The 144,179-nt window shown below is 32.9% G+C and overlaps 7 protein-coding genes across 49 annotated transcripts; 2 read left to right on the forward strand and 5 right to left on the reverse strand.

The window, feature by feature from the left end:
- Window positions 1-6,331: 6,331 nt before the first annotated feature.
- Window positions 6,332-50,597, reverse strand: LOC145327135 (mitochondrial fission process protein 1). The gene is made up of 7 exons (XM_080170697.1): window positions 50,546-50,597; window positions 38,108-38,175; window positions 15,379-15,435; window positions 14,760-14,838; window positions 12,925-13,006; window positions 8,000-8,078; window positions 6,332-7,378 (listed from the first exon to the last, which is right to left on the reverse strand). The coding sequence occupies exons 2-7, from the start codon at window positions 38,170-38,172 to the stop codon at window positions 7,264-7,266; spliced, it is 477 nt and encodes a 158-aa protein (XP_080026823.1). The 5' UTR covers window positions 38,173-38,175; window positions 50,546-50,597; the 3' UTR covers window positions 6,332-7,263.
- Window positions 16,154-21,398, forward strand: LOC145325532 (uncharacterized). The gene is made up of 10 exons (XM_080168511.1): window positions 16,154-16,564; window positions 16,698-16,794; window positions 17,009-17,246; window positions 17,444-17,523; window positions 17,721-18,862; window positions 19,117-19,300; window positions 19,582-19,749; window positions 19,885-19,969; window positions 21,116-21,296; window positions 21,362-21,398. Exons 2-10 carry the CDS (start codon window positions 16,753-16,755, stop codon window positions 21,396-21,398), a joined length of 2,157 nt encoding a protein of 718 aa, XP_080024637.1. The 5' UTR covers window positions 16,154-16,564; window positions 16,698-16,752.
- LOC145327129 (uncharacterized) lies at window positions 21,437-29,265 on the forward strand. Of its 2 annotated transcripts, XM_080170672.1 has the most exons (10): window positions 21,437-21,581; window positions 21,904-22,495; window positions 22,670-23,424; window positions 23,503-23,662; window positions 23,849-23,935; window positions 24,496-24,570; window positions 24,732-24,794; window positions 24,941-25,048; window positions 25,421-25,488; window positions 28,237-29,265. In XM_080170672.1, exons 1-10 carry the CDS (start codon window positions 21,485-21,487, stop codon window positions 28,299-28,301), a joined length of 2,070 nt encoding a protein of 689 aa, XP_080026798.1. In that variant the 5' UTR covers window positions 21,437-21,484; the 3' UTR covers window positions 28,302-29,265. The 2 variants fall into 2 exon arrangements, with proteins under 2 accessions (XP_080026798.1, XP_080026797.1); XM_080170671.1 differs by lacking the exon at window positions 28,237-29,265 and having other exon boundaries at window positions 25,421-26,480.
- Window positions 50,598-50,740: 143 nt separating the features above from the next.
- Window positions 50,741-68,027, reverse strand: LOC145327133 (uncharacterized). 13 transcript variants are annotated; one of them, XR_013882083.1, is made up of 10 exons: window positions 67,876-68,027; window positions 65,105-65,166; window positions 64,661-64,838; window positions 61,233-61,312; window positions 60,796-60,866; window positions 60,285-60,351; window positions 59,648-59,698; window positions 58,601-58,668; window positions 52,319-52,408; window positions 51,626-51,768 (listed from the first exon to the last, which is right to left on the reverse strand). XR_013882083.1 is itself a non-coding variant. In XM_080170690.1 (10 exons), exons 1-9 carry the CDS (start codon window positions 67,893-67,895, stop codon window positions 56,935-56,937), a joined length of 603 nt encoding a protein of 200 aa, XP_080026816.1. In that variant the 5' UTR covers window positions 67,896-68,027; the 3' UTR covers window positions 51,651-51,768; window positions 56,895-56,934. The 13 variants fall into 13 exon arrangements, 11 of the variants coding, with proteins under 11 accessions (XP_080026812.1, XP_080026811.1, XP_080026813.1 ...); XM_080170690.1 differs by lacking the exon at window positions 52,319-52,408 and adding an exon at window positions 56,895-56,939 and having other exon boundaries at window positions 51,651-51,768; window positions 58,600-58,668; XM_080170691.1 differs by lacking the exons at window positions 51,626-51,768; window positions 52,319-52,408 and adding exons at window positions 52,460-52,519; window positions 56,895-56,939 and having other exon boundaries at window positions 58,600-58,668.
- A 3-nt stretch (window positions 68,028-68,030) lies between these two features.
- On the reverse strand, window positions 68,031-89,044 carry Sfxn1-3 (Sideroflexin-1-3). Of its 19 annotated transcripts, none has more exons than XR_013882070.1 (14): window positions 88,924-89,044; window positions 86,737-86,802; window positions 86,325-86,427; window positions 85,774-85,836; window positions 85,280-85,376; window positions 84,673-84,871; window positions 84,196-84,304; window positions 76,827-76,925; window positions 72,993-73,045; window positions 72,468-72,605; window positions 71,462-72,054; window positions 70,773-70,857; window positions 69,958-70,361; window positions 68,031-69,722 (listed from the first exon to the last, which is right to left on the reverse strand). XR_013882070.1 is itself a non-coding variant. In XM_080170674.1 (10 exons), the coding sequence occupies exons 1-10, from the start codon at window positions 88,981-88,983 to the stop codon at window positions 72,507-72,509; spliced, it is 948 nt and encodes a 315-aa protein (XP_080026800.1). In that variant the 5' UTR covers window positions 88,984-89,044; the 3' UTR covers window positions 72,423-72,506. The 19 variants fall into 19 exon arrangements, 1 of the variants encoding a protein (XP_080026800.1); XR_013882076.1 differs by having other exon boundaries at window positions 68,031-69,162; window positions 69,503-69,722; window positions 69,958-70,857; XR_013882075.1 differs by having other exon boundaries at window positions 68,031-69,196; window positions 69,503-69,722; window positions 69,958-70,857.
- LOC145327128 (uncharacterized) lies at window positions 88,999-115,070 on the reverse strand. Its single transcript, XM_080170670.1, has 28 exons — window positions 115,007-115,070; window positions 113,302-113,382; window positions 112,078-112,136; window positions 111,676-111,748; window positions 110,523-110,620; window positions 108,223-108,261; window positions 107,428-107,539; window positions 106,664-106,711; window positions 106,053-106,230; window positions 105,106-105,339; window positions 103,700-103,766; window positions 100,739-100,822; window positions 100,052-100,294; window positions 99,705-99,875; window positions 99,017-99,151; window positions 98,498-98,670; window positions 98,011-98,133; window positions 97,307-97,487; window positions 96,529-96,673; window positions 96,258-96,342; window positions 95,462-95,530; window positions 93,215-93,415; window positions 92,345-92,503; window positions 91,580-91,908; window positions 90,795-91,055; window positions 90,307-90,636; window positions 89,618-89,809; window positions 88,999-89,097 (listed from the first exon to the last, which is right to left on the reverse strand). The coding sequence occupies exons 1-25, from the start codon at window positions 115,034-115,036 to the stop codon at window positions 90,873-90,875; spliced, it is 3,300 nt and encodes a 1,099-aa protein (XP_080026796.1). The 5' UTR covers window positions 115,037-115,070; the 3' UTR covers window positions 88,999-89,097; window positions 89,618-89,809; window positions 90,307-90,636; window positions 90,795-90,872.
- A 329-nt stretch (window positions 115,071-115,399) lies between these two features.
- On the reverse strand, window positions 115,400-120,378 carry veli (L27 and PDZ_signaling domain-containing protein veli). Of its 12 annotated transcripts, none has more exons than XR_013882082.1 (7): window positions 119,444-120,378; window positions 118,398-118,479; window positions 117,914-118,153; window positions 117,480-117,534; window positions 116,837-116,862; window positions 116,407-116,472; window positions 115,400-116,000 (listed from the first exon to the last, which is right to left on the reverse strand). XR_013882082.1 is itself a non-coding variant. In XM_080170679.1 (7 exons), exons 1-6 carry the CDS (start codon window positions 119,694-119,696, stop codon window positions 116,447-116,449), a joined length of 678 nt encoding a protein of 225 aa, XP_080026805.1. In that variant the 5' UTR covers window positions 119,697-120,378; the 3' UTR covers window positions 115,400-115,941; window positions 116,407-116,446. The 12 variants fall into 12 exon arrangements, 9 of the variants coding, with proteins under 9 accessions (XP_080026805.1, XP_080026804.1, XP_080026803.1 ...); XR_013882081.1 differs by having other exon boundaries at window positions 116,828-116,862; XR_013882080.1 differs by having other exon boundaries at window positions 115,400-115,941; window positions 116,837-116,873; window positions 117,479-117,534.
- Window positions 120,379-144,179: the final 23,801 nt, after the last annotated feature.

The raw sequence follows: 144,179 nt of genomic DNA on the forward strand, positions 1-144,179 counted from the left end.
GGGGGTTGGGGGTTTCCCACCCCCCAAGAAAATATCCTAAAACCACCACAGGACCAGTAGGTATATTTCCTGAAGAGTAGAATCCAATTGGTTCAGTGGTTACCGAGATCTTAAGAGACGGACAGACATAAAGCTACTTTGTATTATAGGTAAGGAAAATTGATACTGAATACAGTAGGAGAATCGGTATATTATTACTTGGATGTTGCACTAGATTTTCCAATTCTCTGATAATGTGATGCTAGCAACTGGCTAAAATAACGATACCCCACCCCCCCTTTACTCCATAATGGGTGAACGAACTGACCAATAAATGAGACTCCATATTAGCAACCTAAATGGACGACTATGCAAGATTTTAAGTACCTTCCAACAGTGAACCTTAGTATTTTTAAAAGCAAAGATTTCTATATTAGGGTTGGTCCGCCCGTCCGTCCGTGCACAACGGATAGCTTTTTTCGTTAATTTAGGCAATTGTCCTATCGATGATTCCTGTAGTAGTTAGGTATGAATTAGAAAGCATAGCAACTCTATAATCGTAAATAGAATGTCCGTACGTCCATTTTAAACATGTTGAATTTTAACTTTTTAACAACACATTTTTATTTGATATAATCATCCGATTGATATAATTTTTGAAATTCTGATTCCTAGGACAACAAAGTACAATGTTATAAGCGAAGCATCTATATAATCAAGTCCTCAAAATGTAAGTATGTCCTTAAACAATATACTGTAGTTTTTCAACAAATTTACTTACAATTTTGTTTCTACTTTTATACATACATTTATATTCTGATTATTCAGTTCTGATACTCTTCAAGTATTAATGTTCGTTTGTCTTACTGTTTTAGAGCTTCGCTTTTATGGATGTTGTCATCCTTGTTCTAGTTAATATAGTAGGTTTGTGCTTAATATATTTAGTTATGTCGAATAAAAGGAACAGTTTCACCATGGTTTTATGTGAAATGTTTAACAAAAATATTAAGCAAAATATTATACTTTTGTGTCAAAGCTTTTGAAACAACAGTTTGAACCCAACAAAACGTTTGATGTTAATTTTAAGTCTTTTTCCTATAAAACCATGGTAAAACTGTTTTTTTTAGTCGACATATACTATACTACTTTATTAAGCCCTAGCGGCTACACCCCTAAAGGCTTCTAAGGACACGTAAAATTGTTTCTTTTCAATCTATTTTGAAATCAGTGATTTACCAAAAATATTTTTTTATGGTGTTAGTTATGTTTTTAGCTAATTGCAAAAAATATCAACAGGGCGGCGCTTTTTTCTATTTTTGTCAATTTCTCTGGGTGGTACCCTCACCCAAAATAGTTATAAACCTTCTTAAGACCTATGAAAAGTTACCCTGTTAAGGAGAACCAGATCGGTTCAGCAGTTAGGTTAGCGAGATCCTTTGGTACAGACAAAAATACATCCTGTTACTTTATTACAAGGATAAACCTAGTATATTCACCAAAATAAAACCTGGTTCACTCATGGAAGGTGCTTAGAATCTCTTCCTTTCGTTTGTGCATAGTCTTCTTTTACCCTGTTGATATATCCACATATATTATATATCCATTAGAAAGAAAAATTATAATATTCAAAACAAAAGCTTTTACATTTAATAAATATTTTTGAACTAGATGGAACATTTCAGAGGATTATGCAGACATACAGGGATAGTTCAATTAAAGATATTTCTTTTTTAAAAAAAATAAGGGCGGTTTATTGTTTAGGAGTATTAAAAGCAAAAAGGTAATCTAAAACCATTCCATGACTCTAATCTAAACATAAAATAGCCTAAAACCAGCTTGGGACCTTTGCATATTCAATCTTTCCTAATATGGAGAACTAAACCCTGAACCAATTCATTATGCAATCTACATTTTCCTGGATATTTTGTCTATGGTAGTCCATAAGTGTACAGCTTTACAGTACATTGTTTCTATTTGTTAAAGCAACACTGATCCACTTCAATATGCAAATCAAAAGAAAATCAATGGGAAAACGTTTGTTTTGCACTTTTCTCCACCTTTAAAAATTGATTCTGATAAAATAACAATTTTTTAAGGGATTTTTTTAGAAACAATGTACTTATGAATTACCATAGACAAAATATCCAGGAAAATGTAGATTGCATAATGAAGTGGTTCAGGGTTTAAATTGGTTCAATAGTTATCAAAATAAAATAAAAGATTTCTACTTTACATATTATGATGCAGACAGAAAAACTAACATTCAAGACATGAAGAAAAGTTTTGCTTTAAAAATGATATTCATGCATTGTGTATAAACAAACATGAATATTACATTAAATAATTGGATTAAATACAGGGAGGAAGGGGACATTGGGCTGTTTATTACACTTGCCTCCAAAGGTTTATAATAAGGTTTTCTTATTCGTTAACTTAACAACATTGGGGACTTTTATTAAATTTTAATTAGTTAATTCATTATGTTGAGTGTCCAAACTTTTCAACAACTAATTATAACTTACAGAAGGTATATTTTTTTGTATCATCATCGGGGATGTGAATCAAATTATCGGCCATTGTCTTATCCCTCCATATTACTGATTAAATGAGACAAACTTTTTAGAGAGGGGAGGCTACATAAAATGTCATGTAGGCGTCTGGAAGAGGGTTCTAACACTGCGTCGATAACATAAACCCCTACCCCCTTTAATTTTGAAATAAATCCTATTATATAAACTAGGAAGCTTTTTTCGTCTGTAGGGAAGTATCTCACTGACCGCTGAACCAATATGGTTCTCATTTACAGTGAAGCTTCCCGGGATGGTTTGAGGCGATATTGTTTTTTAATATATAAGTTGGACATGGTTTTTGGCTATTTTTCTGCCTTTCCATATTATATCAAATATAGAGCCCCTAGATGCTAGGGGCGCAGCCGCTAGTTGAATATAAAGTTATACCTCCTTTGCCCTAACCATGCGAGGCTACCCTGTACCAGATATTAAGAGTTAAGACTCTAGTGGGCTTGGTGTCCCTTCGGGTTCTAGACCTCTCCACGCACCTTGAAACATACTCCGCTTATGATTGCGGTGTAAAGCGTCTATTCGCCAACCCTTTGATTGCACGACCTTTGTCTAAGAAGTCCTAACTGTGCATGGTAATGAGTTGCGCCTGTTTTATACAAAAGCATTCCCCCTACTCGCGCACCTGACATAGTTGCAGTGGGAACTATTTTTAATGTCTTTAGTTATGACGCGGTGTTAAGATAACCCCTCCTCTTAAATCTATTTCAAAATAAGAGGGGATTTATGGCTAGACTAGGCACTTTTAGGGAAACCACCTTAATTCAATAATGAACAAAACAGAAATGAACCATTCTTTAGTAAATTATAATTTTCTTATGCTAAAATAAGTATATATATAAAATGATATAATATTGGTATGAAGAAATGATGTATCTCTATTTTCTAAGAAACCATCTTTCATCTAAATTTCTGCTTATTTTAGATATTTTTACAATAAAACTGTTCTTTTTTGCTATTTTTGTTCCTCTGAGCTGGATCTTTAAATCATTCTAGTGGTGAGCCAGATCAGGGTGAGCCAACTTTCCACCAATGAGAGCACAACATTTTATTAAATGCCGCGCTGTGATTGGCTGAAATTCGGCTCACCCCGATCTGGCTCATCACTAAAATGATTTTAAGATCCAGCTCTGTAGCGCCCAAAGAGTCTAGGGGCGCAAACACGTGTAAAAGCTTTGAGAATGTCTAAATAACATTAAATAAACAATTAAATGAGTTGATCTGTCGACAATTAATTTGTTTAAAGCTTTATTCGTGATTTTTTAATCTTTAAAGATTCGCTCTCATTAAACGTAATAACATCTAATTGCAAAAGACCTAATCCTAATTAAGTATTTTTAAGGATTAGGTCTTTTGTAGCAACGCCATTAAAAATTTTGTCCGTTTTCTGATAACATAACCTGAGGTTTATCTAAAATATTTTTCTTATGAAAGAATTATCAAGAAATATTAAAAGGTCTAAGAAGAAATAAATTTGGGCATGAATAATAAAAGTTTTAACTGTATAAAAATTAGACAACAAGGACGTTTAAGTTCATTTTTTTGGAGAGGGGGGCCGGGGGGGGGGGGCAATATTTTTAGTATAAAATGTCAAAAATTCACATAATTCTAAACGAATAGCTTATAACTATGGAGGGGGATTTCATACATTTCATCAATTTTTAGGAAGATGGGTTAAATCATTGCCCCTCCCCCTAGAAACGTACGCTATTGTACATAAAGCTTTCAGTTGCTCTAATATGGTACAACTAGAGTTGGCTCAATATAACTATATCGCTATTGGCTAGTTTTCTATAAGTACATATCTATTTATCTTTTTCTCAATAAATAAATTTTCCTCCCCCGCCATTACTATCTAAAAGAAAGAAGTAAATATTTATTAATTCAAATGATTTTAAAAAGATTTTTTCAATTATAATTTTTTCACATTACCATCACCAAAGGGTTAATATGATTAAAATTTTAGTTTTAATATTTTAACACAAAGGAAGTGTCGCCACAATCGAATTCTTTTAAAATACAGTTTTCTTAGATTTACTCTATTATGAACGTATATTTTTTATTTATGAAAAAAGGATTAAATACTTCAATGTAATTCAAATATCTACATGAAGTGAAAAACTTAATTCTTTCCATAAACAAATAGAATAAAGGTCTTATCGCTTTGGTCAATGAGAGTTTAATGAGGATTATTGGAGCACTATGAGTTTTAAACACTTTACCATTGGAAGACTCGAGCTCATTTATAGACGTTTATTTCCTATATAGATCTGTCATGGATCTTGATGCAATAAAGCAGGCCGTTTTGTAAATGTTAAAAATTGGAAGATTTCATTAAATAAAAGTAATCGCAAATATACTTAGTAAATAAGGAACTATGAAGAATTTGCCAGTATAAAATATATACAGGAAATTCTTTTTTTTAAGTTTGTCTCAAATAATTAAAATTTGTCTAATTTGGTGAGAAACCGGGAAAAAAAATTCTGCGGGAGCGGCCGCCGTTTTTTTTTCTTCACAAACCCACCTTATACCCCATTAAAGCGACCGCCATGCCAAATTGTAGAGTTCTACTCCTATTCTAAAGTGTAAAAACACACACCTTAGGATACATACTTTCATCTTAAGAAGTTGATTATAGAGATGCTTCGCTTATAATATCATACAAAAAGTTGTTGCCACAAAAGTAAAACACCATCATGTTAACAAGGATGACAACATCCATAAAAGCGAAGCTCTGAAATGGAAGGACAAACGGACATTAAGACTTGTATAATTTCAGAACTGAATAATCAGAATGCGAATGTATTGTATAAGAGTCAAAGCAAAATTGTAAGTAAATTTTTTGAAAAACTGCTTGATACAGGATAATGATTATGGACATACTTACATTTTTAGGACTTGATTATAGAGTTGCTTCGCTTTTAATATTGTACTTAGTTGTCCTAGGAATCAGTATACCAAAAATCAGACCAATCGGATAATTAGGTCACATACAAATTTGTTGTTAAAAATGTAAAAAAATCAACATGTTTAAAATGGACGTACGGACATTCTGGTAATGATTATAGAGTTGCTACGCTTTCTAACTCGTACCTAACTATTACAGGAATCACCATGCAAAATTTGAAATCAATAGGGCAATTATAACATGCCTAAATTAACGAAAAAAGCTATTTAAAAAAGTAAAAAATCAACATGTTTAAAATGGACGTACGGACAGTTTGGTAATGATTATAGAGTTGCTACGCTTTCTAAATCGTACCTAACTACTAAAGGAATCACCATGCAAAATTTGAAATCGATAGGACAATTCTAACATGTCTAAATTAACGAAAAAAGCTATCCGTTACGGACGGACGGACGTACGGACCGACCCTAATTATAGAAAAGCTTCGCTTTTAAAAAGGATGTACAGACTTTCTAGTAACAATTGTAGAGTTCATACACTTTCTAAATCGTACTACTAGAGGAATCATCATAAAAATTTTGAATTCGATAGGACAATTCTAACACATGTAAAAATTAACGAAGAGTTAACTGTTACAGACAGACGAAACGAGCCCAGAAATAGAAATAAGCAACAAGCGAAAAAAATCTAAAATAATAATTAGGGGGCAAATAGAGGGGTCGTTAATTTTACAATGTGTTGCCCCCCAACGACAGCTGAAAAACACGTATAGTTTTCGTGATTTTTACCGAATTAATTTCATTGTTGGTATAAGCTGGAACGAGCCAAATTATAGAAAAGTTTATCTTTTAAAAATAGAAGGCTATATATGAAGAATGAATTTATTTACTGAATACTAAAACAACTAACTTTAATAACAACAATTTTATTATAACAAAGTTACAAATACCAATGGATAACATTCAATTAAAAACTATTTTCATATGAATTTTTAATATTTTAATACAGATAACCAAATGTTAAAACAACATATTTGATTATCAATTTTTCTTTTATTACCCAAAATAAAAAAAGACCATGACAGGTTCTAAAGGGTAATACAATGGTCGATAAAATGATTTAAATCCCCAATGATGTTACACAAAAGTACCCCTTCTGTAGATTACAATTAGTGGTTGGAACGTTTGGACACTTAACTTCATGAACCTACCAATCAAAATTCAGGAAAAAGTCCTAAAAGTTGTTAGCTAACAATTAAGAAAACGTTATTAAAAATTTTTGGTACTAGTTTAATAAACAGCCCAATATCATCTCCCACCTTGAAAATAATCTTTAATCTAAGTTGATCCACTAATATCTCTAACTAATTATCAGGGCTCAGGGATAGGGGAATAGGGATTAAATTATTTTTTCCCCGAATTTAAATAAAGTTCTTAAACAGACTTTTGATTTTTTTTCTAATGTAAATGAGCTTTGGATAATATTTTCAGTATGCCCTCGAAAACGATTAATATCCGGTGGATTCAAACCGGTTCTCATCCATGCTGAAAAATCATATATAGCATCGTATAACACGACTAAAAAATATAAATCCTAAAAATAATAACAGTTTTGTTTGCCTAGGCCTTCAGCCCCTCGGAGCTAACTTGTTTTCATCTTGTAATTTTTCATTTTAAAATCCGCGGAAAGCAGTCTACAATACGATGCGATAAATAACTATTATTCCACTAATTTATCCCCACTACTTATTCCCTGGATCCCTGAATACAAATGCACTAGGGGTGGTGGGGGGAAGGATTACTTGCCAATCCACTTCCTGGTGGTGTTGTCCATGACCATGTGTACCATATTGTCTATAGGATGGATGATGAAGGGGATAGAACCCAGGCCTATGCCGGTCACAGCCCACTTCCTGATATAAAGGTATATATTTTACAACCAGTTTGGCGTGTTTTATGACATATATTACACTAGTGGCTTCGCCCCTAGCCTCTAGGGGCTCTGCCCCAAGAGGTAAAATTACCTGGAGATGTCCCCACTCCAACACTATTTTAAATAATTAAAAAAAATAATAAAAAATTGGTGGGGGGATATTTTGTTTTTTTTGGGGGGGGGGGGGTTGGGGGTATCCCACCCCCAAGAAAATAGCCTAAAACCACCACAGGACCAGTAGGTATATTCCCTTAAGAGTAAAATCCGATCTTAAGGGACAGACGGACAGACATCATTCTACTTTGTATTATAATAAAGATGTACTAATTGCAGCTCGCACCATTAGGTGTAATTGCTTTTTATTGTGTCGTAATATAGACAGTTTTCCGCGGAAATTGAAATATAAAATTATAAGATAAAAATAGTTTTTGTCGGCCGCGAGGGGCCGAAGGCTCAGACATACACAACTGATTATCAGTTGTGTATAAATGATTATAATTTTTATTTTAATGTTAGTGGAAAATTTGTAATACGATGCTAAACATGATGTTGGAGCATGGCGAAGAACCGGTTTTAAAGCCGTACTGAAATTTACAATTACCTTTTGGCCTCAGCAACCTTGGGAAGAGCTCGGGCCAAACCAAATAGAGAGGCGGCACACAACCGGTTTATAAAGAAACCTAAAAAAATATATAAAATTATAAAAAAAAATATAAACACCAAAAGTAAAGCTTTTCTACTTATTCTACGTCCGCCTATAACCTTATACATTTAGACATGTTGGAAAAGTCTGGTAGATTTCAAACTTCCATCAGGATGATCTCTTTTAAAGATACAATTTTATCATTATGTTATCATTTTCACTTCATTTTTGGGGAAAACACTTACTAATACGTTTAGGTATACCTAATTTATTATAAGTATTTTCATATTAAGCATACTGTATTTATTTACTAGCGGTTACGCCCCTAGAGCTCTAGTGGCTCTTAAGGTAGCAGGGGGAAAATTCGACCTCATCCCATTTCAAAATTGAGTTTCAAAAGAGTAAAAAAATATTCTTTTTTTTGGGGGGGGGGGAGGGGGTTGAAGACACCCTCCCCAAGACCTATAAGAAGCTTTGCTGTAAAAGAGAACAATATCAGTTCAGCGGTTAGTGAAATCCTTCGGGACAGACAAAAAACGCTTACTACTTTATATAATAGGAGGATATAATTATAAGATATATTTATTAAAATTTTTTGTTTAAAATTCTATGTAATGTTGAAAATTAAATGCTTTGATGCTTTATGTTTTTAAATGACGGACTAAATTTTTGAGCCCGGCTTTAATGAATGTTGTCATCCTTGTTCAATTAAAAAATTCAAAAAATAACACTAACCAAAAATCGACGAATAAGCGTAAAAAAAGATAAAAACAAGAACGTGAAAGTATATCTTCATATAAAAGTAACATGATGTGTGCCTGTCTGTCTGTAGTAAAAAATCTCGGAAATCGCCGTACCTATAATAATATGGTTATTTTCTAAAGTGGGAAGGTTTATAATTATATATTTTTTTTATTTTACTTCATAATATAGGGGGGGGGGGGTAGATTTCTCCCCTTTTACCTAAGTTCCCCTAACGGACATAAGGAGCCGTAGCCGCTATTTATAGTATAGGTTTATAAGTTTTCATGAAAAATTATGCCCTTAGCTTTAGAGTAAAGAAATACAAACCTTTTAGATCCGCCTTGAAAAAAATTCTAATAATGCATGTCAAAAAATTTTAAATGTTGGACGCTGGGAAACCTTCAAATTAAAATTCAGCTCTCTATCTTTTAGCCGAGTAAATTACAATACAGAGTAACGTATGGACGGACAGACAAAGTAAGTTATAGTGTTGACTCAATACTAAAAATAAAACTAATTCTCTTTAACAAGAATCCAATGAAAAGAAAAAATAATATCCTGAAGAGAACAAGGATGACAACATCCATAAAAGCGAAGCACTAAAACGGTAGGACAAACGGACATTAACACTTGTATAGTGTCTAAACTGAATAATCAGAATATAAATATATAAGAGTCGAAGCAAAATTGTAAGTAAATTTGTTGAAAAACTGCTTGATACAGGATAATGTTTATGGACACACTTACATTTTTAGGACTTGATTATAGAGTTGCTTCGTTTATAACATTATACTTTGTTGTCCCAGGAATAAACATACCAAAAATCGATCAATCGGATGATTAGTTCACATAGAAATTTGTTGTTAAAAAAGTAAAAAAATCAATATGTTTAAAATGGACGTAGGGACATTTTTGTAATGACTATAGAGTTGCTATAGAGTTTCTAAATCGTACCTAACTACTAAAGGAATCACCATGCAAAGTTTGAAATCGATAGGTTAATTTTAACATGCCTAAATTATCGAAAAAAGTTATCTCTCTGTGACGGACGGACGTACGGACCGACCCTAATTATAGAAAAGCTTCGCTTTTAAAAAGACTATTAATTTTGATGAATATCAATATTAAGTTTCTTCTAATTATGGAAATAAAGTTTTTAATTAAATTACGTATTTATATTTCTTATTGAACTTTAGTACTTTTTAAATGTAAAATCCGAGGAGCCGAAGTTTTGAGCTAACAAAACTAATAATAACCTTATGATTTTTCTTCTATTCTTCGTGGAAAATTGTACGTAAAACGATGATTACATGATTTTTATTTCTGGCAGAGAACAAGCGCATATTAATCGGTTTCGAAGCCATACTGAAAAAAACCGCCACTCGATATACTTTAAAACGTATAATCATACTCCAATCAAATGGCCGTAGAATAATTGTGCGAGGAAGCCACAGTCGGACGGATGGACAGACAGACGGACAGGCAAATAAATTAATTAAAGTCAAACATATTTAAGTATTAAAATATGGTGGAATATTTAAAAACAGAAGATAACATGCCTTTTAACATGTAAGAAAAATAATATGTAAAAGAGTAAGGTGATTAAGGTATAGATGGGGGGGGGGGGTATAGTATAAATTGGGAATAGTTATTTATCGCATCGTATTATAGACAGCTTTACGCGGATATGTCAATGAAAAATTATAAGATCATTTTAAAAAAAAATAATAAACAATTGTCTTTAATACAATGCTGTTTTTCAGTATAACTGAGAACCGGTTCACATCCTGCGGATATTCATCGGTTTCGAAGCCATACTGAAATGATATTTATTCTGAGATGTAACTGGAAACTCGTTAAAACTTTGCAGACAAAGGACAACAGCATCTTCATCCAGGGATCTAAAGGGATAAGACAATAGTCGATAAACTGATTCCTAATACATAAAATATCCCCTTCTGTAGATAACAAATAGTGTTTGAATAGTATGAACACATAACTAAATGAGCCTACCAATCAAAAGTCAATACAAGTCAAAGCCAACAAATAAGGAAAATATCATAAAACTTTGGGGACTAGTGTAGGGAGGGTTCAGGGGTACTCGACCAACTTCCATTTTTAATTTTTGTTTAAAAGACTTTTTTTTTGGGGGGGGGGGTAGTATTAATATTTTTCTAGGGGGTACTTTTCCTAGAGGCGGTGGAAGTACCCAACCCCAAAATATTTATAAACCTTTCCAAGACTTATGAGAAATACACAGTAAACCAGATCCATGTCATCGTCTGTTTAGTGGTTAGCAAGATCATACGGCACAAACAGAAACACACAGATCCTATTATTTTTATAAAAGGATATCCCTTTATATCCCAGATCTTGATTAATTACTACAAATCTCATTTACAAGGGGACACAGACAAATATTCTCAAACATATTGTAGGCAAGAAAGGATAAAACATATTCAACACTTTTAATTAAAATTTTTTTTGACGTTCATTAAAGTTGCCTGCAACACCAATGTATCTGTAGCTACTATACCTGAAACAACGACAGAAGTACTGCCACACCAGAGTGTCTGTAGCTAATATACTGAACTATAACAGAAGCACTGCCACACCAGAATGTCTGTAGCTACTATACCTGGAAATATGACAGAAGCGTGCTGCTACACCATAGTGTCTGTAGATACTATACCTGGAACTATGAGAGAAGTACCACCACACCAGAGTGTGTGTAGCTACTATACCTGCAACTATGAGAGAAGTACTGCCACACCAGAGTGTGTGTAGCTACTATACCTGGAACTATGAGAGAAGTTCTGCCACACCAGAGTGTCTGTGGCTACTATACCTGGAACTAAGACAGAAGCACTGCCACACAAGAGTGTCTGTAGCTACTATACTTGGAACTATGACAGAAACACTGCCACACTAGAGTGTCTTTATCTACTATACCTGGAACTATGAAAGAAGCACTGCCACACCAGAGTGTCTGTGGCTACCATACCCAGGGTTGTCGAATTGGGCACTTTTTTTGATATTGGGCGGCCAAATTGCCCAAAAGGGTTCTGGGCGGGTTTTGGGCGCCTAAAAGTTGTTTTGGGCACCCTTTTTGGGCAAATGTCGTAAAAAGCATATAAAAAGGATATGAAATAGCCTAAAACCATACCTAGACTTATTATAAGAAATAAAATAGCCTAAAATCATCTCAGGACCTATAAAAGCTCCAATGGAAAGGAGAACCATATCGGTTCAGCAGTTAGCGAAATCCTTCTCTAGATACAAAAAAAGCTTACTAATTTATATAGTTAACTAGCGGCTACGGCCCTAGTGGCCTCAAGGGGCACTTGAGGAGGGGAGAGTCAAATTTGATAATCCAATTATTATATTAGATTTAAAAAGAAAAAGTAAAAAAACAATTTTGGGGGGAGGGAATAATTTTTTTTTGGAGGGGGATGGGTTTCCTCCCCCCATTTTTATTTTTAGTTTTAAAAAAAAATTTAAAAAAAATTTTGGGGGAGTGTAATTTTTTTCTAGGGGCGATTTCTCTTAGGAGGGTGGTGGTACCCTCCCCAAAAATAGTTATAAACCTTCCCAGAACCTATGAGAAGCTACCCTGTTAAGGAAAACCTGATCGGTTCAACGGTTAGCGAGATCCTTTGGTACAAACACACATACTCTCAAAAAAACATACACACATCCTGTTACTTTAGTATAAGGATATCACCCAAAAAATAGGCCCGCCCCCCCCTCTTTTTTAACCCCTCCCCTTTTTCTCTCCCCCTAAAAGGGGGGTGCCCAAAAGGACCTTATATTGGGCGGCCCAAAACCGCCCGCCCAAAACTGCCCGCCCAAAAGCGCCCGCCCAAAATGACAACCCTGACCATACCTGAAACTATGACAAAAACACTGCCACACTAGAGTGTCTGTAGCTACTATACTTGGAACTATGACAGAAACACTGCCACACCAGAGTGTCAGTAGCTACTATACCTGGAACTATGAGAGAAGTACTGCCACACTAAAGTGTCTGTAGCTACTATACCTGGAACTATGACAGAAGTACTGCCACACCAGAGTGTCTGTAGCAATTATACCTGAAACTAAGCACTCACACACCAGAGTGTCTGTAGCTACTATACCTGGAACTATGACAGATGCAAATGCCTGCCACACCAGAGTGTCCATAGCAGAAATGGCAACCTCCTTGTTATCACCACCAGACTAAAAATAGAAATATTTAAAAAAATTCATTTTATAAATATTTAATATTGCAGCAGTAATGTAAATTATGGGGTCTACTTGCTCTAAGGTTCGAGAGACAAATTAAAAAAATACTTCTACTGCTTCTATTAGCGCGTGACAATAATAGGAAGAGTTGGGGAAATTCCTTGGCCCTGGAACAACCACAACTCATTACCTTGCACAGTTTAGACTTCCAGACAAGGATCGTGCTATCAAACATGACTTTATAGCCGACTAAACTGATTTACAGAGCGGCTTAATCTCTAATACAAGGTAGAACGATGTCTGTCTGTTTATACCGATGGATCTCGCTAACTACTGAACCGATCGGGTTCTCCTTCACAGGGTAGTTTCTCATAGATCCCAGGAAACTTTTTATAGCTAATTTCTTGGGGGGGGGGGGGGGTGAAACCCTGAACCCCCCCCCCCAAAAAAAAATTTGTTTTCATTTTTATTTTAAGTCTAAATAAAATACGAAAAATTAGGTTGATCAAGCCTTTTGGGGCAACGCCCCTAGAGGCTAGGGGCGAAGCCGCTAGTGTCCTATATATAAGCTTCGCTACTTCCTAGAACTAGGTTTAATTAAATACGCAGTGGGGTAAAATAACAACCAATATAGAATCTAATTAAAACAGGTCAAGTGTTTTCTTTGCAAACCCTAACTCTCAAATTAAATAAATTAAGGAAAAGTAAAATAAAATGTAGTTTAATCTCAGGGAGTGAGAAGAGAGTTTTAATAATTATTCTTCCCAAATGATTAAATATATAACACTAGCGGCTAGAGGCTATAGGCCTCTAGGGGCACTCGAGGAGGGGGGAGTTACTTTTTAATTTAGATTTTTTTTAAAGTAAAAAAATTTGTTGGGGGGGGGGGTAATTTTTTTCTAAGGGCGATTTCTCTTGGGAGGGTGGTGGTACCCTCCCCCAAAATAGTTATAAACCTTCCCGGGACCTATGATAAGCTACCCTGTAAAGGAGAACCCGATCGGTTCAGCGGTTAGCGGATCCTTCGGTACAAACACACAGACAAACAGACAGACATCCTGTTACTTTATTTTAAGGATTATAAAACAATCAAAAACTTGGATTTGAAATTACAACGGTACCCAAAGGTCTATTAACAAGTTATCTTTTAGCTTAAATACTTTTTCGTTTTATTGAATATTTGTTTGTTTGTGTTAAAATATTTGTTTCAACACTATTATTCAGGGGGGGGGGGGGGAGGTTAATGCAACCATCTCGTAACCAATGATTTAATAGGACTTAGAATCCGAATTTCTTTATGAAACTTGGCAGGAGTAATCTTTGGCAGGTCTATTTTCCCTAAATTAACCAAAAAGTTGAAAAAGTAACAGCTCAGCCGTTTTTTTTTTTGGCTATTTTTAGGGCAAATCTGTCATAAATTACGTAGGAATCAATTTTTTGAAACTATATTTTTGCTTTAAATTTCTAGTGCCAGCAACTACCGACTAGAACCGTTTGAAAACGTTTTGGAGCGGCAAAGGGTATTATGTGAAGATAGGTTTCGTGACAGATTTGCCCTGAAAATAGCCCAAAAATGACTAAACGGCTGAGACGCCAGCCGTTAGCTGTTACTTAAAAACACCCTTATTCAATCTACAGAAGTGGTAATTTTGTGAATTGGAGACCTAAAACTCCCTGACCAGAGCAGTAAATTACAATAACACACAGCTTCCTCCTTTTTCAAATCAATGTCTGAATATAATTTTACCTTTAATTTCTTGCTAGCCTTATCTTGAGTATCAGCAAGCACATAACCGCTGGCTACTACATAACTTAATCGAACCCATCTAAAAAAAAGATTAAAATTAACTACTGGAACCATTTTTAAAGCGGCTGTTTTTACTACCTTTCTTAGCTACCACATAGGGAACACTAACACATTTATTTCTTCTATTTTCAAATTTAGGGGGATGGTTTTGACTAGGCCACTGATTTTTTTTTATAACAGCTGCCATAACCAATAAAAAATTATCAATTATGATTATCATGATTATAGGAAAATAATAAATAAATTTATTACCTAACAATTTTTGGGGGTAAACTGGTGGATATATTATTACTTTGATCTTACAGTAGATTTTCATGTTCTTTAATAAAGCTAAAATAACAGCTGGCTAAACTAGCGATACCCCCCATCCTCCCCTTTATCCCATCCTAAGGGTTGAATGAACTGACCAATAGCAAACTTAATTGACAAAAAAAAATTTCTTGTCAATATATCCACGTACATCCTATAGAAGGATGGAAAGAAGGTACAAAACGTACTACAGACAGACTGACCGACCAAAACTACTTGTAGCAAAGCTTCTCTATACAAACTGTGTCACCTGACGTGAACCAAAGCTCTGAAAGCTTCTCCCACTTCGTTGGCGTAACCAAGGAACCTAAAATCAATTAAAAAGTTAATGACAGATATCTATAATACAAAGTCTGTTCGTCTCAAGCTTCATTTCTCGGTAACCACTGAACTGGCTCTAATTTTCATAGCTACTGATCATTCGGTGATTAAGACTATTTTCTTGTGGCGTAGGACACCTAGTAGTCCCTAGATGCTAGAGGCGAAGCCATCCGTATAATGTAAAGTAGTCTCTACGTTTGAAGCTCGAAACCGGACGGACGAACCTATTACAGAACAGCTTTTAACAAATACACCTAAGTTGCACAATTTTAAGTGCCTACATAAGTTTGAAGCCTAAACCACTTATAGTTTTAATGGAAGTAATTTATTTATGCAGGGGTCTATTTATAAAGGGATAAGACAATGGCTAATGGGATAAGATAAATTGATGTACATCCCAAATGATGATAAAACAAAATTACCCCTTATGTAGATTACAATTAGTGATTGAAACGTTAAGACTTAAAGAATTAAATTACCAAAATTCAACATAAGTTGTTGAGCAAACGAATAAGAAAACTAGTGAACTAAACAGCCTAATGTCCCCTTCCTCTCTGGAACAAATGCATCTCAAAACAATTAGGACTTTCAGACAAGGTAAGACAATAAAAGTCCGCATTTTATGCCGTTATATCAAAACAGAAATGCCTATTAAGATATATAAGTTTTCCGGAATTTTAAAGTTAGGGGGAGATTTGAAATTTGCATCAAAGGGGGGGGGCGAAAGTGACACTTTTTGAAACCAAAACTAAAAACCAAAGGAACTCAACTAAAAAAAGAGTTACAGGTCTGACATTTTGCATGGCAGTTCCTTTATAGGGGTACAATATGGAACTGTGAAGAAACGGCGGCGGAACCGCCGAAAACCGCCGTTTCCCGCCGAAATTTTTTTTGCCTTTTCTCGCCAAATTAGACAATTTTCAATCATCTGAGATAAACTTTTTTCATAAAAATTTCCCTCATATTTACCCTTGACACTTGTAATATTTCATACATGTCAAAAAAAATCGCAAGTGTTAAGTGCAAATATAAGGAACGGCAGGAAAGTGGAAGGCTGCTAATGCAGGAGAAGAGAAGTGTGGTAGAGAGAGAAGAGAAGTATGATTTCATAAATGGTATGGTTTTCGGCTGTATTCTTGAAAAAAACTTCCATGAAAAGTACCTCGAGGAAAATTCTTACAGATCAGTGCTATTTTTAAATATTTTCTTATCAACTTTTGAAAAAATTGATCTGCTAAGAATTTTCAGATACAAATGCGAGATGATTTTTGCTAAATGTTTATGAAGCGGTGTCAAATACAAAATGAAGTGCACTATTGAATGCAAGAGAACATTTCAAAACCAGGTTTTAATCGTTTTAAGTTTTTATTGATATTTTTACAATAAGGTTACATAACAAAGTAAAAACTAATTCTTGTAGCTTATGTCATTGTTCAATTATTACCTACTCTATACTGAGGTGTAAGATTTTCCACCAAGGGTTTTTATTTTATACTATTGATATGTAATTATTTATCTATGTTCATTTCTTAAAAATAATCAAGTTTTCTTTTATTAAGGAGGCGTATGATTTACATGTCCAGCGCAGCCTAAAGTGTGAAGAGTGTGGCCGTGGCTTCTGCTTTCCTTCACGACTCAAGCAACACCACAACCGAAGTTTGTGTAAATCCAACAACAAACAAAAAAGGAATCCAGCATCAGCCAATTCACAATTCAAATGTGAAAAGTGTCAGAAAACTTTTTCAGCAAAATGGAACTTGGAAAACCATAAAAAATTCATCTCATGTTCAAAGCCAGGTAAATGCATTATACTACCAGAATTATTTGCATACTTTGAAATAAGGAAAACAGCATTCACAAGTAGCAAAGTACATTAAAAAAGGTTTTAGTTTTAGAGTAGATTTGCTGCCTACAAAATATTTTAAAAATTGAAAATAAAGTTTCATTAGTTATTTTAATTGTTTTCATAACATACCTATTATTTTAATGTTTAGCAAATGAGAGTCTTGCTTCACCTGTTCCCGAGGAAAATGAAAATTTTACTTTTCAAGATGTAGACAAGTTTTTTGTACAGGTAATTCTTAAAGTTGTAATTTAATTATTATTAATGATAACATAATATATTACTGTCCTTTAATGCAGTTATTTGATGTCTATCTTTCAAATAAGTATGATGTATGTTAGTCTATCAATATCTAATTTTGCGTAACTTTGCAATATTTATCAGATTTTATTTTGTTTTCATTGTTTTAGTTAATTCAAATGTTTTAGGGGCCAAGTTCATGTTCAAAAATGAAGGATTTTTCTCATTGCCATCAGTGTGGAGAAGAAGTATCTGAAAAAAGTATTAAGTTCAAACACAATGACAGGTGCCAGTGGAAAAAGGATGATGAAACACCAATAAGTTACTACAGGAAATTACACGCACACAACAATGACAGATATGCCGAAGAAATACTAAATACTCTAGCACCTGTACATAAAATTGATTTTTGCGACATATCAGACATGGCAGTCTCCAATACCTATCCTCTCCTCTTTAAAAAACAACAAAATATGGGTCAAAATATTAAATACTACAATAGAAACAATATCAAAGCAATAAAGAAATACTTAAAAGTAAGGAAAAATATAATATTACCAAAATTCATTCAAATTATTCAAACAAACTCATTTTCTTCTTTCATTGGACCAAAATTTACAAAACCAAGCAATAGATTATTAAAAAGACATAGAATGGTGTTAAAGGAAACGGAGAGCTGCTTCATTATTACCAAAAAAAAGAATGAGACAATTGACAAAGATACCATCAAACCAAGAAACAATGAAGATGAAATAGTTGTGGAGGAGCAAGTGACTCAGGATTTGTTGACACCCTCGGAGCTTGTGAGCGTGGTAAACATGGAGGTAGATTCAGTATGGGATGAGGAGGAGGGACGTTTTATTTCACCGCCAGCAAACAGTAATTCAAGTGTTCAAAGTAATAGACCATATTCAGAGTTTGATTCAACGAAAACAATACATCCAAACATTAGAAAATACAGAAACCTTTTTTTAAATCCAGAAAAACTAAGCAACTCAGACTTCCAAGCACTAATCCACACAACAAAACCACAATTTTTAAAGTTTACCTCACAGCTCCGTTCAAACCTTAAATATTGTAAAGAGGATGACCTAAACATGTACAGCAAATCGTTTTTATTTCGGTTAAGGCTAGCTAGCTGTTGGACCCAGGATGAAATAAGCACAGTTTTCGGGATTCCAACAACAACAGGGCGAGATATTTTCTGGAATTTTCTCCGCCTATACTACCTGAATGAAGTAAACATTCCAAACTTTTTATTAGAGGATAGCAGGCAAATGATTGAAAAGGTTTTGGGAGATGCCTACAATAGTACTGACATTTACTTCAGGTAAAGATTATTTACTTGAAAAATTATATTTCCAAAATATCAAGACTTGAATATATATACTCTTGTGATATATGTATCCGTTGAAGATATAATATTTTCATTAAAAAAGATTGCCAAAACTTTAAGTTGTGCTACATTTTTTAATTATTCATTTTCAAAAACTAATGTAAAACGTTATTTTTGTGATTTATGCTTCCAATGATTTTTCAAAGCTATACAGTTTTAACATTTTGTGATATCATTTCAATTATTAGGACTCTTACTGATGCCATTGAGGACCCTACTGGTAGAGGTAGAAAAGGAGTAGTCTTGCAGGTGGATTCGACATATGTACCCATAGATGTATCATCTGATCCACAGCTACAGAAAATGTTATATTTCCCACATGCTGGAGGCCATTGTGTTAAAGTAATGGCGTTTTCAACACTACACCCAAAGGTAATTAGTTTTTGTTTTGTTTTCAAATGTAGGTAAATTAAGTAATAAGTAATAACCAGCTTTATTTTTTTTTCTCAAAAATGATAGAAACTTTATATATACTTATTTCATTGTTGCTTTGAAATATTAAAATCACAAGAAGTTAATTAAATGCAATAGTAATATTCTTTAGAACTTAAACTTTATATATACTTATTTCATTGTTGCTCAAAATCACAAGAAGTTAATTAAATGCAATAGTAATATTCTTTAGAACTTTAAAATCACTTATGATAATTTAGGTAGTTTATCTCCTTCCATGCTGTACTAGTCAAAGCCCTGCAAGTGGAGATGCAGTACTGATTGGGCATGCTTTACAGATGCAAGAAATTAATAAAGACCCTGCGTTAAAAAAACTTTTAACGGGTAGTTCAAAACACTTTGTCATTTTAGTAGCTGATGCTGGATTCCAGGAAAGAATAATTAAAAACATATAACTAATTTGATTTTATATTCTCTTGATAATATTTAATACAGGGGTTGGTTTTCTGTTTATTGTTTTCATATTGTCATTCTCATCAAGGTTTTAAATATTCTTTTATTCACAGTACGTCGGAAAGTTAAAATTACCTCCTGAAATTTTCAAGGATTTAAAAACTTTGATAGATGAGGTTGGAGCAGTGTTCTTAGGTAAGTTGGTTTGATAATATACACTACTAGGTACTTTACACTATACCTGGATTCTCATGTGTTGCTTTTAAATGGTCATTATATTGTTTTCACACATTATCACATGTAAATGTACACTTTTAGATTATTAGGTGTGTGTTTTTTTTTAATTGTTATAGGGAAAGAATTTACACATATATCACATGTAAATGTACACTTTACCTTTACTTTTGTATATTAGCCTTTACTGTTTAGCGCTAACGCTATTAAGTCTAAAAGATTGATTACATAAATCACAATTAAATGGCTTTTGTATATTAGCTTTTACTGTTTAGCGCTAACACTATTAAGTCAAAAAGATTGATTACATAAATCACATTTAAATGGCTTTTGTATATTAGCCTTTACTGTTTAGCGCTAACGCTATTAAGTCTAAAAGATTGATTACATAAATCACATTTAAATGGCTTTTGTATATTAGCCTTTACCGTTTAGCGCTAACGCTATTAAGTCAAAAAGATTGATTACATAAATCACATTTAAATGGCTTTTCTATATTAACCTTTACTGTTTAGTTCTGGTGCTATTAAGTCTAAAGGATTGATTACATAAATCACATTTAAATGGCTTTTCTATATTAACCTTTACTTTTTAGTTTTGGTGCTATTAAGCATAAAAGATTGATTACATAAATCACATTTAATTGGCTTTTGTACATTAACCTTTACTGTTTAGTTCTGGTGCTATTAAGTATAAAGGATTGATTACATAAATCACATTTAAATGGCTTTTCTATATTAACCTTTACTGTTTTGTTCTGGTGCTATTAAGTCTAAAGGATTGATTACATAAATCACATTTAAATGGCTTTTCTATATTAACCTTTACTGTTTAGTTCTGGTGCTATTAAGCATAAAAGATTGATTACATAAATCACATTTAAATGGCTTTTGTACATTAACCTTTACTGTTTAGTTCTGGTGCTATTAAGTCTAAAGGATTGATTACATAAATCACATTTAAATGGCTTTTCTATATTAACCTTTACTGTTTAGTTCTGGTGCTATTAAGTCTAAAGGATTGATAAAATAGATCACATTTAAATGGCTTTTCTACATTAACCTTTACTGTTTAGTTCTATCGCTATTAAGTCTATTGTTGTTTTAGGTACTAAACCAGAGGAATATTTACTGGAGGTTGACCAAACAACTAAGACCATGAGGAAAGTAGAGTTTGACCCAAAGAAGATCACTGTGTCTCAAAATACTATAAAATTTGCGAGAATCTTCAGAGCAAAAAAACGAAAATCTTCATTCAACTGTACAACAGAAATACCAGGAATTTATAAGTATTTAAATTATTATTTCTTGTCTTACATTAATACTTTTATATATTAGTTCCTTACTGTTCTAGACTGAATTGGTTTGATTTAAAGCAACAGGACCTTTAGATGTTCAAAAAAAAATTTACTTTTATTTGGAAAAAAAATACTTATATTATTTTAATTAGATTATAAAAACAAAGCAGCCACTCTCAATGTTGGAACCACTTTTTAAAGACGCCAAACTTAAAGTTAGTCGACTAACTGGCATTGTGACAACAGTATTTTCTTTAAACAATATTGAGCATCCAGGCAAATAGATATTTATTAACTATACAATTAAAAACATCTTGTGATTTATGCATGCTTTATCTTTCTTTATTTTTCTAAGCCCAAGCAGTATCATGACTAAAGATATCCAAATTTGCATATTAAGACCATTTAACTGCAAATCTTTAATATGCTGCTGAGACTTCCAGACAAAGTTCTTACAATCAAATGTTTTTTTTCTGTATATTATAGTTTAGATGTTTTGTGGATGTACAGCCATACCTAGCCCTATACTCTCTTAGAGATATTGTTCTTATATATGCACAAAACTAAACCAAAAAGTTATATATCTATTAAAAAATAGGTTTCGGAGTAAATTTTCTTAGACAAGACCAAAAGGAGGAGAAAGCACGTCAAATACTCTCGAATTTTAACAATGAAAATTGGTTAATTCATGTTAATGTTACTAAAATGAGAGGATGGAAAAAGGTTGAACACTACAAGGTTCTACAAGAAAAATATCTCTTTCCCAAACTTACAGAAGATACATTTCAACAGATATACGAAGTTACATCATCCATCCATGCTTTAAAAAAAGGTCTCAAGGTTGCCAGCAATTTAAGGAGAAAAGAGGTTGACAGAATGGATCCAGATGAGATAGCAACTTTTGAGGAATACAAAAATCTTTTAACAAGTGCGAACAATGATGTAACAGTTGCAGTGTTGAAAATAGAAAGCGCACCTGAAAGTTACATAGAAAAAGAAAAAGAAGGGTTACTTCCTGCCTGGCCAGGGAAAGGTTATGCAGTTCAAATAAAATGTCCACCAAGCAATAAGAGCGACTCTCAACCATCAAATACCAGGAATCCAGTCATATTCATTCTAGAAAAAGAAGAACCGAATCCATTAAATTGCAGTGATGTTTTTAAACGGATAGGGGCTATACACTGTTACAAGTATGTTTTTTCTCATTTTTATATGATTTTAGTTTTCAACCATGCAGTTTTTGAATAGGAATTTCCCGCAAAATTAATTGGCATATCTCATTAAAATAATTTGTTGTGTTGATTCTGGTCCATTTCCCTATCATTTCATTATATGTAAATCAGTGAAATATTTATCTATTACAGGTGTCCTACCATCTCAGGCGGAATTTCTGGTTGTTGTCATATCGGTCTGTTATTAATAATTGGATCTTGCCCGTGGTTTCTGTTAAAGAATTATAATAAAGGTGTTCAGATTATCACAATTAAAAACAAATTTTTGCAAATTTTGCACCCATCAGAATCCGTTCAAACCCAGGTAAACAAAAGAGTTTACCAATTATATAATTGCAAAGAAAAAACCTGTGAAGAAAAGCGTAAAAATTGTAAATTTACAAATCCTACTAAATTTCTCAGTCAGTTTAATACTGGTGATATTCATCCAGTGTCAGATGCTTCAGGAGAAACGGCATCAACTCAGTACTCTTTTACCAGTACATCTGAGAATGAAAGCAGCGATGTTTCTATGTTAGACACTCCTGTATTGACAGAGAATTGTGATGTGCCAATTTCTTCACAAATAACAGTTTCAATGTCTTCACCAATAGAAGGAAATGTTTCAGATTCATCCATCACGCATCCCTCACAAGAACCAATGTTTCAGTTTTCAACCCAAGAATCACTTAATAAAATTCCATCACAAGATTCATCAATTCGGTTTGCTACTAAATTTTCAAGTATTTCATCTACAGTTTCAAGCTCTCAAACTAAATCAAAGATGTCACAGGTATCATCCGGATCATCATATTATGGCCAAACAGGATCTAACATTGAGAAATATATGGCGAAGAAAGTAAAAAGAAGACCACATTTGTTTATACCCCCAAAATCTGACAATCCAGGTTTGTTACATACATTGAAATTATTCATTATATTTCTTTGCATATTTTATCACTTGTATAATTACTATTATATTTTAGTCTTGGATTGGAATAGAGACTCCCTGCAAAAGGGCCTGCAAAACAGAAGTCTTTTCTGTTATCTTAATTCGTTGATTTTTCTATTACATCGTGTCACATTTTTAAATGTGTTTAAAGAGGAGCTGATGGGAGCTGCGGATTATCCTTTGTCCTTACTAAGGTACAAATAATCAACTTAACTTACTTAGGTTACAATAAGTTTTTCAAAAATAAAGTCTATTTGTTTGATAAATTTTTGCTACAAAATCAAGCTTAGTAAATCAAATAATTCTGCCTAGGAAATGCTATATCATTACCTTAGTTAATTATCCACACTATTAAAGTAAATATTGAATATATTTTTTAGAGCTATATTGTTATCACTTCCGACGAGCGGGAACAGTTTTTCATGCGAATTGTTCATAGAGTCCTGGAATAGCCTCGCCCATGTTAGGTAAGAACAACTTTATTATTTCAAGGGAATGAAGGGAAATGATTGTTATTTAGCAAATATGGCCAGAAACACACTTTTAAAGGAAATGCCATTCTCATATGATTTACTCAAAAATCTGTTCAATAAAGCAACGTTAAATATATACACAATGACACATAAAGTTTAATAGTAAAACACGTTGAAAACAGGGAAGGAAAGGTAAAGATCGTTATTTAGCAAATATGGACAGAAACACACTAATGTGCCTTTAATAGGAAATGCCATTCTCATGTGATTTTTCCAAAAATCTGTTCAATAAAGCAAAGTTAAATATATACACATAAGGTATAATAGTAAAACACGTTGAAAACAGGGAAGGAAAGGTAATGATTGTTATTTAGCAAATATGGCCAGAAACACACTACTGTCCCTTAAATAGGAAGTTCCATTCTAATGTGATTTACGCCAAAAATCTGTTCTATAAAGCAACGTTAAATATATACACATAGGAAAACACATTGAAAGTCTCTTTTTGATGTTTATATATTACAGAGAAAATCTAAAAGTAATGATTTTTACAGGTTTCAAACCAACCTACAGCATGACCCTTGCGAGTTATTATCAGCCATTTTATCCCGGTATAAAAAGTATCTAAGGTAATAATTAAAGTATATAATTGCTATGGTGGACATGCAATACATTCTATGCTACAAAAGAATTAAATAATCTACACCCTTATATTGGTTTTAAATCTATTTATGTGGCCCTTTTTTATCTTTAAAAAAACATATTACCATAAATTGTTCTTTTTATTAAGATTAAGTGCCCTATCATCATATCCTGCGGTTGCAAGATGCCAGTGTGGATCAGAAGAAACAATGTAGGTTTATATATCAAAATATCTCTTTGTGCATCCATATGTAATAATGACAGAATAGGTTTAATCTATTGTTTGGTTAGTATGTCTGTTTTCAATCTCATCATATTTTTTTTTTTAATTTTTAAAACAAATATTTTATATTTTAGGGATCTCCATGAAGGAATAGCAAGTAGTGAGTTACCCATTCTGGATGTATCAGCACATGAGGAAACTTCATCAGTTCTCTTGGATGATTTGTTTAACGAATTTATCAGGTTCTAATACTTTTAATTACTTACCTAGTAATCATTCTGACAATAAATGTAACAAGAATAGGTGTATAACCGAAATAACTACCTGGCCCCTGTCTTGGGGACCTTTTTCATCTGATTTCTGCTATTTTGTAGCAACTTGGCTGTGTTAATATTTTCGATGCTATTGGCTGATATTTAACACCTAATTGAAAGTCTGCACAGGGTCAACGGTGTAATTTAACCCCTTCCCCCTCTATTGTTTCACTCTAACATTTTGACAACAAAACCCTTTCTAAAATACTCTAAAACCCACTTTTTCCTTTCGTCCATAGGAAAACTGAAATTTGTTAAGGAGATTGTTGTGATCAATTAGCATCTAGTCTATATATTTAGGACACCATTCAACGTTAAATGCAAAGATTGCAAGGCCACCTGTCAAGCACACATGATTGAGAAAAAAGGTTGTATTCGATTTATACAAATAAATCGCAATTGTTTTAATGGATTGAAAAATAATATTAGATTAGTTTTAAATGATAATGTTGTATGTTGCATTTTACATAGAAGGAAATATTCAATATAAGATTAAATAGATGAATTACAATAAAAGTAGAGCTACATTAATTTACGATTAATGCCAGATTAAATTTTCGGGTTTTTTTCATTAGATTTGTATCATCTATTTAATAATATTGAATATTTTCTTATAGTACCAATTGTTCATCTGGTCATTATGTTACTGCATCAAAAATTGGAAAAAATTGGTTCCTCAATGATGATGAAAAACCAATTGAGCCAATTGACATTGGCGATATTGAAAAAGATGTAGTCTTTCTAGCAGAAAAAGTTTAATCAGAATATTTCTGAACTTCATATTTCTTTTATGCTGGTTTTCCTCAAATGCATGCTTTCACATAAATTATTACTAATATTACCTAAGCTTTTTTATTTTTGTTGTAGAATTTATGTAGAATTAATATCAGTAGAAAGCTTTTTATGTGTGTATTTTGTACAAATATTTATTTAATAAATATAGTATTGAATTTCACTAACACATTATAGTAATTACCTAGATAATATTGGTTAGGTTAATTTTGGTAAGTTGATTATTTAGGACTTCCATAGTTATTTTATTCTACAAATGCTTTTTTTAAATGCATGTGCTTTTTTTACTTAAAACTAAAAATTAAAAACTGGTAACAGGGTTAGAAAGGGTTTTATGTGTGTTATTGAATTACTAATTAATGATGATTAACATAGAATTGCACTTCCATAGAATAGTAATTACCTAGATAATTTGTGTTAGATTAAGTTTGGTAAGGTGATAAGTTTTTAATAAGTTTATTAACAATAAAAGACTGAAGTTTTTGGTCAAACTATCAAGTGCAAATCTATTTCATTATGATGAAAATGTTAAATGTTTTGTTTTGATAATAAAATGGTTTAAGTTTAATTGTTTTTTGTTTTTTATTTTACCTATTTATCTATTAATGTGTTGTAAACAACTGTTTTTTTTTTGGATGCATGAGGTCCTTTGATTTTTAACGTTTTTGAAAAAATACGGTGTTTTTCTTTAGATTTTATACAAATGTTGTGCTGAGGAGACAACAGAAGACTGCTTAAATTGGATGCATGGATTGCATGAGTTTTTTTTGAGACCTGTGTGGAAGCAAATTAATGAAGGATTTTAATCCTAACAATGTTGACATCATTATTCCGAAGTGTCCTATCAAAGTATAATTAGGTAAGAATGAATTCACACACCTGACTTTTATTGTATTAATATGTCTTACGTCATGATTTAAAATTTCATGTCATTGATATATTCTTTATTAAGTTCAGGTTTTGATTCTTGTGTGATTAGGTTTTATGACTATCTAAAAAGGATAGTTGCACGAGGCGCATCAAAATAGTTAAGTAGTCGAATTTTTTCATGCTTAAAAACATATAAAACAGAACAGCGAACTTATGTGCCAATGAGTGTCATAAGAGTCACATTTATTCACATAACTTTCATAATAGCCTTTGTTCCTCATATGTCTACCCAAATTACCATTTCGAGATAATCATTCATCACACAAATCACAAGAGTTTCATAAAAGGGATAGTTAAAAAAAATTAAAAATTGAGAACTGTAATTTTTTTTCTATTTTAAATAACGTAATAATGCATAATATAAAGTTATTGATTAAAATTAAAAGATTTGACTACGGGTTTTCCTCAAAAAATGAGTTTTACCTATATATTAATGTGTTGTAAACAACTGGGTTTTTTGGATGCATGAGGTCCTTTGATTTTTTACGCTTTTGAAAGTAAATTGTGTTTTTCTTTAGATTTTATACAAATGTTGTGCTGAGGAGACAACAGAAGACAGAAAAAGCTTAAATTGGATGCATGGATTGCATGTTTTTCTTTTTGGAGACCTGGGTGGAAGCAAATTAATGAAGGATTTTAATCCTAACATTGTTGACATAATTATTCCAATTAAAGTATAATTAGGTAAGAAGAAATTCACGCAAAACTTACTTTTGTTGTATTAACATATCTTACGTCATGATTTGAAGTGTGTTGTTAATGTTATATTCGTTATGAAGTGCAGGTTTTGATTCTTGTGTGATTAGGTTTTACGACTATCTAAAATTGTACAAAATCTTTTTACAAATAACAACGCCTTAAATTAGTTATTTGTGATTGATTAAGATACCATTTCATAGAAATAATTGTAAGCATTGATCACAAGAATTCCTTTTTACATCATAATTGCATAAGAAAGTAAATAATGAGGAGTATGGCACAAATAAAAGTTTTGTTTCAATATTTTATGAATGTATTACATCTTCAAAGGATGTTTTTGTCTCAAGAGTATAATTTTAAAGTCTTAGTGCATTGGTAATCAAGTTAAAAAAATTAAAACTCTTTCAATTAGAAAAAATGCACTCATCATCAAATATGAAAATACTGGGATGATTCAAATAAGTTCCAAGAGCATTTCATACAATTAAAGTACTACAACTTCTGAAGTAGATATTGTCCCATAATTGCTAATTATCTCTGAACAATCTTTATATCTTAAACTTTTGAAATTCTGTCGTTTTTATTTGTTATGTTTAGATAAAAGTTTTTTTTTGTTTTGATGCATGGTATTTTAAGTTTAGTTAGCATATCAAGCTTTTATGAAAATAGTTAATTAAAACGAAACTTTTTTTTAGGAATAAGAATGAGTCAGCATGACAAGAAGATACAGGCTTTTGAAATGGAAGCGAAATGTTATTAACACAAATTTTTTAAATGATGCAAAGGAAGAAAATATTTTCATATTAAATGTTTTCAAAGTGTAAATTATTTTAGTTCCATAATCTAAATATGTTGACCTCTAGGGGGCCCTTTGGGTTGTAGACGAATCATGCACCTTAAAACATAATCCGCGTCTTATAATTACAATGTAAAGCGTTCATTTGCCCGATAGACATCCAACCCTTTAATTGCATGGTCTTATTTGGAAGTCCTACCTGTGCATATTAATGAGTTGCGCCTGTTTATGGGCCAAGGCATTCCTCCGTGGGTTATTCTAAAAAGGGTAAATCTTTTTGATATAGACAAAAATGATAATATCATTAAAAGCAAAGCTCAACCAATCAGACAGATAATGTAACATTGACAAGCATAATCAACAAGTAAAGTTTTCATTGCTCGGATTTGTTAAATTGTACCTAAATATTTCATAAGTAATCGTAAAAAGTTTGAAATTGATAGGATGATTATAAATAGCTAACCCTGTCAGAAAGACCTAAATTAATTCTTGTAAAGCTTTGAAAATATGCCGTATTGTCTAAATTAACGGAAAGGGAATGATGTTTCGTGTATACTTTATATAATTTAAAAAAAAAATAAAGTATTTGAAAGAATATGTAAAGCTCAATGAATTTTTTTACACAAAATTTCTGTTAAGAAAATATAAAGTAATGTCATACTTTGTTAATGGAACATAAAAAAAACGAAACAGGTTTTTTTTTTAGGCGAGAAATATCTTAATTAATGTAACTTTGACTTTAGCAATGTGTATATTAGCATTTGATAGCATATTAAAAAATTTAACGGCGATAAACGGCGATAAATGGGCGATGGCAGCGGTTCCAACGTTATTTTTTCACAGTTCCTAAACAAGCAAAATAAAAGAAATTGTTGTGCGAAAAAAACAAGGCTGTAACTCATTTTTTGGCTGAGTTCCTTTATTTTTGTGATTGGTTTCAAAAAGTGTCACTTCCGCCCCCCCCCCCCCTTTTGAGGATTTTTTTTATAAATTTCGTTTTTTCTATAATTCTTTATCTAAATGCGGAAATGCAATTTAAGTTAATTAATTTTGGCATCTGTGATTGGTGGATTTAAAAAATCTGCGCTCTGATTGGATGGCGTACATCATTCAACCAATTAGAGCGCAGGTAGTTTAAATTCACCTATCATATTGGTCAAAATTAATTAACTTAAAATGCATTTCCGCTTATAGATAAAGAATTATACAAAAAACGAATTTTATAAAAAATCCTTAAAAATTGATGCAGATTTTAAATCTCCCCCTAACATTAAAATTCCGGAAAACTTATATATCTTAATGCCTATGCTTCTAAACCAAGAAGTAAGAAAAATACAAAGAGCTAACCATTAATGCTTAAAGTTAGGGTCCTGGGAAAACTTTCATATTTTACAACAAAACAACCATTTTTCTCCTTAAAAAATGGCTGTAGGGTGGTTGGGGACAATGAGCTGAATATCATACTAGTCCCCAAAGTTTTCTAATAACTTTCATTATTCATTGTTTAACAAATTTCGGGACTTTTAATGAATTTTGATTGTTTGGTTCAACCATTAATTTTAATCTACAGGGGAGTAAATTTTGTATATCACATTTCCTGCTTAATTACACACCTAGTCCTTTTAAAAAATATTTAATTTCAATTTCTTGTTTGTTTCGCAAATTTGTAATTGTCGATTTTTTAAAATTGTTCTCAACTGTTACAGGAATCATCATGGCAAATTGAAAACGATAGGAATATTTTTTGTTGTTTTATATACTACCAATCTATCAAATTAGATTCAGGAGTCTAAAGGGATAAGACAATGATGATTACTCCTTCTGTTAGTTACAATTAGTGGTTGAAACGTTTCGACACTTAACTAAAGGAGCCAACGAATAAGAAACGTTATCATAAAACTTTGGGGACAATAAACAGCCCAATGTGCCCTCCCTCCCTGCTATACATCAGATTACTATGAAGAATGGTTATTGATAAAAGGGGATTTATTCTTTAACCAACCATTTTTCAGAGGTTTCACAAATTTACAAAAAAATATTAAAACTTTTTACATCCCTATATAAAGTAATAGGATCTGTGTTTGTGTGTCTTTCTATCTCTAACAGCTAAACCCATATGGGTCTCCTTTCCAAAAGCAGCTTCTCATAGGTCCTGGAAATGTTTGTAACTACTATTCTAAAGGAAATCGCACCTAGAAAGTCCTATGTAAAGCTTTCCAAAGCCAATGTGTTTGACTTTGTGATATTGCAAAAACATCGTAAATTTTCTAGAGTATATTCACTTTTAGTATGAATGGAATATTTTTTGGGCTTCGAAACCGATTACTAACCGCTGGATTAGAACCGGTTCTCAGCCATACTGAAAACTATTGTGTAGCGTCGTATTACACACAAACTTCCACGAATATTAAAATAAAAAAATAATAATAATAACAGTTTTTTGGCCCGAGCCTTCGGCCCATCAGGGCTAGCAAAAATGGTTTTAATCCTAAATTTTTCATTTTTATACCCGCGGAAAGCTGTCTATAATACGATGCGAAAAATAACTATTCTTAATCCTGATACTTTAATACCAAGCTTTCAGTTAAAAGGAACCAAGAAGAATTTAAACCAAGGCCTCTCAAGTCACCAATTTTAATTGTTTTTTTTTAAAAACATATTAATTCTTAAGTTAATGCTACCATTTTCTTTTATCTAGATTATTTTACATGGGAGATTCCCATGACAATTAAAACCAGTTAATTAAAGCCGCCTGTAAGCCTCGGGGATGTCAAAATTTTACAATTATAAAAATCAGCTGGAAGTCTAGAACTGAACCAAATATGGAAATCCCACTTTTTAAAAGAATTACAAAGCATCCAAACGTATTTAACCCTTAACGGTCGGGGGGGGGGCGTTGAACGCCCCCCATCCGGTTTTTTCTATCTCATTTTCTGTGTGTGAAAGATAAAGAGCCCAAACTGCGTGACTTTTTAAGTTTGGGTATGACACATAACCGAGAGTTGAAATTTTTTGAATATCTCCATCCTGGCGGGCACAGGATGCCAGCAAACCTGGCAGGGTCATCCAGGTAAAGAGCAAAAATATTTTTTTGACTTAAAAAAAGCATTGTATCTTGCCAAAATACTAAAATATCCTCTAGTAGTACATCCTCATATTAAATACAGGTGTTCAAGTCAATTTCAGGTTCCAGGTATGCTCCTGCAGGTCCTGATCCTCCAGGTCTCCAGAAGTCTTTAAATTGCTCCTGTGGCCTCAATTTTTGACTTAGAGACTTCAAATTTTAAACTTAAGCTTTTCTAACATGTCTACATAACGCATTAAAATTTCATAAAGATCCGCCGCCGTTTTCCCGCCGACCGCCGACTGCGGCGGCTGGCAGCTGCCAAGTACAGCTGCGGCCGCTGAAATTTATATTTTGATATTTGAAATATAAAATTTAAATAAAGATTAACATTTTCTGCAAAAAAATTTTTATTCTAGCTTAAAAAATAAAAAAATTACAGCCGTTTGAAATTTTTAAGTAAAAAAGGACCTAAAAACAAAGGTTGTTAAATAAAAGGGTGAAGGAAGCGAAAATTGACCTTGACTTACTTAAGGTCGGAAATTCATCATAACACAGGGGACTTACACAAAATTTTTTAGCCCTCTAGCTCTAATAGGAACTGAGATAACGCCCCCCCCCCCCCCCCCCCGACTGATTAAGGTGTGGCAAGGGGCCCGACTGTAAAGGGTTAAATTTGAGGCTTATCGCGGTTGCCAAGCCCTGGTTATTACATTGTACAGTAAATTTCTGAGAGAGAGAGAGGAGACAATGATGTCTTTATAACACTAGTCCCCAAAGTTTTATAATAACGTTCTCTTATTCGTTGGCTTAACAACATTGGGGAATTTATGGGAATTTTGATTAGTTGGTTTATTAAGTTGGGTGTTCAAACTTTTTCAGCCATTAATTCTAATCTAAAGAATATTTTTTGCTTCATCATTATTGTTGTACATCAATTTATCAGCCATTGTCTTATCCCTTTAGATCCCTGGTAAATTTGCACCTAGAAATTCATTAACAATTCATTAGTAACGACACGTTTACTATTACATACTTTCTCTCTTTTCTCAAAACTTTATCAGCAATCAAAGAACGGTCAGATTGGTAAAATGGATAAATTTCTAGAAATCTAAAAGGATAAGACAATGGCCGATAGATAAATGTATATTAATAATAATGAAACAAAATATTTTTTCCTTTTGTATATTATAATTAGTGTTTGAAACTTTTGGACACTAAACTTTATTTAACCAACCAATCAAAATTCAATAGAAGTCCTCAAAGTAATTAAATAACGAATAAGAAAACGTTATTATGAAACTTTGGGTACAATAAATTGATGTACACACAAAACAAAACTTTCTTCATTGCTTAATATTTCCCGTATGGCTTTAAAACCGAGGATTATAAATCAAAACCAATTTTGTCATCCCAGGCTTTCGTCGGTTCGTGGCTAACAAGGCAAAAAGCTGTCTATAATACGATGTGATAAATAACTATTACATATGACTTTATCCCTACGTTATCATAAGACAATACGTTCTCTTACATCTTTACTTAATCAAATAATGTCAACAAAAGAAAAGTTTTTGTTGTTTAAGTTATACAAGACAGGTTTATTTAACCATCTTCTTTGTCACATATTTAGTAACAGAGATGGGTTTTTAAAAGATGCCGCGTTTTTTCTCGACATTTTTTACGCTATGAATAACAAGCGCGGCATTCTCGAAATCTAAACAGAGTAGACAACTATTTATTTAATTATTTCGCTTTTGTTGGTAGAGCCTTTTTAATAGAAAAACAAATTATCTTAAATCCATTTTTGCTGCATATTAATTAATATATCTTTTAAGAGCTATATTAGACATCATACAAATGGCTAAATTAATAATTTTTAAATTTTGAATTCTTAAGTTGTATACTCTGTTTAGATTTCGCGAATGCCGCGCTTGTTATTCATAGCGTAAAAAATGTCTAGAAAAACGCGGCATCTTTTAAAAACCCATCCCAGAGATGGGTTCTTAAAAAAGAATGCCGCGTTTTTTCGAAATTTTTTAGACATTGATTGATTGAACAAAGACGATATCGTTATACAGAGTTTACAATTTAAGAATTCAAAATTTTAAAATTATTATTTTAGCCATTTGTACAATGTTTAATACAGCTCTAAAAAGATGCATTAATTAATATACAGCAGAAATGGATTGAAGATAATTTGATTTTCTTCTATGAAGGCCGTACCAACGAAAGCGAATTATACAAATGGCTAAAATAATAATGTTAAAATTTTGAATTCTTAAGTTGTATACTCTGTATAACGATATCGTCTTCGTTCAATCAATAAATGTCTATAAAATGTCGAAAAAAACGCGGCATTCTTTTTTAAGAACCCATCTCAGTAGTCTGTAAATGGATATAGAATACGTAGAAACATTGACAGGGTAAAAGTTGTAGTCAATTTAGGTTGCTATTAAGGGGTGGATACAAAACGGCGATTTTCAAAACGGTTGATATTACAAAACAGTGAAATCACAAAACAGCGAATGTTACAAAACAAATATTTTACTAGGACCTATTAAAAAATCTACAATCAAAAATAAAGAAATATGTTCTAAAGTTGAAAAAAAAATCTTCCAATTTTAATAATTTAATGCATAAAGTCAATAGTCACTTAAAATTCATGAACGTTGCAAAGTTTATCCCGTCGAACAAAGGTGGAAACATACACACAACCCATTAAAAATCACCGTTTTGTATCCACTCACTAATAAGGACCTTATTTATTTATCAGTTTGTTCATCTAGTAGGAGGGGAGAGGATGGGGTAAAGGAGGGCTATACATTTAGCTAGCTGCTAATATCACTTTAAATTATTAAAGTACATGAAAATCTGGTTCAACATCCAAATAATAAAATATCGATTCTAAAATGTCTAACTATTCTGGATCAGAATGCTAAAAAGTGGAGCTATTTAAAGGTCCTGGAAAGGTTTTTGATTTGGAGGGTAATACCTCCATCCGGCCACCAACCCCAGATAAACCGTCCAAGAAAATAAACCACGCATACCCTCACCCCTATTGATTTTTTGGTCTACTTTTTCTATAACTAGCGGCTACGCCCCATAGAGGCCTCTAGTGGCACTTTAAATGTTTGGGGTTTTTAAAAAAATAATAAGATACCTTGCAATGTTGCTCTGGAGTCTCTATTAAATTGCTACGATACTTTGCAATTCGACGAAAAAAAATTTCTTTTGGGAGGGTGGTGGTACCCTCCCCCAAAATAGTTATAAACCTTCGCAGGACCTATGAGGTACTACCCTGTTTTGGAGAACCCGATCGGTTCAGCGGTTAGCGAGATCCTTCGGTACAAACACAGAGACACACAAACATCCTGTTACTTTAGTATAAGGATGTAGTGAAGGTTAAGTTATAGGCGATTGGCTCACCTATCCCACCCCCTTCCATCTTTGGAATGTGTGGGGCCTAAACACTAAATTAAGTATTATTATATAAAATGAACAATCTACACACTTACTTTTCTAATATTTCTGATTTTAGCTTCATAATACATTTTTCTTTCAAAAAAAACTTAAAAAGATTTCCGTTTTCTGTAGTATAAGAAAAGGATTCTGTTAAAAAAAATTCTGCGGCAATTTTACATTAAAAAACCCGAGGCATTTGCGTAAATGATAAAAATTGTACCTACGTTGCTATGGCGGGCACGTGACACAAGTAGTCGGTGCAGGGGGAATGATTTGCCATTAAACATGGGCAACCATTACCATTCAAAACTAGGACTTTCAGACAAAGATCGAGCAATGAAAATCCCCTGGCTAAATAGGTAGGTATGTTACATTAAAATAAAAAAAATTTAGAAATTATTTCAAAGATTTTAACTATACCTATTACCTATTGATTATGATTTTTAAAAATGAAACCTTTTCAAGGTCTTTTTCCTCTTAACTTAATGTTTTTCATCAGTTTTTCCACTTTATGAAAATTATTTATCCTGTTTAATACGTTTTTAAATCTATTCATCTTAAAAGTATTTTTTACTACTTATAATAAAGTACTAGGATGTCTATTTGTTTGTTTGTAACGAAGGATCTTGCATATCGCTGATCCGATATGGTTCTCCTTTACAGAGTAACTTCTCATAAGTCCTGGAAAGGTTTATAAAACTATTCTGGGGGAGAGTACCTTCCCAAGAGAAATCGCCCTACTGGTGTGTCCCTATAGGTATCCACCTCTCCACTACCCCTAGTTGTCTCCTACCTTACAGGTGTGTCACTATAGATATCCACCTCTCCACTACCCCTAGTTATCTTCTACCTTACAGGTGTGTCCCTATAGGTATCCACCTCTCCACTACCCCTAGTTGTCTCCTACCTTACAGGTGTGTCCCTATAGATATCCACCTCTCCACTACCCCTAGTTGTCTCCTACCTTACAGGTGTGTCCCTATAGATATCCACCTCTCCACTACCCCTAGTTGTCTCCTACCTTACAGGTGTGTCCCTATAGGTATCCACCTCTCCACTACCCCTAGTTGTCTCCTACCTTACTGATGTGTCCCTATAGATATCCACCCCGCCACTACCCCTAGTTGTCTCCTACCTTACAGGTGTGTCCCTATAGATATCCACCTCTCCACTACCCCTAGTTGTCTCCTACCTTACAGGTGTGTCCCTATAGATATCCACCTCTCCACTACCCCTAGTTGTCTCCTACCTTACAGGTGTGTCCCTATAGGTATCCACCTCTCCACTACCCCTAGTTGTCTCCTACCTTACAGGTGTGTCCCTATAGGTATCCACCTCTCCACTACCCCTAGTTGTCTCCTACCTTACTGGTGTGTCCCTATAGATATCCACCTCTCCACTACCCCTAGTTGTCTCCTACCTTACAGGTGTGTCCCTATAGATATCCACCTCTCCACTACCCCTAGTTGTCTCCTACCTTACAGGTGTGTCCCTATAGGTATCCACCTCTCCACTACCCCTAGTTGTCTCCTACCTTACAGGTGTGTCCCTATAGATATCCACCTCTCCACTACCCCTAGTTGTCTCCTACCTTACAGGTGTGTCTCTATAGGTATCCACCTCTCCACTACCTCTAGTTGTCTCCTACCTTACAGGTGTGTCCCTATAGATATCCACCCCGCCACTACCCCTAGTTGTCTCCTACCTTACAGGTGTGTCCCTATAGATATCCACCCCGCCACTACCCCTAGTTGTCTCCTACCTTACTGGTGTGTCCCTATAGATATCCACCTCTCCACTACCCCTAGTTGTCTCCTACCTTACAGGTGTGTCCCTATAGGTATCCACCTCTCCACTACCCCTAGTTGTCTCCTACCTTAGAGGTGTGTCCCTATAGGTATCCACCTCTCCACTACCCCTAGTTGTCTCCTACCTTACTGATGTGTCCCTATAGATATCCACCCCGCCACTACCCCTAGTTGTCTCCTACCTTACAGGTGTGTCCCTATAGGTATCCACCTCTCCACTACCCCTAGTTGTCTCCTACCTTACTGGTGTGTCCCTATAGATATCCACCTCTCCACTACCCCTAGTTGTCTCCTACCTTACAGGTGTGTCCCTATAGATATCCACCTCTCCACTACCCCTAGTTGTCTCCTACCTTACAGGTGTGTCCCTATAGATATCCACCCCGCCACTACCCCTAGTTGTCTCCTACCTTACTGGTGTGTCCCTATAGATATCCACCTCTCCACTACCCCTTGTTGTCTCCTACCTTACAGGTGTGTCCCTATAGATATCCACCCCGCCACTACCCCTAGTTGTCTCCTACCTTACTGGTGTGTCCCTATAGATATCCACCCCGCCACTACCCCTGGTTGTCTCCTACCTTACAGGTGTGTCCCTATAGATATCCACCCCGCCACTACCCCTAGTTGTCTCCTACCTTACTGGTGTGTCCCTATAGATATCCACCTCTCCACTACCCCTAGTTGTCTCCTACCTTACAGGTGTGTCCCTATAGGTATCCACCTCTCCACTACCCCTAGTTGTCTCCTACCTTACAGGTGTGTCCCTATAGGTATCCACCTCTCCACTACCCCTAGTTGTCTCCTACCTTACTGATGTGTCCCTATAGATATCCACCCCGCCACTACCCCTAGTTGTCTCCTACCTTACAGGTGTGTCCCTATAGATATCCACCTCTCCACTACCACTAGTTGTCTCCTACCTTACAGGTGTGTCCCTATAGATATCCACCCCGCCACTACCCCTAGTTGTCTCCTACCTTACTGGTGTGTCCCTATAGATATCCACCTCTCCACTACCCCTAGTTGTCTCCTACCTTACAGGTGTGTCCCTATAGATATCCACCCCGCCACTACCCCTAGTTGTCTCCTACCTTACAGGTGTGTCCCTATAGATATCCACCCCGCCACTACCCCTAGTTGTCTCCTACCTTACAGGTGTGTCCCTATAGATATCCACCCCGCCACTACCCCTAGTTGTCTCCTACCTTACTGGTGTGTCCCTATAGATATCCACCCCGCCACTACCCCTGGTTGTCTCCTACCTTACAGGTGTGTCCCTATAGATATCCACCCCGCCACTACCCCTAGTTGTCTCCTACCTTACTGGTGTGTCCCTATAGATATCCACCTCTCCACTACCCCTAGTTGTCTCCTACCTTACAGGTGTGTCCCTATAGATATCCACCCCGCCACTACCCCTAGTTGTCTCCTACCTTACAGGTGTGTCCCTATAGATATCCACCTCGCCACTACCCCCTTCTTGATTGTCTCCTGTCATTTTCTGAAAATAATAATCCTATTATATAAAGTAGAAAGGGTTTTTGTCTGGGGCTAAAGATTTCAATAACTAATGAAAAGATTGACTTCTTCGTTTTAAGAAAGCTTCTGGATTTTTCTAGATAATTTAATTTTATATCTAAATTTAGTTTTAGGCTATTTTCCTTTTTTGAACATAGTGATCCTTCCCCCCTATAAACCCAATACATTCTAAATATATTAAAATAGCTAAAAACGAGTTTCTTGGATATATTTCTAGGGTAACTTGTGTATTATTAATATTTGATATCATTTACGTATAAAACTTTTTATTCTTCAACATAAAAATGTTCAATATAAGTAAGGTTCAAAAATAGTTTGTTAAAGAATGTAATAAAGTTTTTATACCAATCAAATTCTATGTAGGTAATGAGTTTCTATAACCGTTTAATTATTATTATAAAAAAAAATAAAAAGCCGTTTTCACGGGGAGAGCATAGGCCGCTGACAATTTGTCAGTGTTTCTGTAACAATGTGGCTTTTTTATGGATAAGGGATAGAGTTGTCTGCCCTAAGCCCTATGATTGCGGTGTAAAGCGTCCATTTGCCCAACAGACAACCAACCCTTTGAGTGCACGACCTTTGTCTGAGAAGTCCTAACTGTGCATGGTAATGTGTTGCGCCTGTTTTTGGGCCAAAGCATTCCCCCTACTCTGACTATTTATATCGCGATGCGGTAGGTGTTGTAGTTGTTGTTGTAGCCAAGATTCTCTGAAGTTAGGACTCAGATGCACACGGAGACTGGAAATGAGAATCTTTTGGCCAATCTTAGATTGGTAAGCTTCGCGCACAGCTGATTGTATTCTATGTTACATTACAAGCTGACCCGCAATTCTCGTGGGAGCTACTCAATTATTACATCACCCTGGCCTAGAGTTTTGGCAGGTGTTCCATATTAAGCCACCCTAATTAATGGCACTCTCATACGAGGAGCATGGATGAGGGAAAGCATGGTTAGAGCTGCTTGATTTGTAGAATCCTAACTTCCTACAAATCTCCCCCCTTACAACCCTAGGGCATCTTAGGGAAGGTTGCGTGATCATAATCTGACAAATGATATGCGGTAGGTGTTGAGCCACGGTCGCGGGTATTTAATTATTTTTTAAAATTATTATAGTTTAATAATTAATTTCAAAATAGAATAAATAAACTAGTTACTTTAGGCTATTCAGTTAATTATTCATCTTAATAAATAAAAGATTTTTGATTTAAAATATCTTTAATTAATTCTTGGAACTGTTTTTATAAATGACTAGAAAAGAGATTTTTTTCTAAAAAAATTAAATAAAAAAAAATATGGATAGAATATACGTGGATATTATGACCGGGGAAAAATTGTCGTCAATTTAGGTTGCTAAATTGGTAGGCTAAATTTAGCGTCTTGAGTTTTTTAATACTTGTCATTATCATCATTATATATAATATCTTTTAAAATTTGGTTCGATTCTCGGAAGTGAATTATAGAGAACACCAAAAAAATTTTAAATTATAAAAAGCATTTTAAAATATTACTAGAATATGGAATCCGCCAGAAATAAGAATCCGGAATCCGCAAGAATCCGCCATTTTTTGGAGGGATTCTTGTAATAATCCGAATCCGGTCCAAAAATTTGACGGATTGCCATCCCTAGTGCACACACTAATGAAATGTCAGTTATGAAAAACAAACAATGTTTTGAAATGTTGAAAAGAGGTCAAGTAAAGGTTTAAACTTGAAAAGCCATTAGTCTAGACTTACTAACAACAACAATGGATATATTGTTACTTGGATGTTGCACCACATTTTCATGTACTCTGGTATAGTAATACTAGAAGTTTGCTAAAATAAAGATAACCCCAATCCACCCCTATCCCTTTTCCTGTTGAGTCCATGTTAAATTGACAACATTTTTTTCTCCTGTAAATATCCACTCATATTCTATATCTATTACTACGAAGTATATAAAAAGAACAAACATGGATTTTTTGACAAGTCATTTGTACTAAAAATATTAAAAGTTTTGGCCTGACAAATAATATTTACTCCTGTTCTTAGTAGCGAGAATACTCTGTAGTTTAAACTGTCGGTCTATCTGTCCGTCTGTCTGAAACGTTTTCAGGGATACGTAATTTTCTCGGCTCCTTTCAATTAAATTTTTGTGTCTATAGGTGAAAGGTCAACATTATTTTCATAAAGAATTTGGATATAGTCCCTTTCATGACATCGCCTCTTAAGGGGCGTTTCGTCGTATTTTCACAGTAGCTTTTAATAGGTATTTTAGGTTATGTGATTGCCCCGCAGGGTTAGGCAATTGGACACGAAGAGTTAGTGCCCCCCTGCAGAGCCTAGAAATAGAAGAAAATCTAATTTGAAAATACGACGAAACATCCCTAAAAGGCGTGGTCACGAAAGGAACTATACCCAAAAATTTTAACATAGAGGTATCGCCAATGGACATTAAATTATCCTATATTGTTATCTCCCTCCTTTCAATTATCAATGTTAATATCAATTAAAAAAGAGAAAATACAGTAATAAGGAGTTGATTTAAAAAACATATTTATAAATGTATTTTAGACTAAAACAGTGCATTTGATACAGAACATATATAGCAATGTTGTCAGGAATTTTGATTGTATTTCTTCATGGAACAAATAGATAACATAACTCATAACTCAGTTTAAGAGTAGCTTCTCTGTTAAAAATTAATATAATGAAGTTTTCTGTTTGTTTCCGAATTAATTTAAACAAATACAAGATGAAATAATATACAACACATACAAAATATAAATCACTAGGAATCATATGACTGTGTACGAGATGACCGTCAAGCCCAAACAAATATATTCACTAATTCACCTACTAAACACAGTAACAAACAGTACACACCTATTGCATAATGTGCTCAGGGAGAGAGGGGACATTCACATTGGGCTGTTTATTAAACTAGTACCCAAAGTTTAAAACTGACGGTTTCTTATTCGTTGGCTTAACAACTTTAGAACTTCTATTGAATTTTGATTGGTTGAATCATCGTATTACAGACAGCTTTCCGCAGATAATTTAATGGCTGAAATTCAGTTCGAATCCAACGGATATTAATCGGTTTCGAAGCCATACTGAAAACAACTTTATGGCTTTTAGCTGTAAGTGATTAGGCTTCACTAATAACTATGAAATCTTACTAAAAATTTTTTGTCTTTAACTATTGCAAGGTTATTTTTATTTTTACAGGTAGAAAAAAATGCAAAGATTGCCACTTAATTTGATGTCAAGTGTTATTACAGTAAAACTTAAAATTTCAAATTAGGTATTAGCAAATAATTTCAATTTTTTTAAGGTTTTTAGTAGAAAAGCTACTCTACAACTCGCGTCGTCCGTCCGTCTGTACGGCTACTTTTATGACCTTACACCCAGTCTATTGTTTTGTCCGTCGGCCTGTCAGTAATGAAATGTATTCATTTTCAATGAAGAAATGTGATTTAATTCTAAAGAATAGCTAATATTTTTATGTGAATTTTCTTTTTACCGTTAGGCATCTACTTAACTTATGCATTCGTTTACTTTCCTTGGTATTTTTCTAATGCTATATGTAAATGATTTTATATATAATCATTTATATATTTCATTATTAGATATCAAAGTAAATCTGTAGCAAAATTTGAATTAATTTGGCTGCTTTTTAAAAGCTTATGTGTTGCTACTTGGAAAGCTTAAAAAGGCGGGCCTGAGACCGGGTCCATAATTGTCTAATATCAGAGTATCACATAAGTATTTCTACCTTGTCTAAGATGTAACTGTATAGTAATTCTACTGGAAATTACTGACTAAAGAAATCTACTAAAGTCATGCTTTTTCATGCCCCACCCCCGCCCATTATGACACACCCCTTGCCCCAATTTATTGAGGTGTAAGTTTGCTTCCCCCATGATTTGGGAAGCAAGGCTTTTCTATGATTAGGATATGTACGTCTTTATAACAGTGCAGTGATACAATATTCAATGCATTTGTTGGCATCGTTGCGGAGCTGTTTGATTTTGGTGCGGCTCCGGCTTCGCAGAGCCGTCTGTGATAATGGCGGCTCCGGCTCCGACCTAAAATCAAGAAAAACTTGACATATTTTTTCCCCCACGTCTATTTTTGACTCTTGAAGGTTTTAAAAGTTAAATTTTTGATAAAAATAGACTTGAAAAACTTAAAAAGGGCATTTGCACATGCCATAACAGAGTTACCATATTATAATTTATAATAAATCTCTTTATTTATCTATTTCGGAGCCGTTTTTTTAACGAAAATTACGGCTCAGGCTCCAGCAAAATAGGGCGGCTCCACGGCTCCGCAACACTGTTTGTTGGTTTTATGAACGTTATGAAACTTCTCGGTGTTAGTTGTACAAGGAAGGAAACTGCGCTTTGCCACAGGGATCTAAAGGGATAGGACAATGGCCGATAAATTGATGTATATCCCCAATGAGCATACACAAAATTATCCCTTGTATAGATACTATTAGTGGTTGAAACGTTTGGACACTGAAGTATATAAACCAACCCATCAAAATTCAATAAAAGTCCCCAAAGTTGTTAAGCCAACGCATATGAAAACGATATTTTAAAACATTGGGGACTAGTGCAATAAAGAGCCCATTGTCCTTTCCCTGCCTGGTTTGACAACGTAACGTGAAAATTGTTTCAACCATTTTGTTTATCTGACAAATACAACACTCCAGACCACAAACAATGAGCTAGAATATTATCTATCTATGTATCTATCCCTGCTACTAATATTTCTGTTCAAATATTTTTATTTGCAAATAGTTGCGACATATTGCAGAATATGCGAATATTTAAAGAAAGAAAAATATTTGTTGTCAAATAGAATAGCAAGCAATTTTATTCTAATTTGTATTATAGCTCTCTAGGGGCAATTGGGAAGTGGGAAAGGGGGGTATTTTCAATCATAGTTTAGAAAAGAAATAGTAAAAAAAGTTTATTTTAGGGAGGGTGATTTTTTCTCGTGCGATTTCTCTTAGGTGGGTTGTGTTACCCTCACCCAAAATAGTTGGAAAAAACCTTCACAGGACCTACGAGAGACTACTTTGTATAGAAGAACCGTATTGGTCTAGCTGCTACTGAGATCCTTCGCTACAAACAAAAAACCTTACGACTTTATTAGGATGGTTATCTCGCTGAGTTCTTTACGTTGGAGAAACTTCTAATAGGTTGACATATAATATATTTTAAGTCTTGGAATGGTTTTAGTCTACTTTGCTACTTTGCTACTCACTCCATACCCCTTCAAATTTAGAACCGCAAGAAGCTAAAGGCCCATCCGCTTGTTGACATTATAAAAGTAGAATTGAGTGCTTAACTAACCCTTAACGGTCGGGGGGGGGGGGGGGGGGGCGTTGAACGCCCCCCCATCCGGTTTTTTCTATCTCATTTTCTGTGTGTGAAAGATAAAGAGCCCAAACTGCGTGACTTTTTAAGTATGGGTATGACACATAACTGACACATAACATACTGATCCTCCAGGTCTCCAGAAATATTGAAAAGGCTCCTGTGGCCGCAATTTTTGACTTAAAGACTTCAAATTTTAAACTTCAGCTTTTCTTACATGTCTCCATAACGTATCAAAATTTCATAAAGATCCGCTGCCGTTTTTCTGCCGACCGCCGGCTGCAATTTATATTTTGATATTTCTAATGTTAAATTTATACAAAGATAAACATTTTCTGGAAAAAAATTGTTCTTCTGGCTTCAAAAATAAGAAAATTACAGCCGTCTGAAATTTTTAAGTAAAAAAAGATCTAAAAACAAAGGTTGTTAAATAAGGGGTGAAGGAAGCGAAAGTTGACTTAGACTTATAAAAAGTCGGAAATTCATTGTCAAACAGGGGACTTGCACAAAAAAATTTAGCCCTCTAGCCCTAATATGAACTGAGATAATAAGGTTCGATTAAGGTTCGGCAAGGGGCCCGACTGTAAAGGGCTAAAGACATTACACATAGTTCCTAATGCTATGTCAGATGCGCGTCTAAAATAGTTAAAGCCTTTGCCCAAAACAGGCGCAACTCATTAGGACTTCCAGAAAAGGGTCTTGCAATCAAAGAGTTAGTTGACTGTTTCTTGTTTATTTTGATTTTTACAGCTTGAATACAATTGTAAAACTTTAACAGACAGAAAAAGCAAAATAGTCTTCTTCAGACTAAATAACATAGCATTAAAAGGATATAAATAATGTTTTTCTGTGACCAAAGCATTTTTGTTTCTGCGATAAATTGGTATACTTCAATGTAGTGTAAAGGGATGGGTACAGGTTGAAGAAATGATAAATTGGTATACTTCAATATAGTGTAAAGGGATGGGTATAGTTTGAACAAATGCTATCTTAAAACAAAATTTTTGCCAAGTAAAAAATCTCTTATAATGTTTGACATTAACTTGAAGTTCAATGCAAAGAGTGATTATTTTTGACCAGCTAAAAAATAATTTACCAAAAAAACGAGAGATGAATAGTGGTATTTTTTACCACTTAGAAAGCTCTTTGGAAAAGTGTCTATTTTTGTTAAGATTAAATGGATCTAATCCTTTATACTAAAGTAACTGGATGTCTATTTGTCTGTGTGTCTATTTGTACCGAAGGATCTTGCTAACCGCTGAACCGATTGGGTTATCCTTAACAGGGTAGCTTCTCATAAGTCCCAGGAAGGTTTATAACTATTTTCATGGAAGGTAGGTGGGACACCCCCCTCCCCCCGAAAAAAAATTTCCACCCCCCTAATTTTTTAAAAACTTTTTCTTTTATAATCTAAAACAAGAAATTGGGTTATCAAATTCGACTCCCCCCCCTCAAGTGCCCCTAGAGGCCTATAGGGGCTTAGCCGCTAGTTTAAAAAAAAGGACTAATACACTTCTGATAGGCTAACCGTTATAGCCGAAATGGCAATAAGTCTCTTTTTTAGTGTTGATGTGCAAGGACGACCAAGATTTTTTTTGAGGTGGGGGGGGGGGGGTAAAATGAGAGGGTTCAAATTTTGAGTTTATCCCCCTCCTTGGACGTCTATGTTGATGAAATAAAGGATATTAAATCCCATATTACTACTACTAAGTTAGGACTTTCAGACAAAGGCCTTGCTACAAAGAGTAGGTTGTCTAACGGTGTCACTTATATTTAGACTTGAAAAGTTAATAAGCCAAACAACTTATCCCACACCTCTGATGTTTAACGCAATATTTATAAAAGCAAGCTAGGAAAAAAGTAAATTTATGGTTCAGAGTTTTCTTGTCAACTTTTTAAGTATTCTAGCTTTTCATTTTTATTATCTTTGCCTCGGCTTCGATAAAGACAAAAGGAAACCAGGGAGGGAGGGAGGGGTCATTGGGATGTTTATTACACTAGTCCCTAAAGTTTGATAATAACGTGTTCATATTCGTTGGCTTAACATATTTGGGGACTTTAATTTAGTGTCCAAATGTTACAACCACTAATTAAAATATCTATAGCTGGGGTTATTTTGTGTATCATCATTTAGGATATACATAAATTTATCGCCATTGTCCTATCCATTTAGATCCCTGAAAGAAAACACTCTACTCGCCCAACAATTTCATCCTTTTTATAAAAGTAACCTGATGTTTATCAGCCTGTGTGTTTTAATAGCGAAGGATCTCGCAATCTGCTGAACCGATATGGTTTTCTTAACAGTGAAGATTCTTATAGGTCCTGGAAAAGAATCTCCCCCCCCCCAAAAAAAAACGAAATACATTCAAAGAAATTTCTTTTAAAAATAAAATTGCCCTAAAAGTTTTTTAGGAGCTAGGCCGCTAGTATAATAATATGATTTTTTTTCAATTTCTATACATTTATTTTTTTAATGACTAATGATGATTATCGGCTTGTTAACTAACTCACCGTTCGTCTGTCCATAGGCTTCCAATGAACAATCACCGCTACTAAGGATGTTGTAATCCTTGTTAAACTATACTGATCAATTAAATTGAATTTAACGTAATCTTAAGATTTTACTCCAAAATGCCTACATTGAAATTAATAGATATATTATTACATGAATGTTGCACCAAATATTCATGTACTCTTATAAAGTGATACTCACAGCTGGCTCAAGTAACGTTACACCCCATCCCTTTTCCCTTTACTGGATGAACAAGCATACCAATAAATAAGGTTCAAATTACAAATACACCCCATCCATCCACTTTTTACCATTCCCTTCCCTCCTACTGGATGTACGAGCTGACCAATTAAAGATGTTTACATTAGCAACCTAAATAAACAAATTTTCCTGTCAATATATCCATGTATTATATATCCATTTAGGAATCAATCAACCTACGAACAAGGATAACTATAAACCTATAAACGCAGCAAAGCAAAATGAGATAACAACCGTATATACCCAGGAATAAGGTATAACCAACAAGCAAAATAAATCTAAAAAAATATTTGGGGGGCAAATGGAGAGGTCGTCAATTTTACGATTTGTTGCCCCCAAACGACAGCTGAAAAACACGTATAGGTTTCGTGATTTTCTTCCGAATTAATTTCGTTATTGGTATGAGCTGGTATATACCACTGAACCGATATGGTTCTCTTAACAGTAAAGATTCTTATATATCCTGGAGAGGTTTATAACTGTTTTGCGGGAGGGTAAAACCACCCTCCCATGAGAAATGGCCCTTAGAAAAATTACCCCCCACCTCAAGTGCCCCTAAAGGCCTCTAGGGTCGTAGCCTCTAGTTCTACTGGAAAGAAATCCCCTAGTAACAAATTTGGAGGAGAGGATTTTTAGAAATCATTAGGGATAAGACAATGAACGATAAAAGGATAAACAAAAATTAACTCTTCTGTAAATCGAAATTATTGGTTAAAAAGTTTGGACACTATTAGATCGAAACCAACTAATCAAACTTCAATAAAAATACCCAAAATTATTTAATCAATAAACAAGATATCTACCGTGGTTATAAATGAGTTGTACTGGCGTAATATACAGTTCAAAGTCCCCTCCCTCCCTGGATTAAAATAATCTTCCATTGTCTTATACTTAGAATTCAGAAAACTTGGAAATTGATTGATTCTGCGAAAGCATTTAAGAAATTTACATTTCTAAGAGAAACAGAAATTCTTTGTTTTGGTTGCGAAGCTAAGCTCTATAATTCACTTTGTCCGTCCGTCCGTAATCAATGAATTGGGGGAAACGTAATTTTTTCGGCTCCTATTCAATATAAACAGCTGAAATTTTTAGTGAAGATTCCCACTATAAATGCCCATCTAATATATACATTGTTTTGTCCGTCTGTTTGTTATTTGGGGTGCTAGATTGACTTCTAGATTTTTACGTTTTCGTGATTTTCTCAACTCCTTTTCAAGATAAAGGGCTGAAATTTTTAGGGATTAATTATTTTTATATTCAACATAGTTTTACTAAGTTTCATTAATATTTTTTTTTTTTTAATTGGGGTGCTAGATCGATTCCTAGATTTTTTTAGGTTTTTATGGTTTTCTCAATTTCTATTCAGGATTGACGGTTGAAATTATCAGGGATTGAGTATGCTCATGTTATACATATTTCCATCAAGTCTCATTAGGATTTGTCTATTAATTGCGGTGCTAGATCGATTCCTAGATTTTTAAGTTTTCATGATTATAAGGTTGCGTGATTTTAAAGGTGTGATGATTTCCCTAATTTACCAATGTCCAATATTAATATTTATTATATGACACTGCTTTATAGTATTTTTTTCCTGATATACAATCATAATTCTTTAGCTTCGCTACTTATGGATGTTGTCATCCTTGTTTCTTTCCAAGTATTAAATTCGAATGAAAGAATATAATAGTAAAGGATGACAACAAGAACAAATGTATAAAACAAACGTGAGGTCAATGTAAGTCACTGATAATATTAGATTAGGGAATTCTTCCTTATAAATTTCAGAAGCTAATTTCCGAGAGGGCTTTAAAATTACATTAGTTACTTCCTTAATTAATAACTCTGGGGATAATTGTTCCAAGTCAACCCTTTAATGACAAAAACTTTTTAAATTTTAATCTTATAATTGTACATTTTATATCCGCGGAAAGCTATCTTTAATACGATGTGATAAATAACTATGAAACTTGTCATACCACCCTCGCTCCCTTAATTTTTTTTATTATGCGTAGTTTATATCAAAATTAAGCTTGTTAAAGGATTAAAACATGTTGTTAAATTCTAAGATATAAAAAATTATTAATTTTCTAAATCAATTGAATTTAAAAGTCCTGTTTAAAATTAAATTTGACGCAGTATTTTGATTTGAGACATTGCGTTTAAAAAAGAGCATTTTTAATAGGTAGTTAATATTATAGTGTAAATAATTAAACTATAACAAGGATGACAACATCCATAAGTAGCAAAGCTCCAAAATTATGGATAGATATCCGGAAAAAATTAACTATAGAGCAGTTTAAAAAACATTAAATTCAAAAATATTAATGTGGGGATATGTAAATTGTGAACTTATTTAATCCCTAAAAATAATAGCCGTCTATCTTGAATAGGAGTAAAGAAAATAATGAAAACTTGAAAATCTAGGAATCGAACTAGGAACTAGGAACTCCAAAATTATGGATAGATATCCGGAAAAAATTAACTAGAGAGCCGTTTAAAAAAAAACATTAAATTCAAAAGTATCTAAACCTTGTAAGATTTATAACGTGAAAATCTAGGAATCAGAATATTAAAGTATTCCATCCCTGAAAATTTCAGCTATCTATCTTGAATAAGAGTTGAGAAAATCATGAAAACTTTAAAAAATAGGAATCGATTTAGCACCCCAATTAATTGACAAATCTTAATGAAACTTGGTAAAATTTTGAAGAATGTTAACATATTTAATCAGTGAAAATATCAGCCTTCTATCTTTTACAGGATCCGAGAAAATCTCGTTTCCCCCAAAACGTTTCAGACATACATACAGACGGCCATTTCAAATCATAGAGGAGTTTCGCTACTAAAAATGAATACAACGCAAAAAATGTATGAATAAAAAACGTGCATTATAATGATCAAAAAGTTTGAAATTATTTTAAAAACATTATCTATGAATGAATAAACAAAACTTTAATCAACAAAATAATTTAATCTTTTCTTTTTCAGGGAGAGAGGGGACATTGGGATATTTATTACACTAGTCCCAAGCGTTTTCTTCTTTGTTGGCTTGGCAACTTTTAAACTTTTATTGAATTTTGATTGGTTGGTTCATTAAGTTGAATATTTAAATGTTCCAACCACTAATTGTAATCTACAGAAAGGGCAATTTTGTGTATCATCAATTTATCTGCAATTGTCTTATCTCTTTATATCCCTGTGGTTTTTATATTTAAAGAAATTAACTGCGAAATAATTCAAGAAAATAAAAACATTTATAAACATTATGTACATTGTGTTTTTACTTTTAAATTAATTTTCTGATTTGAGGCTTGACACTCAATATTCGAGTTTATGTTCGTTTGTTCTAACGTCTGAATTCATTCCTTCGCTTAAATAAAGGTTGTTTCATCCTTGTTTTATTAGGATTAAATTGTAAGCTATCTACCTATTTATTAAAGATCATTCATACCCAATCAAGAAAGATACAAGCAATATTTTTAAAGCCATAAAGGGGACTATGTAAGAAAGAGAGCACTGATGTAAGGCATTTTTGAGTTGATATACTTTCTTTGTGTTACTGTTTCTTTCTGATTGAAAAAAGTTTAGGTTCAAAATGCAAATCAAATGATTCGACGCAAAAGCATACTTTTTCTATGACAAATGAATATTTAGCCAAATGGGTGGTATATTGTAATAGTGAAAACATGTTGATTAATGCACTTTTTTATTTTACAGCATTTTTTGGCACAGTGAACTCAACAAAACATTTGATGGTATTTCTTCAAAAATTCAAAACATTTCAAAGTTTTTTTTTCATATAAAACAATGATAAAACCTATTAACCTTAAAGTACTTCTAGAAGGTGCTTAAAATCACTTGCTTTCATTCGTGCATAGTCCCTTTTTAAACAATATAAAATAAAGTATTTTTGCCAATAAATAATGCCATGCAAACCAAGATTTAAAACTAAAAAATATAATTATTTTTCTCGTATTCATTTGAATCCGGTGGATAGGAACCGGTTCTAATCCATGAGAAAAAACTATGTCTAGCATCGTATTATTTATCGTATTTTTTAGCCGGTGCCTTCGGCACTTTGGGGCTAAGAAAACTAGTTTTAATCTCATAATAGTACTTTCTATATCCACGGAAAGCCATTTAGAATACGATGCGAGAAATAACTATTCATGCTTTTGTTTACCTTAAACAATTATATACCGAGATTATTTTACATAGAAAACATCATAGATTCTGAAAATAACACATTTTTTTACTTATTTTTACTTTATTTTTAGTTACATATATTTTTTTTTTACAAAATTATTAAAATATTTTTATGTTTAATCACAGATTTTTTTACTATATTTATAGTATAATAATACATTTATAAGGTTACGTGAGTTCATTGTTGCAATTTTATTATTCATCATTTTTCCATCTTTGTCTAATTCAATAAAAAGACACTAAGAATAAGTAAGGGCTCGGCAGCCGCGCATAAGCCTCAAGTTCAAACCAGCTTTTAAACATATTCCGAAAAGATGGATTGTCACTTTGGCAACAGATTCAAAATTGCCTCAGAATTTTTATAACGAGTTATAATATGACGATTTCACTAAGGCTTACATGCGTCTGACACGCGGCTGCCGAGCCCTGTTTAGAATTGAAAACAGACAAATCAATTTATTAGTTAGTTCCATATTTTGCAAGTTTAATATTAGCAAAATGGAAAAAAATGGAAAAATCCGCAATTGGCAGCAGCCTTCCACCCTTAAGATTTGTTTCAATCTAAATTTTTGAATAATGCTACCCCTTCCTTCTTACAATATCACTTATGGTAGAAAAAAGATTGGGAATAGTCCCTTTCGTGGCAACGCCCCTTAAGGGGCGATTCGTCGTATTTTAAAATGGCTTTTTATAGTTTATTTTATTTTAGGTTAGATTATATTGGGTTTGGTGATTCTCCCACAGGGATAGGCAATTTGCCCCGCAGGGTTAGAGCCCCCCGAGGGGCTAGAAATAGGAGAAAAGCTACTGTGAAAAATACGAAGAACCGCCCATTAAGATGCGTTGCCACGAAAGGGACTATGCCCAAAAGATTTAGGTTGTATAAGACATGCAAAATATAACAGCAATAACTAAATAATATTAGATTACATATGTATAACCTAGATTTACAATATTAAAAAAGATTTAATTACAATTTTTCCGTTAAACTGTTTTTTAAAAAAATATTATTTTTGACAGTAAAAAAAGTTATTTACCTAACTATAGATATAAAAAATATAATTCTATAAAAAATTTTATTCTAACAAGGACAACTAAAAGTTTTCTGGTACAACAGTTTAAATATTGTTGTTTTTACTAGATCTGCAAACTGTAAGCTTCAATGGAGATTCTCGTCCTTCCAAAATCTTGTACACATCCCTGAGTACAAAGTTTTATTATTATTTAATACGCATCGCATTAACACAGCTTTCCGCGGATATAAAAATAAACAATTGTAAGATTAAAACTAGTTTTGTTTGACCCGAAATGCCGAAGTTACTGGCTAAAAAAACTTGTTTCAATATTATGAAGAAAACTGAATATAATCGTAAACTATACACGATTTTTCCTTGTGGCTTAGAACCGGCTCTAATCCAGTGGATATTAATCAGTTTCGAAGCCATACTGTATAATCATTTTAATTGCTAAATTAAATCAGTTCCTATTCATGTATTAGCAGGAAAGGAGTTGACATTGGGCTGTTAATAACACTAGTCCCCAAAGTTTTAAAAGAACGTTTTCGTATTCATTAGCTTAACAACTTTGGGAAACTTCTATTGAATTTTGATTAATTGGCTTAAGTTGAGTGTCCAAACGTTTCAACCAGCAATTGTAATCTACATAAGGGGTAAATTTGTTTATCATCAATGGGGATGTATAATGTATATCAATTTTTCGACCATTTGTCTTAAAAATATTTCTTTCTTACCCGCTTCCATAGATGGGTCTATCATTAATATGTGTAATAACATCTCCTGATTGTAGGCCAGCCTTGTCTGCTGGAGACTCAGCCACTAGCCTGAAATAATGGATCTATTATTACTAGGGATGTTACACCAGATTATTGATATGTGTGATGACATCTCCAGACTGTAGGCCAGCCTTGTCTGCTGGAGACTCAGCCACTAGCCTTAAATAATGGATCTATTATTACTTGGATGTTACACCAGATTATTGATATGTGTGATGACATCTCCAGACTGTAGGCCAGCCTTGTCTGCTGGAGACTCAACCACTAGCTTGAAATAATGGACCTATTATTACTTTGATGTTACATTACACCAGATAATCATGTACTCTAATGAAGTGAAGCTTGAAGTTGACTAAAATATCAATCCCACTATTAATCCCCTTCATCCAATCCCCACCCACCCCTCTTTATAGAGTAACGAACTGACTAAAAATGATGTCCATGTTAGCATCCTAAATTGACACCTAATTTCCCCTTTGACAGTTATAAATCTATCTCAACCATAACATTTAAATTAGTAACTGTCATATTATCCACGTATATTCAAAATCTATTCCTAGATGAAATTTTCAACGGGCAATATGTTTTTTTTGTACAGAATACACTGTGGGAATGGATATTATGACTGGGGAAGTTGTTGGCGTCAATTTAGGTTGCTAATATGGTCAAAACGTTCCTAAATGGTCAGGGAGAGGGGAGAGGATGGGGAAGATATTTGGCAGATTTCGTAGATTAATATTACCGGGGATTTCTAAACCCACCTCTGTGAGTATCAATAGTTTTGCCTTTAACTTTTCTGTCGGTGAAAAAAATGCATTCTTCACTTAGATAGGTATTAAATTATTATTTAACCGTTCTGAACGTATTTCATTTGTGTCTTACATAAGTTTGAAATATGTTCGAATTTTACATATCAAATGAAAAGGGATTGTTTCATTAATGTTATTTTAGTCAACTTGGTATAGCAGTTTTAAAGATCTTTATTTCTTCAAAGATAAACAAATTGCATGTAAATTTGTTGCAAAATTGTTTAAATACAGGATACTGTTTTAGGGCAAATTTACATTTTTAGGACTTAATTATAGAGTTCCTTTGCTTTTTTGACCCACCCTAATCATCATTGGTTGTACATCAATTTATCGACCATTGTCTTATCCCTTTAGATCCCAGTGATGAAACACTCCTTTTTAACTTTGCAAAAGGGTACTTGGATTCTAGGTAAATTGGTATATAGATCAAGTTAAGATGGTTTTTCTCAGAAATAGATTTTCTACAAAATAGAGTCTTCTGTTTAATGTCTGGGATATAAAGGGATAATACAATGGCCCATAAATTGATGTAAATCGCCAATAATGTTACACAAAATTATCTCTTCTTTTAATTACAATTATTGGTTGAAATGCTTGATCACTTAACTAAATGAACCAACCAATCAAAATTCAATAAAAGTCCCAACGGTTGTAAAGCAAACGAAAATAAAACATTATTATAAGACTTCAGGGACTAGTGTAATAAACAGCCCAATGTCACCTCCCTCCCTGAAATTTTCTCCAAAATTGAGTCTTCTGTTTTAGGTAAGATGGTTGCCAGGGATGGTCTGTTCATTAAATAGTACTCAAAGTTTTATAATAACGTTTATTTAACAACTTTGGGGACTCTTATTGAATTTTGATTGATTGGTTCATTGAGTTGAGAGTCCAAACGTTTCAGCCACTAACTATAATCTACAGAAAGGGTAGTTTTGTTTATTATTATTGGGGATGTACATAAAATTATCGGCCATTGTCTTTTATTACTTTAGATGCCTGGATGGTTGCAGTCAAAATTGACACAGGAATTGTTTAGGAGCACAGCTACTCTAAAGGAAGTCTTCCAAAAAGATGGATTGACTGTTCAGGAACAGGTTTAGACATTCAGCTGAATTTAAAGTTATATTGTGACGATTTTACCAAAGCTTACACGCGGCTGACGGGCTGCATGATGATTCCTATAGTTGTTAAGTAGGATTTAGAAAGCGTAGCAAATCTATAATCATTACCACAATGTCCGTACGTCCATTTTAAACATGCTGATTTTTAACTTTTTAAACAGCAATTGTTTATTGGATATAATCATTCAATTTTTCTGATTTTTGGAGTACTGATTCCTATCAAAATAAGGTACAATATTATAAGCGAAGCATCTCTATAATAATAAATTCCTAAAAATGTCCTTAAACAGAATTCTGTATTTAAGAAGTTTTACAACAAATTATAATTATGACAAGGTATATATTTAAATATATTTTGTATATTTAGATCTTTTTTAAGAGTTAATGGTCGTCTGTCATACCAATTCAGAGCTTCGCTTTTATGGATGTTGTCATCTTTGTTATTAAAAAAACGGATGACAACATCCATAAGTAGCGAAGCAGAAACATGGACAAAGGGAAAAGTATGTTTTAGAGCAAAACTTATTAAGAGAGAAATAGAAATGCGATTTTTAGACAGTATAAAATCATACAACCATTACGGCATCACCGACAGACAAAGTGTATTAAAGCATCACTCTTTAAAAAAAACCAATGGAGAGAAAGTGCGGTAACTAGAAAAAAGGATGACAATATCCATCAGTAGAAAACCACAAATAATTCATGGAAGGACAAACAGACAAAATGAATTATAGAGAAGATGTTCAAAAAAATAAAGCAATTAACAAAACCTGAGATATTAATAAAAATATATTGTCGCTGTCTTTTATGCATGACCGACAGACAGACAGACTGGCGGACAAAGTAAATTATACACTTGATGCTCATTGATACAGAAATCTTTATAAAAAATCTGCCGTTTATCTTTAATAGTAGCCGAGAAAAACGCATCCCCCCCCCCCATAGCGTTACGAACGGACGAACAGACTGACAAAGTGAATTATAGAGTAGTTTCGCTACTTATAAGTAAGTAAAGTAAATAGACTAATCTTGTACTATAACAAACTGTAGAGAAATGTTTCTTAAGAAAATGTTATATCAATTTCTTAATAAAAATGTTACATATGATATTCTATATGTACCTTATTCTTATTAGTAGCGAAGCTACTCTATAAATCGATTTGTCCGTCCGTCTGAGACAGAATAGGGGAAACGTGATTTTCTCGGCTCCTGATTAAGATAGAAGGCTGAAATTTCTTGTCAGCATAATTAAGTATAAATCATGAATGCCAGTCGGACCCCTTTTTAGCAGGTTTTAGGCTATTTTTATATTTTCTAATTTTTCTCCATATCTTTGGTGTTTATGGTCCGATTTTCAAAATATTTTCAGTTAAAGAAGTAAAATTAAATTTCCCGTCGATTAAAGAAAACAACCATGACGGTCCGACTGCTTATTTGCAAAATAAAATAAGGTTTTCTCCGATAAATCTATTCTTGATTTTTAAAAAATTTTTGTATATTTATTTATATATTTTAATATTCTATAGAACAACAAGGATGACAGCATCCCTTAAAGCGTAGCTCTAAAACGGTAGAACAAACGATTATTAACACTTAAAGAATGTATGCGTCTAAACAAAATTGTAAGTAAATTTGTTGCAAAACTGTTTGAATACAGGATATTGTTGTAGGACATAATTACAGTTTAGGACTTAATCATAGAGATACTACGCTTATAACATCGTACCTTGTTGTAATAGAAATCAGCATTCCAAAAATCATATGAATAGGAATAGGATAATAAGTAAGATCACATAAAAATTTTTTATAAAAAGGTTAAAAATCCACATGTTTTAAATGGACGTACGGACTTTCTGGTAACTATTATAGAGTTGCAACGCTTTTAAAATCATACTTAACTGTTATAGGAATCATCATGCCAAGTTTGGAGAGGATGGGAAAAGCAAACTGATACGGACGGACCGACCCTAATTATAGAAAAACTTCGCTTTTGAAAAGTAATATAAAGTTACAAAAAAAATTATATTGGCACTTTTTTCCTGGTTTTTATAATAAAAACTTATTAAATATTATTTAATATATTCTTATTTTTCTTACTAGCGGCACTTGAGGTGGTGGGGGGTTGAATTTGACCCACCCCACCTTTAATATTTTAGTTTTTTTTAAAAAGAAAAACATTTAACTTTGTTTATTGGGAGTTATTTTTATTGGGGGCGATTTCTCTTGGGAGGGTGGTGGTACTCCCCCACCCCCCTAAAACAGTAATAAATCTTCCTTGAAGTTATACAAGTTCACTGTAAAGGAGAACTATATCGGTTCAGCGGTAAGCAAGAATCTTCGTTATACTGGCAGACAGACTTTCTGTTTCTTTTATAAAAGTATAAATAGGGAAGCGAAATAAAATTTGAAACAATAACCAAATCATGTAAAGAAAACGAAGTAGCGGGTTTCGTCGTATTTTTACGCCTTTCTCCTATGTCTAGCCTCTGTGTGGGGGGCTCTAACCCTTCAGGCCAATCATTAACATTTACATTAACTGTGAAAATACGATGTAAGCCGCTACTTCGTTTTCTTTCCATGATCCCAATAACCTATATAACTTACTCTTGATGTTCCAAGTTTCATAACTGGCAAATTGTTGCATTTAATCATGAAAAAAAACAATTGTTTAGGAGAAAAGTTTTTTTTCCAGTTCATTTTAGGAATAATCACTAAACAAAAATCTTCCTGAAATTCTAGTCAGCTTTTAAGTAATAATGTCAGGCATCTATAGGATATGACAATGGCAGATAAATCAATGTACACCCCCAGTAATGATACACAAAATTACCCTTTCTGTATATTAAAATTAGTGGTTGAAATGTTTGGACACTTTTCTTTTAATCGAAATTAGATAAAAGTCCTCAAAGCCCACGAGTAAGAAAACGTTATTATAGAACTTTTGGGGACTAGTGTAATATACAGCCCAATGAACCTTCCCTCCAGAATTTTTCAAAATTGTGTTTATGTATCAATTTCTTTTTCTTCGAATTAAAGTTTAATATTTCGTTTAAGCTGATTAAAAAAATTGAAAATGATTAAAAATTCAATAATTTAAACTTTAATGCTTGTTGCTAAGTTCAGAATTTAGTAAAAATTTATTTTCAAACATAATTTTGTTATTTAAAAACAGAAGTTAAATCTAATGTCCTCCCAAGGAGGGAGAAGAGGTTTTTGACATTGTTATACTTTAATCCTAAGATAGGGGGTGAACCCTTTGATTACACGACCTTTGTCTATAAGTCCTAACTGTGAATGGTAAAGAGATACGCTAGATTAGGGCAAAGACATTCCCCATAATCTATAACTATTTATGTCGCGCATCTGACATAGTAGCAGTAGGAACCTGATTTTTAACGCGGTGTTAGGCCGAGATTCGAACCTACCACCTTCCAAACAACGTAAATTAATTTACCCAGGGATCAGAAGGGATAAGACAATAGCCGATAAATTGATGTATATTGTACATCCCAATAATGATACACAAAATTACCCAGATTACAAATAGATGTTGATATGTTTTGACATATAACTTAATGAAACAACCAATCAAAATTCAAGTCCTTAAAGTTGTTGAGACAACGAAAAAAAAATAGTATCATAAAACATTGGGGACTGGTGGAATAAACAGCCCAATGTCCCCGTCCTCCCTGAATTTTGTAAATTGTGTTTATGTATCAATTTTTATCTTTGAAGTAAAATTTAATATGTATTTCTTTTAATATTAAAAATAATAAAAAAAAACTTGATCTTTATAGGACTTTGTTGCTAAGTTTAGAATAGGTATACCTAATAAAAATCAAATTTCGAACTTTTTTTGTTTTTCTATAAGAAAAGTTTAATACGTAACATTATCTTCGATAATTCTGTAAATTTATTAGAATTTAACTCTAAAACTTGTGGGACTTGTGAAATATACAGCCCATTGTCCCCTCCCTCCCTGACTGTTCTCAGCCACCATACAGAAAAATCATGTATCGTATCGTATTAAAGACAAGGATAAAATAAAAAAAAATCATTATATGCATCATGCATGTATACCAGTTTTCTTAGCCCAGGACTTCATCACAATGGGATCAATAACTATCATGTGAATGTCCGTTTGTCTTGAACGAATTCCCTGTCTGTAAATATCATACAAAAAGCTGTTTTAAATGGACGTACGGACGTTACAGAGTTGCTACGCTTCCTAAATCATACCTAACTGTTAAAGGAATCGTCATACAAAGTTTGAAATCAATAGTACATTTCTAACTAAAGGAAAAGAGTACCTGGATAGAAGACATGGGTTTCTTGATTACAACATGAGCATTTGTCAATATCAGTCCATTAGATTCAACTAAAAATAATTCCTTAAATAAAACTACCTAATATCAGGGATCTAAAGGGATAAGACAATGGCCGATAAATTGATGTTCATCACCAATGATGATCAACAAAATTACCCCTTCTGTAGATTACTATTAGTGGATTAGACAGTCAACTGAATGAAAAAAAAATGAAAAAAATCAATGAAGTCTCCAAAGTTGTTAAATCAAGAAATAAGAAATCGCTATTATAAAACTTTGGGGACTAGTGTAATAAACTTGAACTAAGGTGGGTTCTTAAAAAACCTTACCCCACTGAACTTTGGAACACTCATTTGGAACACTCAATTGCTCCCTTGTTTTCCCATTTTTTTGGAACATCAAATGGGGTAAATGTGATTCTAATTCTTAAAAAAAAATCAATTGAGAAAAAAAAGTGTGGCAAAATAATGTTCCAAAGAGTGTTCCCTAGTTCAGTGGATTAAGTTGGGTAGCCATAATTAAATTTGGAATATTTTTTTTTAATTCAGAGATTTTTCATATATCTAAATTAAGCATAAAAAACATGTCTAAAACAACAAATACCAACAAAGACAAAAAAAATTAAAATTTTTATTCAAATAAAACTTGGCACCCCATTTTGTCGCCATTTTGTATAGGCATTTACCTAAAATGAGAAGACAATTTTTCTCAACAATTTGTTCCCTTTTTTAAGAACGATTTTTTTGGAGTCAATTGTAAGCAGTTAATTCCTTTTACTTTGATTTATTAGTTTTAATTTTTAAAAAAATTACAATGTGAAAATTGGGATTTTTTGTCAAGTAATTTTTTGTCCCGAAAATAGTGGTCCAGTGAGGATAATTTATCCCCACTCAAAAAATCATTTTGGAACATTATAACAAGTGGGGGTAAGAGTTTTTTAAGAATCAATATTACCAAATTTTTTATTTGCCCCACTGGTTATAATGTTCCAAAATGATTTTAGTGGGGTAAATGTTTTTAAGAACCCACCTCTGCTCAATGTCCTCTCCCTCCCTGCACAGAATCTCTCTAGCTCAACTTCTTCCAAAACAAAGAAAATAAAATTCGATGGTAACATCTTACTAATTTTAATTCTACTAGCGGCTACGCCTCTAGAGGCCTCTAGGGGCTCTTGAGGAGAAACATATCGGTTTAGCGAGCTCCTAGGTACATACAGAGACCCTGTTATGGAGAGGATTAAATAAAATGCTAAAATATTCTTGTACCACACTTTGAAAGAGAAAAATTGGTTGTGATGTACTTTTTAATTAACTTACACCATACAGAGTCTTTCAAATTGAAACAAAGTAAATACAAAAACAAATCCTTGAAATAGTAAAATAAATCCGATAATTAAATAAAATGAATATAAAATTTCATTATTATTAATTCAAAATGCACTGTATATCGAATATTATACGTGGATGTAATGACAGGGGAACAATTGTCATCAAATTAAATTGATAACATGAACCTCATTTATTGGTCAGTTGAAGGGTAGCTGGTGTTGTAAGAGGGGGATATCGTTATTTTAGCCAGCTTCAAGTTTCACTTTATTAGAGCGCATGAAAATCTGGTGCAACATCCAAGTAATAATTTATTGATTTAAAATACAAATAATATTCACCTATAAAACCAGATCCATTTGATACAGTTTTGGGTTCCCCTGTATAAAAATTTCTCCGACTCGGATCCTAAAAGAATAAATGTACAAGTATAGATGAGTATTATTATTCAGACAATAAACTACTTGCCCTACTTTGTCATTCTGGTTAATTTTACAGGGACTCGGCTGTGTTGATATTTCCTATTGGACCTTATACAAAATTGGGACAAAGTCCTCGCCTTGTGGACAGTGTTAAAGATAGCTCATACCAACTCTAATTTTTACTTCAATATGTAAACAACATTATGTACGTAGATATTATGACAGGGGAAATTTTGTCGTCAATTTAGGTTGCTACTTAGATAATCATTTATTGGTTAGTATTTTCTTCCAGTAGAAGGTAAGGGGATTGGGCTAAAGGGGAGAATGGGGGGTTTCGTTATATTAGCCAGCTGGAGAGACTTATTTTACTAGAGTAGGCGAAAATATGGTGCAACATCCAAGTAATAATTTATCCATTAGTTTGTCTTACCCTGATTTCAATGTGAACTATGGAAGGAAGAGTTTCTTGGACCACGTCAGCAACAAAATTATATTGAAATCTCCTGCACCATTTTTATCTTCTTCTTTAAGGTACCCAAAGTTTTATATCCATGTTATCTTATTCCTTGGCTCAAAACTTTGGGAACTTTTATTGAATTATAATTGGTTGCTTCCAAATTATCTAGTAATGTCCTAGCTTTTTAAACAAAAAAATACTAAAGGATATTTACATCAATGTATCAATCATTGTCTTATATTTTGTCCTATTGTTTCAAAAATTAGCTTTTATGGATGCTGTCATCCTTGTTGTTTGAAATAAGAACAATTTTTTTTATATCAAGAAAAAATGATGAAATTTTAAAGAATTTATCAATGACGGCTGTAAAGGAAAAAGTTGATGTTTTTGCGACAGAGAAAGAAAAAATTTCCTTGATTTTTTATTTCCATCATCGCCGCCCCCTCCCCCTCCATCTCCACTAAATTTCTCCGCAGCAGTGACGCGAAATCTGAAAGTAAAACAAGAATAATATATTACAGAGGTTTATCAAGTAGGAACAATGATCTTTTGACTTAGTAATGTAACATTAATGTCGATAAGTTAATTTTATAATTTAAGAGGTAATTCTAAATTTTATACTAACGTTCATTCATTCAAGAGAATTGCAGAGTATCTGTACTACCAAGAAGTCTTCTCAGTTCACTATTGCCTCTCTCATACCTAAATATAAAAGATTGGGTCTTTTCCTGAAAAAAAAAAACAATAAAATCCGGACTTTTGCTTGTCCGCGGATTAAACCTACAAATTTAAGAGCTACTATGCTACTTAAAATATTATCAATTATGTATTTATTTCATCTACGTCAAGACTCAAAGGATCTTTAGTTCATTGTTTAATTCAAGATAAACGATTATTAATAGACCACTTTTTTTATACCTTTTCATACTAATATAAACGCAGTTAAAATTAACAAAATTGAAGCATTTTGGAATTTTTTATAATTTCTAGTTATCAAATGAAAATAAACAAAGATATATTTTTAAATCTTCTATTTAAAGTTTTGAATTATTAGGTAGTAAGAGAAAATATAAAGAGATGAAACAAAAAACAATTTTAATAATTCAAAGAGCGTATTTATAATCTTAGATTACGAACAGCCAGCAAGTCAAATATTTTGCAGTGAATTCGGTTATGGAAAAAAAATTATTTGGCCAAGTAATTTGTTGTTGTACTAGGATTTTCTAGGTTTATCAGTACATCTAAAGGGATAGGACAAAAGCTGAAAAATTAATGTCCATTCCCAATGATTGTACTCAAAATAACCCCTTCTAGAGATTAAAATTAGTGGTAGAAACGTTTGGATATTCAACCTAATGAGCCAAACAATCAAAATTCATGAAAAGTCCCCAAAGTTGTTGAGCAAGCAAATACGAAAACGTTATTATAAAACTTTGGGGACTTGTGTAAAAAACAGTCCAATGTCCCCTCCCTCTCTGACATTATGCATTATGAATAACCCAAAAATTCTATTAAAAGAGAGAAAGTTCATCATTGTACCTTTCATCCAGGTAAGGAGGAGACATATTATATGTACCCAAAGTTTTAAAACAAGCTCTCTCATTCGTTAGCTTAAAAACTTTGGGTATTTTAATCTTGTTTGGTTGGTATAAACTAGCAGTGTCTAAACTTCCCAACCAAATTTTTCAACCTTCAAAAGAGGGGTAGTTTTGTTTATCATCATTGGGGCTGTACAATAAATCGACCATTGTCTTATCCCATAAGATCTCTGATATTCATCTTCCTTTCAATAAATAATGAAATATTTATGTAAAGTAAATAATAATATTATGTAAAACCAACAACATTCAGTTTCAGGGATCAAGAAATATTCTTCTCATTTGTTATCATAAAAATAGCAACCAATCTCATAGGAGTTTGAAGTTGTAAAAAATCTAGGTATATTGTTTCAAAAGTTTTTAATGTCCAAGAAATGCTATTGGGTAAGGTGAAGCAAACACCCCCCCCCCCCACCCTCTGAAAAAAATATCCAAATTTTTTTTTATTTTCCAAGAAAAAAATAAGTAAGTTATTGTAGGGGGAATCACTTATATTTTAGGGCAAAGTTGAAGGAGTCAATTTGAAAATATAAAAAGGTTAGCAGAGAGTTTTAATGTTGGAATCAAAACAAAAATTGCAATAAATTTTCTTTTTCCCTGGAAAATCTTAAGAACTATTGGTAGACATTTGTTTAAATATACAGGGTGTTTTTTTAATGGAACAAAAGTATTGCTTAATATAACCCACTTGCCATTGACAGAAATTAATAATCTATATCTTAATTTCTTCATTGGGTTGGGGAGTTTTGTATAAGAAAAAACTATTTACCGATTTTCAACAAATTATGCCTTAAAATCCGGTTTTTCCAAAGTACCTATTTTTGGAAGATTTTTTGATCATGACTAATTTAAAGTGTGCAAAAATGCGTAGGTACAGTTTTAAAAATCAATTTGTGCGGCTTGTTTTAATAGTAGAAAAATGTTACGCATACCGTTAGAATTGTCATAAACTCTAGTTTTCAGATATATATGTATCATATTCATGCTATTTGTATTATAGAAGCTACGTTGGAAAATGTGAGAAAGGTTAAAAGATTTGAGTAAGTTGGGATATTTTACCACGTATCACCTAAACTATACGTAGCACAGGAATAGTTCTTAAACACCCAAAAACTAGAGTTTATGACGATTCTAATGATATGCATAACAATTTTCTACTATTAACACAAGCCGCGCAATTTAAATTTTAAAAATGTACACATTTTTGCACACTTTTTAAATTGTTCATGATCCAAAAATCTTCCAAAAATAGGTACTTTGGAAAAACCGGTTTTTTAGGCATATTTTGTTGAAAATAGACAAGTATTTTTTTCTTATACAAAACTCCCTAACCGAATGAAGAAATTAAGATATAGATTATTAATTTCTGTCAATGGCAAGTGGGTTATAATAAGCAATACTTTTGTTCCATTAAAATAAAACACCCTGTATATCAGAACTTTTTCAGGGAGGGAAGGACATTGGGATGTTTATTACACTAGTCCCCAAAGTTTTATTATAACGTTTTCTTATTCATTGGCTTGACAAATTTGAGGACTTCTATTAAATTTGATAAGTTTGGTCGTAAAGTACCCAAACATTTCAACCACTAATTGTAATTTACAGAAAGGTTAATTTTGTTTATCATCATTTGGGATGTATATTAATTTATCGGTCATTGGCTTATCCCTTTACATCCCTGATATGCATCTCTGAGAAAACTCAAGAACTATTGGTAGACATTTGTTTGAATATATATCCAGAAGTTTGCATATAAATTAAAGGATCATACGATACACAATAACATTTATCCAAGGACAATTGCATAACATAAATCGATATTATTATATTATTTCTCAGATGTTAAGAACTTTTTCCGCTTTAAGATTAAGAAGAAAAGAAAGGACATGAAACAGTTGAAATATTTCTAGATTGAAAACAAGGATGACAACATCCATAAAAGCGAAGCACTGAAACGGTAGGACAAAAGGACATTAACACTTGTACAGTGTTAGAACTGAATAATCAGAATATAAATGTATAAGAGTCGAAGCAAAATTGTCAGTAAATTGGTTGAAAAACTGCTTGATACAGGATAATGTTTATGGACATACTTACATTTTTAGGACTTGATTATAGAGTTGCTTCGCTTAAAATATTGTACTTTGTTGTCCCAGGAATCAAAATACCAAAAAACAGAACAATACGTAGCGTACGGACCGACCCTAATTATAGAAAAGCTTTGCTTTTCATAAACTTACTTATTTAACAAACTGTTACTTCTATTTTCTTTACCACTCGAATTATTCGAATCTGTCTGCAGTTTATTTTGATCTGTTTCATCCTTGTTATTATTGAATATACTTGCTACAGATAATAAGATGAAACCGAGCAGTAACTCAGGATACAAATGTCTTCGTTTACTTTCTTCTTTGCTTCCTAAAAAAATGATAACTTCAGAGTATAAGAAATATATGTAAAATATACGTAGATGTTATGACAGACTGAGGAAAAATTGTCGTCAATTTAGGTTGCTCACATGGACGTCACTTATTGGTCAGTTCGTTCATCCAGGGGATGGGATAAAGTAGGTTTTACAATATTGAAGTACATGAAAATCTGCTGTGAGATCCAAGTAATTATATATCTATTCAAAGATCCTGGATATTTTTTTGTTTTTAAAATAATATATAATGTGTATTTACCTTCATTATGTTGGCTATTTTGTGTTAGATGTTGGATAGGCGAGCTTTTCAATTTAACTTCACTAAAACAAAAAATATTAAGATATGTTTTATATTTATCCTTTTCACAAATCAAAGTAACCCGAGATGTGTAAGTCTGTCTGTAACAAAGGATCTCGTTAACAGCTTAAAAGATATGGTTCTACTTTACAATATAGCTTATCATAAATACTGGGAAGGTTTATCTATTTAGGGGGAGGGTACCACCACAAAACCAATAGAAATTGCCTCTTTTTCACTTTCTTCAAAACTAAAATTAAAGGCGTGGTGGCAGATCGACTCTAGGGGCGTAGCCACTACTTTTTCATAAACTAAAGACAAATTCGTAATGTTGAAAAAGGACATACAGACTTTCTGGAAATGATTAAAGAGTTGCTACACTTTCTAAATTGTACCTAACTGCTACAAGAATTATCATGAAATCTAAAGGACACTTTTAATATGTCTAATCTAACAATAAGAGCTTCAGTAAAAGACAGACGGACCAACTGTGAATGTAGAAAAGCTTCGGTTTAGAAGACACTTAGATGCAGGGGCTGCTATTCAGCAAATCAATTCCATTTGAAATTGCTGACAATTAGATATTTTGTTGGAGTAAAACTTGTTTTTTGGTGAAACTGAAAGGGAAGTGGGTAGGTAAGAAGGGGAGAAAAAAGGGAAGGGGGTTGAGGGAAAATTTTCCCTTAGAATTGTTTGTCTGAATCACATTCCCTTTTCCCTGCATAGATGAAGAAAAAAATCGGGTATAGTTAGTCCCTTTCGTAACATCGCACCTTATGTGGCGACTCTTCGTATTTTTCACAGTAGCTCTATCCTATTTCTAGCCCCTGCGGGGCCAATTACCTAACCCTGTGGGGCAATCACCTAACCCAATATAACCTAACATAACCTATAAAAAGCCATTTTAAAAATACGACGAATCGCCCCTTATGGGGCCATATTACGAAAGGGACTATTCCCAAAAAATATGATAAAAAGACTAGACTAGACCACATCCTGTATATAAAAACTAAATACACTAAACTTATTTAATTAAGTCCTACAGAAATTAAGATATGTAAAATTATGCATAAAAAAAGAGTGCTTTTCTTTAAACTGTTTATCAAACATGAAACCCCGATTATCTCTATTTTTAAATCATATTTATAATAAGAGGGAGAAGTTTTTTTCCCAAAATTTTAAGCCCGTTTAAAAAAAACTTAAAATTGTGTGTAACTTTACCCCTGAAATAATATGATTGATACTGTAACAAGATATCTCAGGGTGAAATAGGGAGGCTAAAAAATTAAACTTGTAGCTGGCTAAAAAGACCCTTTTTTCCACTATTAAAATTTTTTTTTAAATCAATAAATCACCACTCAAACCTTTGCAACCCTCATTTTACCCCCCTAAAAATTAGGGTTGGCAATCCGTATCCGAATCCGGGATCCAGAATCCGCCAAAGTTTTGGTCAATTTTGGAATCCCAATCAGGAATCCGTTTTTTAATAGCGGATTCGGATTCTTAATTGGTAGGCTAAAATTAGCGTCTTGAGTTTTTTCTTTCCAATCCCCCTTTTTGAAGGCAAAGATTACTGATTATCATCATTATACATACATATATAATATCTTTTAAAATCTGGTTTGATTCTCGGAAGTGAATTATAGAGAACTCCAAGAACTTTAATTTTTAGGACATATATGTAGCACTTAATTTAAAAAAAAATCCTTTTAAAATATTGCTAGAATCCGAAATCCGCCAAAAATAAGAATCCGGAATCCGCGGGAATCCGCCATTTTTTTGGACGGATTCTTGTAAGAATCCGAATCCGGTCCAATAATTTGACGGAATGCCATCCCTACTAAAAATAAAAAGCTTTGATGTCCTTGCCATGTACCTTGTCCTTTATCCCTGACCAGGTATATAAAAAAGTTTGATATATTCTGTCAGAATTAATCAAGAATACACTCTTAATTTATTCTAGCATCAAACTTATATAAGTCAGGGATCTAAAGGGATAAGACAATGGCCAATAAATTGATGTAAATCTCCGATGATCATACATAAAATTATCCCTTCTTTAGAATAAAATCAATAGTTGAAACGTTTTAGCACTCAACTTAATGAACCAACGTATCATAATACAATAAAAGTCCCCAAAGTTGTTAAGTCAAATAATAAGAAAACGCGGTTATTATAAAACTTTTAGGAATTGTGAAATAAGCAGCCCAATGTCCCCTTCCTCCCTGTTACAAGGTATTATTTCATTCATGTTTTTATAACAATAACAATGTAAGTGATAAATGAGCATAATTGAATCTCAGTATTTCATCTCAATTTATCATCACGACAAGGACACGTCATATTAACAAGAGACACAGAAATCATACTGAAAAATCATGACAAGCATCGTATAACATTGCTTGACCTAACCTTAAAATTATATAACTTGCTCTTTCCCTTTACTCACTTTGAAAAATATAAATATAAGATTATAAAATTGTATTTTATTTTACAGAACCAATGAAATGTATAAATGGATATAGAATATGCTTGGATATTATGACAGGGGAAAAACTGTCATCAAATTGGGTTGCTAACACTTTTTGGTCAGTTCGTTCATTAAGCAGGAGAGACGGGGATAGCGTAAAGGGGGTCGTTATTTTCGCCAGCGACTAGTTTTTTACTGAGTACATGATAATCTGGTGTAAGATCCAAATAATATTATATCCATTGGTGAATGAATACCTTACATGGGGGACTGTCTTAACATTCTCCTCTACTTTCCTCCATCCGTCCTGCTAGCTGTGGCCGCAGTTCTGACGGATGATAAGCGGCCAGCTGCCAGTTTGACTCTGTGTCCAGATAATGCTTCTCCCACACATTTTGATAACATTATTTTATTAAATCTGAAAACCGTGATATTTTTTATTATTTGTGCTTCCCAATAAAACGCAGGGATATACAGGGATAAGACAATGAATGATAAATTAATGTACATGAATCCTAAATAATCAAAAACAAATAACCTCTTCTGTAGAAAAAACTATTGGTTAAAAAATTGGACCATCTCAATCAAATAGAAAACCTAAATTTTTTGAGCCAACGAATATATGATAACGTGGTTGTAAAACTTTGGGTATTAGTGTAATTTACAGTCAATATTGTCCCTCCCTCAGTGATAAAATGTGAGGTTTTTCAACGAGAAATGTAGAAAATAGAAAACAAAGTATCATAGAGATATCAAAAAGTGACTTCCCAAACGAAAGGTTTAAAATTTACATAGTATTTTACCAATATTTTGTGGACAATTATTAATATGATTATCAAATGCTTTGTCAATATCAAAGTGTATTTAATTCGTTTTCTTTTTATGGTACTCTAAGATGTTATCAAAATTAGTGATGGGAATCCGGATCCGGAATCCGAATCCGGAAACCGGAATCCGCCTAATTTTCGGCCAATTTTGGTATCCGAATCCGGATCCGGAATCCGTTTTTTATAGCGGATTCCGGATTCTAAATTGGTAGGCTAAATTTAATTTAAATAGGTTAGAAAATACCTAGCACATTTTTAGGACATACATAGCACTTAAATTTTTAAATTTACTAATGTGATGTAAATGTTTTAGTTATGCTGGAAGTCAACACTTTAAACAAATCAAGGCTTCAACCAAGTAACATAGTGATAAATTAACGAAAAAAGCTATCCCTCTGTGACGGACGGCCTTTTAAAATACTGCTAGAATCCGGAATCCAAATCCGGAATCCGCCAAAAATAAGAATCCGGAATCCGCAAGAATCCGTCACTTTTTTTGACGGATTCCTTCAGAATCCGGAATCCGAATCCGGCCCAAAAATTCGACAAATTCCCATCCCTAATCAAAATATCTTTCATTGTTCCTTATCGAAAGCATAAAATTCATTAAATAAAAAAAGGTTTGCTTATGTGAAGATTTTTTATTTTAAAATTCTTAAAATCACAACACTCAGTAATTGATATCACAAAATATTTTTATGTGCGTCATAACTTGTACTAAACTTAATATAGACAGATGTTATTAATAAGAATAAGCTGAAGCAAATCTACTTCAGTTCACGGTAAAATGTTCCTGCTATCGATTATTTGCAAGGTTTAATTAATTTTCAGGGCTGTTAACAGACAAACGGTGGAAAGTATTGATTTTAAATTTTAACTGGCACATTTTTTCTTTCCATGTGTGTGCATCATTTATTGGCTATTCCAGATTATTTACAGGTTTTCTTAGGCCGCCTAAAACGGTGTGCGGGCAAGCCATGTACAATCAGCCACTTGGCAGCTAGTAGCCATTCAATTTCAAATTTTTAGAGTTTACCGATACCAGGAACATTTTACCCTAACCTGCACTAGATCCGTTTTATCTGCTATTAGGAAATCCTACTTAAAACCAAATAGAAGGGATAATAAAAATTAAAATTTGCAATTTAACAGGCTCTTAATACAAGTAGATATGCAATTTGACAAAATAATAAAAGTTTGATGAAATAAAGAGGTATTTTTTGTAGGCAAGAAATTATGGCACTCAAAAATAATGCATTTTGTTTACAAACAAATGAAGTAGCTTGAAAATCGCACCAAAAACATATAACAGAAATTCTTAGGTACCTAGTTAAATATTAACAAATTTTTACATAAACACAGTAGTAAGTTTTTTTACCTGACTCTGGTTTAAAGCTATTTTTCTAACCCCTCCCTCCCTCCTTTTCGACTACAGAGCTCCTAAAGGTTAGGGGCATAGCCGCTAGTTTCAAACAATTTAATAACAGTTTAAGTAAAAAAAAATTCTGCCTAGGTACCTAATAATATTCTGTCCCACGTTTTTTTTTAATAAATGCACTTAATCTATTTTTTCACAGGGATTATAATAATAATTATCAAGAGATTTCGGTATTTTGTTTCAAAAAAGGTTAGAAATCAGCAAAAAAAAAAAATTTGTTGTCAAAAAATATTATTAGAAGTTTTATTATGGATGTAATATTGATATTAAATCCATATACGTCCAAGGGTGGGGGTAAAATGGTGTCTACCCCCTCAAATTCTTTTTTTTAAATGCATTACATTATCCCCCTTAAACTTTTGAAAACCCTCATTTTACCCACTTGTCTTTGATACAGATATTGAAATTCTACATGTTAAAAAATTGTAACCAATCAGAACCTCTCCTAAGATTCCTGATAATAATATATATGATATGAGGCAGCTATTGTGAAAAAGTTTAATATAAGAGAATACAATAAGCTCTCTCTCTCAATCTTATATTAAACACAGTAATATAATATTAGGGAAAGAAATAAGGAGTCATTCAAATAATTTATTAAACTCAACCAAAAATAGTCATCGTATTATAGACAGCTTTCCGCGGACATAAAAATAAACAATAGATTAAAACTTAGCACCATTAGGCCGAAGGTCCAGGCAAACAAAACAGGTATTTATTTCAATATTCGTGGAAAAATGTCTTTATTACGATGCTATACATTACATTTCAGTATGGCTGAGAATCAGTTCAAATCTAGCGGATATTAATCGGTTTCAGAGCCATACAGAATTTTTTTTATTGAATCCTTATCTCTATCCCACAAAATATCAATTTAAGAATATTAAAATCTACAGTCTTGAAAGCATTTTCATGTTTTTTATGTCATCCTAAAAGTTACATTTCTAAAAGCTCTAACAAAATTTCGTTTTTATCACATCTACGTTTTTAATTAAACACAACTCGTTACATCTTTTTAAGTACTTTTTATTTTTGTATTTTTTTACTTTTAACTTTTTTTTCATACAAAAATATTGATTCGCTTAAATTTCATTTACGTAGGAGGTTTTAGAAAAAAATAAAACTTAAAAATAAAATTTTTAAAATTTTACAAAACGGTTATATAAAAGATTTTAAAGAGAGGGGGCGGTTGTGCCACTTTTTGAAACCAAAACTACAGGAATTCAACTTAAAAAAAGAGTTACAGCACTGAAATTTGGAACGACAGTCGCTTTAATGAGGTACAATGTGGAACTGTGAAAAAAAGATGGGTAAACAGCCGCTATCGCCGTTTCCCGCCTAACAACAATTCGGCGATAGTGGCGGTTCTGCCGCCGTTTCTACAAAGTTCCACATTGTACCTCTTTAAAGCGACTGGCATTCCAAATTTCAGTGATGTAACTCTTTTTTTTTAGTTGAGTTAATTTGACTTTTAGTTTTGGTTTGGAAAAGTGTCACAACCGCCTTCCCCCTTTAATAAATTGAGCAAATTAAAACAATAATAAAAGAGATAATGAGATAAATTAAAAGAAATTTTTGCAAACTCTGTGTTTAATAATACTCTTATAAAATAATAATTTTAAAAATTTTAAGTCTCTAAAAGCTTAATGATCAACATAATAATTAAGTACTTCTTTATTTTAATACATTTGCTTATGATTTATTTATAAATATATTATATAGGTAGAATAAGGTCTTTTACATTATATTATGATACTTGCAATTATAGGTCATTAATATAACTTTCAGAAATAATTCATGTAGGTAACAAAAAAAGAATTAGGATTTTAAAATAACATTGGTAGAACTTAAAAGCAAAATTTTTTTTAGAGTTTAATGAGATTCGGGATGTAGGTGAATCAATGCTTACGTTTAAAATTCTGGTCCTTGTAGCTGGTGAAAATTAAAAAATAAAATCACCTTTGATGTCCACTTTCTCCCTACCAAACCATAAAAATAATTTTGCTGCCTATCCAAGAAATTATTTCAGAATCCCAAATTCAAATCTGTCTTAACATCAGATCTTTTTTTACAACAAGAGAACTGTGATTTACCAACAAGCTAGAAAAATATAAATCTAAAAATATAATAGTAATGTATTAATAATATGTAAATTCTAATGGCAACTAGAGGTTTACTAAATTGTAAATATGATAAATATTAATTCATTAACACTGGTTTTATTAATACATATTCAATTAATTTCTTAAAACATCATCTTTGAAACTTGTCTATAATGTCTATACACAGGGGTATAAAGGGATAAGATAATGGCCGATAAATTGATGTGTATCACCAATGACGATTCACAAAATTACCCCTTCTATAAAGTGGTTGAAAAGTTTGGACGCCTAACTTAATGAACCAACCAATAAAAATTCAATAAAAGTCCACAAAGCTGTTAAGCCAACGATTAAGAAAACGTTATTATAAAACTTTGTGGACTAGTGTAATAAACAGCCAATTGTCCCCTTCCTTCCTGGTCTAAACATGCCTAAGACTTAAAAATGATGTTTTTAAAATTAATATTTATGATATTTGCACTGAAACCTGTATTTTGATAATATTATGAAGCTCAACAAGACCTGACTACAGTCCTTTGTTGTACACAAGGATTTCTGGGGGGTTGGCCATTTCGCGGATTTTCTGCTGCAACTCAGGTTCCAGAGCGGTTGGCTTGATTGTCGCCTGTTAAAGAAATATTAATGTATTGGATTTATTATTACTTGGATCTTACACCAGATTTTTATGTTCATTAATAAAGTGAATATTCTAGCGGGCAAAAATAACGATCTCCACCATTCCCTTCCTTTACCCCATCCTACTGGATTAAACGAACTGACCAAAAAAAAAAAAGACAGGAAAAGCTAAAATGACAATTTTTCCCCTGTCATAATATCCACATATATATTACATCCATTATTGATCTAGTAATAAATTTGCATATTATGTAGATTAAAATTTTTTGTTTAAAAGTTTACACAATCAAGATTTATTGAAAGTACCCAAGTTTTTAAGGTAACCAAGGAGAGAATTTAAATAAAACTTTGGGTACTGAGTATAAATATTTGGTACCTGCTGCTTGAAAATTGCACAACACATGGGGGTTGCAAAGGTCAGAATCAAACCTAAAAATAATCATTAGTAAAGTAACTCTCATTCAGGGATCTAAAGGGATAAGACGGTTGCCAGTAAATTGATGCAAATCCCCAATGATGATACACACAATATTCTTCTGTGGTACAATTAATGGTTGAAATATTTGAACACTCAACTTAATGAACCAACCATTTGAAATTCATCAATAGTTCCAAATATTGTTCAGCTGCTAACTAATAAGAAAACTTTATTATAAAACTTTGGGGACTAGTGTAACATCCCAATGTCCCCTCCCTCCCTGACTCTTGATACTTCTTTCATTGGTAATATCCCTTTCTATATTACTAGCGGCTGCACCCTTAGCATCTAGGGGCTCTATGTTCGAAGGGGTGTTGAGCGGCAGAAAAATAGCTTAAAACCATACCAAGACTTTTTTTTATAAAAATAGAATAGCCTAAAACCATCTTAGGACCTATAAGAAGCTTCATTGTAAAAATGAACCATATCGGATGAGTGAGTGGTAAGCGAGATCCTTTGCTACAGACAAAAAAAAGCTACTACTTTATCTAATAGGACTAGCGGATAAGCCCCTTGAGGCCTATAGCGGCACTTTAAATGTTTTCTATGCCAATTTATTTTTGGTATTTCTTTTCTAGGCACCTTCCCAAGACCTATGAGAAGCTACATTGTAAAGTGAACCATATCGGTTCAGAGGTTATGGATATCCTTCGGTACACACAGACACACTCATACATCCTGTTCCTTTTATATAAAGATTGTACCTTTTAATTTTAATTATTGTGAAAATGACATGTTGAAGTTGAATACACTAATGGATTACTATGTACTGGGGGGAGATAATATATAATATTTCTTAGATTATTAAACCAGTTCCAACATTTAAAGAGGGCTAAAAAGTAATTCTTCCCAAATTAGAGTTTCCCATCCCTCCCCCAGGTTAATTAACTCCTAGGATAAAAAAATTAGGGTAGTAAAAAAATTGATAAATCATTTTACAGTAAGGCTTCGAAATCGATCAATATGCGCTGAATTGGAACCGGTTCTAAGCCATAATCATGTATCATATCGTTATATAGCCAGTTTTCTACTAAAATAAAAATAACAAAACTGGTTTTAATTTTATAATTTTTCTTTTTAATATCCTCAGAAAGCTGTCTATAATAGGTATTATATATGCGATAAATAACAATTCTCTGTATTTGTACTTCTTATCATAATATGTTAAATAGAAAACGTGTAGTCCTGAATTAAACCATAAAAAATCATCGATCGATAGAAGAAAAAAAAAGGGGGGGGGGGGGGTAATGCAACCATCTCGTAATCAATGTATAAATGGCACTTAGAATTGGAATTTTGATCTGAAATTTTGCATGAGTAATCCTTGGTAGGTCTATTTTCCCTAAATCGAACAAAAAGTAGCGGCTAACGGCTGGCGGCTCATCCGTATAGCCCTTTGTTGGGTATTTTCAAGCGAAATCCATCACGAAACCTCTCTCCACATAATGCTCTTTTTCGATCCAAAACGTTTTCAAACGGTTCTAGCCAGTAGTTGCTGGTACTAGAAATCTAAAAAATGTTATTTTGTATCATTACACATGATTTAAAGCAAAAATATGTTTCAAAAAGTTGATTTCTACGTAATTTATGACAGATTTGCCCTAAAAATAGCCAAAAAACGGCAAAACGGCTGGGCCGTTAGCCGTTACTTTTTCAACTTTTTTTCGATTTAGGGAAAATAGACCTACCAAGGATTACTCATGCAAAATTTCAGATCAAAATTCGAATTTTAAGTGCCATTTATACATTGATTACGAGATGGTTGCATTAACCCCCCCCCCCCCCACCTTTATTGGCTCTTCTAATAAATAACAATACAATAACGTATGAATGGATTTATTATTACTTGGATCTTACATCAGCGCTGGATCTTTAAATGTGTGGCCGTTGCCGTTGCTGCTGCCAGAGGTACAGCCACCAACTTAATAGCGATCTTTAAATCAAATTGGCTACGCGTAGCCACAAACACAGCTACTTTTGATATTTTTATCGTAAAACCATAGAAATTGAGGTTTTTATAAATGATAATGTTATTAGTTTTGTATTAAAATGTATAAATTGGTGTAGAGGCACGTGATGAATAGAAAAAAGTACCATCACAGTGGTAAGCATGTTGCCTGCCTAACCTTTTAGGGGACAATTTAAAAATACATGTTTTATTGGCAGCACTGGCAGTGGCAAAGACTACGGCTACGCCAGCGGCTACACATTTAAGGATCCAGCTCAGATCATTTTAATAGTGGGCTTTATAGCGGGCTAAAATAACGATCCCCATCCTTTCCCTTTACCCTATCCCCTCCACTCCTAATGGATTAAGGAATTGACCAATGAATGACAAGAGAAATAGCAACCAAAATGGACGACAATTTTTTTTCCTGTCATAATATTCCATACATTCTACATCCATTAGAGTAACTAACTAGCATGGTTTTAATAACTAAAATTAAACAAATAAATAGGATCTAATTAAATAAAGCAATGAATTATACTTATCAAATTCTTTACAAATTATCAAAAATGAGCTTATAAAATTAGGATTTATTAAAAAATCTGTCTCAAAAGTATAAAGAACTGAAAACTATCATTAAATATTTGAAAAAGACCTCCGGGGAACTTATGGTGGAGTTTTCTTTTTTGGAGGGGGGAAGGGGCATTTTTTTGTATTGGCAATTTCTCAATCCCACCCTTCCACAAAATAAACCTTCCCAGTACCTATGAGAAGCTACATTGTAAAGGAGAACCAAATCTGTTCAGCGGTTAGCCAGATCCTTCGGTATGACAGACAAACAGACACAAATCCTGTTACTTTTTATATCAAATCTACCCACATTTATATTTTGTACTTTTCCAATCAAAAGTTTCTAAGAAACAATAAAAAAGGAATTTAGTTTTTTGTTTGTTTTGAACGTAGATTTGCACATTCTTTTGCTGTATATTTGGTACAAAATGGAGAGAAAAAAAACGTCAATTTAAGATAGATGATGAAAAATTAGTTTTCATAAAATAAAGTACCTAGTAAGGTTAAGATCTCGATAACAACAGAAATAGGAGAGCTTCCCATAAGTCCCGGGATGGTTTTCGGCTACTTTTTAAAGGGGGGGGGGGGGGGTTAATGCAACCATCTCGTAATCAGTGATTAAATGGCACTTAGAATTCGAATTTCGATCTGAAATTTTGCATGAGTAATCCTTGGTAGGTCTATTTTCCCTAAATCGAACAAAAAGTTGGAAAAGTAATGGTTAACGGCTGGCGGCTCAGCCGTTTTGCCAATTTTTGCCAATCTTAAGAGCATATTAGTCACGAAACCTATCTCCACATAATACTTTTTGTCGCTCAAACACCTTATCAAACGGTTCTAGCCGGTAGCTGTTGGTACTAGAAATTTTAAAAATGGTTATTGCTATCATTTAACATGAATTAAATCAAAATTAATGATGAAATTGCCCTGAAAATAGGCAAAAAAAAACGGCTGAGCCGCCAGCCGTTACTTTTCCAACTTTTTGTTCGATTTAGGGAAAATAGACCTACCAAGGATTATTCATGCAAAATTTCAGATCGAAATTCGAATTCTAAGTGCCATTTAATCATTGATTACGAGATGGTTGCATTAACCCCCCCCCCCCCTTACTCATTTAAATTAATTTCAGAGTATGATAATTGTGCATTTATTTTATCCAAGATCCCCGCGGCGTGAACGGTTTACACAGCAGCTGAAATGAAAAAAAAACATACCAAGAAGACCAATCTGGATGGGGGCGTTGAGGTAGGGGCGTCTCTTGAAGGTACCCGCCATTTCCAACTTGTTCATCACCAAGGGTATCATCACCATACCTAGAAAAGAACAGATATTTTAATTTAAGATATCTTAAGAAACAAAAAAATGGATGATAAAATGATGTACAATGTACGTACATTCCCTGTTATAATAAACAAAATTTCCCCTTAATAAGACAATTATATGCTAAAAAAATTTTGGGTACCTGTGTAATTTACAGTTTAATGTCTTCTCCCTTCCTGTTCAAATCATACCTGTCTTTCACCAGAAATAAAACGGGTTTGAACTGTGAAGAAAAGTAATGTCTTGCTTGGGTTAATATAAATTTTCCAAAAGTATCGGAAAGATTTTAAAATTTCGTATCTGCGGATTAAATCTATGCCTATCTGTCTGAACACCTACGTAAAAAATGGAAATCCAATTAAAATTGTTTGAATCAATTCTTTGTTAGTTTTATTGTCAATTTCTTGATACTTTTCAAGAGAAATTATCATCATTATTTTTTTGGAAGAATAAATTTTAACATTGAAACAGTGAATAGGTATTCATACAACTAGTAAGGTTAATTTTACATATAATTTTTATTATTAACAAGGATGACAAAAATCCATATTATGTAACGAAGCATAAAAAATCAAAGATTGGAATATGGACGTGAATTTTTAAGAGTATTTGTTAAAATCAAGGATAGAAATGTATTAGAGAAATAAATCACAAAACCTTAAAACAACAAAAAAAAGTTTTTTTATGCTCCATAATGTTGGGTTTTAGCAATCTATCTTATATATGAGCTGAGAAAATCACAAATACCCTTAAACCTTTCAAACGGATATAGGAACATAACGACATTTCGAACGAATTATAGAGTATCTTCGCTACTAAAAACGAGCAATTATTTTTCTCTAAGAACTTACTCATAGTTTTACTACAGAATCAAACAACAAAAGACAGAAATTGAATTTCTTTAATTAAGACCATCTTTTCATTTATAAATAAATAAGAATTATAACTTCAATACAATTATAAATTAGAAACTTAAATTGTATTCCTTTCAAATAAAAGAATTTATTAATCGAATCATATTATAGTCTATAGACAGCCTTCCGCGGATAATAAAAATAATTATACGAAAGATTAAGACCAGTTTTTTAGCACTAAAAAATCATATACTGGATGCTCATTGGAAACTACACTATCTTATATGGCAAACGAGAAAATCACATTCTCCCAATGACTTAACGGAAAGACAGACTGACGAATATACAGATACTGTGAATTACAGAGTAGCTTCGGTACAAAAAATTAAAATTTTATTTTTTACCAATATTAAAGTTCATTTATAATCAGGGAGGGAGGGGACATTGGGCTGTTTATTACACTAGTCCCCAAGTTTTATAGTAACGTATTCTTATTCGTTGACTCAACAGCTTTGGCGACTTTTCTTGAATTTTGAATGGTTGGTTTATTAAGTTGAGTGTCAAAACGTTTCAACCACTAATCGTAATCTACAGAAGATGTACATCAATTGATCGTCCATTGTCTTAGACCTTAAGATCCCTGAGGTGAATTTTTAAAAAACTTTTGCCCCACTCATATCAGTGAGGCAAACTAAAAATTTAAAGGGTATAATTTTGCCCCACTAAAATTTTAGTGGGACAAAAGTTTTTTTAAGCATTCACCTCTGATTATTAACGTGCATTAAAGAAAAAATACGGGAAAAAAGTACTTTTAGACAATCTACGCATCCAAAAAGCTTTTACAGAGTAATCATTTGAATCCAGAATGAAATTGATATCTGATAAAAGAATCTATGGAGAAGCTATTAATCTTTTAATACAAATAATAGTTATTTATCGTATCGTGTCAAAGACAGCTTTTCGTGGATATTAACATGAAGAATTATAAGATAAAAACCAGTTATGGTATTACCTAATTTTTTTTTAATATTTGTGGAAAACTGTCTGTAATACGATGCTATACATGATTTTTAAAGTTTTTTTTTGATCATTAGTAGCGTAGTAATCTATAATACAAAGTAGTACGATGTCTGTCTGAAGCTTAAGATCTCAGTAACCACTAAACCGATTGGGCTCTACTCTTCAGGGAATATACCTACTGGTCCTGTGATCCCCCCACCAATTTTTCTTTTTCTTTTTAAAACTACAATTTAAAAAGACGGGTCGACTAATCCCCCCACCATAATTTTTTTTTTACTTTTTTTAAAAATCTCAATAACACTAAAATAAGTTGATCAAACCTCTTGGGGCAAAAAAGCCCCTAGAGGCTAGGGGCGAAGCCGCTACATTAAAAATAATACTTATCTTATTTGATTTAAATTACGTGTACATTTAATTAAAGTACGTGATTTTGTTTATAATATACTCATACCCAGGTATTTGAGAGAAATTTTACAGAAGGGGTAATTTTGAATATCATCATTGGGATTGTACATCAATTGTCTTATCCCTGTTGATCCCTGAAAAATATGACTAGCATCTTGTTATAGAGATACATATCTGCTGCGTGAAAAACATCCAATTAAAAAGGTTTACTCTTTCAACACTCAGACATTGACGTCATATGATTTCGGATATATTGTTCTTTTTTAAAACGAAGCTTTTCTACTTATAGTGTCGATCCGCGTATAGAATAATTCTTATAGTTAATTTAGGCATGTAAAAGTTGACTTATTTATATATTATTTCTTGTATGATGATTCCTATAACAGTTAAGTACAATCTAAAAAGCGTAGCAACAATAAAATTCCTGGGTATCCGATTCTTAGGGCAATTAGACACAATGTTGTAAGCCAGGAATCTCAATAATCAAATCTTAAAATGTCTGACGATAAATTTAAACCATCAACATAAAATAATAGGAAATTATCTTTTTTGTTACAATAAAATAACGTCAAACTCATAATTTATTGTCTTATTTCATTGAAATCCAAAATTATGGTTCAAGGGGGGGGGAAGTTTGTACAGTTATAGGAAATGAAATTCAGTACCAAATTTTGCACTGGCCGTTTGGGCTTGTTTTTATAGTTATCAACCTAATTCTTTTTGTAAGCGCTCTTATATGATTGGATCTACCTGTAAAACTTTAAAAATTGAATTTTGGGACTTTCCCTTAAAGGGGCTAGTGGAGCAAAAGACCCCCAAACACTAAAATTTTAAGTTCTGAGTCTATTTTCTGAGATATTGAGACGACTTTTTTTTTAATGAAAACACTTTTTAACAAAACCGAACTAAATAGTCAATACAAATTTCATTTTGGGACTTTCCTTCTAGGGGCTAGTTGAGCAAAAGACCCCCAAACACTAAAATTTTAAGTTCTGAGCCTATTTTCAGAGATATTGAGACGATTTTTTCAATGGAGATATTTTTAAAGAAACCAAACTAAGTAGCCATTACAAATTTCATTTTGGGACTTTCCTTCTAGGGACTATTGGAGCAAAAGACCCCCAAACACTAAAAATTTAAGTTCTGAGCCTATTTTCAGAGATATTGAGACGATTTTTTTAATGCAAACTTTTTTCACAAAACCGAACTAAGTAGCCATTACAAATTTCATTTTGGGACTTTCCCTTAAATGGGCTAGTGGAGCAAAAGACCCCCCAAACACTAAAATTTTAAGTTCTGAGCCTATTTTCAGAGATATTGAGATGATTTTTTTTTATGAAAACTTTTTTCACAAAACCGAACTAAGTAGCCATTACAAATTTCATTTTGGGACTTTCCCTTTCAGGGGCTAGTGGAGCAAAAGACCCCCTAACACTAAAATTTTAAGTTCTGAGCCTATTTTCAGAGATATTGAGACGATTTTTTTAATGAAAACACTGTTTAACAAAACCGAACTAAGTAGCCAATACAAATTTCATTTTTGGACTTTCCTTCTAGGGGCTAGTGGAGCAAAAGGCCCCCCAAACACTAAAATTTTAAGTTCTGAGCCTATTTTTAGAGATATTGAGATGATTTTTTAAAATGAAAATATTTTTAACCAAACCGAACTAAGTAGCCAATACAAATTTCATTTTGGAACTTTCCTTCCAGGGGCTAGTGGAGCAAAAGACCCCCAAACACTAAAATTTTATCTTCTAATTATTTATTTCAGTTATTTGAAAAAAATTTTCATTAAAAAAATCAGCCATAATGACTTTAAAAATAAGCTCAGAACTTAAAATTTTAGTGTTTGGGGGTCTTTTGCTCCACTAGTCCCTAGAAGGAAAGTCCCAAATGAAATTTGTAATGGCTACTTAGTTTGGTTTCTTTAAAAAAAAATTTTATTAAAAAAATCGTCTCAATATCTCTAAAAATAGGCTCAGAACTTATAATTTCAGTGTTTGGGGGGCCTTTTGCTCCACTAGTCCCTAGAAGGAAAGTCCCAAAATGAAATTTGTAATGGCTACTTAGTTCGGTTTTGTTATAAATATTTTCATTTAAAAAAAATCATCTCAATATCTCTAAATATAGGCTCAGAACTTAAAATTTTAGTGTTTGGGGGCCTTTTGCTCCACTTGTCCCTAAAAGGAAAGTCCCAAATGAAATTTGTAATGGCTACTTAGTTTGGTTTCTTTAAAAATATTTTTATTAAAAAAATCGTCTCAATATCTCTAAAAATAGGCTCAGAACTTATAATTTCAGTGTTTGGGGGGCCTTTTGCTCCACTAGTCCCTAGAAGGAAAGTCCCAAAATAAAATTTGTAATGGCTACTTAGTTCGGTTTTGTTATAAATATTTTCATTTAAAAAAAAATCATCTCAATATCTCTAAATATAGGCTCAGAACTTAAAATTTTAGTGTTTGGGGGCCTTTTGCTCCACTTGTCCCTAAAAGGAAAGTCCCAAATGAAATTTGTAATGGCTACTTAGTTTGGTTTCTTTAAAAATATTTTTATTAAAAAAATCGTCTCAATATCTCTAAAAATAGGCTCAGAACTTATAATTCTAGTGTTTGGGGGGCCTTTTGCTCCACTAGTCCCTAGAAGGAAAGTCCCAAAATAAAATTTGTAATGGCTACTTAGTTCGGTTTTGTTATAAATATTTTCATTTAAAAAAAATCATCTCAATATCTCTAAATATAGGCTCAGAACTTAAAATTTTAGTGTTTGGGGGCCTTTTGCTCCACTTGTCCCTAAAAGGAAAGTCCCAAATGAAATTTGTAATGGCTACTTAGTTTGGTTTCTTTAAAAATATTTTTATTAAAAAAATCGTCTCAATATCTCTAAAAATAGGCTCAGAACTTATAATTTCAGTGTTTGGGGGGCCTTTTGCTCCACTAGTCCCTAGAAGGAAAGTCCCAAAATAAAATTTGTAATGGCTTCTTAGTTTGGTTTTGTTAAAAATGTTTTCATTAAAAAAATCATCTCATATCTCTAAAAATAGGCTCAGAACTTAAAATTTCAGTGTTTGGGGGGCCTTTTGCTCCACTAGTCCCTAGAAGGAAAGTCCCAAAATAAAATCTGTAATGGTTCCTTAATTCGGTTTGTTAAAAATGTTTTCATTAAAAAAAATCATCTCATATCTCTAAAAATAGGCTCAGAACTTAAAATTTCAGTGTTTGGGGGGCCTTTTGCTCCACTAGTCCCTAGAAGGAAAGTCCCAAAATAAAATCTGTAATGGTTCCTTACTTCGGTTTTGTTAAAAATGTTTTCATTAAAAAAATCATCTCATATCTCAGAAAAAAAGGCTCAGAACTTAAAATTTTAGTGTTTGGGGGGTCTTTTGCTCAACTAGCCCCTAGAAGGAAAGTCCTAAAATGAAATTTGTAATGGCTACTCAGTTCGGTTTTGTTAAAAATATTTTCATTTTAAAAAATCATCTCAACATCTCTAAAAATAGGCTCAGAACTTAAAATTTTAGTGTTTGGGGGGCCTTTTGCTCCACTAGCCCCTAGAAGGAAAGTCCCAAAATGAAATTTGTATTGGCTACTTAGTTCGGTTTTGTTAAAAAGTGTTTTTATTAAAAAAATCGTCTCAATATCTCTGAAAATAGGCTCAGAATTTAAAATTTTAGTGTTTGGGGGGTCTTTTGCTCCACTAGCCCCTGAAAGGGAAAGTCCCAAAATGAAATTTGTAATGGCTACTCAGTTCGGTTTTGTTAAAAATATTTTCATTTTAAAAAATCATCTCAATATCTCTAAAAATAGGCTCAGAACTTAAAATTTTAGTGTTTGGGGGGCCTTTTGCTCCACTAGCCCCTAGAAGGAAAGTCCCAAAATGAAATTTGTATTGGCTACTTAGTTCGGTTTTGTTAAAAAGTGTTTTCATTAAAAAAAATCGTCACAATATCTCCGAAAATAGGCTCAGAACTTAAAATTTTAGTGTTAGGGGGTCTTTTGCTCCACTAGCCCCTTTAAGGGTAAGTCCCAAAATTCAAGTTTTAAAGTTTTACAGGTAGATCCAATCATATAAGAGCGCTTACAAAAAGAATTAGGTTGATAACTATAAAAACAAGCCCAAACGGCCAGGGCAAAATTTGGTACTGAATTTCATTTCCTATAACTGTACAAACTTCCCCCCCCCTTATTCTAAATACATCCACTTAATTTATGCATTGTTAACGATCTAATAATCAAAAAGTACAAAAATCATATTTGTTAAAAAAATTAAATAGGTTGTATAAAAGATACTTTAATTAATTCATTTTGTATAAAAAAAAAAGTATTTTGTATTGTTCTAATATACATGTTTTCTAGGTTAATTAGAAATCTAGAACCGGAATTGCATCCCAAGCCAAATTGTCACGCTCAGCTTAAGCTTGCCATTAGTAGAACAGGTTTTATAAGCAAACAAAAAAATTAGGCCAAGACCAAGTTATAGTAAGGTAATTCATCTAAGTTAGGTAAGTTAGTCCATAGGGGTAGTACTTTTCTCGGAAGACTTAAAAATATTTTAGGTAGTTTAAGACCTCCCTCGTCTTCCATATAGGCTCGAGTCGAAGCAGCTAGAAATCATCACATGGCTAAATCTTTACCTGGAGCTGCCGAGAGAATCCTGCTCTTGACCACCATGGAAATCTTTACCTGGAGCTACCATAACAATCCTGCTCATGACCACCACGGAAATCTTTACCTGGAGCTACCACGAGAATCCAGCTCATGACCACCATGTGCAACTGAGTCTTAACTTCAGAGAATCATGGCTACAACAACAACAACATGACCACCATGGAAATCTTTACCTGGAGCTACCATAACAATCCTGCTTATGATCACCATAGAAATCTTTACCTGGAGCTGCCATGAGAATCCTGTTCATTACTACCATGGAAATCTTTACCTGGAGCTGCCATGAGAATCCTGTTCATGACCACCATGAAAATCTTTACCTGGAGCTGCCATAAGAATCCTACTCATGACTACCATGGAAATGCCCTGTTTAGCAGCAATCTGGGATTTGCCAACCTTCTCCCCGGATTCTGTCATCAATGTAATACCCTAAATATTAGAAAATAATATATTCCATTTTTTTTAAAGCATTGATTTTCTCGCCTGCTATTTAAGATAGACAGCTGAAATTTTTGGTGAACATACCCGTCACCAAGAGCATCCAAGTTATAATGTACCACTTGGTCTGTCGGTAATGCTTCAATAAACATAAACACTTACTTCATCATATAATAAGGGTTTCGTGATTTTTATCATTTGTTGCGTATTATCTTTTATTTTTTAATTTCTTTATGACTCTATAACTTACTTTGTCCATTATGATTTTTTTAGATCGCTACAAATGGATGCCATCTTTGTTTAAAATACTTGAACGTCCATATTTTTTAAAGAAATCTTAAGTATATAGATTATAATACCTCTTGTAATTCAGATCTTCTCATCAATGGAATGTTGATACAATTAGCGGCTGCCACAGCGGCAAACGGTACGAAACGGCCAACAAGCGGCGGCAGGCTCTTAACCATGGCGTTCAGGCCCAAAGCAGTCCCCAGGGCACCGCCGGTAGCCGCCACGTAGCTGGAGCCAAGTGTCGACATGGGGATAGGAGAATCGCCGCTAAAATTAAATAAAAAAGTATAGGAATACTTTATATATTTTAACAAGCAGCTATGTCCAAAAAAGCCTTTAAGGACACTTCTTGAGGCTCCAAGAGGGAAAGTCAATCCCCGTTATTTAATTTATTATCCATCTATATCTGAATTAACCCGTAAATAAAATTAACAGCAAAGAATCTTGCTAACCACTGAACCAATTTGGTTCTCCTTTACAGTTGAGCTTCTCATATGTCCAGGGAAGGTTTATTACTATTTTTTCTTCTTTTTTTTGGGGGGGGGGGGGAGGGGGTGTGAAAACGAAATAAAGGGGGTTGATGGAAGATGTCGTTATTTTAGCCAGCTGCGAGCATCACTTTACCAGGGTACATAAAAATCTGGAGCAACATCCAAGTATTAATATATCGATTACCTTCTGTTGGTGTAGTTGACCACGGCATTGAAAGACTGATTGAACCATTGCCAGAAGACCACAGCGGGAGTTGTTTTGTAGAAAGTCATCATACAACCTAACAAAGCTGTATTATTAATCACATCTCTTGTAGAAGTGAATCGTCTTTTTTTAAAAAATAAGATACGCAAAATATTATGTATACAGGCGAGTGTTATAATATGCGGTTGTGAATGCACAACATATTTTCCTAGTTCATGTATTTTCATTACTTGGATCTTACACAAGATTATCATTTACTCTATTAAAGTTAAACTTGTAGCTGGCTAAAATAACGATAACCCCTTCCAAGTGGTGAACGAACTGACCAATAAATGATGTCATTGTCCGTGTTAGTAACCTAAGTTGACGACAATTTTTCTCCTGTCGTAATATCCACGTATATCCTGTATCCATGTGCTAGTTGCTTAAAGGTACCTTATAATAAAGTAACAGGATGTCTGTCTGTATTATACCTGTAATAACCATGTTACAAGGCACCTGAGCAGCCATACGTCCGGGGGGAAACATAAGCTCTCCTGAAATTAATAAAATTCATTACAATAATATAATATATTAAGAATAAATGATATTTATAAGCCATCTTAAGAGAAAAGACAATGGACGATAAATTGATATATAATATATATATAGGTAAGCAATGACGATAAAAAAATTACCCCTTCTGTTATGATTAGAATTATTGGTTGTAAAGTTTGGACACAACAAATCAAAGTTCAATAAAAGCAGCCACATTTTTAAAGATCTTAGAGGATAGGACAATGGGCAATAAATTGATTAGCAAACCCTAATGATGATACACAAAATTATCATTTTATAGATTACAATTAGTGGTTCAAACGATGACGCACTCAACTTGAGGAACCAACCAATAAAAATTCAGTAAAGGTCCCCCAAAGTAGTTATGCCAACGAATATAAAAAAATTATTTAAACTTTGGGGACTACTCTAATAAAGGGCTAAATAGCCCTGCCTCCCTGGCAGTTATGTAAAAATCGAACCGTACCTGTATCTGGATGGTAAGCAGAATCATATAGATGTTTGGCCGCCCAAATTTCATCCTCAGTTAGATGGCTGGCCTCGCCGGATCTGTACTTATCAATAGTTTCCTACAATAGATATAGAATATAAGTGGATATATAAACACGAGAAAATTTCATCCTCAGTTAAATGGCTGGCCTCGCCGGATAAATTGATGTTCACCCCCAATAATAATTCACAAAATTAACTCTTCTTTAAATCATAATTAGTCTTTGAAACGATTGTACACTCAACTTTACTTAATGAACTAACAAATCAAAATTAAAGAAAAGTCCCCAAAGTTGTTAAGCCAACGAATAAGAAGACGGTTATTATAAAACTTTGGGGACTAGTGTAATAAAGAACCCAATGTCCCCTCCCTTTCTGATAAATCTTACCTTAGCTTGTTGAAGCTGAAACGGAGTAGCAAACAGATTCAATGGATTCGTTGTTGTGAAGAAATGCTGAAAATAAAAGTTTTTTTATCACATCGTATTAGAGACAGCTTCCCGCGGTTATTACAAGTTATAATTTAAAGCCAGTTTTGTTGATCCCAAGGGCCCGATCTATCAAAACTGGTACCTAGTGATTTTATGATTTTTAATTTAATATTCGTGGAAAACTCTCTGTAATATCATCTAAACCGAATGACAGAAGGCCCGGGGTAAAAGCTGATTTAGTCTTATGATTTTTTTAGTTTTCGTGGAACATTGTTTGTAACACGATGCTACAAATGATTTTTCAACTGGCACTAATCCACTGGATTTTAATCAGTTTCGAAGTCAGTCTTAACAAAAAAAAACCGGGATTGCAATCGATATCCTCTTTGAATATTATGTTTTTTTTTCAGATCCGGTTTTAACCTAATAGAAATAATCTATTTTTTAGCCAAATTATTGATTTTTTAATCTTTAACATTAATTCATTAAATGGATTCCTTACAGAGTTCAATATTCAAATTATGTCTAATTAATTTTCATTAAATATAATAAAGATAAATTCTAAAAGTAACAAAGAATCTAATCAACGTCATGTTTAAAGTAAAAGTAAGTATTGTTTCTTTAGCATCCATTTCAATAAGCAAAGCAAATATAAACTATGTCTTTTCGGTCGGTTTGGTCAATAACTTAAACTTTCTTGTCGTCCTCATTGAGAAAATATAGAAACTTATTGTAGCACCTAACTCATGAACAAAGTTTAAAGTTGTCAGCCATACTATGAAAATCATGTAAAGCATCGTATTACAGACAATTTACCAAGAATATTAAAATCAAAACCAGGTTTGTTAGCAGGGCCTTCGTCCCCCTTTGGGGCTAACAAAAAACTGGTTTTAATCTTATAGTTTGAATATCCGGTAAAAGCTGTCTATAATACGTTGTGATAAATAACTATTCCAGAACATGGATATTTTTTGTTAAGATACTTTTGATGACAAAATTTCTGATTACTCCACCCCTATGAAAATCTAGCCCCACTTTTGGCTAAGTTCGTCATTGCTTTAAAAGAAATTTAACGTCAACTATTATTATATTATTTCTACTTTCTACCTATTGAATTTGACGTTACCTACCAGGGATAAAAAAAATAAAATGCAGAAATCTTTTTTTATCTGAAAAGTAAATTGAAAATTTTAAATAAAACAAACGCACTTTATTAAAAACATGGTTTTCCCCGTTCTTCAGGTGATTTTATAAAGCACTCAAAAAACTGTCAGTCTCTAACTTAAGGTTATAGCTATTTTATCAGCAATTAGCAATCTCCCAAGAGAAAACTATACTTCATAAAAAGAATGACCCACACCCCCGTCACTCAAGGGTCTTTAGAGGCCTCTAGGGGCGTTTCCACTATTACAAAAAAGTATGAACCCATATAAATTAACTGATCCATTTACCTTCCCTATATTCATAAACTCTATTGAAAGACATACAATATATATTATAAATATCGTTTTACTAATGAGATACCTCGTTAATTTTTTCTAGAGAAAGAGGGCGGGAATTAGGATTTAGAAAATTGATAGGAAACAAGAAAACATTTTGTATTAAACCTTTAGAATTTGAAAATAATGCTTGAATCGATTTTTATAACAAAATCATAACTTTCTTCTAAGACAAGCGGTCGAACATCTAAATGTTAAGACTTTATGGTAACAGACAAAAGTAGGTCTGAAAATAATCTGGAATTATTTTCCAATGTGGCTTCGAAACTGATTAATATTCTCTGGATTAGAATCAGTTCTAAGCCATACTTAAAAATCATGTATGTAGAGTAGTATCACTGACAGTTTTCCACGAATATTAAAATAAATTTCATAAAATTAATACTATTTTTGTAAGCCCAGGCCATCGGCCTCTCAGGGCTAACAAAACTAGTTAGCTTACCCTTGCTCTGCCCCAGTAGGAGTTCTGGTCCCACCTGGGCTGGTCAAGATTAATACCCCCCCCGCCCCCCCCCCTAGTGGGGTCACTCTGGTGCAACTTACCCTAGCTCTGCCCCAGTAGGAGTTCTGGTCCCACCTGGGCTGGTCAAGATTAATACCCCCCCGCCCCCCCCCCCCCTAGTGGGGTGACTCTAGTGCAACTTACCCTTGCTCTGCCCCAGTAGGAGTTCTGGTCCCACCTGGGCTGGTCAAGATTAATGGACATTCTCTGAAGATAGTGTCTGAAAAACTTGCTTAAATAATAATATGACAATAACAAGCACAGAGGGGAGATTATTACATGCAAAACATTTGACCTTTTTTTTTTACAGGATCAGGACTTTTTTAATTTAATACCAGTAGTAGAACAAAGTAGACAAAGATTTGTGGAAACGAATCTATGGCTTTAAGCTATAAACATAAACTAAAAAAATAGTTATAGTTTCAATTTCTTTATTTAAAATCAAAACGGCTCCGGCTCCATATTAGATAAAAAAGAGGTTTTTATCAATTTAATTTGGTAACTCTGTTGTATCGTTATTCAAATCCATTTTTATCAAAAATTTAACTTTTAAAACCTTCAAAAGTCAAAAATAGACTTGGCAAAAAAAATTTTGAGTTTTTCTTGATTTTAGGTCGGAGCCGGAGCCAAATCCAGAGCCGTTATTTTCACAGGCGGCTCCGCATCGCTGGTTTTAGGCTATTATATTTTTAGATCTGGGTACTAGGACGGTTTTTGTCCTTTCTTACCCCTTCAAATACAGGAGCATCCGCTAGTCACCTATATTGTCTGGAGAATAAATAAAATGTTTAGATTAACTTGTTCCACAAATGTAATGAAATAAAAAAAGTCCTCTCACTTAAAAAATACAAAAGTGCTCTTTTTAAATAAATTACAGTGATATTGAGCACTTATTAAAAAAACGCGCAAAAAACTACTTCTTCCCCATTATTAAAACATAAAAAAAACAATGACGATCACATACATAAACACATAGCGTATCACACTTGTATAAAAGTAGTAAAGAACTAGAGTTAGTCTTCATTCAAAGCTATCAAGTAAAATAACAAATAAAAAACTGTGTGTTTTAAAAAATTTAAGTATAAAAAATGTGAACTCAAATATATGAACCTTGTTTTTATAGCTTTAAAATTGTTTTAAATAATATTTTTAAAAGAAAAGAGAATACTTTTTAAAACTGGCAACCAAAAAATTACCATAATTTTTGATAGCGCAATTATTTAAATAACAATAGGTAAAAATTGTTTAAAAATTTGCAAAAGGGATAAAAGGGAAGGGGGGGGGAGATGATTATTTAAAACTACGTATTTCAGTACAGAAATCAAAAAAAAAAATCTCAACAATTTAAAAAAACAATAAGAACTAAAAATAATTCTCAAATATTTTGTTTCAAATAATGAATTACCTACTGTTAAGTTTTTTGTAATTGCTTGTATGATAATTATAAAAGATTTTTTATAAGTTAGAATTTCTTCAAAGTTTTTAATAGAAAAAAATGAATTTTTAAAAGCAAACTATTATACCTACGCAAGAACTTTTATTTGAACTTTGTAACTTAAAGCTTTAAAAAATTAAGTTTAACATTTGATTCTTATTATTTTCCATAACATGAAAAAATCTCAAGATTAGAAATCCCTCTTTTTAACCCCCTCAATTTAAAAAAAAAATGCAATTGATGACCCCCCTTAAACATTAGAAACCCCTCATTTTACTCCCCTTAAAATAATAAGCTTGGACGTCCCTATTTTATTCTGCTTTTCATTTTTCTGCATAATTATCATGTCACATTGACTAATTTTCCAGTATGGCTTCCAAATCGATCAATATCCGATGGACTAGAATCGGTTCTCAGCCATACTAAAAAATCATGTATAGTATCGTATTACAGACAATTTTCGACGAATATCAAAATATAAATCATAAAAATAATACTGTTTTGAAGGCCCGGGCTAAAAAAACTGGTTTTAATTTTATTATTTTTGATTTTAATATCCGCGGAAAGCTGTCTATAATACGATGCTATAAAGAACTATTACTACCAATATACTGGGAGGAGATCCTTCTTTTTCTAAGATTTTCTCACTTGCAGGAAATCAACGGCGGTAGTGTGAAGGGGGTGGGTGGCCGCGGTTGAAAGCGCCGCCTTGGTTGTAGTTGGTGGAAATGGGGCGGATATCATCCCACACGACCTCTTCGTGGTTCCCATATTCTGTGAAAAGAACGACGGCTGTAGAATCGCCGACGGCGGTAACCTCAACAGGATAAAATCTGCCATCCTGAATAGTTGAAGAATGTATATTGTATAGTGCTAATGTTAGTTAGGGATCTAAAGGGATAAAACATAAATAGCCGATAAATTGATGAACATTCACAATGATAATAAACAAACTTACCCCTTTTGTAGATTACAATTTGTCGTTGAAACGTTTGGACACTCAACGAATTGAACCAACCAATCAAAATTTAATTAAAGTCCCCAAAGTTGTTGAGCCAACGAATAAGAAAACGTAATCATAAAGATTTGGGGACTAATGTAATGGTCTTTCCCTCCCTGAATTTTAGCTTTCTTCTACAACATAGATGTTAGGATAAAAAAATATATTTGTGAGGGGAAAACTGAGGGGGTGACATAAACCAGTGAGGCGATTGTTATCTTTTAAAAATTACATCTAATTAGCCCACTGTAAAAAAAAACCCGCTAATTTCTGCCGCTAACCGCCACTGCAATTGGCAGCGGTCAACAAATAATCTGCCGCTGATTCTAATAAGCAAAGGTTAGAAAAAAAATAAAATTGTTTACCTCCCAATATTTCGCCATAACTTTATCTCCCTCCTTCAAATTAAGTTGATGATTTTGGTGGTTACTATTTTGTCCGGGACCGGCAGAAAATCCACCATTCGTAATGTTATTACTGCCAAATCCGCCGCCGCTACTGCTGGCTCTTGTAAAATTTGGTGGGGGTGTGGTAAATGCTTGGTGGTGGATGGGTGGCTCACTTCCTGCGCCACCCCGAAAGTTTGTGACGCCCCCTGGTGGCTGGCGTCTGTTACCCCCGCGATAGTTGTCCTTTTGTCGGTTGTTGTAATTACTGCTATTGTCACCAGATTCAAAGTATCCGCCATTATTTCCTAAATCATAAGGTATAGTGATTCCCCCACCCAAATTTTAAAAAAAAATCTTATAGGTATTCTGTTTTTTTTCGCGGGGGGGGGGGCAACACACGAAAAACTCCCCTCCCCCCACCCTTTAATTTCAGTTCATTTCAAAATAATTGAAGGGGAATTGATAAATCCTATTTTATAATTTAAGTAGCACATTTCTTTGTCTGTAGCTTAAGATTTAAATAACTAATGAATCGTTAGAGTTCTCTTTTGTAGATAAGCTTCACAATCACATTGGTCCTAGAATGATTTCAGACTCATCAATTTTTAGTTTAAGTCTTAGGGTGGTTTTAGGCTATTATTCTGTCTTTTATCATCATTTCGAATGGATAGCCCCTATATGCTAGAAGCGCAATCGCTATTTTTTTCTACAACTTCTCATGGGTAAAAATAATGATCTAACCTGAATTGAAGCCACCTTGATGAGCGGGAAGTGCACCAAAGCCCTCATTCATATTCTGAGGGGGCTGTTGAGATTGGAATCCCGGCCCCCGCGGGGCCGTGTAGGCATTCATGTCCATACTGTTAGGCTGAGACGTGGGGTTGTGAGAAAAGCTGGCACCTAAAAAAAATGATATTTCTTCATATGGTAAAATATAATAGGAATGTTTACTTTATAAAAATTTCCCTTTATTTTCATTTGACACTTATGATTTTAAAAAAAAAGTGACCTCTTTGAAATATTAGGTACCTAGTTAAAATAAAAAAAATAAAAATGCATGAAATGTGTCAAACAATTGCTTGGATACAATTGGAATTCTTTGCCTAAAACATGTCTAATCGTCCACAGCATCAAAATTCTTAATATTAAGTAATCAGGATAAGTCATTAATATAAGTCAAAATAGTTCACTATTATAGTCAACAAAAGTTTATAATAACGTTTTTTGTTCGTTGACTTAACAACTTATTGAATTTTGATTGGTTGGATCATTCAGTTGAGTGTCCAAACGTTGCATCCACTAATTGTAATCTACAGAATAGGTAATTTTGTGTAACATTGTTGGGGATGTACATCAATTTATCGACAATTGTCTTATCCCTTTAGATTCCTCAGCTAATTTTGTTGCCGGCTGCATAATAAAAACTTAGCCGCGTCCAAGCTTTTTTATCTGGGGGGGATAAATTTGTAAATTTTTTTCACCCTCCCAAAAAAATTTTTTTGTTCGGGATTATTTATTTTGGGAAAAAGTTGTTTGGGGGAGGGGGGGGTAATCCCCACTTTACCCCCCCCCCCCCCCTTGGACGTCCTTGCCCCTAACATCAAGTCTTACCGTGTCCCTCTTGTTCATGATCTGGAATGTGATGAGTGAGATGGGGGGCGGGGGCACCATTGTGGAACGCCCCGCGCGTGTAAACATTGGGGGGCAAGTAGCGGGATCTGTTGTCCTGTTGCGGGGCTCCTGGAGGATACCTGCCACCAGCTCCGCCTGGCGGGGGCCGTATATCACCACCAAGGTTAGGTCCTCCGAATCCTAAAATAAATGGCCATTTAAAGGAATAAGATAATGGTCAATAAGTTTATGTAAATTTTACATCGTTATGATAATATACAAAATTATCCCTTCTGTATGTTACAATTAGTGGTTGAAACGTTTGGACATTCAACTTTATGTATTAACCAATCAAAATTCAAAGGAAGCACCTGAAGTTGTTGAGCCAACGAATTAGAAAACATTATTCATATAAAACTTTGGGGACTAATGAAATGAACATTCCACTGTCCCCTACCTCCCTGTCACTCGAACTCGCAATTGAAATTTAGCGGTCATATTCGCTGAATCTCGTCATATTAATGACTTACTCTTTTTTATAGCATTATAAAATAAGAAATAGTTACATATTTAATTTCTTCTTTAATTTAGTTGGAACTAGTAACCAAGAGGAAAGGAAGTTTTGACACATTTGCGTAAACCGTGTGTATAGGCTTTATTTTTGGACTGAAAGTATAGGTTGTTAGGGATAAAATCATTCTCATATGATGAATTTTCCCAAGTTTTAAGATTTTTTGGATAGGCGACCAGGTTCCGGAGCTCCAGGCCTCCAGGCGATCTCTGTACAGGTAAAAATGAATTTTTTCTTTTAAGAGTTGGAGGTCAACTTGTAAAACAAAATATGCATCTTTTTGAATGTTATTCACATATTTGAAGAAAAAACATGCACATTTTGTTTCATAAGCTGACCTTTTTTCTTTTTTACTTGTAAAGAGACCGCCTGGAGGCCTGGAGCTCCGGAACCTGGAGGCCTATCCAAAAAATCTTAAAACTTGGGAAAATTCATCATATAAGAATGATTTTTTTTAACCTATCCTCCAAAAGTAAAGCCTACCAGGTTTACGCAAATGTGTCAGAACTCACCCCCCCCCCCCCCCCACCTTTTTCTTTAATTTAGTTGGAACTACATAGTAACCAATTTATTATTTAAAAATCTACCAATTAAAAAAAAAACAATGGTAGAATTACAATTAAATTCTAAATTGAATTGAAACATAACTATTCAATTGAACTTATTCATGGTAAGGATTTAATTCTATGAAATGGTTGTTTCAAGTCAGGGAACTAAAGGGATAAGACAATTGAAGATTAATTTATGTACATCCCGATGATGATACACAAAATTACCCCTTCTTTAGTTTACAATTAGTGGTTAAAACGTTTGGACAACCAACCAATTAAAATTCTATAAAAGTTCCTAAAGTTGTTGATCCAACGCATAAGAAAACGTTATCATAAAACTTTGGGGTCTAGTGTAAAAAACAGCCCAATGTCCCCTCCCTCCCTGGTTTCAAATGCACAGAGAGTTTATGGATACAGCGACAGGACAATAGCCTATGAAATATTCTAACCACCTCCCCGACTTATCTCTTTTATAGTCTAGAGTATTGTTAGCTTTAAACTGGTTGTTTCTTTATCTATTATCAATTTTATTTATTAACAAGGATGACAACATCCATAAAATCGAAGCTCTAAAATTTTAAGCAAAGACAAAAGAACAATAACTCTTGTAGAGTGTCAGAACTTAATAATTAGGATATAAATGTATAAAAGTAAAAAAAATTAAGTAAATTTGTTGAAAAACTGCTTAAATACAGCCACAGGATAATAATTAAGGACATGCTGACATTTTTGGGAATTTATTATAGAGATGCTTTTCCTATAACATTGTACTTTATTAATCTAGGAATCAGTAATAAAAAAATCAGGTCATTCGGATTATTATATTACATAAAAATTTGTTGTTAAAATAGTTAAAAAATCAACATGTTTAAAAAGGACATACGGACATTCTGGTAACGATTATAGAGTTGCTACTCTTTTTAAATCGGACCTAACTACTACAGGAATCATCATGCAAAGTTAGAAATCGATAGGACAATCATAACATGCCTAAATTAACTAAAAAATCTATCCGTTCCAGACGGACGGACATACGGAACGACCCTATTTATAGAAAAGCTTGGCTTTTTAACAATGACGAAAAAATGCATTGTTGGACAATTAAGAAAATAAAGTGGTAGGTACCTGGTTGTACAACTCCAGGTGGGGGACCATACACGCTATTCACTTGGCTCACAAGATTCGGTGGCACACCTACAATTAGGCAATAATGATTACATCACAAAAAGAAAAAGAAAAACGGTTCTTTTCAACTAAGTGCTGCCTGTCTAGCAATGACCCCTCCCCCCCCCCCCCCCCCTCCTAAAAAGGAGGGGCGAGTATGCTTTTCTCTATACCTTACCCATGGAGGGCAAACCAGTATCCATTATAACCTGACTTAACCAGATTAAAAGTTATAGTAAAGTAGAGATTGGTCCGTAGGTCCGTCATGCAGAACTTACATTAATTTGGTTTTGTACTTTATAGACCTGTGGCAGCCAAGACGAGTGGAACAGTAATAGCTAGGGTTGTTGGGACACTCTGGTTGGTGGTACTTTACCTTGAGGAATAGCAGCCAAGGCAGGTGGAACAGTACTATCTAGGGTTGGTGGGACACTGGTTGGTGGTACTATACCTGGAGGTGTGGCAGCCATGACATGTGGAACTGTATTTGCTAGGGTAGGTGTGTCACTGGTTGTTGGTACTATACATGGAGGTGTAGCAGCCAAGACGAGTGGAACAGTAATAGCTAGGGTAGTTGGGACATTCTGGTTGGTGGTACTATACCTGGAGGAAAGGCAGCCATGGCAGTTGGAACAGTATAAACTAGGGTAGGTGGGACACTCTGGTTAGTGGTACTATACCTGGAGGTGTGGCAGCCAAGGCAGGTGGAACAGTATTTGCTAGGGTAGGTGAGACACTCTGGTTAGTGGTACTATACCTGGAGGTGTAGCAGCCAAAGCAGGTGGAACAGTATTTGCTAGGGTAGGTGGGACACTGGTTGGTGGCACGGTGGGAATATGTCCCTAAAATTAAAAACTTAAACAAAAATATACATGCATTTCCATTCTTATTGAGCCACTTAACAAAATCCTTTTTTTAATTCTTTAAAAATACCTGAAAAAGCCAAAATGTGATTGGAAACAAAGTTATCAACAGCTTGTCAACAATGACGTCACAGGCCTTAACAGTGAAAATAACGTGTAGTGTACCTGAGCAGAATGACCGGAAAATCCCAGTGTAGCAGCCCCAGGCGGAGCCCCGTACACTTGAGTCTTGGGTGGAGCGGATAACCTCGGCCCCGCTCCAGCATCTCCTCCCATATTTGTTGTCTGGTCTGTTTGCTTGTTGTTCACACTACAACATGAACAATAGATGTATTTTTCTGAATGGTCGATAAGAAACAATAATATTAATCAGTCGTACAAAGCGCGCTACATGGCACTTCTACGACTAGTAAAAATAAAGTCAACCGAATGTCATAAAAACAGTTTTATTGCATTTTCAGGGGGTACCTATGACCAAACAGTGAGATATTGCACTGTCATAATTACAGTTTGGCAAATCTTTATCCTTTGAAATTACATATGACTGATAATGTAGATGTAATGAAAAAAAATATATTGCCCTTTCGTTCAAAAATATGTATACTTTCAAACAAAGAAGATATTTTGACTGTTCCTAACTGATTTCCTTTTGGTCCAGTTGAAGGATTAATGATCTATTCTTTCTATATATATTTCATAATTTTTAAAAATTATGCTTCTTAGTAGCGAAGGAAAATTTTAAAAAAATAAATATTTCTGGGAAGGATTTGAAGAAATGAAAATACTTACCTACCTTCCTTCTTAAAATTTTAATGCTACTGCGTGCATACCTACTTTCTTTCATAAAAATTGGAAAGTTTGTAATTGTCTTCCATCCATATTCAAGGAAGATACTCGAATTAAACATTGTAACCCCCCCCCCCCCAAAAAAAAAAGGCTTTACCTATCAGCGGAAGCCGCTTGTTTTGATTTTGATTCATTTCTTGCCGCCGCAAAATCGCCGGCACTGTGACTATTGTCTGGCAAATTGTCAGCTGCACCTGGCAGGGGCGGAAAGGCGGAGGGATTGGACATGGAATTGGCTAAATTTATTCTGGACATTCCAGACTCCAGCTCACCAAGGTCTAAAAACAGTTTCATTGTTGATTTAACAGATTTAACATGTTTGTATTTTTATTAGAGAAAGAAAAAAAAAATATATAAGATTTAATCCAGTTTTGTTAACCCCGAGAGGCCGATGTATCAGCCTAGGTCTTCGGCCCCTATGGGCTAACGAAACTGGTTTTAATCTTATAATTTATATCTTAATATTTGTATAAAATTATCTGTAAAACGATACAATAACTGATTTTTCAGTATGGCCGAGAATCGGTTCTAATCCAGCCGATATTTATCAGTTTCAAAGCAATACTGGAAAAAGATTTTAGATCTGTAATTGTATTAGAGAATAAAAACAAGGATGACAATATGCAACCATGCGTATCGAACCTCCAATATTATTACTAAAATTACTAACGTAACTGTGTATGTATTTGATGGGGGATGATAAGCAAGAAAAATAGCTTAAAATATGCTAAAACCCTACTAAATTCCGACAAAAAAAAAAGAAGAAAAATGCGCAAAAAGTAAAAAAAAGATAATTCTCACCTGACTTTTGTCTTGTCTGTCTTGTTTCCCTTCCATTCTGTTGTCTACCTCCCCTACCCCCACGGGTTGATTGACCGCTGGGCGCTCCTCCTCCACCACGGCTTGAATGACCACTTCCACGACCTGATAATGAACATAAACGTTAGATCAGATAATTATGTGATTTATGACAAGCTGTCAAACCAAAGGATATATTATTCTTTGGATGTTGAACCAGATTTTCATGTACACTGATAAAGTAATACTCTGAGCTGTCTAAAAATACGATACCCCCCTTCACCATCCACCCCCTTTGCCCACATCAACTCCCCTCCTAATGGAAGGACGAATGACCAATAAATGAGATACATATTGGCAAGCTAAATTGACGACAATTTTACCCTTGTCATAATATGAATCCACGTATTTTCTACATCCATTAAAGCCAACTTTTGTTACCTACTTACCAAGTAATTTTCAATATTAATTTGGAAAGAAAAATTTTAACCTGATTGCTCGGCGAAACCGCCGCGTCTGGAGCCTCTATCGCTGCCGCCTCGACTTGACTGGCCACTACTACCGCCGCGGCCGTTCATGCTGCTGCCGCCGCGTGTAGATTGGCGGTCTCCACCGCCACCTCCCCGCCGATTATTATCGTAATAATCTCTATCTCTTCGATATCTAAAAAACAATACAATGAAATGTAATAAATCATTGAAAACAAAAATTATATTAATACCAGTCCGCAACGCATGATAGTCAGCTTTCAGTGGATATTAAAATGAAAATTAAGTTATAAGATTAAAACCAGTTTTTTTATCCCTAAGGGGCAATAGGCCCGGGCCAATAAAACTGGTTTTAATTTTATTATTTTTATTAAATATTCGTGGAAAATTGTCTGTAATACCAATAAGTAATAAACATTATTTTTCAGTATGGCTATGAACCGGCTCTAATCCAGCGGATAATGATAAGTTTCAAAGACATACAGTAAAATAATATACAAAATATAAAAAAAACTACTAACCTATCATCATTATTATCATAACCATTTTGTCTGCCCTTGCCTTGCTCCTTGCTAAATTCTGCATTATTGTGATGACCGTTCTGAAGATTTGACTTGACAGGTTTCGTGTCGTAACTAGATTCTTCTTCGTTTTGTCTAAATACAATTACTGTATTAGTAATAGATATCTATCATCGTATTATAGGCAGCTTTCCACGGATAATATATTAAAATGAATTATAAGATTAAAACCAGTTTTGTTTTGCCCGGGGTAAAATTTGTGGAAAATTGTCTGTAATACGATGCTATACACGATTTTTTTAGTATGGCCTAGAACCGGTTCTAATTCAGCGGATATTAATAGGTTTCGAAGCCATACTGAAAAACGAATTAAAATATTTAAACTTCATGTACCTATTGTCTCTCTACACTAGTATCCAAAGTTTTATAACATAGTTTTCCTATACGGTGGCTTAACAACTTTGGCGAATTTTGATTGGTTGGTTCATTAACTTGAGTGATTAAAAGAACTTTCAACCACAAATTTTATTCCTAAGAAGGGGCAATTTGTTGTATCATCATTTGGAATGTATATCAATTTATCGGCCATTGTCTTATCCCTTTAGATCGCTGAGTAATTAAAATGCGTGCTGCGCTTTTTATTGATAGTATTGTCCTTGTTGAACTGTAGTCATGTTTAATAGCTTACCTTCCCCCCTTCCCAGATCTTTTGGACTTTTCAACATCAGACTTATTTCTCGTGGCCGGAGTTTTGGTATTCTCGCCGCTCCTTTGATTGTTTCCTCCTTGTTTCTCATCTCCCCCGCCTCCTTTACCCCTCCCACTCCCTTCCCTGCTGCTACCCCCATTATTATTACCCCCTGTTACAATGGATATATTATTACATGGATCTTACACCAGATGTATCAAGTACTCTAATATAGTGAAACTCTCCCACTCCCTCTTACTGGATGAATAAACTGACCAATAAATGAAAACAACCTAAATTGACAATTTTTCCCCTGTCATAATATCCACGTATATTATAAATCCATTCCTGTTTCTCTGGCAGGCGTTTTCTTTCTCTCCTCCCTGTCACTCTGACCGCCCCTTTGTTGTCCCCCTTTAGCCCCCTCGCCCCGCTTGCTGCTATCACGGTTTGCTGCTGGTTCGTAGGTATGCTCTCGTTGTTTATATCCGCCACTGCTGGCGTTGTTTTGTTGTCTACCGTTATCCTGTCGCCGTCCTCCGCCATCTTGCTGTCTACGATCAGATTGGTAGCTGTTGCTATATTTGCCGCCTATTAACGGTGTAATGTTCATACTTTGTGGTAATATAAGAGAAGAAAAAATTTAAGTCAACTAAAGAGGATACTGGAAAGATATAAATTCAATATATGTACTCTTGTGAATTTCATACTTAACTTCATCTTTTAACTGAAAGTTGTTTAAATTCGGTAATATTTATTTTTTGCAACGTATTATGGACAGCTTTTCTGGGATATTAATATGAAAAATTAAATTCAGTTTTGCTAGCCCCGAGGGGCGAAAAAATTGTATGTAATTCGATGCTAAGCATGATTTTTTTAGTATGTCAGAGAATCGTTTCTAATCCAGCGGATAATCAGTTTCGAAGGCATATTTGAAATTACTGAATCATCTGTGACTACATCTGTAACTGTTTGTAACAGCCCTTATTAGATGAATAATACTTTTCTCTTAATTTCTTTAGTATGAGCACTTTCCTCTATTACTAGAACCTCTATTGTAATCTTCATCCTTTCTTCTATCATATTTGGAGTCAGGATAACTATTCAATTCTTTTTCCCTGAAAAAAAACAGTTTGTCATTTCAGTCAAAAGAACCTTTAAATCTTTCAAAGGGGGGAGGCGGATGTGCCACTTTTTGAAACCAAAAGTAAAACGTGCATGATCTCAGCCCATAAAAGAGTTACAGCTCTAAAAATCGGCAAAACAGTTGCTTTTGTGCAGAACAATATGGAACTGTGAAGAAACGGCGGCGAAACCGCTGCTCCAGCCGAAAACCGCCGTTTCCCGCCGAATTATTTTTGACTTTTCGCGTCCGCCTCCCTCCTTTGTAGGGAGGGAGGGGAAATTGGACAGTATATTATAAAAAAAGGGTCTCATTTGTACGCTTGAAACTTTGGTAGTTTTCAAATCCTGATTGGTTTGCACCAGGGAGTAGGGAATGTATTTTTAACAAAAAATTCTAAGTAAAAATTTCTCCACAACCCCCTTTGCTTATTTTTCCCCCTTATGTCCACTTCCATTCAGTTAAACCCAAACAAAAGTTTTAGGCCAACTCTATGCAAAACAGTTCCATTAAACCAAATTCAACCAAAGCTGTAGGTATTCATTTTTCTTCTAATGGACTCCAGCCCAATGATTTTCAAATGGTGCCATTAGAGCAAGTGCAGAGTAATGACCCTTGGATTTTGTTATCTAGAGAAAAATATTATATTCGTAAATTTGACCCTGTATTAAATATTAGAATGTAAAATGCAGTTGCAATGTTTTTAAAAAAATGAAAATAACAACCACACCACAATCCCCTCTTGCTACGCCCATTCAAAATCTTCAACCCTTTCTTTCAGCTGTTTTTTTTTTGTTTTGAAATGGTCTGCTGTTAGACCATAAATAGATATGTAGCGGGAGTGTAAATATGTTTAAAATGTCAAAAAAGTTTATAGGTAGGGTAAAGCGGGGCGATCTCGGTTTTGAGGTGAAGTCGGTATTTTTTTGACCACCTTCATTAAATGACATTTTTCTCCATGTTCTAATCGACTGACAGAAAAAAACATAAAATCAAATTTGTTCCTTATTAAATTGCCTACAAAAAAGTATAAAATGAAATTTTTGTGAGATGAATTTTTAGGGTACTTATTGGGTCTTAAAGTCGGACGACAAAAAAAATTTTTTTCGATTTTTTTGCTTCGGTCGGAAAAACGGTAAGTTGGACAAAAACTGGTAAGAGCTAGAGCTTAGACGTCTTCAGGGGACTTATTAAGAATCTAATAGGCTATCCATTTCCGTTTAAAACTTTAAAAAGGCTTGTATAGTTTTTTCTTAAATCGACTAAAAGTGAAGCGGGGCGAATTCGGTTTTTTCACTTTTTATACTAACTTTTTCAATTTTATATAAAAAAGTGAAATTTTCGAGAAAAAAAGTCAAATTTCTCGTACTTAGAAAAAATTTATTTTTTTTTGTAGAAAAAATTGTCCGATCTTCATAATTTTTTTTGTGAATGCTCTTTATTACATTTAGCAACTTTAACCTTTAGGGCATGCTGTAATTAAATCAATATGTCATAGGTTTTTTAAAGCTGGAAAATCGACCACAGATTTTGCCAAACTTTTCTCTTTTTTTCAACTTGATTTTTTTAGGAAATTTTGCTAATAGAACTAATTTTTTTTTGGCCAAATCTATTCAAAATTGCCTGAATTTTAAGGATCAGGCCTTTAAAGTCATAAAAAGTTTTTTTTTCTAGTAGTATTTTTATGTTTTTTATCAAAAAAATTTTCGGAAAAAAAAGTCAAATTTCGCGTACTTTGGAAAAATTATTTTTTTTTGTAGAAAAAATTGACCTATCTTAATAAAATTTTTTGTGCATACTCTTTATTACATTTAGCAACTTTTACCTTTTGGGCATGCTGTAATAAAATCAATACGTCATCGATTTTTCGAAGCTTGAAAATGCCCTACCGACTTCGCCTCAAGGCGGGGCGAAGTCGGTGCCGTTTTAGAGATCAATTTTGACAAACTTTCCAAAGTCCTAGGTTTACGTCCTTTTAGGACCTGATCGACTTTTCCGAGATCTTTCTTCTGGTCTTGGTCCCATTTAAAAAAAATAATTTTTACGATTTGCAGGTTCAAAAAACCGAAAAAAACACCGAGTTCGCCCCGCTTTACCCTATGTGTTTTTATTAATATGAATTATGAAAATTTAATTTTAACAGCATTTCTAATTACATAACCTTTTATAAAGATGCGATGCATCTCTACAATTCTTCAAATCACAAAGGATAAAAGAAACGTTAAATATCTTATTCAGATTCTTCAAAAATAGACTTTTTGTATGTATTATTTACTGATTTGTGTTTTTTTTTCCTTTACAGGACGATTGAGAATGATAACCTTAGTTATTGAAATATATATATGGCCTGTACAAAGATGTTAGTTTGATAAAGTAGTCTTGGGTTGAGATGGATCAATAGCTTTTAAAACTATGCAAAATAAACATTTAATTTTCGGCAATTTCAAATGGAATTAATTGCCTGAATAGCAGTCCCTGGGTTTGTACAAGCTATACGTGCCTGCCCAAACTTTTCTCCCAATAATTTCAATTTATCTATAGCAGGGATAATTTAATTATTATAACTGGGGTGAACACCGACAATTATATTATCCTACATAATTCATGAAATTAGAAAGGTAAATGTAGGTAATGAACAGAAAGCAGGGGGGGGGGGGGGGAGGGAGACATTGAACTGTAAATTTCGCTGGTACCAAAACTTTTATAATCAAGTTAACTTATTTGAAAACTAAATGAAACTTATGACTCCAAACTTTTCCAACATAAAATCTACAGAAGGGTTAATCTTGATCATAAATATTGGGGATATTCATCAATTTGTGGTCCAATGACTTATCCCTTAAGATCCTTAAAATATTGACGTGAGACTTACTTGGTTTCATCTCTCTTGGGTTCTGAATCAGGAATTTTATCTCCCAAGAAATCTCTCAATGAGAAGCCCTGTTTGGTAATATAAGAACATAATATACAAGTTGTGAGCTTCTATTAAAAAAAGACTATTTTTGTTCTTTTGTAGGGACTCGGCTGTGTCTATATTTCCAATGTTATTAGACCCATCTATTATTTTACTTTGATATTTAAACTAACATGTCCAAAATATCAAAGTTTTTTTATAAGTTACCTAAATTTTGAAACCTTATTTTAAAAAAGGGTTTTAGGTATATAATAAGAGAAAGGCCAATATCCCTAAAGATAAAATTGTACCCCCCCCCCCCCCACGAAATATTGTCTTAAATATTAAGAGTTTTACATGTAAATTACATAATTTTTTCATTAGTTTTATAATAACGTTATCTTCTTCGTTGCCTATACAACTTTGGGAACTTGAATAGAACATTGATTGGTTGGTTAATTAAGTTGAGTGTCCAACCTTTTCAACCACTAATTGTAATCTACAGAAAAGGGAATTTTGTGAATCATCATTGGGGATGTACATCAATTAATCGGTCACTGTCTTTCCCTTAAGTACTCTCTTTATTTCAACATCACTTTATTGTGCAAAATAAAAATTAAATTTCATCTTTTTAATTTGAATAATCAAAACTTTCTTTTGTCCTACAAGTCCTTTGTTCCAATTGTCAGAAAAAAACAATGAGAAAAATAATCTATTCAATTTTTTGCCCTTTACTTTTCAATTAACCTTATAAAAAAATTAATTTTGATTGAGTTGTTGCAAAGATAGGTAAAAAAAAGAAACTAAAGGTTTTTTAAAGAAAAAAAAGACAAAAAAAAAGAGTGGAAAAAGTATTGTTAAAAAATAATATTCTAGTTGCGGAGTATGAAAAATTAAACTGTTTCTATCTAACCTTTAATGTTTTTAAAGGCGAAGTTTTTCTATAATCAGGATCGGTCTCTCGGTTAGCTCTTTTCGTTAATTTAGACATATTAGAATTGTCCTATCGATTTCAAACTTTGCATACAGATTCCTATAACAGTTAGGTACGATTTAGAAAGCGTAGCAACTCTATAATCATTACCAGAATGTCCGTACGTCCATTTTTAACATGTTGATTTTTCTATCGTAGCGTAGCATGATCGTTTTCAGAATGACCGTACGACCTTTTGAATCTTTTTGATTTTTAACCTTTTTAGTTTTTAACATTTTTAAAAAGATTTATAATTATCCTATTTATCTAATTTTTGGAATGCTAATTCCTTTTACAAGGTAAAAAGTATAACAAAACATCTCTATAATTAAGTCCTAGAATTGTATTTTCATTAAGTATCCGCGAAAAACTGTCTATAATACGATGCGATAAATATTATCTTATGTTCTTTCCTTCGGAGGCGGGGCTGATTTATCCTCCCTCTCCTCATCCCTCCTCCTTCCTTTCTTTCCACCTCTCTCTGGCCTTTCTCTCTCTCCTCCAGCGGGGTGCCCATCTTCTCCCCCCTGGCTCCTGGCAGCTCTCTCCTCCTCTCTCCTCTCTCTTTCCTTCTCTTTTTTGGCTCTGCTGTCTGCCAACGGTTTGTTGCCACCTCCAAACTTCTTTCTTTCCACCTTGGAGGCCTCTAAAGAAAAAGAAAAAATAATTTCATATGCTAAAGTAATATGATGTCTCTATGTATAATTGTTTGACCGCTACGATTTGTTGAATGGCTTCACAGAATGTTTCATCTTATTTTCAATTGTAGTTTTTTAAAAATATATTTTTTTTTTGGTGGGGGGGGGGCATTTTTTTAGGGGCGATTTCTCCTTGGAGGATGGTAGTACCCTACATGACAATTCCATGAAGACAGACACATATCCTATTACTTTCATAATTGATTAAAAGACTAGAAAGTGTGTTATTATAACTGACTCAAAAATATATCCCAAAATCAAAATGTTTTCAAACTTTTCATTAAAAAATAAGTTTATTTTGTCAAAAAAAAAGAAAAAAAAAAATACCTATCGATTCATAAGAATTGATTTTCAAACTATTCATCGAAATTGGACTAAAGCTATAATAATTTATAATTTCTAAAAATCTTGAAATAAAATAACAGAATGTCTATGTGTCTGTACTAAAGGATCTTGTGGACAGATATGGTTCTCCTTAAGAGTAAAGATTCTCATAGGTCCTGGTAAGGTGTAAAACTATTTTTAGAGAAGGGTAACCCCCCCCCGCCCCCCCCCCTCCAATTTTTCTTTCTTGTTCATTAAAACTATAATGCTAAGTGTAAAGACCCACTCTCCACACTTAAGTGCCCCTAGAGGCTAGTATTAAAAAAACACAAATTACCTTCAATAGCATTATTACGCTGGGCAACAAATTCCGAGTTATCCTCTTCCTCCACACTCTTTTCTTTGATACCCCCAAGGGCAGGTACACTCCCATTTTCTGTAGGTTTCTCTTTGCCGCCTCCTTCTTTGCCCTTGGCGAGTTTTTGACCGAAGGGAACCCATTTTGGGGGTCCGTCTCCTGCAGGGGGGCATACATGCATTAGGTTTAATGTTCTTTTTAAAAGAATTCCTGCTTTGAAGATCGTTTAATATCCGTTGGATTATAACCAGTTCTCTGCCATACTTAAAAATCATGGATAGAATCGTATTACAGACAATTTTCCACAAATATTAAAATCACCTTCATAAATTAACACCAGTTTTGTAAGCCCGAGGCAGAAATTTAACTAGGTTGAAAAATAAACACCCCTGAAAGTTAAACATATATTGTACCTAACACATATTGCAAGCATAGATTAATCCAAATTTTTTAAAAAGTTCTCTCAGTGTCTTAGAACCTAGATTAATAAATATGAGCACATAAATAGCTAACAACATACTTAGGTATTATTTATTGGAATATCTTAGTTACCTAAATAATATTTTTAAACAAAACTTAATGAATGTATTTCCTGCAACCGCCCCAACACTAGTTCTTTGCAGATAAAATAACTCTTTCTAAAATTAAACAATTTAGTAAATAAATATTATATAGAAGTAACAGGGGTGTTTATTCTGCACAGTGCACAGGATACATTTTTTTCCCCGGCTGCAGAATTTATATTTCATTTTTTTCTTCAAGAAGGTTGAAAATGTAAAATCTTTCAATACTCTTTATCTTACCTACTACCTACTTATTAACCCCTCCAATATATTTTTCTAGTTTTTTCCCCCCCATGAAGGGGAAAAATGTTTTCTGTACCTGCTTTTTTATTTTTTTATTTTCCCCCTCCAACATATTACTTATTCCCCCCCTTTAGCCGAAAATGCCATGCAGAATATACACCCCTGCAAAGTAACCTCAAATAAATAGGGTAGATCTAGATATCTAATCAGTAAATTGGACCTTTAACAATTAGAAAATGGTTGCTTGTAAAATTAGATAGATAATAATACCTTATCGTTATAAGATCAATTTAATCAAATTCTGATTGGTTGGTAATAAGTATCCGTGTCCAACTTTTTACATAATAATTCAAATCTACATAAGGGGTAATTTTATTTATCATCATTGGGAATGTACTTTTATCCTTAAATGTCTTGTGCCTTCAGATCCCTGACTAAAAAAAATAAAAGTCCCCAATGTTGTTAAGCCAACGAATAAGAAAACTTAATTATAAAACTTTGGGGACTAGTGTAATAAACAACCCAATAGTCCCTCCCTGTCTGCTAACCTGTAGTTTCCACTTTTCTATGAGGGCATCGACCTTGCCACCCAGGAGCTCGAAATTTTCAGGTGTTAGTTTGATCAAGCCTCCCATCACTGACAAGGTTTTTCCTTTCAATCTAAAACAGGAGAAATTTTTTTATTGCTCCGTATTAGAAACAGCTTTCCGCGGATATTACAAAGAAAAATTAAAAGATTAAAACCAGTTTTGTTAGTCTAGAGGGGCCGAGGGACCGGGCTAACAAAACTGATTGAAAAAAGTATTTCACTTCTTACGAACAATAAAAATAGCATATTTTTTTTATCTAATAACAATCTATTGACAAAACATTAAAAAAAAATTTTTCTACCTATTGAATTTTATTTTTCAATAAATAGGTATCAATTTAACTTTTATAAGAAGAAAGATTACAAATGAAACTTAAAAATAAGCTTATGGAATAACTTTTATTTATATAAAAAAGTACTTATGACTTAATCGAAAAGTTGCGAAACACAAGAAAAATATGGATAAGAATACGGACTAAGAGATTTTGATATCATTTGTTAAAATCAAGAATCACATAGGTATCTCACATATTTTTATATTTTTAATCTTTGGATTTTGCAACATGACTGACAGACCGACAGATAATATAAATCATTGGTATAGGGAAACTTCACAAAAAAAATCAGCCGTCAATCTTGAAAAGCAGCTGAGAAAAAAATCACATTTCCAACTTGGCATTACAAGCTAAATGACGGATGAAAATACAAATGTGAATTATAGAGTAGCATCGCTAATATTAAAAAGATTACTTACCTAACTTTAAGTCCAGGAGCTGATTTTGTAATGTTAATACTGTTAACAAATATCATCTTTACTTTACGTAAAAAGTATATAACAAGGATGACAACATCCATAAGTAGCGAAGCACACAAAATCGTGGATGGGAATGTTAACAAGTAGATTTAGAGTGTATTTTTTAAAATCAAGAAAAGATTTATCGGAGAAAATAAACACGAAACCTTGTTTTATTTTGTATGATGACGACATAAAAGATGCTCATAACAATGGGAAAAAATATTTTGATACTGATTTTCCAAAAAAGTTTGAAAATTGGACCAAAAACACCAAGACCAAAGATATGGGGAAATATGTAAAACATATAAAAATAGCCGAAAACCTGCTAAAAGGCAGTCTAACTGCCATGTTTGTTTACTTAAAACGACAGGAAATTTAATTTTGATATCTATAACTGAAAAAAAATTGAAAATCCGATTATAAACACCAAAGATATGGTGAAAAAAGTGAAAAAATATAAAAATTGCCTAAAACCTGCAAAAAGGCAGTCGGACCGTCATGGTTGTTTTCTTTAATCGACGAGAAATTTAATTTTGATATCTATAACTGAAAAATTTTTGAAAATCGGACCATAAACACCAAAGATATGGAGAAAAATTAGAAAAATGTAAAAATAGCCTAAAACCTGCTAAAATGGGGTCCGACTGGCAATGGCATCCATGTTTTATACTTAATTATGCTCCATATTAATTGGAATGTTAACAAGAAATTTCAGCCTTCTATCTTAAACAGAAGCCGAGAAAATCACGTTTCCCCTATTCTGTCTAAGAAAACCTACCCAATCTCTCGTAAGTCGGGGATAAAGTTATGTGTAATTGCAATTATAAACAAGGATGACAACATCCATAAGTAGCGAAGCACAAAATTTCGTGGATGGGAATGACCGTCATGGTTGTTTTCTTCAAACAACAGGAAATTTAATTTTGATATCTAAAACAGAAAAAATTTTGAAAATCGGATCATAAACACCAAAGATATGGGGAAAAATGTAAAAAAAAATAAAAATAGCCAAAACCCTGCAAAAAGGCAGTCTGACCATTATTGTTGTTTTCTTCAAACGACGGGAAATTTAATTTTGACATCTTTAACTGAAAAAAAATTGAAAATTGGACTAAAAACACCAAAGATATGGGGGAAAATGTAAAAAAATATAAAATAGCCAAAAACCTGCAAAAAGGCAGTCTGACCTTCATAGTTGTTTTCTTCAAACGACGGGAAATTTGATTTTGATATCTATAACTGGAAAAATTTTGAAAATCGGTTCATAAACACCAAAGATATGTTGGAAAATGTAAAAATAGCTAAAAACCTGCAAAAAGGCAGTCTGGCCGTTATTGTTGTTTTCTCCAAACGACGGAAAATTTAATTTTGATATCTTAAACTGAAAGAATTTTGAAAATCGGACCGTAAACACCAAAGATTTGGGGGAAAATGTGGAAAATTTAAAAATAGCCTAAAACCTGCTAAAAAGCCGTCCGACCGCCAGTGATGTTTTATAGTTAATTGTGCTCCTTAATGATGGGAATGTTGTCAAAAAATTTCAGAATTCTATCTTTTATAGGAGCTGAGTAAATCCCATTTCCCCCATAGCGTTACGGACTGACGGACTGACTGACGGACGGACGGACGGACAAAGTGAATTATAGAGTAGCTTCGCTACTAAAAAGGTAGGAGAAGGGGGGTGGGACTGATGTGAAACTTTTAGACTAAAATAAACTATTTCGACTAAAATAACTGAGTTTAGCACCGAAATTTGGCAACGCAGTTGCTTAAATCATTTTGACTTTTAGATTTGGTTTAAAAAAGTGTCACATCCGCACCACCTCCTCCCCCACCCCCCAAACCCTTTTATGCTACATTTATTAGAAAAATTTACACTATATTATAGCAGATTGAAACATTAATTTAACTTCCATTGACCAATTGTTAAAGAAAAATAATTTCCACCTACCCAAAACTTTAGATAGCTATTTCAAGATGCAAGACGTCTATTTAGAGACCACAGCACTGTTTTGGATGTCCCAAGGCCCAAGGCCTATGGTCCAAGAAAGTAACAAAATTGGTGGGAGAACTTGAGAAGTAAAAACAAAAAGGCATACAAAAAAACAATTCATGACTATGATAGGTATTAGGTATATATTCTGAATATTAACAAATATCTTTAAGCAACTTCCAAAAAAACAGACAATAGAACTCAAAAGTACCTAGATATGTAATCCTTAATTTTTGGCGCATTTTAAATTATAAAGATAATTTTCCTATCAATTTTGGTGAACTCAACGCCATGGCAAGTGGTGACACCATCTGTCATGGTTATTTTTAACATTCTGGGTCCTCCAGCATTCTCTTCTTGCACCTAGAGGATAATCGATATATTATTACTTGGATGTTGCACAAGATTTTCATGTACTCTGAAAAAGTGATACTTTCAGATGGCTAATATGATTCCTTCCATCCCCTCCCATTCGATGAATAAACGAACTGACCAAGAGGGAGGTCATTTTCTAGTAAATCCCGTAAAGGTGTGTGTTATAAGGCCTAAAAATAGGAGTAGAACGATAAGGTGCTCTATATATTTGTATTCCCTATTGAATAGAACAATAGGGAATTTTTTTTTTTTTGATAACCGTACCTGGAATATCTTAAAAAAATAAGAAATTTCTATCAAACGCTTTGTTTGGCTCAAACTGACAAAAATTTAAAAAAAATATAATTATAATAATAATGTTTTCTATAGGTACAAGGTAAAGGTTAAGAACAATCTATACCATTAAACAAAGGAAGAACCCATTCTTTACAAGTTGCACGAGCAGTGAACATTAAAATGAAACTTTAACAAATCATTAATACAATGACATTATTATTATAATTATATTTTTTTTAAATTTTTGTCAGTTTGAGCCAAACAAAGCGTTTGATAGAAATTTCTTATTTTTTTAAGATATTCCAGATACAGTTATCAAAAAAAAAAAAAAAATTCCCTATTGTTCTATTCAATAGGGAATACAAATATATAGAGCACCTTATCGTTCTACTACTATTTTTAGGCCTTATAACACACATCTTTATGGGATTTACTAGAAAATGACCTCCCTCTTAGTGAGGTCCGCATCGCTTTTATGGATGTTGTCATCCTTGTTTATTTTAATGTAAAAGAATAGTTATATCCATGGACATTAAAATGAAAAATTCTATGATTTAAACCAGTTTTCTTAGCCTTGAGGGGCCTAAGGCGAGGTCTAACAAAACTGTTATTAATTTTATGATTTTTATTTTAATATTCGTGGAAAATATTCTGTAATTTAATGTCATACACGATTTTTCGGTATGACTGAGAACCAGTTCCAATCCACCGGAAATTAATCGGTTTCGAAGCCATTCTAGAACTTATTAACTAGTTATCCTCCTTACCTTTGGAACAGCTATATTTCTTATTCTGGTGATCATGAGAACAACATTTCCTGATATTTCTGTTATTTTTCCTCTGAATTACAACAAAACTTTAAGAAATGGGAAGATGGTACACACAGGGATCAAAAGGGATAAGACAATGGTTAATAAATTGATGAACATCCCCTATTATGATACAAAACATTACACCTACTGTAGATTACTATTAGTTGTTGAAACGTTTGGACACTGAACTTAAAGAACCAACCAATCAAAATTCATTTAAATCCCTAAAGTTGTTAAGAAAACCTAATTATAAAACTCTGGGGACTAGTGTAATAAACAAACCTCCTTGGGCACGCAAAACACAACTATCTAAGCATTAAAAATATTAAAAATCTGGGAAATGTAAAAGTTTGTTTCCTGTTGATATCTTCTGGTAGAATTCCCCGTCCGATTTCTTTCAAATCCAAGTCCAATGCCTAAAAAAAGAATCTATATTAGTTATTGTCACATTGTATTATAGACAGCTTGCCGCGGATATTAAAATGAAAAGTTTAAATAAAAACCTAGGGTCTGACAAAACTGGTAGGTATTAATTTTATCATTTTAATTTTGATAATAGTGAAAAAATTTCTGTAATACGATGCTTTACATGATTTTTCAGAGCTGGATCTTTAAATCATTTCAATGGTGCGCCAAATCAGGGTTAGCCAACTTTCCACAAATGAGAGCACAGCATTTTACGAAATGCCGGCTGAAATTCGGCGCAACCCGATTTGGCGCACCATTGAAATGATTTAAATATCCAGCTCAGTATGGCTGAGATCCGGTTCTGATCAAGCGGATATTGATCAGTTTCGATACAGGAAAACTAATGGTAGAACAAATTAGAACACATAATAATAATAGGTATGTAATAATCATTGTATTCCCCTTGATTTCCTGTTTAGCACAAAATGGAGATAATGTCATTTTAGCCCGCTGTGAGTTTCATTTTTTTAAGAGTACATGATAATCTGGTGTAAAATCTTAATATAAAATCCATTGTTATCGTTTTAACTCTGATACAAAATTGTCCTTTTCTTTCTGGCCATAAAGTATAAAAAAAACTGTTAAAAATGACCACAACAGAGACTAGACTAAGTAACAAAAACGTATTTGCGTCATCACCCCATTTTAGAACTATCTGTATAATTTCTAAATAGACTTATTGAATAGAAAATTACCTATAACATATTTTAAAAACCTAGGTATATATAACAAAAATACATTGTTCTTTCATATTTAAGTACATATTCTCAAACAGTGGCGTACACAGGATTTTGCCAGGGGAAAATTTTCACACCCTCTTTAAACCAAAATCGGGGGAGGTGGATAAACGCCTCTGTTCTCATACATTATTCTTAATACAACATAAATAAACTAATGATTGCGCCCCTAGCATTTATTGTTATGTATTCAAAGAGGTATAGAAGTGGAAGAAAATAGCTTAAATCTAAAAATAATAATACAATCCACAGACCTATATGCAGCTTCTCTAAAAAGAACTCAATCAGTTTAGTATTTATTGAAATATTAAGCTTTAGACAAAAAAAAATTTATATACTAGGATTTCAATATTATTTACTGAAAATAGTGACCTACCTGCTTAATAATATCATTGGCTTTTGGATTTGTATTACCATCTGAACATATTTCTATTCCTTCTGGACTCAAATACCAACCCTATAATAACAAGGATGACAACATTCATAAAAGCGAAGCTCTGAAATGGAAGGACAAACGGAAATTAACACTTGTATAGTGTCAGAACTGAATAATCATAATATAAATGTACAAGAGTCAAAGCAAAATTGTAAGTTTTGTTGAAAAACTGTTTGATTCAGGATAATGTTTATGGACATACTTATATTTTTAGGACTTGATTGTAGAGATGCTTTGCTTATATCATTGTACCTTGTTGTAATAGAAATCAGTTTTCAAAAATCAGAAGAATCGGATAATTTTAACATACAAAAATTTGTTGTCAAAAAAGTTAAAAATCGACATGTTTCAAATGGACGTACGGACATTCTGATATTGATTATAGAGTTGCTACGCTTTCTAAATTGTACCTAACTACTACAGGAATCACCATGCAAAGTTTAGAATCGATAGGACAATTATAACCTGTTTATATTAACGAAAAGAGCTAACTCTCTGTGACGGACGTACGGACGGACCGACCCTAATTGTAGAAAAGCTTCGCTTTTAAAAATGAGCAATTGGACGAACTTGAAAAAAATGTTGGAAGCGAATCTCTAATAAAATAAAGTATGGTCGCACTTACGCAACGGATAGCTCTTATCGTTAATTTAAGGTTTTTTTTAAATTTTCCTATCAATTCCTGAATCCTATAACCAGTGCAGTTTCGGAGTCGGAGCCGGGAGCCGCCATATTTTGCTGGAGCCGTATTTTTCGTTAAAAACGGCTCCGGCTCCGGACTAGATAAATAAAGAGATTTTTTATAAATTATAATTTGGTAACTCTGTTTTTTCATGTGCAAATGCCCCTTTTAAGTTTTTCAAGTGCATTTTAATCAAAAATTTAACTTTTAAAACCTTCAAAAGTCAAAAATAGACTTGGGAGAAAAAAAATATGTCGAGTTTTTCTTGATTTTAGGTCGGAGCTGGAGCCGTATCATCACAGACAGCTCCGCGGAGCCGCACCAAAATAAAACGGTTCCGAAACGCTGCCTATAACAATTAGGTTCGATTTAGAAAGCGTAGCAACTTTATAACTACCAAATATAAATTGTTTATTCGGCGCGTTATTCTCTTAGGATTTTGTTTTTCAATTTTGATAATGGTTGTATCTTCAATTAGAGGTTGAAATGTTTAAATACTCCGCTTAATGAACCAACCAGTCAAAATTCAATAATGGTCCCAAAAGTTGTAAAGCCAACGAATAACAAAACGTTATTTTAAAACTTTGGGGACTAGTGTAAAAATCAGAAGAAAAGCAGAAGAGTTGGAATAAATCACAACTTTAAAAAATCCAGAGAACACAAGTATAAAACACTTGTATAAGAATAAACTCGGTTTGAGCCAGTTCCATCATTTATATATTTCCAGGGATCTAAAGGGATAAGACAATGACCGATAAATTACATCCCCAATGAAGATACACAAAATTGCCCCTTCTGTATATTAAAATTAATGGTTGAAACGTTTGGACACTCTACTCAATGAACCAACCTATCATGTCCACAACGTTGTTAAGCCAACGAATAAGTAAACTTTATCATAAAATTTTAAGTACTAGTGTAATAAGCAGCCAATGTCCCCTCCCTCCCTGGATGATTGTTTACCTTTTCCTCCAACTCTTCCGAGAGTCCCATCTTTTAAACAAATATTACTTGAACCTCTGAAATCAGAAAATATTTTAGGATTATTTTTGGTTCAATATTAAGCTTAATAACAGGTTCAGAATATATTTTAAACTAAAGCTAAAAATGTAAATTATTTGACAATCTTTTACTGTAAAATGGAAGATATAATTGTTATTTTATTAAAATTGATAAATAAAAATCCTCAATTTTTTTATTATGTGCAGATCAGTTTTTAATATAATATTGTCATCATTAAAATTAAAATGAATCAATATCATATTTTTATTAAAAAATTGAGGATTTTTATACTGTCAAAAATTATTTATTTCACAATTATAACACATAAATAGTGTGTCATGTACTATTTTTAAATACATGAAATGAAGACCAACCCCTTGGGCTAAGGTTTTGTACATTTATTTGCTTAAATATAATTTTAAATGGTTTAATATTTTGTACAGTGCATTATACATTGTATACAGATAAAGAACAAAAAGATTTTCTATTATTAATATAAATGTACAGACCCCTAGTGCCAATTAATGGTCATCAAAAATAAACACCTGTCATATTAAAGTATTTTTACATTTAAATTCAATAATTGAATGTAAATAAAATAAAAATTGGGAGCGAGATTAAATTTGAAATGTGTAATCTATTTTAGGTATTTCTTTTACAATATTTCTCTAATGAAAAATACTTTAGCTGTTAAAAAATTCAAATCTTTAACACATATTAATTTTTTTTTACAATGAAAACAAATAAATAATAATACTGAATGGAGATTTAAAATTGCACAAGACTCAAAAAGTAGTTTTAGCTTTTATGCTTTAACATTTTAGCAAGCTTAAAAGTTTCAGAATTACATGTAGAAAACAACAAAATATTACAAGTTGACAAAATTTTAAACAATACTAATACAAAGAACATTACAAAGTAGAATGATAGTTCAGTAGTTTTATATAAATAAGATCAAAGGAAGATACAAGGTTTTTCTTAATTAAAATACAAATACGAATTGCCTCATTACTTTAATCAAATCTTAATGGCATATGTTTTGTTTTTTCTTAAGATGTTATTACAATTTGGATAATTCCAGATAATGGATATAAAATATACGTGGATATTATGACATTGGAAATTGGGATTGATACTTCTTTCCTCATTTTTTTGTAAATACTTTGCTTCAGAAGGAGAGGAGGGGAAGGGTATCGTAATACTGAAAAATGGATATATTATTACTTGGATGTTACACCAGATTTTCATGTTCCATGTAAGCAACCTAAATTGACTACAATAATTCCCCCTGTCATAATATCCACGCAAATTGTATATGAATCCATGTATACAATACATAATTAAGCATGAATAAGAAAAACCTTGTATCAAGAACATTAAACATTGGTGTTGGGTTGGATATTAATACAATGTGGTGTACACGGATTCTAAACAAGGGTCAGGAATTATGCATCTATTTATTTAACACATCGTATTATAGGCAGCTTTCCGCGGAAATTAAAATGAAAAAATTTTAAGATTAAAGCCAGTTTTGTTCACCGCGATCGCGAGGGGCCAAAATCTGGCATTTTATGATTTTTATTTTAATATTTGTGAAAAATCACCCATAATACGGTACATGATTTTTTAGTTTGGCTAAGAACCGGTTCTAAACCAAAGGATATAAAGAGGTTTCAAAGTCTGTGGAAAAAAATGTCCTAATCATATTGATAATGGTAATTCAAGACTTCTGTTTGATTCAAAAATTAAAATAGAACTTTATTATATTCAGATGCAAAATCCCTGATATTCCTGGCTCAGAAAATATTAAAAACTGGCTTCGTACATACATAAAGTTAACAAACGCGTAAACATTAACAATTTTTTTCAAAATTTTCTATAGGTAATTAAAACTGGATTTATGTCTGGATTTATTAAAAAATCCACCAAAAAAATATCTAGCATTACATAATTGCCAGTTAATAATAAAAAAGTTATAGGGGTAAAGTTCTAAAATTTTGAAGGTAAATTTAAGCTATTTACATTTAATCTTAACACTAAGTGAACAAAACCTTTGAAAATTGAAGCACAAAATACATTCAACTTCCAAAGGGATCAAACATTATCCTAGTCTAAAGAGAAATTTGGAGGGGTTCCCCTTTACAAAATCATATTTTAATGTTTTTTAGCTATAAGGGGATACGGTGGGTTTATAAAAATTTTGTTCGAAAATATTATAACAAGTTAAAACACCATAAAAATAATTTAAAAAAAAAATTAATTTAAAACAAAAAAAAATTTTCCTTTGCTATTTCAACTATTTTCAATCAATAAAGAATTATTTTATGACTTAGTAACTTGTTCCTTTATCCCCGAACCCCTCCAAATTGTCTCAGATTTAGTTTGAGTATGGTGACTACTTTATAATTTATGAGTAAAGCTGTCTACGCCTCGCCTGACGCTGTTTGTCAAACCTCATCTCCATTTCTTCAAGCACCTTAGGCGTGTACCTGAAACAAAATTTTAAATATTAGACATTTAAAGAACATCAAGGATCTAAAGGGATAAGACAATGGCCGATGAATTGATGTATATCCCCAATGATGATACACAAGCTTCCCTTTCATTAGATTTCAATTATTTGTTGAAAAGTTTAGACACTAAACTTGGTGAACCAAACCAAAAAAATCATTCGCCAAAGTTGTTAAGAAAACTTTATTATAAAACTTTAGGGACTAGTAATATGTAATAAACAGCCAAATATACCCTTCCTCCCAGGAAGAACATATAAACTTAACTTGAGATCTACAAAATGATTTAAAAAATACCTATCAACTCTCAAATTAAAATTCTGGGAATACTTCTATCTCTTAAAAAAGAATAGCTTACCTAACGACTAGTTTGACACTTGTTTTAGCAGCCTTGAGTAGTTCTACGGCCTTCTCATGAGGTTCACCCTCCACACTTACTCCGTTCACGCTCAACAGCTGATCTCCTCGTTTCAAACCTCCATGCCTGTCTGCAATACCTCCAGGAATGATTCTGGAGATATAAATTGGAGAGTTTTGTTCTTTTCCTCCCATAACATTGAAGCCAAGACCCTCTTCAGTTTTTGGGAGCTCAACAACCCTGCAAAATTTAATAGAAATTAAAATACCCAGATAACAATTTAATGTACATTAGCGGCTGCGCACCTAGCAATCTAGGGTCTATGTATTCAAACTTTCAACGGGATAAGGAGGTACCTAAAATAAATAGATAATTAAGCTTAAATTTAAACAAACAGCCTTAAACCATATACAATACATTTGTATTACTGAAAACTTTAATATGGTAGAATCTAACAATAAGTCCAGAAATGAATGAAAAATACCTTGGGTGGGCATGGCCTTCACTGGCAGCAAAAGCAGCCACAGTAGCTTTGGCAGTTGCGCTTGCACGGATGTCCGGGGAGCCTGAATATAAAGATTGACATATAAATATAATCCATGTGATAGTGACGGACGCTAATAAATAAGTTGTAAGTTTAAAAAATTAACTATGTAAAGGTTAGGGTTGGCAATCCGGAATCCGGATCCGGAATCCGGGATGCGGAATCCGCCCATTTTTTGGGCCAATTTTGGAATCCGAATCCGGATCCGGAATCCGTTTTTTAATAGCGGATTCCGGATTCTTAATTGGTATGCTAAAATTAGCGTCTTGAGTTTTTTCTTTCAACTCTCGCTTTTTGAAGGCAAAGATTATCATCATTACATATAAAAAATTTTAAATTCTGGTTCGATTCTCGGAAGTTAAATATAGAGAACACCAAAAACATTAATTTTTAGGACATTTGTAGCACTTAAATTTTTAAAATTTTTTTAAAGCCTTTAAAAATCCTGCTAAAATCCGGAAACCGCCAATAATAAGAATCCGGAATCCGCAAGGAATCTGCCACTTTTTTTGACGGATTCTTTTAAGAATACGGAATCCGAATCCGGCCCAAAAATTCGACGGATTGCCATCACTAGTAAAGAAAGGTTTTTTTTAAATAAAAAGAACATTGCGAAAGATTAAAATAATGAAGGGCTAAAGGATTCTGTAATACTTTAGCAATTAGAAAGAACATTTCCAACTATGAAATGAAAAGTATTACAAAATAAAGCTAAATATTTATTCATTCTATATAGAAAAAAAGTAAAAATAGATGAATTTTTTTTCTGAATTTAATCCGGTTCATACTGAAAAATCATGTAACAGTATTATATCACACTTCAAACAATTTTTCACGAATTTTCAAATAAAAATCATGAAATTAATACCAGTTCTGTAAGCCAGGGCATTCGACCCCCTAGGGTCTAACAAAACTGGTTTATTTTTTCATTTTATTATCCGCGGAAAGCTGTCTATAATATGATGCGTTTATTTACTTAATTATACCTTCAACGTCGACAGTCTCGTAGATATGTTCATAAACCTCCCTAACCGCGTTCAGAAACTCGCTCTGCAGCACTTTCTGGAGCGCGGCCAGCTTAGTTGCAGGAACCTCGCCGCAATATTTAGATTTCTGCAGCTTTTCAAGGAGCTCACAGGCGCGCTTGATGTCCCTGGATAGGGTTAAACTCTCCCCCATCTCAGACATCTTGATTCTAAGAATCAATATAATATATGTTAAAAATAAATAGGTAGGCATTTAAGTATTTAGACTTTATAAAAAGTTTTTTCCAGTATCATAACCTCAAAACCAATTAATATCCGCTGGAATAGAACCAGATCTCGGCCATACTGAAAACTCGTGTTTAGCATCGTATAAAACACAATTTCTTACGAATATCAAAACACACAAAAATCATAAAATCATTTTAAGAGTTTTGTTAACCCAGACCTCTAGCCCCTCGGGGCTCACAAAACTGGATATATATCTTATGATTTTTTATCTTTATATCCGCGAAGAACTGTATACTTTTTGTACGATGCCATTAATATCTATTATAAGATAACTAAATAGGTATTTAACTAAATATTTGAAAAAATCATAAAAAAATATATTAACCATATTATAATTTTATAATAGGTATTATTTACATAAAAACAATAAATAAAAAACAATTAAAATTAAAGAAAAACCTTAAAATAGTTAGGTATGTTTTACTATAGCAGAAAATATTGATTTTTTGTTGAAAAAAGTTGCAACCTTTCAGACTTTAATAATATCATTAATGTTGAATATTTCTAAACTAAAGTTAGTCTAAAAATTGATTTTTTATATAAAAATGTATATTAGCGTTAAATTATTGTACGAAAATGCGTAAAAACATGGATTTTTAATAAAAATTAACAAAAACATTGTCCATGACGCCATTAAGCGCATATTGTTTAGGAATGCCGCGTTGTTTTGTGGCAGGGTTTGACGTAAGGAAAATGTCGTCTTAGAAAATAATAATATTAGAGTCAATGAGAAATGGGACTTGTTGAATTCGATTGGTTGGTTCATTAAATTGAGTGTCCGAGCTTTTCAACTAGTAAATGTAATCTACAGAAGGGGAAATTTTGTGTATAAACTTTGAGAATGAACATAAATTTATGGATTAATGTCTTATCCCTTTAGATCCCTGGTTATTTTAACCTGGATCGGGATTTGATAAATAGATTTGAAGATCATAATAGATTTTAGGAAGCCGTAAAACGTTCGACGGAAAGAGGACTTGATTATTTTAATCATCCATCTATTGACTGTACTAATTCAACTCTGTAGAACTACAAAGCTTACAGAAATATATGTATTAAAAAGACTGGTTGTAATAGAAGCAATGAATAAAATAATATTTTTAAATAAAGATTTCACGAGTATGCGTACCCAACTTCTAAAAAATAATTAAATAAAAAGAAAACAATAAGAATATTTTTTTATCTAAAAGTAAAAATAAATGTTTTAAACAGATCATATGTAAGAATTATTCTATATTGTATATTTGTATTTTTATAAAGAGACACCTAGCGGGGGAAATTAAATCTACATATTATACTATTTTAGTTAATTTTCAAATAATTTGATATTTTCTGGTAAACTTGGATCTTTGTGGCTCCCATTTAGACCAGTCCAGCCTATTATATTTGTAACTGGCGGCTACGCCCCTAGTTGCCTCTCAGGGCCCTTGGGGAGGGGGTAGTTGAAATCGCCCAATTTTTCATTTTAGATTTAAAAAGAAAGAGTAAAAAACTATTGGGGGCAAGTAATTTTTTTGTAGGGGCAATTTAGTGGTACCCTCCCATTAAATGATTATGAATCAATCGATCAGTGGTTGTTCAAATCTTAAGCTGTAGACAAAAGACCTTTCTACTTTAATAAATAGGTTATTAAATTAATATGAAGTTTGTCTGTCTCTGTGTACAGAAGGATCTCGCTACCTAAGTGCTCAACCGATGTGGTTCTCCTTCACAATGTTTTCTCGGTCCTGGGAAGGTTAATAGCTATTTTTGGGGAGGGTAAAATAACTATCCAATGAAATATCATCCCCTCCTTTTTTAAAAACTAAAATTGAAATGTAAGTTTGATTCCTTCCCTCACCCCCACAAACCAACTCTAGAGGCCTCTAGGGGCGTAACCGCTAGTATCTAACTATCTTTTTATATCTTTATATCTACCAATACTTTCTTTATATACAAGTAACAGGATCTTTGTGGGTCTGGCTGTATGAACACTCTACAAGTGTTAATGTTCGTTTGTCCTATCGTTTCAGAGCTTCGCTTTTATGGATGTTGTCATTCTTATTATTTATCAATTATCATTTTTTATGTCACTTTATTGCGCTTTTTAACCCTTTACATTTTCTCTTTCTTTATCACTTATATTTTGTCCAGCTCTCTTTGATTAAATATATGTGGCGTTATTCATAATCCTATTTTCCCTTCTAACATTTTTGTATGTAGAAATATTTTTGTCATCGTATATTAATATCATAATGTGTTTATTTGGTTTGAGGGGGCATTTAATTTTTTTCATATCTATAATACAAAGTAGTTTGATGTCTGTCTATCTGTCCGTCTGTCCGTCTGAAGCTTAAGATCTCACCACTGAACTGATTGGATTCTACTCTTTAGGGTATATACCTATTGGTCCTGTGGTGGTTTTAAGCTATTTTTTTTTTGGGGGGGGGGGAGTGGGACACCCTCAACCACCAAAAAACAAAAAATCCTCCAAACCCCCTTTTTTTGCCAGGCATCAGCCTGAAGCAGAGCGAATTTTTTTTAACAAATCTGTACTAGGCATCAGCCTGTAGCAGAGCCTATTTTTTAAAAACAAATTCTATATAGGAGGGTTGACTTCCCCTTACCTCATAGGGCGACGCCCCTAGAGGCTAGGGGCAAAGCCGCTAGTACGTATTAAGTTAGCTATAGATAGTTATATTGTTTTAGAATAAAGCTATGACGATTGAAATTATATTGTCCACATATACATAGTTGCTCGTATTAGTGGATTCATAATTGATTAAAATAAACTAAATCTAATTTCTGCAAATTAATGAATTAGCTGATAAAGCTGGCATTGTTCTTGTCCATTTTATAAAATTATATAAAAGTTTATCGAACACTCTGAACAAAAGTTTAAATCATATTCTACGTCTATATTTGTAATGGATTTTATATTACTTGGATCTTACATCAGATTTTTTATGTTCTCTGATAAGGTGAAACTTGCAGTGGGCTAAAATAACTAATCCCCCTTCCACACCCTCTACTCCATCCCTCCCCTAATACTGCATGAACGAACTGACCAATAAACGAGTTCCATGTTAGCAAGCTAAATGTTTCCCCTGCCAATATATCCACGTATAATGTATATCCTATATCCATTATATTTGTGTATGCATTGTTTGTGATCATGTCAGGCGGGTACTACAGATAACTTTTAAAATACATAGAATAATTGTCATAGAGTTTCAAACAGGTGATCATGTCAGACGGGTGGTAGAGATAACTTTTAAAGACCATAGAATAATTATCAAAGAATTTCAAACAGGTGATCATGTCAAGTGGGTAGTAGAGATAATTTTTATAATCCAGAGAATAATTGTCACAGAGTTTCAGACAGGTAGTAGTGTAAGCTATACAAAATGCATGTTTTAGAATCCATAGATTGATTTCAATAGAGTTTCAGACAGATAGATATGTAATTCAGTTAATATTATTACTTTAAAATACATAGAATAATTATCATAGAGTTTTATATAGGTAGATTTGTAGACCTTTATAATCCATAGAATAGTTATCATGGAGTTTCTGACAGGTAATTGTGTAAGTCAGGAAATAAAAAATAAATTTAAATTTCTTAGAATGTTTATCACATTGTTTCAGACATTTAGATGTGTAAGCCAAGTTGTATTAATGACTTTAAAATGCATAGAATAATTCTTTTAGAGATTCAGACAGGTTTCGAAATTATTATAGATAACTTTAAAATTCATAAGTTATGTTATTTGACATGAGGAAAGATTTAAATGGAAGCCAAAGCAGTCATTTTTTTAAAATTATTTTTTTAGTGTAAGATATTTTTTAAAAATGCAGTACTTCTTAATTTTGTATTATTTTATGAGATGGCAAAAGGCGTTTCTAAATAATGTTATTCTATGGGATATACATAAAGGATGTTAAAGAATTTTATTTGAAAGCTAAAATGATTGGTTTGGTTTTGATGTATTTCGATTTATTAAAATAGTCAAGGAGGTAATTGCTTTTCTACTTACTTTTATTCTATATTTGATTGATTTGTTTCTAATTTGTATTATTCTGTGTTGTAGACATTTCTTGAAAGAAATTGTGTACTTCTAGATTCATATTTTTCTTTGCAATATTAAAAGTTTATTGTCTTTCTATATATTACTATTCTATGGGATAATCATGACATAATTCTAATTTGTATTATTCTGTGTAAAAGAAATGTGAAAATGTTGTACTGCAAGAATATTTTTATCTATGCAATATTTCTACAGCATGACCCTCGAAAAAGTATTTTTAAGCATCTGCAGCCCTTATTTCTCAATGAATTATTAAAAAATGCATATGTCCTTGTTCTCCATAGTATTCCACGTAAGTAGATATAAAAATATTTTTTTTACCTCCATTAACACCGGAGATTTTTAGAGCTAAAGTTTTGAAAAAGTGACTGAGAAAAAGAATTTTTTTTTGTTTCTCTTATTTTTTGGATGGTTAAATAATGTTTTTCTGGCAATTGAATAATGAGACACAAAGAAAAACAAGTTAACTAAATATTTCTTTTTTATTCCACCAAAAAATATAAATTTTTAATGACAAAAAATAATACTGAATAAATTGATTATTTGCAAATTTTAGGTTATTTATTAACCCTTATTTATAGAAAAGGATTAATTATGACAGTTGCTCCGCCTACTTTTCTGACATCTCAATTATTTAATAAGGGGTAAATTAAGCTTTTTAGACTAAAAAATCATTATGTTTTATTTTTATTTTCTTTATAACTTTTTTGTTATTAAAGTTAGGATTGTGAAACAAAAATAATTTTCCTGCTATGTTCATAGAGATTTATTTGTTTTTTTAATCTTAAACAATTTTGCCTAATAAGTAAGTTTTTCAAAATATCATTAAACTAAAAAGACTCAAAAAATATGTGTAAAAAAATGCTTTTTACTCAAAAACTAAATTTTTTATTTCATTTTTGTATAAAGTTTCTGCTAGTAACAAAAATAAAAGGATTTCTAGCTAAATTTTGCTAAAAAAGTCGTATCACGTTAAAAGTTACTTTTTCCTCAGTCACTTTTTCAAAACTTTAGCACTAAAAATCTCCGGTGTTAATGGAGGTAAAAAAAATATTTTTATATCTACTTATGTGGAATACTATAGAGAACAAGGACATATGCATTTTTTAATAATTCATTGAGAAATAAGGGCTGCAGATGCTTAAAAATACTTTTTCGAGGGTCATGCTGTACTTAGTTTTATTTTGTTTTTGATTGGTTTCTAATTTGTATTATTCTGTGGAGTAGACAATCCTTTTAAGAATAGTTGAATCACTAGAATCATATTATTCTATGCAATATTAAAAGTCAAAAAGTTTATTGTCTTTCTGCATATTACGATTCTTTGGTATAATCATGACATAATTCTGATTGTATTATTCTGTGTAAAAGAAATGTCTTTGTGAAAATGTTGTTCTACAAGATGTATTTTATTCTATGCAATATTAAAAAGTCCAGAAGTTCATTGTCTTTCTACTTAGTTTTATTTATTTTTGATTGGTTTCTAATTTGTATTATTCTGTGTTGTAGACATTTCTTTTAAGAAATTGTGTACTACTAGATTTATATCATTCTATGCAATATCAAAAGTTAAAAAGTTCATTGTCTTTCTACTTAGTTTTATTTTATTTTTGATTGGTTTCTAATTTGTATTATTCTGTGGAGTAGAGAATCCTTTTAAGAAAATTATATTATTCTCCAGAAGGTCATCTTTCTACATATTATTATTCAATGGTATAGGCATGACAAGAAGGAAGTTAAAAAGTTTTATCTGGCTGCAAAAGGCTTTAAAAAGGGTTCAGAGTGATGATACATACGATATAACAAGCTAGGCATGCACCAGATATGTGAAGATATAGGTAATTAGTAGTATTGGTTAATGTTGACCATATTGTCTCGCCGTTTGCTATAGTGATTATGAACGAAAAGGACATGTAAATAAGTTGAAACCATGCAATCAATATTTAATAAAGATTTATGCCAATAAATAAGAGAACTTTATTTTAAAACTTTGGGTACCAGTATACTTTACAGTCCAATGTCCCCATTCTCAATGATAAAGACGCAAATAAAGAATATACAATTTTCATTTATGAGAGGGTTAGAGAGTGTTGCACTATCAAAATATTAAATTTTTCTATGTACTAATGAACTCATTATTACTTTAATCTTACACAAGATTATCATGTACTCTAATAATATAAAAAATTTATCTGGCTAAAATAACAAAACCCGCAATCCATGTTCTTTACCCCATTCCTTACCCTTCTACTAAACGAACTGACCAATAAATAAGATCCATGTTAGCCATCTACAATTGCCAAAAAATTTTGCCGTGTCATAATATCCACATTGTTCTCTATCCATTTACCATATTCTACACAGAACTCAATATCTTCACGACTAACTTTTACGGCCTTCTAGTTGGATATCACTTGTGCAAAAAGACTTGTTTTTCAAAAGCGAAACTTTTCTATGATTAGGGTCGGTCCGTGCGTCCTTCCGTAACGTTTAGCTTTTTCGTTCATTTCAACAGGTAAAAATTGTCAGATATACAACTTAGAAAGCGTAGCAACTCAATAATCGTTACCAGACAGTCTATTTGAAACATTCTGATTTTTGTATGTTAAAATTCATCTGATTTCTTTAATACTGATTCCTATTACAACAAGGTACAATCTTATAAACGAAGCACCTCTATAATCAAGTCCTAAATACGTTAATGTTCGTTTTTACTTCCAAATGTTTCTCTTTTATGGATGTTGTCATCCTTGTTTTATATCAAAGTATAGATTGATAGATATAATAACAATATAAGAACAACAAAATTCGTATCTGTTACATAAAGTAGTTAGGTTTTTTGTTTGAAGCTTAAGATCTCAATAACTACTGATCTGATTGGGTTCTTTATTTTAGGCAAGCTTCACATGGGCCCTATGATGGTTTTAGGCTGTTTTTTTTCAGATTTAAGTCTTTGGATAGTTTTAAGCTATTTTTCTAGCCGCTCTCTACCCCTTGAAATACACAGACCCTAGATGCTAGGGGCGTAGCCGCTAGTATAAAATAAAAGTAATAATATGTCTGTCAGTGGCTTGAGATTTTACTAACCGATATGGTTCGCCTTTACAGTGCAGCTTTTTATAGATCTAGAAAAAGTTATAAATACATTTTCTCGTATTTATTCGAATCCGGTGGATAGGAACTGGTTCTCATCCATACGAAAAAACTATGTCTAGCATCGTATCATATCCAGCTTTCTACGAATATAAAAATGTACAATAATAAGATTAAAACCAGTTTTTTTAGCCGGTGCCTTCGGCACCTCGGGGCTAAAAAAACTGGTTTTAATCTTATAATTGTACATTCTATATCCGCGGAAAGCTGTTTATAATACGATACGAGAAATAACTATACACTTTACAATTTCTTATTGAAATTGATAATAAAAGTGGGTGATCGACTCACCCCCCTCTCACATCTAGGGGCCTAGTCGCTAGTTGATTAATAATCTGTCAAATCGTTTTGTTTTACTACATTTTACTTTTGCGGTTCTGATAAAACATACCTGCAGAATTTGTTTTTGGCACATGGCGAGGGGTGTATCAAAGGATATAGGATATACGTGGATATATTGACAGGGGAAAGTTTTTCGCCAATTTAGCTTTTTAATATAGACCTTATTTATTGGGTAGTTTGTTTTTCCAGATGGAGCGGAGGGGATGGGATTAAAGAAGTGATTCGGGGGAATCGTTATCTTAGCCAGCTGCGAGTATCACTTTATCAAAGAACGTGAAAATCTGATGCAACATCCAAGTAATAATATATCCAATAGTGTAGTTAAAATACTAAAAGTTCACTTGTCCAAGTCACAAACTTTAAATAACTTGGAATATTAGATTTTCCAGTATGTATTAGAACCGGTTCTAAGCCATACTAAAAAATCATGTATTGTATTATATTATATCCAGTTTTCTCGGGGCTCACATAACTATAGTTTTAATCTTACAATTTTACATTTTTTATCAGCGAAAAGCTGTTTATAATACGATGCGAAAAAGAACTATTATTTCATTTTAATATTTTTATATTTCCTTATAAAAAAGTAACAGAATGTTTGTTTGTCTTTGCATTCAGTATATTTGACCCAGGGATCTAAAGGGATAAGACAAAGGCCGATAAATTGATGTAAATCCCCAATGATGAAACACAAAATTACCCCTTCAGTAGTTTAAAGTTATTGATTGAAACGTTTGAACACTCAACTTAAAAAACCAACCAATCAAAATTAAATAAAAGTCCCCAAAGTTGTTAAGCCAACAAATAAGAAAACGTTATAACAAAACTTTGGGGTGTAGTCTAATAAACAACACACTGTCCCGTTGATTTGACCAGTCAAAGTAATATGATGGGTTAGAATTTAACTGTTAAAGAAATCAATTACATACATATATTATCCTTTATAAAAGTAACATGATGTATATATGAATGTCATTCTGTTTGTTTGTTCCGAAGGATCTCGCTAACCGCTAGCTGAATTGATATGATTCTTCTTTACAGTGTAAGTCTTGAGAAGGTTTATACTGCTTTTGTGGGTAAGGTTATAGTATGTTATATTTATCCTGTGGAAAAGTTAACGGCAAGTTTTTTCTTCAGGTAATATATCCTTCGTAGCCACATGTACATTTATGACAACGGAAATTCTATTATGTTTAACCAGGGATCTAAAGGGATAAGACAAAGGCCGATAAATTGAGGTACATCCCCTATGATGATACAAAAAATTATAACTTCTGTAGATTTCAATTAGTGGTTGAAACGTTTGGACACTCAACTAGTGTACAAACAGTCTAATGTTTACTAGGCATCATTTTATTCAGGTGTAAAAAAAAGCAAATCTTGTCTACAAATATGATATAAATTGTAGTCAATGAAGACGGATCTATTTTAATTAAAAAGAGTTTTTTGGTACTCAAAATTTTATATCCAATTTTTTGTCTCAAGAAAATTGGGTACTTTTAATGAATTTTGATTAGTTTTTCTAACCTAGAAATTTTCAAACTTTTCAGCCAATAAATCCTTATAATAAAGTAACAGGATGTCTTTTTGTCTGTTTGTGTGTTCCGAAGGATCTCGCTAACCGCTGAACCGATCGGGCTCTCCTTAACAGAATAGCTTCTCATTGGTCCCGGGAAGGTTTATAACTTTTTGGGGGGAGGAAACCACCACCCTCTCAAGAGAAATCGTCCCTAGAAAAAAATTATCCCCCCAACTAAATTTTAAAAAAAAAATTTTAAACTAAAATTAAAAATGGGTAAAAATAATTTTTTTTTACTTTTTCCTTTTAAAATCTGAAATAAGAAATTGGGTTATCAAATTCGACGCTTCGGGTACAAGTCCTCTCCACGCCACTTTTCAACATACTATGCATTTTAACTCTCTCAATCGCCTAGGGTATCAACAACAACCATCAGACAACCAATCCTTTGATTACACGACCTTTGTCTGAGAAGTCCTAACTGTGCATGGTAGTGTCTTGCGCCTATTATCGGCCAAGGCATTCCCAACCACTCTAACTATTTATGTCGCGCATCTGACATAGCAGCAGTAGGAAGGAACCATTTTTATCGTCTTTAGTTATGACGCGTTGTCGGACCGAGTTTCGAATCTATCACCTCCCCGACTACGAGCGGATGCGCTACGTGTTAAGCCACGGTCGCGGGTTTTGTGTACATTGATACTTGTTTTAATAATCGTTTTTGCCTTTATATGCAAATTTATAAGGTTAATAAATTGTCGTTTGTTGAATGGGACACATTGCAAATATATTTTTAAAAGCACGGCTTTTCTATAATTAGGTTATTTTGTCCGTCTGTCTGTAACGGATTGGTTAATTTAGCATGTTAGAATTTAGATGATTCCTGTAAGAGTTAAGCAAAAATTAGAATGTGCAGCAAGTATATAATTAAAACATATTTTTTTTTTGACCATAATTTTTAGAAATAGTACAATTAAACAAAAAATATCCATACGAAGCTATATGTGTATACTAGTGGCTACGCCCCTAGTGGCCTCTAGTGGCACTTTAAATGTTTTTTAAAAATGATACATTACCTATCTATGTTGCTTTCAAGTTTCTCGATGCCTAGCTATGTTGCGTAGGAGTCTCTATACAAATTTTTTTCTCTCGATTTTTTGTGATTTCTCTTGGTAGGGTGGTGATACCCTCCCCCAAAATAGTTATAAACCTTTCCGGGACCTATGAGAAGCTACCCTGTTAAGGAGAACCCGATCAGTTCAGCGGTTAACGAGATCCTTTGGTACAAATATACAAACACACATACTTTAGTATATGAATGAAATCATTTACGTCCATATCTTTATGTAAAAGTAACTGGATGTCGGTGTGTCTGTCTGTCAATCAATGTGTACCTAAAGATCTCACACACCGCTGGATCAATCAGATTATCCTTTGTTATGAAGATTCATATAAGTCCCAGGAAGGTTTTTAACAAAACTGAAATGTTAATATCCCCCCACCCCATCTCCCTTTTCTATTTGCTCCTAGAGGCTTTTAGAAGCGTAGGTCCTGCATGGCTATACAATTTTAAAATTGTTTAGGTATTTTTTATTTTTTTACTTTGCAAAGCTGCATAAGAACTAATTGTAGAATAGTTTTGTGTTGAGAAAAAAATAAACATTTGACCACCCAATCTGTGAAATTTCACAGGAAGGCAGCGGACATTGGTCTGTTTATTACTCTAGTCCCCAAAGTTTTATAATTACGTTTTCTTATTCGTTCGCTTAACAACATTGGGAACTTTAATTTAATATTTATTTGTTTTGTTTATTAAATTGAATGTCCAAAAGATTCAACCACTAAATGTAATCTACAGAAGGTGTAATTTTTTGTATCATCATTGAGGATGTACATAATTTTTTCGGTTATTTTCTTATCCCTTTAGATCCCTGAGAATTTTATGATTAACACTTTAATTGCTGCAACCTTTGTCTGAGCCTATCAGGTTTTACACCACAGAGGCACTCCCCTGCACGCTCTGTAATAGATATCAGGGATTTTAAGGGATAAGACAATGGTCGATAAATTGATGTACATCCCCAATGATAATACACATAATTAACCATGCTATAATGCTATAATTACTTTTTAATTTGGGCGGAATATTGTGTCTGAGAGCCCATCTAGAGTGTTAACTCTTTGATTAAACTTTTACCTATATACATAACTGTCATTTTCATAGTGCGATGGACATACCGACCGACTAACAGACTAACCGATCGCCAATTTAACACCTTGGAAAAAAAGGTTATTGTTTATTAGCATCTTTTTGTATAGGGATAAAACAATGACCAACAAAATGATGCACATCCCCAATGATGAAACACAAAATTACCCCCTCTGTAGATTACAATTAGAGGTTGAAATGTTTGGACACTCAACTTAAAGAACCAATCAAAATTCAATAAAAGAACTATAGTTAACCAAATGAATGAAAAAAACTTTGGGGACCAGTGTTATAAACAGCCTACCGTCCCATCCCTCTTTGTGTGTTTTCATTGTTTGATTGGCTTGCCGACCGACTAACCGATCACCAATTTAACACCTTGGAAAAAAGGTTAACGTTATTAGCATCTTTTTTTGTATTGGGATAAAACAAAGACCAATAAAATGAGGAACATCCCCAATGATGAAACAACAAAATTACCCCCTCTGTAGATTACAATTAGAGGTTGAAATGTTTGGACACTCAACTTAATAAAGCAACCAATCAAAATTCAATAAAAGAACTATAGTTAAGCAAATGAATGAAAAAACTTTGGGGACCAGTGTTATAAACAGCCTACCGTCCCATCACTCTTTGTGTGTTTTTATTGTTTGATTGGCTTGCCGACCGACTAACCGATCACCAATTTAACACCTTGGAAAAAAGGTTAACATTTATTAGCATCTTTTTGTTCTAAACTACACAAATTAAATATAATTTACATACAGATTACAATACCAAAGAGTAACTTTTAAAAGAACTGGCAGTCGCACCACTCGTTATTCGAATGAGTATAGAGGGACTAAAAATAGATTTGAATATGAATATAAGACAGTCCAAAACAATTCCTAGAACTATGTGAAGCTAATTACCTATAACAGAGAACCAAATTGGTTCAGTAGTTAAGCTTCAGACAAAAAAATAACATTACTACTTTATATAAAGGGATAAATTAGCTCACAGTGCTTTCGGAGGTGCTTTGACTTTTGTGTCAGAATCAAATTGGGACACAGTGCATTTCATTACCCTTTGTTAGGTACTTAATTTCACTTTAGCTTTAGATAATATTTAAGCACACTCTATAACTAGTTGTGATATATGTCTAACAAGCACTAAAAGATCTTAATAAAAAATTACTGATTTTAAAAATCTTAAGTAGTATTAAATAGTTTTTAAAAAATCAATATTTCAACATTTTCATCATTATATTTATTTAATTCATATTTGATTATATAACTCCAATAGCAGTCCGACTGCTTTGAAGCAGCTTTTTAACCTCTTTTTCCTGCTGATTTCCACAAATTTGGTTTTTCCTTTCTTCAAAATTTTATGAATCTTTGAAATTTATGGTTTTCTTTTATCAAAGTGATCTAATGACAATTTTACTTGATATGTAACAAGACTTTAATCCGACGAAGACCAAAATACATAACTTTTGCGCCACTTTTGACGTCATATTCTCCATCTCTTTTTTATGGGTTTTCTTTCCCACTTCTCCTCTCATCTTCCTCATTATATGACGTCACAGGAATCAAAAGTGACACAAAAGTTATGTATTTTGGTCTTTGTCCTATAATCCATCACAGAGCTAAAAAATACTACTCTTTGTAAGTTACTATGTGGTAAAATCTGGGCATCTTCTTTGTATACCGTTATATATTAAAGTGTGAATGGATGTATTATTACTTGGATGTTGCACCAGAGTTTCATGTACTCTGATAAATTGATTCTCACAACTGGCAAAAATAATTATACGCCCTTTACCACATCGCCTCTCCTCCAAATGGATGAACGAACTGACCTTTAAATAAGTAGTATTTTAGCAACCAAAATTGACGACCAATTTTCCCCTGTCAATATATCCACGTTTTTTATATCCATTATAATGTGTGAATTACATTCACATTTCAGAATGCTCATTTTTACCAGGGAGGGAGGGGACATTGGGCTGTTTAATACAACAGTCCCCAAAGTTTTAAAATAACGCTTTCTTATTCGTTGGCTCAAACCTTGGGGGACTTTTTGTGAGTTTTGTTTGTTCCTTAGATTGATCGCTAATCGTTATCTACAGAAGGGGTAATTTGTGTTGTGTATCATCATTGGGGATATGCATAAATTTATCGTCAATTATCTTATCCCTTTAGTTCCCTGGTGAATTACAATCATATTTGAGAATGCTCATTTTCACAAAATGCAGGTTTGGGCTACGAAATTACCTATATGACCTTTCAAACATGAGCAAAAAGAATAAATGTAAAAGTATAGATGTGTAGTCGAGAAGACTGTCTGGCCCAAGTGATGAAGACCCATTTCGTCTGCTTGCAAATTGCTTTCCTTCCTTTAGTAGGGCTGTGTTTATATTTCCGATGTTATTAGTTGATTTCAAAGACACAGGTTTCCTTCCACATGGTTAGAGTTACATAGCCCCTCTATGATTTTATTTCAATGCAAAAACAAACATCTCTAACATTTGGTTATTCAGAAGTAGGCGATTATTCCTCTTGGATAAGAAAGGGTAAAAATGGATTTATTATTACTTGGATCTTACAGCAGATTATCATTTACTCTAATAAGGTAATGCTAGCAGCTGGCTAAAAATAACTATACCCCCCATCCACCCCTTTTACCCTTTCCTTCAGAGCCATTCTTTCTACTTAAAGTACAGAACCATTTTGCCTACATTATTGTTCAGAGGTTCCTAATCTTGGAGACCTGCTCAACCATAGCCCTAGGATTTCTTTTTCAATATTCCACAAGGTAAATGATTAAAGTCCCTCAACAGATGACGTCATACGATAGAATAGCCAATGAGAGGCCAGTATACACTGTAATTGACCAATGGTAAAATTTATGCTGGCCTCTCATGGTTATTTTATATGACGTCATAATCTGTTGAGGGACTTTTAATCATCTTCTTCAACCAGAGAAAAGTCTTGAACAGACGTTTATTTCGTAGCCGCACCATACCTCTCTCTTTACTAGTGTTTGTGGCATGAATATTATAACCAAAGTCACGTTTTTCTCAACATTATTAACCATCTTAAAATTTCATTCAAAACAGCAAAATATAATAGGAGCATTTTGAAGTAGTAAGGTTTTGATGTCTGAAGCTTAAGATTTCCATAACTACTAAATTGATAGAGTTCTCTATTTTAGGGAAGCTTCACATATGTGTCTCGGGTTGGTTTTAAGCTATTGTGTTTCTAAATTTAAGCCCTATGGTATGGTTTTAGGCTATCTTCCTATCAATTTCTTACCCCTTTGAACACAGAGCCTCTCTAGATGCAAGGGGCTTAGCTACTAGTTTTTCATAAGTAATTAAATTATTACCAGGAATAAATTATTACCTTTATTGTTATCTTGTTTTTTGCTGAGCTATTAACTTAACTTTTTTTCCACAAATTTAGCTATTTTGAATTTAATGTATTTATTTAAAAACTTACTTTTGTAGCAATTATGTCCGTTGTCAAATTACAATCATGATTTATTTTACTTTTGAAAAATTCAAAACAGTATATTGATCTAATTCTAATGAATGTAGAATTGACGTGGATAATATATCAGGGGAAGAATTATCGTCATTTTCTGAGCTATTTCCCTTAATGTTATTTTTCAATTCGTACATGCAGTAGAATGGGAGGGTAAAGGGTAAAGTTGGGCATTAGGAGGATAGTGTTTTAGCCCGCTGCAAACTTTCATTTTATTAGAGTACATGATAATCTGGTGTAAGATTCCAGTATTACTAAATCTACTATTGAACTAAATACACTATTTGGAATATTCCTCTGTATAAGCTGTAGGTTGGCTGCTTCTGAGTAAAGCCCTCATTAATTGTGACTGCGGCTAAGTGAGGCTTACAGTGATTGTGGCTGCGGCTTATTTCGCCTATAAGTATGTAAGCCGCATGGATGACAGCGGCTGAAGCTTCCAAGCCCTGTCTAAAACTGCAAAATGAGTATTAAAGAGTAAGAGATATAAGTTTTCCGGAATTTTAATGTAGGGAGTAGATTAGAAATCTGCATCAAATTTTATGGATTTTTTATAAAATTCGTTTTTTGTAAAATTCTTTATCTAAAAGCGAAAATACATTTTAAGTTAATTAATTTTGACTAATAGGATAGGTGGATTTTAAACTACCTGCGCTCTAATTGGTTGAATGATGTACGACATCCAATCAGAGCGCAGGTTTTTTAAATCCACCAATCACAGATGCCAAAATTAATTAACTTAATTTGTATTTCCGCTTTTAGATAAAGAATTATACAAAAAACGAATTTTATAAAAAAATCCTTAAAATTTGATGCATATTTCAAATCTACTCCCTACATTACAATTCCGGAAAACTTATATCTCTTATTAAAGAGTCCCCCTCACAAATATAATATGTATTCTTAATAATTTTTTTTTATAATTTTTAAATAAAATTTTTGAAATGCGTATTCAGTTTAAATTTTGCACATATCAATTTTATGTATTATTTGCGCGGTGCTACGTGATTTTACATGCGAGTAGGGAAAATACTCAAGCTATGCTTGAACGACATACGTCCCAATACTTGAATTTGGTGGATTTACAAATATTAACAAAAACATATGTTAAACATGCTGCGTTATTTTTTGGGTATAGCTTTCTATCTAATAAAATCAAGTACCTAATTAACTAGATATTTAATTTATTTTCCATTATGGCTTCGAAACCGATTAATATCTGTAAGTTTCCACGAATATTAAAATAAAAATAAAAATATTAATACCAATTTAGTTAGCCTGGGCCTTTGACCTCTCGGGGCTAACAAACTGGATTTAATGCATTGAATAACTATTCCTACATAAATAATTTTTATTATAAATTTATCTCTTTTTTGTTGTCACAATTTTCGTCTTTAGAAAGTTATCATCCTTGTTTTATATAATACCCATTAATTTCAGGGAAGTAAAGGACATTGGGCATTTTATTACACTAGTCCCCAAAGTTTTATAGTAACGTTTTCTTATTCGTTGAATCAACAACTTTGGGGACCTTAATTCAATTTTGATTGGATGGTTTATGAATTTGATTGCACAAACGTTTCAACCACTAATTGTAATTCACAGAATGGGTAATTTAGTGTATCATCTTTGGGGATGTACATCAATTTATCGGCCATTGTTATCCATATAGACTCCTGAATAAATTCGAATTCTCTCTTCTGATTGGGACTTAGATAAAATACGTATCAATTATAGATTGCAGAGATATCTATTATCCAAAAAATCTACAAAATATTCATAGCCAATAATATTAAAAAGGCACTTTATTGATTTGTTTCAACTTTTTTTTAAATCTCAAAAATTAGGACACGTTCTTTTGATTGTTTATTTTTTTACTTAATGTCATTAAAATTGATTTACTATTAATTTTATTTTATATCAGATTATCATGTACTCTAGTAAAGTGAAACTTGTAGCTGGCTAAAATAACGACCCCCCCCCATCCACTTTATTTACCCCATAACCTCCCCTTCTACTTGATTAATTAACTGACCACTTATGAGGTCTATATTAGCAACCTAAATTGAAGATAATGTTACCCTGTCGGTCGATATATCCACATATTCTATATCCAATGCATTGGTGGATTTAGCTAAAATGACTATCTTATATAGTTAAAGAAATACAATATTAGCTTACTTACTTTATAAATTAGTTTTAGTAATGGAAATAGAATATACGTGCATATTTACAGGGGAAAAGTTGTCGTCAATGGACATGGAAATCATTTATTGGCCAGTTCGTTCATCCAGTAGAAAGGAAGGGGATTTGGTGAAGTTTTAGCCAGCTACTAGTCTTACTTTATTAGAGAACATAAAATTCTGGTGTAATATCCAAGTAATAATATATCCATTGCTTCAGTAAAATGCAAAGGACAGAATAGTTTTAGAGTTGCTATGCATCTAACCTCTGCCTTGGAGCCATAATAAAATATTCAATCCCCATAACTAACAAATGCGTTAAAAATAATTGAAAATTTGGAAAGAAGGATAGTTTGCATACTAAGTAGGCATATTTAGCACCTATATTTACAACAGTTGGGTCCATGAAGGATAGTTTTCATACTAAGTAGGCATATTTAGCACCTATATTTACAACAGTTGGGTACATGAAGGATAGTTTTCATACTAAGTAGGCATATTTAGCACCTATATTTACAACAGTTGGGTCCATGAAGGATAGTTTTCATACTAAGTAGGCATATTTAGCAACTATATTTACAACAGTTGGGTACATGAAGGATAGTTTGCATACTAAGTAGGCATATTTAGCAACTATATTTACAACAGTTGGGTCCATGAAGGATAGTTTTCATACTAAGTAGGCATATTTAGCACCTATATTTACAACAGTTGGGTCCATGAAGGATATTTTGCATACTAAGTAGGCATATTTAGCAACTATATTTACAACAGTTGGGTCCATGAAGGATAGTTTTCATACTAAGTAGGCATATTTAGCACCTATATTTACAACAGTTGGGTCCATGAAGGATAGTTTTCATACTAAGTAGGCATATTTAGCACCTATATTTACAACAGTTGGGTCCATGAAGGATAGTTTTCATACTAAGTAGGCATATTTAGCACCTATATTTACAACAGTTGGGTACATGAAGGATAGTTTTCATACTAAGTAGGCATATTTAGCAACTATATTTACAACAGTTGGGTCCATGAAGGATAGTTTGCATACTAAGTAGGCATATTTAGCAACTATATTTACAACAGTTGGGTCCATGAAGGATAGTTTTCATACTAAGTAGGCATATTTAGCACCTATATTTACAACAGTTGGGTCCATGAAGGATAGTTTGCATACTAAGTAGGCATATTTAGCAACTATATTTACAACAGTTGGGTCCATGAAGGATAGTTTTCATACTAAGTAGGCATATTTAGCACCTATATTTACAACAGTTGGGTTCATGAAGGATAGTTTTCATACTAAGTAGGCATATTTAGCACCTATATTTACAACAGTTGGGTCCATGAAGGATAGTTTGCATACTAAGTAGGCATATTTAGCAACTATATTTACAACAGTTGGGTCCATGAAGGATAGTTTTCATACTAAGTAGGCATATTTAGCACCTATATTTACAACAGTTGGGTCCATGAAGGATAGTTTTCATACTAAGTAGGCATATTTAGCACCTATATTTACAACAGTTGGGTCCATGAAGGATAGTTTTCATACTAAGTAGGCATATTTAGCACCTATATTTACAACAGTTGGGTACATGAAGGTTAGTTTTCATACTAAGTAGGCATATTTAGCACCTATATTTACAACAGTTGGGTCCATGAAGGATAGTTTTCATACTAAGTAGGCATATTTAGCACCTATATTTACAACAGTTGGGTACATGAAGGATAGTTTTCATACTAAGTAGGCATATTTAGCACCTATATTTACAACAGTTGGGTTCATGAAGGATAGTTTTCATACTAAGTAGGCATATTTAGCACCTATATTTACAACAGTTGGGTACATGAAGGATAGTTTTCATACTAAGTAGGCATATTTAGCACCTATATTTACAACAGTTGGGTACATGAAGGTTAGTTTGCATACTAAGTAGGCATATTTAGCACCTATATTTACAACAGTTGGGTGCATTTAAACTTAAACAAGTGCTTATCTTGAAGAAATATTTATTAATGCTTAAAGCATGTCCAAGTTAGTTGAAAAAATGTAAATTGATAAGCATATTTTTTACACATATCATACAAACCCAGCTAAGTTAATTTATTGTTGTGTTAATAAAAATATAAGTATCCTAATGTTAGAATTTGCCTATTGATTTCAAACTTTAAAAATTGCGTACGTCTATTTAAAACCTGCTATTTTTATCTTTTTGACATTTGTTTGATATTGTTAACCTATTCATCTGATTTTTGGAACAATGATATTCTGTTCTACTGTTTGATATCAGTGCTTCGCTTTTATGGGTGTTATCATCCTTGTTTTATAAAACGCCGATGTTTTTCTTCTTGCCTTAGGTTTTTGAAGGCCCCAACATAGAATTTAAACTATTGTTTTTAGAGATAACTTTGATTTAATATTCCTAACTGTACAATATTACTTAGAATACGATAAACAGTAAAAAAGTCTGCATATAATATTTCCTTTTTCCTCGTTTTAGGCGTAGCTACTCAAAAAATTTTTTTGCTTTTCCCATGTTGGAAATTTGGAATAGGCATTTATCAAATCGTATTATAGACAGAATTCCGCGGGAATGAAAAGTTATAAGATTAAAACCAAATTTTTAAAGGTATACTGATATCAATATTTTTTTCATATTTTTTTTTAGTATTTATGGATGATTCTCTGTAATACATTGCTATACATGATTTATCAGTATGACTAAGAACCGGTTCTAATCCAGCGTTTAGTCGTCGGTTTTAAAGCCATCTGGAAATGGTATTTTTTGGCTTCAATTCTTTTAACAATTCTTGACAGCCGAAAGTTGAAGGTTGATGATTTGCAACTTAAAAAAAACATTTACTAAACCTTTATAGTGCTACCATCCATAATTTTGAAAGACAAAACTCTAAATGCAGCTTTTTATGAACGTACATATATACCAATTATAAAGCGGCTGTGCAAAGAAATATAGAAAAATACATTTCATATCGCATTTTTACATAACTGTTTTTAATATTATCTAGTTTTTAAATGCAATATTTTCATGAAAAGAGTTTTTACTCCCATAACATTTTTATTTCAAATTGTTCTTCTATGTTTTTATGTGCTATGATTGACAGCTTAGTCTATTTAGAAAAAGAAAATATAACCAAACAAGGATGGCAACATCCATAAAAGCGAAGTTCTATTATAAGAAGTAAGGAGAAAATAACAATAACTGTTGTAGAGTGTCAAAACTTAAAAAGCAGAAAATTAATTTGATGTCTTTAAAAAATTAAACATAAATTTGTTGGCAAATTGCTTAAATACAGGATAACTACCGCCTCCCAATTGAAATTTTTATTTTAAAAAGAAAAATTTATATCTTATTTTTTAGGGAATTCTTTTCTGTGGGTGATTTCCCTTGTGGTGTGGTGTTTCCCTGCCCCAAAATAGTTTACAAACCTTCCAAGTAGCTACGAGAAGATACATTAAAAGGAGAACCAAATCGGTTCAATGGTTAGCAAGACCCCTAGGTACAAACACACAGACACAAACACAGAAAAAGTGGCATACGCACACCCAATAATTACAATGTGACAGTACTGATAAACAATATTGTATTTATTTGAATGCAAGCAAGGATTGCCGAATTTGTGAAAGAAAGAAGCCAATTTTGTCAAATATATCCTTATACTAAAGTAACAGGATGTTTGTCTGTGTGTTTGTCTGTGTGTCTGTTCCGAAGGATCTCGCTAACCGCTGAACCGATCGGGTTCTCCTTAACAGGGTAGCTTCTCATAGGTCTCGGGAAGGTTTATAACTATTTTGGGGGAGGGTACCACCACCCTCCCAAGAGAAATCGCCCCTAGAAATTTTTTTTACGTTCTCGATTTTCGAAAGAGAGTTCAACGCGAACATAAACGTCAAAAGCAATATAGAATATTTTAAATATTTTAAAAATAAACATTTAAAGTGCCACTAGAGGCCTCTAGGGGCGTAGCCGCTAGTACTATTACATAAAGTAGTAAGCTTTTTTTCTGTAGCGAACCACTGCACTGAACCGATCGGCTTCTCTTTTACAGAGTACCTTCTCATAGATCCCAGGAAGGATTTCTTTTACTTTTTAAAACTTTAAATAAAAAAATGGACTATGTATTGTAATTCAACTCCCCCCTAGTCAAGTGCCCCTAGAGGCCTCTAGTACCTAGTAAATCGCTAGTAACTATTAAAGAATAAAGGGAGCATGAACTATATGTAACTCTGTCAACAGGACGGGGACTCGAGCCCTTTCAAAAAGAACAGAGACCAATTTGGTAGCAGTCGAAAGGGTCTACACCACTTGGGCCGAGCAGTTGCCTAATTCAGAATTCTTTAATTTCTACTTACGAATTTTATTGTCCCACTGCACAACTATGACTTGTGGGGCTCCAAAAGTTAGAGTTTCGGTATTAACACATATAATGGGACTGTATTGTATAAGAAGTCAATGGTTTTAATATACATTTTGTTTAAATTATTTGTTGCTTTTATTAAAATTATTGAATTAATATTTTTAATAACACTAACATACACAAAAATATGTTATTGTAGAATATTGTTTGTTTATGATCAAACTTATGAGGAATCAAATAAAATTGAAAAATAAATTTGAGACACCTAGTGGCAAAATTGTAAACTGCATACAATACAAATTTAAATTTTCTAACATCCTACCAAATGAAATAGCTATGTTTTCGTCTGGAATTATAGGTCTTAAATACTGCTGGTCTAAATTGGATGTAGTTTTTTTTAGGAAATAGAAATATTGAGATGCTTTATTTGGGTTGGTGCGGATATTTTTTGGCCGGATACCGGATTCCGGATACCTGGATGATTCCTAATGCTGGATATCCGGTATCCGACCGGATATCTTGCAAATTACCGGGTATCCGGCATTTGAAATCAGCAGGATATCCGATATCCGGATAGTTTCAATATCCGGTATCCGGCCGGATATCTGGCCCAACCATAGCTAATAAAAAGGATGTTTGTCTGTCTCTCAAAACCACATGCATAAATCTAAACCAGTTGGTGTATAAGATGACAAGGATAATCACGTCCAATATTATTAGAAAAATGCAGAGATCGAAAGGGTAATGTTGTCATACTTGTTATTAAACAATTATATAAAGATTTATCTTTATCAGTCTTGTTTTGCATACAATAATTTTATCATCCTTGGTCGTTAACAGGTGGTATTTTACAGCATATTTCCTTTTAAAATCCACACCCTTTTCAAATAATTCGAATTATATTCATAAAGGAATAAGTTTTTGATTTTTTTTTCTCTGAAAGTTTATAGTAAACCTACCTTGGACAATTATAAAGACTCATTAAAAAATCTGTATGATCTATGATATGGCAAACGTAGGTACTATTTTTAACTTCTCTAGTAAGTCCTAAATATACCTCGGCAGCACAAAAAATTTCTTAAATGTTTTGCAACTTAAAACAATGGATATATTATTTTGGATGTTACACCATATTATAATGTACTCCAATAAAGTAAAACTTGTAGCGGGCTAAAATAACGATCCCCATACTCACCCCTTATATCCCCTTTCCTCCCCTCTTACTGGATGTATGCAAGAATCAATAAATTACAAAATCGAAAACTGAATTGACGACAATTTTTCCCATGTCATAATGTCCATGTATAGTTATACTCTACATCCATTAATTAATCACTTATTAAATCATATAATGATTCCTTTACCCCTATATTATTGAGGACCCCTTCTATTGTTGATTACTGATCTGATCACACCTACCCTCAATTAAATCAAGAAAGTTTAATGGTATGTTGCACAGAAAAAAAATCACCCCCCACCCACCTCAAGGGTAAACCATGTACTGCCTTTGTAATGCAAGAAGAGATATCAATCGTATTATAGACAGTTTTAAAATTTTAAAATCAAAACCAGTTTTGGCCCAGTCTAACAAAACTGGTTTCAATATTATGGTTTTTATTATAGTATTTGTTGAAAATTGAAAATACGATGCTATACATGATTTTTTCAGTATGGTTGAGAACCTGTTATAATCTTGCGGATATTAATCAATTTTAAAGCCATACTGAAAAGAATGTTTTCTCTAAAATTGTATGCACATGATCTTGTTGACATTCTACTTTATCTCAATTCAATACAGGTATATGGTTGAGGATATATCTAAAAGTTATGATTATCCAATCAAAATGTCTGTTAAAACCTGCAGAATCATTCACAAACACTTTAGGCGAGTCCCCAAAGTATTAGACCACTAAAATATTAAATATTTATTCCATTAACCCATTCCTAGATACCTATGTATTGCAAGAAATCATATTTTCAGAAAATGTGTTTGGCAATCAAATTTATCTTGATTCAAGACAGAAGTATGGCTAAGGATAATTATAATAGTTATGATTATCCATTCAAAATGTCTGTTAAAACCTGCAGAATCATTCACAAACACAAACAAGAATCTTGAATCAATACAAGTGTATGTGTGAGTATAAATCTAATAGTTAGATGTTTATCCGATTAAAATGTCTGTTAAAACCTGCAGAATCATTCACAAACACAATAAGTGAGTCTGAGACCGCTGAAATATTGAATATTCAATCCATTGTCCCATCCCTAGATACCTGTGTGTGCTTCCTCTGTAATATAAGAAAGCATATTTTTAAATTTAATTGTTTGGCACTCAAATTTATCTTGATTTAATACAGAGGTATGGTTGAGGATAAATCTAATAGTTAGATGATTATCCAATCAAAATGTCTAAAACAAGCCCTAAAAATTCTCATTCAAATTCATAAGGTGAACACACTCTAGTGTATATACATATATGTATGTATGTACATATGAGGATATGATAAGTGTTTTTGCATTACTATGGCTTCGAAACCGATTATTTTCCGCTGGATTAGAACCGGTTCTCATTCATCCTAAAAAATCATATATATCATATTATTTCAGACAATTTTCCACGAATATTAAAGTAAATAACATAAAATTTTGTTGGCCCGGTCCCTCTGGTTTTAATCTTATATTGTTTTATTTCAATATCCCATCCGGGAAAAGCTGTCTATTACGATGCGATCAATAGCTATTATAACTTTAAAATACTAAATACAAATCTAAAAAAAACTCTTTCTTTTGTCCTTATATTATGGAGCAGTATAAATTTAAAAATCAGTATTAAACAACATAAAATTTTGATTTTTACTGAATCACAAAGAATAAGATATCGATAAATTGATGTATGTACATCCCCAATTATTATAAACAAAATTATCCCTTATTAGATTACAATGATGAAATTATGAAACGATTGGAGACACTCAACTTAATGAACCAACCAATCTAAATCTAATAAAAGTCCCAAAAGCTAACAAATAAGAAAACGTTGTTATAAAGTTTGGTGAATAGTG

This window comes from Acartia tonsa, chromosome 8 (genome assembly GCF_053477335.1).
Source record: "Acartia tonsa isolate MP-2025a chromosome 8, ASM5347733v1, whole genome shotgun sequence".
Lineage (NCBI taxonomy): Eukaryota > Metazoa > Arthropoda > Copepoda > Calanoida > Acartiidae > Acartia > Acartia tonsa.

What these genes read in the sequence shown, in the direction of transcription:
- LOC145327133 (XM_080170685.1), bottom strand. Translation starts at nt 67,895, where the DNA reads ATGTTAAGACAGTCCCCCAT. An exon ending in TGGAAATAAAAAATCAAGGA is followed by an intron (nt 60,867 to 61,232) that starts AATTTTTTCTTT and finishes AATGGTGCAGGA; the next exon opens with GATTTCAATATAATTTTGTT. An exon ending in GGAGAGGACATTGAGCAGAG is followed by an intron (nt 58,669 to 59,647) that starts GTGGGTTCTTAA and finishes AATTATTTTTAG; the next exon opens with TTGAATCTAATGGACTGATA.
- Sfxn1-3 (XM_080170674.1), bottom strand. Translation starts at nt 88,983, where the DNA reads ATGTCCATTAATCTTGACCAGCCCAGGTGGGACCAGAACTCCTACTGG. An exon ending in CCTACTGGGGCAGAGCAAGG is followed by an intron (nt 86,803 to 88,923) that starts GTAAGTTGCACT and finishes TTTTATTTTCAG; the next exon opens with CATTTCTTCACAACAACGAA. An exon ending in TTGTAACATGGTTATTACAG is followed by an intron (nt 85,377 to 85,773) that starts GTATAATACAGA and finishes CAGCTTTGTTAG; the next exon opens with GTTGTATGATGACTTTCTAC.
- LOC145327135 (XM_080170697.1), bottom strand. Translation starts at nt 38,172, where the DNA reads ATGACAGGAGACAATCAAGAAGGGGGTAGTGGCGAGGTGGATATCTAT. An exon ending in TATAGGGACACACCTGTAAG is followed by an intron (nt 15,436 to 38,107) that starts GTAGGAGACAAC and finishes AATTGATTTTAG; the next exon opens with GTTCCTTGGTTACGCCAACG. An exon ending in TGCATCTGTCATAGTTCCAG is followed by an intron (nt 8,079 to 12,924) that starts GTATAGTAGCTA and finishes ATATTTTTTTAG; the next exon opens with GTTTCTTTATAAACCGGTTG.
- LOC145327129 (XM_080170671.1), top strand. Translation starts at nt 21,485, where the DNA reads ATGTTGGAACCACTTTTTAAAGACGCCAAACTTAAAGTTAGTCGACTA. An exon ending in TGTGGATCAGAAGAAACAAT is followed by an intron (nt 24,795 to 24,940) that starts GTAGGTTTATAT and finishes TTTATATTTTAG; the next exon opens with GGATCTCCATGAAGGAATAG. An exon ending in TTGTTTAACGAATTTATCAG is followed by an intron (nt 25,049 to 25,420) that starts GTTCTAATACTT and finishes CTATATATTTAG; the next exon opens with GACACCATTCAACGTTAAAT.
- veli (XM_080170675.1), bottom strand. Translation starts at nt 119,696, where the DNA reads ATGCCTACCTATTTATTTTTAACATATATTATATTGATTCTTAGAATC. An exon ending in GAAGGCCATGCCCACCCAAG is followed by an intron (nt 118,154 to 118,397) that starts GTATTTTTCATT and finishes TAAATTTTGCAG; the next exon opens with GGTTGTTGAGCTCCCAAAAA. An exon ending in GGTTTGACAAACAGCGTCAG is followed by an intron (nt 116,859 to 117,479) that starts GCGAGGCGTAGA and finishes GTACGAAGCCAG; the next exon opens with TTTTTAATATTTTCTGAGCC.
- LOC145325532 (XM_080168511.1), top strand. Translation starts at nt 16,753, where the DNA reads ATGAAGTGCACTATTGAATGCAAGAGAACATTTCAAAACCAG. An exon ending in AGAGAACATTTCAAAACCAG is followed by an intron (nt 16,795 to 17,008) that starts GTTTTAATCGTT and finishes TCTTTTATTAAG; the next exon opens with GAGGCGTATGATTTACATGT. An exon ending in TTTCAACACTACACCCAAAG is followed by an intron (nt 19,301 to 19,581) that starts GTAATTAGTTTT and finishes ATGATAATTTAG; the next exon opens with GTAGTTTATCTCCTTCCATG.
- LOC145327128 (XM_080170670.1), bottom strand. Translation starts at nt 115,036, where the DNA reads ATGGGACTCTCGGAAGAGTTGGAGGAAAAG. An exon ending in GCGTAATAATGCTATTGAAG is followed by an intron (nt 105,340 to 106,052) that starts GTAATTTGTGTT and finishes CTTTTTCTTTAG; the next exon opens with AGGCCTCCAAGGTGGAAAGA. An exon ending in TTTCCGGTCATTCTGCTCAG is followed by an intron (nt 96,343 to 96,528) that starts GTACACTACACG and finishes TTTTAATTTTAG; the next exon opens with GGACATATTCCCACCGTGCC.